General features: G+C 46.1%; 3 protein-coding genes across 19 annotated transcripts; 1 reads left to right on the top strand and 2 right to left on the bottom strand.

Moving 5' to 3' along the window:
* Window positions 1-19,520: 19,520 nt before the first annotated feature.
* Window positions 19,521-54,522, bottom strand: ZNF318 (zinc finger protein 318). Of its 5 annotated transcripts, XM_036415359.2 has the most exons (10): window positions 53,746-54,500; window positions 51,004-51,158; window positions 43,705-44,344; window positions 41,072-42,517; window positions 38,274-38,373; window positions 35,349-35,653; window positions 25,231-25,434; window positions 24,674-24,773; window positions 24,161-24,279; window positions 19,521-23,897 (listed from the first exon to the last, which is right to left on the bottom strand). In XM_036415359.2, exons 1-10 carry the CDS (start codon window positions 54,193-54,195, stop codon window positions 20,574-20,576), a joined length of 6,843 nt encoding a protein of 2,280 aa, XP_036271252.1. In that variant the 5' UTR covers window positions 54,196-54,500; the 3' UTR covers window positions 19,521-20,573. The 5 variants fall into 5 exon arrangements, 4 of the variants coding, with proteins under 4 accessions (XP_036271252.1, XP_036271255.1, XP_045429309.1 ...); XR_006740099.1 differs by lacking the exon at window positions 19,521-23,897 and having other exon boundaries at window positions 24,230-24,279; window positions 24,674-24,923; window positions 25,024-25,434; window positions 53,746-54,521; XM_036415362.2 differs by lacking the exons at window positions 19,521-23,897; window positions 24,161-24,279 and adding an exon at window positions 25,024-25,121 and having other exon boundaries at window positions 53,746-54,521.
* Window positions 54,523-66,141: 11,619 nt separating this feature from the next.
* ABCC10 (ATP binding cassette subfamily C member 10) lies at window positions 66,142-86,937 on the top strand. Of its 7 annotated transcripts, XM_045572664.1 has the most exons (22): window positions 66,308-66,430; window positions 66,569-66,740; window positions 69,121-70,333; window positions 72,086-72,313; window positions 72,921-73,077; window positions 73,345-73,454; window positions 74,942-75,021; window positions 75,636-75,807; window positions 76,943-77,041; window positions 77,672-77,861; window positions 78,609-78,686; window positions 78,836-79,030; window positions 79,432-79,585; window positions 79,802-79,991; window positions 82,282-82,625; window positions 82,956-83,125; window positions 83,597-83,757; window positions 84,072-84,325; window positions 85,228-85,373; window positions 85,473-85,570; window positions 85,813-85,925; window positions 86,461-86,937. In XM_045572664.1, the coding sequence occupies exons 1-22, from the start codon at window positions 66,412-66,414 to the stop codon at window positions 86,612-86,614; spliced, it is 4,497 nt and encodes a 1,498-aa protein (XP_045428620.1). In that variant the 5' UTR covers window positions 66,308-66,411; the 3' UTR covers window positions 86,615-86,937. The 7 variants fall into 7 exon arrangements, 5 of the variants coding, with proteins under 5 accessions (XP_045428624.1, XP_045428620.1, XP_045428621.1 ...); XM_045572668.1 differs by lacking the exons at window positions 66,308-66,430; window positions 69,121-70,333 and adding an exon at window positions 66,142-66,301; XR_006739966.1 differs by lacking the exons at window positions 85,473-85,570; window positions 85,813-85,925; window positions 86,461-86,937 and adding an exon at window positions 84,583-84,754 and having other exon boundaries at window positions 85,228-85,357.
* On the bottom strand, window positions 86,861-92,161 carry DLK2 (delta like non-canonical Notch ligand 2). 7 transcript variants are annotated; one of them, XM_045572670.1, is made up of 6 exons: window positions 92,144-92,161; window positions 90,913-91,043; window positions 90,588-90,651; window positions 88,999-89,129; window positions 88,411-88,555; window positions 86,861-87,744 (listed from the first exon to the last, which is right to left on the bottom strand). In XM_045572670.1, exons 2-6 carry the CDS (start codon window positions 90,986-90,988, stop codon window positions 87,009-87,011), a joined length of 1,152 nt encoding a protein of 383 aa, XP_045428626.1. In that variant the 5' UTR covers window positions 90,989-91,043; window positions 92,144-92,161; the 3' UTR covers window positions 86,861-87,008. The 7 variants fall into 7 exon arrangements, with proteins under 7 accessions (XP_045428626.1, XP_036270108.1, XP_036270109.1 ...); XM_036414215.2 differs by lacking the exon at window positions 92,144-92,161 and adding an exon at window positions 91,498-91,632; XM_036414216.2 differs by lacking the exon at window positions 92,144-92,161 and adding an exon at window positions 91,498-91,626 and having other exon boundaries at window positions 90,913-91,105.
* Window positions 92,162-106,457: the final 14,296 nt, after the last annotated feature.

The following is a 106,457-nucleotide window of genomic DNA, read 5'->3' as shown; positions in this document are numbered from 1 at the left end:
AAGCCGAAACCGGTTTGGCTCAATGGATAGAGTGTCGGGTGGGGGATTGAAGGGTCCCAGGTTCGATTCCGGTCAAGGGCATGTACCTTGGTTGCGGGCATATCCCCAGTAGGGGGTGTGCAAGAGGCAGCTGATTGATGACTCTCTCTCATCGATGTTTCTAACTCTCTAACTTAGGGGTGTTGAACTCAATCAGAGAAGGGGCCAAAATCTAAAATCCAGCCTAAATCGCGGGCCGAATGGTTTACTGAACAGTCATAAACTGTCATTGTGATGGAAACGCAGCGGAGTACAGTGATGACAGCGCGGTGCGGGCCACATTGCAAGGCCTGGCGGGACGGATTTGGCCCGCGGGCCTTGTGTTTGACACATGTGCTCTAACTCTCTCCCTTCCTCTCTGTACAAAATCAATAAAATATATTTTTTTTAAAAATGAGCCAAATTGGTTTAGTTCAGTGGATAAAGTATCAGCCTGTGGATTAAAGGGTCCCAGGTTCGATTCCAGTCAAGGGCACATGCCTGGGTTGCGGGGTCCATCCCCAGAGCAGGGCATGCAGGAGATAGCTGACCAGTTAATCTCTCTCATCATTGATGTTTCTCTCTCTCTCTCCTTCTCCTTTCCTCTCTGAAATCAATCTATCAATAAATATATATACACTAGAGACCTGGTGCACAAAATTTGTGCACAGAGGTGGGGAGTCCCTCAGCCTGGCCTGTACCCTCTCCAATCCAGGATCCCTCAGGGAACATCCCTCTCGCAATCTGGAACCACTAGCTCCTTTTGCTCACCTGCCTGCCTGATCAACACTAACCACTCTGCCTGCTGGCGTGATTGCCCCTAATGCCCTCCCCTGCTAGCCTTATTGCCCCTAACCACCTCTGCCTCAGCCCCCGCCACCGTGGCTTTGTCTGGAAGGATATCTGGTCTAATTAGCATATTACCCTTTTATTAGTGTGTGTGTGTATGTATATTTAAGTGAGTTTTAAGTGTTAGTGAGGATGTGGCAAAACTGGATCCCTCATACATTGTTGATGGGAATGTAAAATAGTACAGGCCTTTGAAAATAGTCTAGCAATTCCTCAAAAGGTTAAACATACAGTTACTATATAACCCAGCAATTGTACTCCTAGGTATATATAGTCAAGAGAAATGAAAGCATTTGTCCAAATAAAAACTTGTACACGAATGTTCACACTACCTCTATTCACACTAGCTAAAAGATGGAAACAACCCAATTAATAAACAAAATGTGGTATAATCATAATAGAATATTATCCTATACATAAAAGCCTAATATGCAAATTGTCCCCTTGACCAGGAGTTCATCCAGAGGGCAGGGCCGGCCAACCATTCGCAGCCCCTCCCCCCAGCTGGCCCCACCCCGGCTGGTGGTGGCAGGCGGCTTGGGGAAGGGAGGCCCCAGCAGGCAGTCAGCAGCCACTAGGGATCCTACCTGATTTTGTGCACTGAGCCTCTAGTTCAGTTATAAAAAGGATTGAAGCATTGATGCATGCTATAACATGAACCATAGAAACATGGTAAGCCAAATAAGCCAGACATAACACCATCACATGTTTTATGATTCCATTGATGTGAAATGTCTAGAATAGGAAAACCCAGAGAGAGATTGAGAGAGAGAGAGAGAGAGAGAGAGAGAGAGAGAGAGAGAGAGAGAGAGAGAGAGAGATATTAGTGGTTGCTCAAGGTTTTGGGAAAGGGCTAATGGGTATGAGATTTTTTAAGGGGAAGATGAAAATGATCTGGAATTAGATAATGGTGATAGTTGCACAACCTTGGGAATATATGAAAAATCAATGAATTGTACACCTCTAAAGGGTGAACTTTATGGTATGTGAATGTCTCAATAATGTTTAAGTATAGTATCTCAATAATAATAATAATCATAATAATAATAATGCCTGAAATGAACTACTTAAAATAAATAAATAAAAGGTAGCTGAGCAAATGAGGGACAGCAGAGGGAGTTGATTACTTTGTACTCCAACAAAACAAACAACCTCTTGATGAAATATCATGGTGAATGAAGATTTTTTTCTGGAATAAGCTCCTCTGTGGGTTTTTTGTTTTAAATGTGCTTTTATTGATTTTTAGCATGAGAGAGTAAGGGGGAGAGAGAAAACATTGATGAGATTGCCTCCCATAGCACTCCAACTGGGGATCAAACCCATAAGCTGGGTATGTTCCCTGGTAACCAAGATAACAGTGTGAAGGCTATGCCCGACCAATTGAACAACACTGGCCAGGGCTAAGATCCTGTTTTGTAAAGTCAGTTCAGAAGGGCTGAGGGTGTGTGTGTGTGTGTGTGTGTGTGTTCGCGCTACAGTGCGCGCTACAGTGCTGTGCCCTGTTGAGTAAAAAGAGTCCCTTTCTGAACTTAAGTCTCCTCAATTGGGCCATAGGGATGGGACTGGTATCTACAAACTTCCACTTAGCACTCCTGTTTCCCTCTAATAACAAAACAATTATAACAATAGAAGCAAAGTAAGGATTACATGAAGACAAGCTGAGATGTAGCAACAGTTGATCTGATAACCAAGATGGCTACAAAGTAACTAACAGACAGGTAGCATATACAATGTGGATATGCTGGATAAAGGGATGGTTCACATTCCAGGTTGGATGAAGTGGGACTACATGAGATTTCATTATGCTACTCAGAACAGTACACAATTTAAAACTTAAGAATTGTTTATTTCTGGAATTTTCCATTTAGTATTTCAGAGTGCCACAGTTGACTACAGGTAACTGAAACTGTAGAATGTGAAACTGCGGATAACGTTGGGGGGGGGGGGACCTATTGTATTACCTACTCAACTGTCAGGGTGCAGCTTGTGTCATCCCTTTTTAGTTTAAAATATATTTTATTGATTCAGAGAAGGAGAGGGAGAGGGAGAGAGAAACATCAATGATGAGATAGAATAATTGATTGGCTGTCTTCTGCATGCCTCCTATTGGGATTTGAGCCTCTAACCTAAGCATATGCCCTGACTGGGAATTGAACTGTGACCTCCTAGTTCATAGACTGACACTCAACCTCTGAGCCACAACAGCTGGGCTGTGTCACCCCTTATAAGGAGACAGCCCCCTCTTTCATTACGATGACATTCCCTTGGAGTGCCCCACTTCCTGCTTTTTCTGCACAGACCTCTATCACAGTAGCTGTAAATGCTGCATTACAAGTATTTACTTGTCCAACTTTCTTCAATTGACAGGATTGACTGACTAATCTGTGTACTTATAGCATAATGTGGGTGCTCAGTAAATGATCCTTATTATTATTAAAATCTACCACTAACACTTTTTACTTCATGTTTTAGGTAAATGTATATTTTAGGATTGTTATGTTTTCTTGATGAATCAATCCCTTTATTTTTGTTGTTAGGCAAGAAAAAGGCTTTTCACTCTAGGTGAGTGGTGGTGGAGGTTCCTCAAAAAGTTAAAATTGGAATTCCCATTTGACCCAGTAATCCCACTTCTAGGACTATATCCCAAGAAACCAGAAATACCAATCAAAAAGGATATATGCATCTTTATGTACATAGCAGCACAATTTACAATAGCTAATATTTGGAAACAATCCAAGTGCCCATTAACAGATGAGTGGATTAAAAAACTGTGGCACATCTATACAATGGAATACTATGCTGCTATAAAAAAGAAGGAAATTATACCATCTGCAACAGCATGGATGGAACTGGAGAGTATTATGCTAAGCAAAATAATCCAGTCAGAGAAAGATAAATATCACATGATCTTATTCATATGTGGGATATAATGATCAACATAAACTGTTGAACATAGATCCAGAGACAAATGTCAGGGGAGGTGGGATTGTTAAAAGAGAGCAACTAAAGGACTTGCATGCATGTATATTAGCATAACCAATGGACATAGACATTGGGGTGGTGGGGGCTTGCCCAGGGTGGGAATGGTGGGGGGGGGGGGCTTCAATTAGGGGGAAAAGGAGACATATGTAAAACTTTAGACAATAAAAAAATTTTAAAAAAAGTGTTTTCCACGCAAAGATATATTTGGTTTTTCAATTATCACTTGGAAATGCGTATTTCATCTAAAAGCACCTATTTATATATATAAAAGCCTAAGTGACCTTTACGACCAAACAACTGGACAACTGACCAGTAGCTATGACACACACTGACCACCAGGGGGCAGATGCTCAATGCAGGAGCTGCCCCCTGGTGGTCAGTGCACACCCTCAGCCAACCTCCTGCGGCCAGCCACCTCCTATAGTTCCTCCCCTCAGCGGGCTGACCCCAATAGGGACTGGGAGAGATGGCCCCGTTCAGCCTCATTTGACAGTCAGGCTGAGGGTCCCCACACACGCACAAATGTGTGCACCAGGCCTCTACTATAAAAATATCTATAAATAATTTGTAGCATAAAAAATCTAACCATATGCTGGAAACTGGATATTACTTTAAAACACAATCTAGACAATCAACTTAGTCTAGATTGTTCAGGTCTCTACTATAAAAATAACTATCTATAAATAATTTGTAGCATGAAAAATCTATCCATATACTGGAAACTGAGAACAAGAAAAAGAGAAGTGAGATTTGGTGGTCAACTTGCTTATAAAGGGTGACAATGCCCTACCAGCAATTTCCTCATCTTTATATATATATATATATATATATATATATATATATATATATATATATATATATATATATATTATTGATTTTTGTACAGAAAGGAAGGGAGAGATGGAGAGCTAGAAACATCGATGAGAGTCATCGATCAGCTGCCTCTTGCACATCCCCTACTGGGGATATGCCCGCAACCAAGGTACATGCCCTTGACCGGAATCGAACCCGGGTCCCTTCAGTCCCCAAGCCGATGCTCTATCCATTGAGCCAAACTGGTTTTGACATTCCTCATCTTCTTATTAAGATCTTGGGGGTAATTTTTTTTTACAATATGTAAGAACTAGAGGCCCAGTACATGAAATTTGTGCATGGGGGGAGGTGTCACTCAGCCCAGCCTGCACCGTCTCCAATCTGGAACCCCTTGAGGGATGTCCAACTGCCCGTTTAGGCCCAATCCTAGTGGGGTATCCCTTTCACAATCCAGGACTGCTGGCTCCCAACTGCTCGCCTGCTGATTGCCCTGCCCTGCCAGCCTGATCACCCACAACTGCCCTCCCCGCTAGCCTAATCGTCCACAGCTGTCCTTCCCTGCTGACCATCTTGTGGTGGCCATCTTGTGTCCACATGGGGGCGGCCATCTTTGACCACATGGGAGTGGCTATCTTGTGTGTTGGAGTGATGGTCAATTTGCATATTACCTTCTTATTATATAGGATAGTCATCACCTCCACAACCAAAAGAAGAGTCCTTCTGGGTCATGAGACTATGTTAATGGGACTTAAGCAAGTTAATCTGAATAATTAAGGCAAGTACAAATGCTTACCTTTATATAGTTTTTCAGTTTCTTCATGAAGCTCAAAGTCACAGAATCAGGAGTTAATTTCCATCCTCTTGCTAATTCCAAAATGTTTGAACTTTTTCTCTTCTGAACTTTTGGAATAGGCAGAGCTATAAGATCTTTATTTCTAAACAAGTCCTCCACTTCAACAATTACACACACAAAAAAGGATGGCAATTATCAGTATCTCAGTAGGGACAATAACTTGAGCACCCATCTCTTGAAAAGCAGCCACAAAGAAGGCACTGAATCTTTGCAGCTCTATAGGTGACATTTTATTTTCTCTTAGAAACATTTTCTTTGGATAACTTCATCTCCCCACATTCCACATTAATTCAATTTAGTCTAGATTGTTCAATAGAGTAGACTCTGCCTTCCCCTGGTGACCTTATGACCAGAGCCTTGTCTGAGTACTTCATCTATCTAGCCACAGTAATTGTTCAGAAATAGAAATATGGCCCAAGTCACACTAATCAACGTCCTTCATGAGACTTTTTAGTGTTATAAGGAAAGATACACTCCCATTTTCTGGAGTGAAGCCTAAAAGGATCATGGTAGCTTGAGACCCTAGGGCTATCTTGCCCCTGAGTGGAGAGAAAATGAGGCCAAGCAGAGCAGAGGGAATAAAGAGAGTCCTGATGACATCTCTAACCTCCTGAATCTAATTCTACCTCAATTTCTCAGTTATCACAGCATAAAACTTTTAAATCCTTTTTAAAATATATATATTTGTATTGATTTCAGAGAAAAAGGGAAAGGGAGAGAGAGATAGTAACATAAATGATGAGAATTAATGATCAGCTGCCTCCTACACACTCCTTATTGGGATTAAGACCACAATCTGGGCATGTGCCCTGACTGGGTATTGGACCGTGGCCCCCTGAGCCATGTGAGTTGGTCACCACGGCGTAAATTAACCTCCACCCATTTTTGCCTTAAGTTTGCTTGAGTTAGATTTCTGTTACAACCAAAACACTCTAATTAATACAGTATGCACCTTTTCACAGATAGAAGTACTCCTTCTTATATTTTAGCATTACATCATTTTGTGTGAAGTTCTGACACTGTAGATAGTTTTGTATACATATTTTTTTTTAAACATACATATTGTCTTAATGCATGATTTTCAGAATAACCTTTAAGAAAAAAGACCATAACCCAGGCTTGGCTCAGTGGTTGAGTGTCGACCTATGGATCAGGTGATCACAGTTCAATTCTCAGGGCACATGCCTGGTTTCTAGCAAGATTCCCTGTGTGGGGCATGCAGGAGGCAGCCAATCAGTGATTCTCTCTCATCATTGATGTTTCTCTCTCTCTCCCTCTCACTTCCTCTTTGAGGTCTATAAAAAATATTTAAGAAAGAAAAAAGACTATAAACAATATGGACCTAAGAACTGGATCTTAGGTAAGTAATACAATTAAAAATGGGCAAAGGATTTGGTAGTTCTCCAAAGAATATAGACAAAGGGGCAATAAACACATGAAAAGATACACAACATCATTAGAAGAAATGCAAATCAAAACCATAAGGAAATACCACTTCACACCCACTAAAATGGCTATATGAAAAAAAAAAAGAAAAGAAAACAGAAAACAAGTACTGGAAAAACTGTAGAGAAAATGAAACACATTTCTAGTGGGAAAGTGAAATGGTACAAATGCTGTGGAAAACAATCTGACAGTTCCTCAAAAAGTTAGACATAGTGTGATGTCATAGAAATAGCAAATTAGAGAGCTCCAAGAATCAGTTCCTCCACTAAAGCATTTTTAAGCCAGCAAAAATTGATAATCAACTTGTTGAGAACTCTATAATCTAATTAAAAACTCTATAACTTAATTAAAAAAAAAAAACTACAATGGAGGCTGGAGAAACCAAGATGGCAGCATAGGTAAACACCTAAACTGCTGCATCACACAACAATTTGAAAGCTACAACCAAGAGACAAAATGGACATCATCTAGAACCACAGCAAGGCTGGCTGAGTGGAAATTATACAACTAGAAGGGAAGAGAAAAGCACACTGAGATTCAGAGGAGCTGCAGGAGGCAGAGGTACTGAGATGTGAGCACGGAGAGGGTGGGCACCTGAGTGTGTGGCTGGCTTTCTCAAGCAGGAGAGAGACAAAAGCTCCCAATTGTGCTGAACTCCAGTTCCGGGTGAAACTCTGGGAACCCAGACTCATACGGGGTGAAACTGGACTGTCAGGAAAGAGAAAAGCACACTGAGACTCAGAGGAACTGCAGAAGGCAGAGGTACCGAGTTATATGAGTGGAGAGGGTACGCAGCTTACTTTCTCAAGTGGGAGGGAGACAAAAGCTCCAAACTGTACTGAGCTCCAGTTCCAAGCAAGACTCTGGGGATCCAAACTCATTTGGGGAGAAACTGGACTGTCTGGCAGCGAGCGGAACTTGAGGGTGGCTTTCTCTCAGAGGTGTTTGCAGCGATTACCATGGGACACTAAGACATGGCTTATGGGAAAACAATGCTGTCTGCTCTGTCCTGAGATTCTGCCCCATCTAAGCTGAGCACAGAGGCTTTTGCAAGTTTTGTCTCATAAAGGTGTCTCCAGCACAGAAGTTTTCCCAGCGTAGACACAGCTGGTACTCACAGCCAATTGGCCTGGAAGTCAATTCCTCACAGTGTTAGGAGGCTTAACTACAATCAAGGCTTAACTACAATAAGACAGTGCACACAGTCCACAAAGGGGTACATCAAGAGTGTCCACCTCAGATAACTGGGAAAGCTGAGCCATTGGACCCTATAGGACACCTAGCACACAAAGCCTATCAACTCAGGGAAGGAGCCAAAATGTGGAGACAAAAAAACAGATCACAAATGAAAGAACTGGAGGAAAGCAAATGACTGGATACAGAGTTCAAAACCAGTTATAAGGTTTTTCAAGAATTTTGTAGAAAAGGCCAATAAATTTAGTGAGGTACTCGCTAAATTAAGCATACACTGTCTGAAATAAAAAATATTATACAGCTATCTAACAGACTAGAGGATCGCAAGAATCAAGTCAAAGATCTGAAATTCAAAAAAGCAAAAAACTCAACCGGAAAAGAAAACAGAAAAAAGAATTCAAAAACATGAAGAAAGTATAAGGCGCCTCTGGGACAACTTCAAGCATACCAACATCCACATTATGCCAGAAGAAGAGAGCAAGATACTGAAAACCTCTGGCCTGCATAGTTTCTGTCAAGAAATCAGCTGACAGTCGTATGGGTACTCCCTTGTAGGTAACTAACTGTTTTTCTCTGGCTTCTTTTAATATTCTCTCTTTGTCTTTTTCCCTTGGCATTTTAATTATGATGTGTCTTGGTGTGGTCCTCTTTGGATTCCTCTTGTTTGGGGTTCTGTGCGCTTCCTGGACTTGTAAGTCTATTTCTTTCACCAGGTGGGGGAAGTTTTCGGTCATTATTTCTTCAAATTGGTTTTCAATATCTTGCTCTCTCTCATCTTCTGGGATCCCCATAATGTGGATGTCGGTATGCTTGAAGTTGTCCCAGAGGCGCCTTACACTTTCTTCATATTTTTTTAATTCTTTTTGTTTTTCTGGTTGGGTGTTTTTTGTTACCTCATATTTCAGATCTTTGGTTTAATTCTTGGGGTCCTTTGATCTACAGTTGAGTTTATGTATATTTTTTTATTTCAGACAGTGTATGCTTAATTTCTGACAGGTCCTTTTCCATTTTTTTGGCACTCTCATTAAGGTCCTTGAAGGTCTTACTAAGCTCCTTGGAGGTCTCATCAAGTTTCTCGATGATTTTTAGAAGATTCTTGAGTAACCTTATAAATATGGTTTTGAACTCTATGTGCAGTAGTTTGCTTTCCTCCATTTTTTTTATTCGTGACATGTTTCTTTGTCTCTGCATTTGCTGCTTCCCTGTGTTGATGGCTATAATGGAACAACTGCTGTGCTAGAGACACGCTTATGGTGCAGGCATTGTTTCAGCAGGGCTTTGGTGCCCACTAAGTCTGCCTCTTAAATGTGTCACTTATAGATGTGAGGAGTTGAAATCTGGTGTCGTCTCACACTGACCACTAGGTACACTGGCTTCTGGATCTCCAATGAGATGCAGGTCAGTTACTGTCTGAGGCCACCCAGCATGAGCTACAGCAAGAACCATAGTTTTCTCCTCTTTGCTTGGGGTTTGGAGGTTTTGGAACTGTCTGACCAGAGCTGCAGTTAGGTTAAGTTGCAATAAAGCAGGCCATAAGCACTCATATGCAAAAGTTGCTGCTTGGAACTTGGGTGGGTCTGTAGACTGTATGGTGTGGGGTCTCAGGGAGTCACTAGGCTAGGATGTGGCAAACAGCAATGGTTGCCAGTCAGCCATCTCTGTTTCTCCTAGTTGTCCCATCCCCATGTCTCACACCGCAGCGTAGCAAACAATGATTACTGCGTGCACCTCTGCAAGAAAGCCACCCTCACTTTCTGACCCAATGGCACAGTCCAGCTTCTCCCTGTAGGAGTTTGGGTCCCCAGCGTCTCTCCAGAAACTGGAGTTCAGAGTAATCGGGACCTTGTCACCCTTTGGGTTGAAAAAAGCAGCGCACCCAGTCACCCACCACCATCCTGATTCACGCGCCTCTGTACCTCAGCTTTTCAGCGCTTGTGCACATCTCAGTGCTTTTCTCTTTCCTAATAGTTGTAGAACTTCCACTCAACCAGCTTTCCCATGGTTCTGGTGATAGACGTTTTGTCTTTTAGTTGTAGTTTTGAAATTGTTGTGCGAGGCAGCAGTTTAGGTGTTTACCTATGCCACCATCTTGGTTTCCCCCCTGTACTGCTGAAATGTTTTAAAGAAGACCTAAGTAAATGGAAAAGCATACCATGTTCATGGATTGGAAGACCTAATATTAGAATGGCTAAAAATCAAATGAATAAAAAAAATCTGATGAACAGAATGGACTGATGAATATAATAGAATCAGGGACATTGCAAGGGAGTGAACTGACAATTCTCAGGGGGAAGAGGGTGTGAGGGATGCGGAAAGAGATTAGACAAAAATCTTATACCTATTGATGAAGACAGTGGCGGGGGTAAGGGCATGTGGTGGAGTGGGGAATCAGAGGGGAGCTATGGGGGGGGGAATAGGAACATTATAATAATCTGAACAATATATATATATATATTTTAAAAAATTTTTTAAAGAATCCTTATAATCTATACTAATAAAAGCCTAGGTGGCCCTCACGCCCTTGTACAATCACCTCACGTTGCCACAAAATGGCTGCCCCCATGTCGTCAGATGGCTGGCAGGGGAGAGCAGTTTGGGGCGCTCGAGATGGCATGGGAGTGGTTAGGCATCGTTCGGACGAGCAGGGGAGCTGTTAGGGGCCGATCAGGCTGACAGGCAGAAGCAGTTAGGGGCAATCAGGTAGGCAAGTGGTTAGGAGGCAGCAGTCCTGGATTGTGAGAGGGATGTTTGACTGCTGGTTTGCAGAAATAGAAAAGCCAATCTTCAAATTCACATGAAATTTAAACCGGTAGTCGGACCTCTCCCAAGTGGTCCCAGATTGGAGAGGGTGCAGGCTAGGCTGAGGGACACCCCCTCCCCAGTGCACAAATTTCATGCACCAGGCCTCTAGTCCTATATAATAAAAGCCTAATATGCTAAGTGCCTGGTCATCCAGTTGGCCATTCAACCAATCAAAATATAATATGCTAAGGCCACTCAACTGCTCGCTATGATGTGCACTGACCATCAGGGGGCAGACAGTCAACTGGTCAACCAGTCACTATGAAGTGCAGATGCTCCAACCAATAGGTTAGCTTATTGCTGGGGTCCAGCTGATTGGGACTGAGCGAGACAGGCGAGACATGGCCTAAAGCCCTCCCATGGTCCCTCCCTGGCTAGCCAACCTCCTCTTTCCCTCCCCAGCCCCAATCATGCACTGGTGAGGTCCTTCAGCCTGGCCTGCACCTTATCCACAATTCTGGACCTCTCGGGGGATGTCAGAGAGTCGGTTTTGGACTTATTCCACAAGCCAGGCCAAGGGACCCCACTGGTGCACAAATAAAAAGACAAACAACCCAATTTAAAAATGGGCAAAGGACTTGACTGGAATATATTATATTAGAGAAGAAAATAAACAAGTATTATGAATGTGGAAAAACTGGAACCATCATACACTACTGGGAGGGATATAAAACGACTCAGGTACTATGGGAAACGGGCAGTTCCTCAAAAAGTTAAACACAAAATAACCATATGACTCATGAATTCCACTTCTAAGTATTCAAACAAATACCTACGCATGGATACTCAAAGCAGTACTATTGGCAATAGGCAAAAGGTGAAAACAACCCAAATGTCTAATAATGAATGAATGGATAAACAAATTGTGGTATATACATACAATGGAAGATTCAGCTATAAAAAGTAATGTAATACTGATAAGCCTCAAAAACATTATGGGATGGCAAAGAAGCCAGGCAGACCAGATCACATATTGTATGATTCTATTTATATGAAACTAGAGACCTGATGCACGAAATTCATGCAAGAGTAAACCTTCCTTCCCCTGGCTGCTGGCACCAACTTCCCTCTGGCACCCGGGACGGGGGCTTCCCTTGCAGCCCTGGCTTTGTCCAGAAGGTTGTCTGGTCTAAATAGCATATATCACTTTTATTATTATAGATATCCAAAATACATAAATACATAGAAACAGAAAGCAGACGGGTGATTGCCAGGAACTGTGAGATATAGCGTTGAAAACTAACTGCTTAATGAGCACAAGGTTTTATTTTGGGGTTATGAAAATAGACCAAGGTGATGGTAGAACAACATTGTGAATATACTAAATGCCACTGAATTATTAACCTTAAAGTGGTTAATTTTATGTTATGTGAATTTCATCTCCATCAAAAAGGAAAACTAACACTTGAGATAGCAGTTGGAATAATGGTTACATTTTGGGGAAGTAGTGACTGGTAGAGGATATGGGAAGGGCTTTTGGAGTGTTGGTCATATTCTTTTTTTTTTATTATTTGAGTGTTTGTTACCCAGGTTTGTTTTCTTTGTAACACTTGTGATATGTGTACTTCTGTTTTTTTTCAATATGCACCTTATACTTTAACATAACATGTTATTTTTAAAAGTTGTTTCTACCTAGTTGGTATGGTTTAGTGGTTGAGCATTGACCTATGATCCAGGAGGCCAAGATTTGATTCCTGGTCAGGACACATGCCTGGGTTGTGGGCTCAATCCCAAATAGGGGGTGTGCAGGAGGCAATTGATAGATGATTCTCTCAACATTGATGCCCCTTCCTCTCTCTAAAATCAATAAAAACTATCCGTTTTTTTTTTTTTTTTTTTTTAAGAAACCCAAAGGGAAAAACTTTATTTTAATAGATGTTCCCTTTCCTCCTGCCCATCCCCTAGGTCAGCACCTCTTAAAAGGGGACTTCAGATACAACTGGAAAATGGAGGTCTAAGCACCAAACCAGGGACTGGTTAGTAGGTGAGTTATAGTGAGGAATGAAAACTGTGACCAATTCCCTTGATTGCCCCTGACCTGATGAATGTGGTAGCTGATGAGAAGCATATCTTGGGCTGGAGCAAGGGAAAGTGGTGGTGACAAAGTGTTGGCAGCCTGGCACTAGGCTGCTTTCCATTGCTTCATCTACAGGATAATGCTTTAGGAGTGAGTAACCCTTAACTGAGTTCAGCAGCAAGAGGCCCCAAGATACTTCTTACCCTTTACTTCTTATTCTATTTATGCCTTTGTTTGTACATTTTTAAATATTTGTAATGTTATGAGAATTCCCAAAAGTTACCCAAATCATATATTTATTTGGACAAAAATTGTATTTCCAAGACACTGAAAGTGCCTGGAATTATATATAGGGAACAAAACTAGGTTAGTATTTTTATTTTAAATATATATATTTTATTGATTTTTTACATAGAGAAAGGAGAGGGATAGAAAACCAGAAACATCAATGAGAGGGAAACATTGATCATCTGCCTCCTGCACACCCACCACTGGGGATGTGCCTGCAACCAAGATACATGCCCTTGACTGGAATGAAACCTGGAACCAGTCTGCAGGCTGGTGCTCTAACCACCGAGCAGAACCGGTCAGGCCTAGGCTAATATTTTTAAGGGTAAATCTGGAGCAGGGGAAGCTCAGACTTAAATGAAGCAGGAATTTAAAGGACTTAAAGCCCAGCTAAATTTTATTTGGTTCTAGTTCTCATCTTCACTGTGTTCCTAAACCTACAGTCCCAAAACACAAAAGAAGAACCCATTGGCAATTTAAATGGAGAGAGTAAGGTTATTTCCTTGGTATTTTGAAATGATGCTGCCTGCTTCTGTGTATCAGATGTTTCAATGTATGTAGGAGAGATAGTAAAACTGAATGGAAACTGGTTAACAGCTTTCCTGAAGACTGAAGTTCAAGGATTATTCAAACACCCCTTTTGTGATTGTATGCCTTTCCTGAGTCCCCTTTGTCTACTCATACTCGTCCTCTAAGGATATACCAATTTTTTTTACCTTGATTCTTGTATGGACCAGTAAAGTAGGCTGAAATCAAGATATGAGATGTTCTCCTTGCTTGGAACATTTGGACCCAGGGTCCAGGAGGCCTGAGAAGATCTAAACTCCACAACTTTAACATAAGTATATGGCACAAAATGATTGATGAAAGTTAGAAGATAATTTGAGATGAGGAATGACAAGTTTAAAACATCTCTTTCCTATGCCTCTCTTCATCTTGTTCCTTTTCTACTGACATCCTGTATAATAAAAGGCTAATATGCAAGTCGAAGGACCGATCACTATATAATAAAAGCCTAATATGCTAAGTGCCTGGTCACTGACCACCAGAGGGCAGATGCTGGACACAGGAGCCAGGGTCACGCCTGGTGAGCACACCAGTGGTAGAGGGAGCCTCTCCCGCTTTGGGGGCAGTCAGATATCCCCTGAGGGCTCCCAGACTACCAGGGCGCAGGCAGGGCTGAGGGACACCACACCCCCTCCAAGTGCGCAGATTTTGTGCACTGGGCCTCTAGTACATACATATTTGCTCACCCAATTCATCATTTACTGGTAGCTAAAATGATAGGACCTCCTCCACAACCCACTCCTGCCCCAGCAGCCATACCCACCTTCTGGAAGTCAGACCCTAGAGGTGACTGCTCAAGGACTCTCATCATTTCTGTGGTACCTGTGGCTTCTATCGCTGGTGTAGATGTTGCCTGCAGTCCTTCCTTCTGGAAATCTGAAGACTTCTGCAATTACTCCTGTAAAGAAAGGAGGATAGGTAGGTGAAGAGTCAGTAAATGTCATAATTTATCCTTATGTAGGTATGCTATAGGAGGTCTGGTCAGAACTTTAGCATGGTGAAGTTGAAGAGAGATAAAAGAAAAATAATACCTTAATATGGTTGATTTTATCTCTTTGCTATCTTACTCTACATCCTCTACCATTATTTAACTGATTCCATTTTTACCTTGCTCATTCACCTCCATTAAGCATGCTCATTTCCCTTATTTTCTACAAAACTCCTTTCTTGCCTGATACTCAACAAAAGGAAAAGCCAGTAAAGCTTTCAATCAATACATATGGATATGAGTTACCTTGTCTTTTTGCATGCAACAAAGACTTTGTGATACATAGTGTTACTTTATTAAAGTAAGCTTTGTGAAAATAGAATCTTAATTTATGTAACATAAACCCAAGTACTTATACAGCATGAAAGGAAATACATAACCAGCTCAACAGACGTCAGAGCAAGAGAAAGGGAACAGAAGAGAGGAAGAAGGAAAAAAAATGGTTTTCATTAAGAATGGAGATTCTTAGAGTGTGTTTTGCCCAGCCTTGATGGGAGTAGAGGAATCTAGGGAGCCTTGAGGGAAAAGAAGAAAGACCTGTTTATAGTGATGGAAAACTGACAAGAGGAGTGAAGACAGGAATGCACTGAGACACACAACTTAAAAAAACAAAATTTTAATACATAAAAGTATATAGAAGGGGGAAAAACCTGGATTATAATTTCACAGCACCAAAAAAACACTTACTGACAAAAATATTATATATTTTATATGTGTGTATACATGTTTTGTGTATAGCATATTTGTATTTTATATAAATGCATTTCATGGTCAGAATGTTTGAAACAAAAAAAGATACCAAAATAAAAAGTGAAAGCATCCCTCTTCTCTCTTCCCTCTTCCCAAGGCAACCTTCTTTGGTTAATGTTTGTTTCCTTCCAGAATAAAATTGGCAGCTTGATGTAGTTTTGATGAGGTGACAAGATGATGTTGACCCATGAAGGGTTGAATTACTCCTTCAGCCAAATCAGAGATTTGGAGTTTAACCAACTTAAAGTTAGTTGAAGTTACATGCCTATAAAATCATCTGAAATCAGAGTTCCCAAAGCCTTTTATTGTTAACTCTAAGGTCAGTTTACCCCCATTTCCCAGCGAAAAATTTTCTTCTAGGAGTTTCAGGGCCAGTGTGTCCCCCTTCTGGCCTGGTACCACTATTCCAGAATGCTACTGAAATGAAGGAGTCACTGGTAGCCTTGACATGCACTCATTGTAATAGACAGTGCTTTGTATACGAAGATGCAGGACCAAGAGGATAGCTGGCTTGTGGAGTACTAAGCATCCAACAAATACAATCAATGTATAGCTTTTACCCACTTATAAATTGCTAAATAATAACAATCAGTTAATAAAAAAGTTACTACCCTGTTTCCCCCAAAATAAGACAGTGTCTTATATTTTTTCTCCCAAAGTTGCGCTAGGTCTTATTTTCAGGGGATGTCTTATCTTTCCATGTGCTAGGTCTTATTTTCGGAGGATGTCTTATTTTCGGGGAAGCACGGTATTACCACATTGCTACTATTTTTTTTAAATCATCACCCGAAGACTGTTTTTTGTTTTGTTTTGTTTTGTTTTCATTGATGCCAGAGAGGAAGAGAAAGGAAGAGGGAGAGAACAGATAAGGGAAAGAAACATCAATTGGTTGCCTCACGTATGCGCCCCAACCGGGGATCAGGCCCACAACCCAGGTACACAAGACAAGGCTCTAATCACCAAGTAACACCGGCCAGGGCCCCACACTGACTTTTTAAATGAACTTTTATTGAACACTCTTTTGTGCCAGGCAACTATGCACTGTAAATACAATGGTAAAAAACAAACAAACAAAAAAACAGTAAGCAATGACAGACTGCTTTGGAGAGTTTGTAATCTAGTTGTGGGGAAGGGAGGCAATGTGAATCAAAGAAACATAAATGTCAAATTACAACCACATTACGTGCCACAGTGATAATGTACATGGTCTTCTGAAAATGTTTAAGGGTTGAGAGCAAATCAGGATGGTGGTTATTTTTATTTATTTATTTATTTATTATTTATTTATTTTAACGTACTGGTTGATTTGAGAGGAAGGCAGTGAGAAACATCAATTCGTTGCTCTACCTATTTATGCACCCACTGGTTGAGTCTTGTATGTCCTCACTGGGGAGTGAAATCAGGACAACACTCTGACCAACTGAGCTACCCAGCAAGGGTGGTGATTTGCTTTTTAAGGACAAAAGACTTTCATTGAAAGTTCAACTGCTTGGCTTATCAATGAATATTGTTACTGTATACATTATTTTTATTTAAAATTACATGATTATTGCAAAATTAAACTGCACACAAAAGAAATGTGCTCACAGCCCAAACAATTTTCATTCATCCATTTTCTCCCCAAATTGCTAATAAATGAAAATCTTGCTCATTAGATTCTCATCCTGGTTTTGGTAGTTTTGTTGAAGTGAGAACCAAGTTTTAGAAATGTATTTTTAAAACCCCACCTCACTTCCTTTATATGTCATCTCCTCTCTGAATTCACCTCTACCCTTTAAAAATATATACTTAACATCCCCATTGGATGCCTGGATACTGTAACTCCAACCCTAAATACACACATACCTCTCCCCATTCTTCCTCAGTCCCTGAACCTGGTAGTCTGGTAAATGGGCATATGTTCTGTCATGCTTTGCTACCAAAACATTAGCTAATCTTACTTTTTAGACTTTTTTAAAGAGATGGAGTAGCATGAGGTAAAGTGGGAATACTTAATAGAAAGGTTATTAAGAGTATTATGTGCCCTGAAGCTAGCTGTGAATAGGAGAAAGATGGCTTATAAAGCAAGAGGTCTCCATTTACAGAACCAAGGGAAAATTTTAGGGAGTTATTTATACAACTTAGGTGAAAATTAAGTGTTTGCCCATATTTAAACCTAACTGCTCATCAATGGTTCTCACAATAAAAATGCTCCTGATGTTTTCTGAAATTTAAAAGTTATATTCCATAAGCCACATGTAAAGATTAGGGCCACTCCCTGCTTATGCCTTTGTCTCCCAAGGTAAAAATGTATTCAGTACCATGATGGTACTGAAACTCTAGATAGGGGTGTCGAACTCAATCAGAGAAGGGGCCAAAATCTAAAATCCAGCCTAAATCGCGGGCCGAATGGTTTACTGAACAGTCATAAACTGTCATTGTGATGGAAACGCAGCGGAGTGCAGTGATGACAGCGCGGTGCGGGCCACATTGCAAGGCCTGGTGGGACGGATTTGGCCCGCGGGCCTTGTGTTTGACACATGTGCTCTAGGAGCTAGCGACTGGGTTAGGAGTTCTGCCCTTTCTTTCACATGGCTTCTCTGGATGGGCTTCAAAGCTAGATCCCACTGACTAGAGGAAGCCTGCCCAGACCACAGAATCCTAAAAGCTCTCCCTCTGCTGGTTTCAAGGCAGATATGAAGAATACTGTTGCTTCAGCTGTTATAAGGAGCATTATTCTAGAAAACCTTTGAGGATGGCAGATGCCTTTAGCATAAAGCTTCAAGTTATCAAGAAAGTACACGAGAAGTTGCTCAAAGTACTCCAGTCCCAGCTACTTGAATTAGTTCTGCTCTTCCTAAACTTTGCTTTTCTTCCCTTCCCTTCTCAAGTAGCCCTCTCCTGACCTGGAAAAAGATTCTGACTCCCTCTGAGATGGAGAGAGGTTAAGAGTGTGTTCTGGATAGGATTAACCCCATGTCACTCTCTAAACTTGCCCACCTTTCCCCAAAAGGAGGTGGAACTTACTAAGGGAACGGTCCTGAAAATCAGTAACAACTGGCATTTTAAACTTTTATTTTCTCTGAAGCTAGCTGTGCATAGCTAGCCTTCTGAATCAGTCTAGATTCCAGGCTAGAAAAGAGCACTGAATGCAGGCGTCAGCCTAAAAAAGCAGCCCTAAACAACTACTCAGGAGGCCTGACCTATACACATTTGGTGCTGAGATGGAGATAATCTTCATCTTAAAGAAGGGCGGGTGGATCCCTGTGGCATCGTAGGTGAAGTAACATGTTCCAAATCACAGTAAGGCAACTGGCTGAGGAACATTAAAGAACCTAAAATCTGTGCCCTTTCCACAGCATGATGAAGAGAGGCCAAGACAACTTCTAAAAAAATAATAGTGAAGGCTCTAGAAAAAGCAAATAGTCTTCCAAACTCAAAGTAGGGATTCTACAGCCCTGCACACAAGGAAACAGGGACAAAAGAATTCTTAAAAAAACAGATTGGCAACTTTGCATTATTTTTGAGAGTTGGGGGGTGGGAGGATGGGAGAGAAAAAGCCTCTGAAGCCTCTGTTGAGACAGTTTATAGATTGCTGACAACAGATGTTAGAATACCTGAGGACCAAGCTCCCCGATTCCCAAGAGCACTCATGTTCTTGGGGAAGCTCAGTTCCCAGAGGAGCATAGGGAGAGTCAACACAAAGTTATATAAAAAGCTTAACAACAGACAGATGCCAAAACTAGACCACGATCCACTATTTACTACCCATCTAGGCAGCACTGGAGCACAGATTATAATCTAATAATTTGCATAAAGAAAACATTCCCCCCCAAAACACACACACACACACACACACACACACACACACACAATTGGGAGTATAGATAATAGAACAGTGGGGATTCACTGCTTTACTTTTCCTGTGAAGGTCAAATGTATGTGGTTTCAAAACAAAAATCCAGAAAGAAACATGAGATTAATACATTTATTCCAAGAAATTAACACATTAAAAATAAAGTTAAACTTGTCCAAGCCAACTCATAAATTCTTTAATCTTTTGAACAAAATGTACAACCCAAAACATCACACTATGGTGAAAATAACTTGGGAGAGGTAGAGAAAGGAATACATATGGGTTGTGGAACAGAGAATAAATCCAATCCCAGAACAAGTTTCAGATCTTCTGCCTCTTCAGAACAGAAATGACTGCTATGCAATTTAACACAAAGTACTACTGTATCACAAAAATAATAAACAAAGGCCATTTTGAAAATAAAAGTGACTCCAAAAGCATATCTGCTTCTGGCACTGAGCTATGAATAAGCCTTACCAATTTGTCGTCTTCTGAAAGTGACCCTGCTAGTTTTTCTTCCATGTTTACTGAAGCCATTTCCAAACAGGTTTGCGAGTTAGTAGGACCATTTCAAGCAAAAGCAACAGAATGAGGAGAGTATGGGGGTTGACATGTCACAAGGAAGTAAACAGTGAACAAACTTAAGGCAGGCCCATCCAAATGGAAGCCTAACAGAGGAACAATCCTTCCTTCATCAGTTTTCCATTTCTGTAGGCTTTCTTGTGTTTCTCCCAGGGACCCACCAAGCTGCCCAGAAAACTGGGTGGGGATACAACACAGCAATTGGAGAAGTCAGCTCTTCCTCCTCCCCCACATTTCAGAAATGGCAGAGTCAAAGGCAAAAATACAATCAAAGCACACTATGTGGTAAGCCAGAGAGACATTTGATTTTAATGGCAAAGGAGAAGAAAATAAATTGGCAAAAAAAATTTAACAGAAAATATTTTTTACAGATGTGTACAGAAATATTATGATTGATTTGTCTGATATCATAAGGAGAAAAAATAAAAAAAGGAAAGGAGGTAAATATTTTTTCTTCCATGGATATTTAGATGCTGACTGCATCTCATGGTGTAGGTTCCAGAGGAGATAGCCAAATAATCCTGGATCATTTGGGCACTGGATTTCTAAAAGTCAATTTGATTCATCCACAAGTAGCTCTGGATATGCACTAGTTGTGAACACTGGATTCTGTGTGGTCCTGGATGGCATCAACTGCAGCTTCTCGTGCAAGTATTTCCTGAGTGACAATATTGCCTCCAACTACCTGCTCCCTTATGGAGGACCCGGAAGTCAAAGATTTTACCAAATTCAAAGGGTTTTCATTATCTTCATCTACTTGAGGAACTGCTACCCTTGTGATGGATGCATTCACTATTTCTGGCTGTAGTGGTCCCATCTCTAAGGAACTATACTCCGAAGGGTCACCTGGTATAGAGAGATGAGAACATAACTTCTCTTTCTGAATTCCAGATGTCCGAGGGACAAAGTCAACAAGGTCTGGAAGGCAAGGAGATGGCCCAAGGCCTGCGGGGTTTATTGTTTCTGAGTCCAAACAGAGTGAATCTTGTTTCTCTAATTGAGAAGTTCCTTCTACTTCCTCAGGCATCATTCCTCCTGCTAGCAGGTCAAGGGCCTGATGTGTTCCCTCTAGACTCCCCAAGCCAAGGTCAACATTTTCTATGGGATGTCCAGTTTTCAAAATGTTAGGAGTGATCCTCCCATTTCTGGGATTAGATGAGGTTTGTTCACCCTCTGCTTCAAAGTTAAGCACCGGGGTTTTGGGAGAATCTAATGGAAACTCAGAAAAGGATGGGATTGGTTCAAAGTCAGTGAGAGGTGGGGCATTACATCCTATAGCTGACAAAGAATTTTCTTCATACAATTTCTGAGTCAGGGCAGTTGGGGATTTATGTGCTGGATCTACTTGAGTATTGCAGAAATCAATACCCATATCCCCCAGGTTCCCGAGGGCAGCAAGCTTTTCTACTTTCAAGTCTGTAACTTCTAAGTCTTCTAAGGCCTTGCTTTCTATTGTCACTGGTAACTCTGGGCGGATATCTCGTAGCTCCAGGGCGTCTGCTTCTGGTTTCTCCAAGCTTTCCCCCATCTCTGGCTCCTTGTTCTCACCCCAACCAGCCAGTTCACAGATCAATTTACCCTGAAAATCTTTCGATCTTTCTCTCATGAATTTGAGACTTCTGTACCTTGAAGCTCTAGAAGTTGATTCTGGAGTTGAATTTTCTAGGCACTCACTACCAGTTGAAACTCCTTGCACCTGTGTACAATCTGTTATATATGTATCTGATCCAGCTGGGGACCGAAGCAACAATTCTGGAATAGAAATTTTCACAGTTGTGTCTTGTGGGTTCTGGAGTAAAGACCTAGTTTTCAGTGGAAATGAGTCTATTTTTGCCTTTGTGGAAGAAAGAGTCTGTGCACTCAATTCAATCATTACTTTACTTTGAGTTTCACTTCCTATAATCAATTTCTTGGAGTGTTCCATCTTTTTGTCAGTCATTTGCAATTTGGGCTGTACTACTTTTTCCTCCCACATGTATCTGTTCCTATGATTCAAATTAGAACCCTCTGTATTATTGGGGCCAACACTGATGCCTATTCCTTTTTCTACCATCCTCTCAGAGAGCTTTGCTCCCCCCTTTTTTAGATCAGTGTTTTCCTCTATCTTACTTTCTTCACAATCCTTAGATTGGTGAAGCTCTTGGCTTTCCTCATCCATGTTACCAGATTTCATAAGATGGGTTTCTACCAATTTCTGAGATTCCACGGTTTTACAGTGTTTATCTGACAGCTGAGGGGCTGGCTCTACACCTGGTGGCCCTGGCTCTCCCAGGTCAACTTCCGTTTTTACTTCTGGAGATATATCCCTATTAGTGCCATCCTGGAAGGAGCTAGAAGTCCACAAAGCCAAAGTGTCTGTCTTTGGGGTAACAGTTTCATAAGGCTTGCTTTGACACAACCTTGTCAGAGGCTGTAGGAAGCCATAGCTGCTGCCTCTGCTTTTTGAGTCTACAACCGACCATTTCCCTAGGGACACCAGAGTTTTTGCAATGGGTTTTTTAGGGTTTTCAAATGAAGGAGCAGAAACCAAACTTCTATCTCGAGGCAACTCCTCTTGGGATGCACTGCTGTTCAAAGTAGAAGTGGAAAAGGTGTCTGAACTTTCAGCTCTAGAAAAGTTGTTATTTTCCCCATTGGCCAATGGACCACCACTCAGCTTAGTCTCAGGGCCCCCCTTTCCACCACTACTGTAGAATATGTCATACAGGTCCTTAGCATTGGCTGTGGCTAAGCATGAATTTCGCTTTTCCAATTTTTTGGCTTGTTCACTGAACACACTTGAAAGGGGAGGTGGTGGACGCACTAACACAGAGAATAGGGTCTGGTCCTGGTCACTCTCACTCACCCCAGGAGCTATCTCATCAGGAGGAATGGCAGTTGGCTGTCCTGAGGCTATGATGGCTGCCGGCAACACTGGATTCAAAATGTTAGGACCCAGGAAGCCAGGGCTGAGAGTGTGAGATACAGTTGGGTTTGATTTTACTGGAGCCAAAACAGACTTCGTTTGAGGAGCAGCTGCAGCTGGATGAGGTATCACTGGGGGTGGTGGGGGTGGGGGTGGGGGTGGAGGGGGTGGTGGAGGAGGTGGAAGCATTTGTTCAGGTATATGGGATGGCTCCTTCTTTTCAGCCAGCATCATCTTTTCCTCTGGAGACCCTTTTAGAATCACTTCTTCCCCTCCAAATGCTTTGGAGATGATATCAGGAGGCAAGAGGAGATCAGAAGAAGATTCTTTAACCACTGGCAGAGGTTTAGCAGTGGTTCCAGAGGACTTGATGGATAGAAAGGTGTTAAGAGGAGCTGGCTTGCTGACTGTGGCTAACCCTGACTTACGGAGCACTGTGGATGGAATAGGCAGGTTGGGTCGGATCTTAGTCTGAGTTGAGGTTGTCACAACAGGCATCCAGGGGCTAGTATGTGCAACAACAGTTTTCCCAGAGAGCTTGATTTTGATGGGCTTTGCCTTTCCAGCTTCAGTTTTGCCATCCTCTTTGTCCTTACTGCTTTCCATGGTCTCTTCCTTGGGTATACTTTGGGCCACTGAACTTTTTTCCTCCTCTTTTTCTGGCTTCTTCCAGCTGAATTTCCCAAAAGAGGAAGATGCTAGTGATTCTTTCTTTACTTCTTCTTTTAATTGTAGTTTAATGCTGCCTTTCCTCTTGTTTTCAGCCTTTTCAGGGGAGTTACTGTCTTCCGAGAGTTGGTCTTCTAATTCCTCAAAGACCTTATCATCTTCCTTTACATCTTTTAGGATCTTTGCCTTTTTTTCTTTTTTCTCTTCCTTTGGTTTCTCAGTAAGTTTGCGCTTCAGCTCACTCTGACGCCGGCGTTCTGTCTCTAGGACCACAGCCAAGCCAGCCTGGTGGTCCAGATTCCGCCGCTCCTCATACAATGGGTTTTCAACCACATATTTCTGGGAAGAGAAAAGATAAAGGCTCAACAACTGGTCAAAATACTATAAGAGAGACAATCTTGACCACAGTAATCCCTAAACGTCATCTTCCTCAAGGATATCATCTATATCAGGTCAGCATCTCTCATTAGAATTGAAAATTTCCTAGTGATCATATGGAATTTGAAGTGTTAATTATTTTTTATGACTCTCAACTTGTTTGACAAAGGCAAAAGGATTACTGCAGAAAGTGGGAGACTGCATAGGCAAATACAAAAACCAACCTTATATTTCTCATTGTGTTGATGACCCTTCACATGTTGCTCTCCAGAAATTGAATCCCCCAAAAATTCCTCACAGAGCTGGCAGTAATATCCAGTGATGGGAATCAGAAACTCAGAACCTAAAGGAAGTGGAAGAAAATCAAGAAACTAAGTTATTTCCACCCAGGATGACAACAACCAAAAGAAATCCCACTTTCCCTTTACAGTAAAATGTTAATATACAGAGGACCTTACCCACTTGTATAAGTAGCAGTATTTAGATGAATTTCAATTGCACAGTCTTTCCAACTTAAAGCTTTAATTCAGGATCTATGCCTTCTACCTCTTGAGAACATTAACTGGTATATTTAGGAATTTCCTGTGCCAGACTAAATTCTAAAGCCAATTCTCCTCAAAATCCAACTAGCACTAAGTATTATATTTGTCTCACCCTATGCTGCTAACACTTTAGTTCAGGGACACCTCCTTGGCTGAATATAAGAAAATCACAAAAATGGTAGGGAGGAAACATACCTTTTGCAGGAACAGTTATCTTGTCAGTGCGCTTTACAGCATCTTGCTTGGCCTCACTCTGGGTCTTTGAAGCCCAAGGTCTGTTGTAGGGATCCAATGTCTATTTGCAAGAGGCAGAGGTGCTCATACAACAGCACTAAAAACTCAATGACCCGCTTTTCTTTTTCTTTCTCCCCACACACTAGGGGGGACCAGAAGCCCCCAGATACCCACCCCCACCCGCTCTGCCAACTGTTTAAATGGAAATCACCTGTGGAAAAGGTAAACAAATGTTAGAGCAAGTACCAGCAATGGATAAAATGAAATAATCAGGTACTCAAGGAATCAAAAGAGGCTGAAGCCTCACTTACACTTGTCATGATGTTTAGTTACAGGCAGGTCCCCTAGACTGAGCTCTGGGGATGGTGTCTCCTTTGCTGGTATCTCTTGGCTCTTCATATTGGGGCTCCTGCCCATATGAGAATGTTTCATTTGCCAGCTTTGTAATGCAGATGGGGGTATAGAAGTTTGAGGGGAAGATGGGTGAGAGCAGAAATAACAGAGGGCAGAGCACCTACCTGTGCATGCTTCTTATTGTGCATATGGGTGAAGAAGTCAAACATGGTCCCACAGATGGTGTTGCAGTCCTTGCACCAGTGATTGCCAGCATCGTAATACTCATAGGCAGCAATGGGCTGATCAAATTGCTTAGTAGTTGGCTGGAGGCTCTCTGCAGGCTTGGGGCTCTTAGTATGAGAATTCTCATTGTTTACATTTGATTCCTACAGGGAAAAAACCCTGACTTAGAAGGAATTCAAGGTAGTCTAGATCTGCATTCTCTCAGAAAAAGCAGGTAGCCTATCACAATTATAGAAATGGGCCTATATGATCATATTTCCAGTTCCTAAAGCTGCATAAACTGTAGTAAACTCCACGAGAAGTCTGTAAGGCTCAAACATAACTAATTAGACTCCATAATGCTATCTCCTCATGGAAAATAAATCACAATGACAATATATTTAGTTATATATCCCAAATATCTAGAAGAATACTAAAGATTATTGAAATGCTGGCTGCCTCTGGGAGGGGAAGTAGAGAAAAAGAATAGATAAGAATCTTTTTATTGTATACCTGTTGGTAGATATTGAAAGTGTTATCCATGCAATTAAATATAACAGTTAAATTTTAAAATCATAATGACAACTATGGAGGGAAGAAAACCCAAATAGAAAAGGTAATTGACAGGTTATACAAATGCAGAAAATAGATAGATGATAGTAAACTCACTTATCACAGATGCTTATGGAACACTGGAGAGAGCAGGGCTGATGTTGTACACAAAGCAAATAGTAGTAGTCTATGTGGGATGACAACAGAATCTGGGTAAAATATCTTTTAAAAAATATATATTTTTTTATTGATTTCAGAGAGGAAGGGAAAGGGAAAGAGAGGTAGAAACATTAATAATGAGAGAGAATCATTGATTGGCTGTCTCCTACACGCCCCCAACTGGGGATTGAGCCCACAAACCGGACATGTGACCCTGACTGGAATTGAACACAGGACCCTTCAGTCTGCAGGCCAACACTCTATTCACTGAGCCAAACCTGCTAGGGTTCGGTAAAATAGTTCTAACTGCCTAAAATACCACCATTGGTATTATATACCAGCAATTTATACCTCTCTATTAACATGAATCCTCTTTTAGCCGAGACTGGTTTGGCTCAATGAATAGAGCGTCGGCTTGGGGACCGAAGGGACCCGGGTTCGATTCCGGTCAAGGGCATGTACCTTGGTTGCGGGCATATCCCCAGTGAGGGGTGTGCAAGAGGCAGCTGATCGATGACTCTCTCTCATCAATGTTTCTAGCTCTCTATCTCTCTCCCTTCCTCTCTGTACAAAATCAATAAAATATATTTAAAAAAAAAATGAATCCTCTTTTAAAATAGCATATATCACTCCCAAACATTAAGTTATCAATAATAAATATTTTAGTATGAATTCATTTGTCAGTAAGCTGAGAACAAACACTTAGGAAATAAGAATTTTGGTTAATGTTGGGGAGTGAGGAAAAGAAAAAAGATAATTTTGGAGTCTGCCAGCGTGGCTCAGTGGTTGAGTGTTGACCTATGAACCAGAGGTCATGATTCAATTTCCAGTGAGAATTGCTAGCTCAATCCCAGTGTGGGGCATGCAGTAGGCAGGCAATCAGTGATTCTCTCTCATCATTGATGTTTGTATCTTTCTCTCCCTCTCCCTTCTTCTCTGAAATCTATAAAAACATTTTTAAAAAAGAGATAATTTTGGAACACAGAGTGGGTTAAGTATACATGCAGTTCTATAGTAGACAAAATCAGGGAACAGGTTACCTGTAATATTGATTGGTAGGAAAAGGACGAGATTGAGAAAGGAAAACAATTAGCACACCAAAGATTATCTTTCTCTACTAGAGTATTATTTGAGAGTCATTAGAGAAACCACACCCAGCAGGTAAGGGGTGGGCATATGCATACATTGTTGGTGAGTATGAACCGGCACCATCTTTCTGGAAGATAATCTAGAAATACATATTACCTACTTCAAAATTCTTTATACTCTTTGATCTGGCAATTTTACTCCTTGACATTTATTTTATTATATTTTTTAAATATATTTTTATTGATTTCAGAGAAGAAGGAAGAGGGGGAGAGAGAGAATCATGGATCAGCTGCCTCTTGCAAGTCCCCCACTGGGGATAGAGTGCACAACCTGGGCATGTGTCCTTGACCAGAATGGAACCTGAAACCTTTCAGTTAGCAAGCAGACGCTCTATCCACTGAGCCAAACCAGCTAGGGCCTCCTTGACATTTAGCCTAAAGAAATTATTATGTCAAAAAACAGGTGACTTGGCAGAAACCAAAATGGTGGCATAGGTAATCACCTATACTTGCTACCTCTCACAACCACATCAAAACCATAAATAAACGACAGAAAAACTACCACCCAGAACCGCGGGAAAGCTGGCTGAGTAGAAATTCCACAACTAGAGAGGTGAAGAAAGCTCACTGAGACCAACTGGTAAGAAGTACGGAGGCACTGAAAGTGCTGCACCTGGATGTGCTGCTTTTTAAATATATATTTTATTGATTTTTTACAGAGAGGAAGGGAGAGAGATAGAGAGCTAGAAACCTCGATGAGAGAGAAACATCGACCAGCTGCCTCTTGCACACCCCCTACTGGGGATGTGCCCGCAACCAATGTACATGCCCTTGACCGGAATCGAACCTGGGACCTTTCAGTCCGCAGACCGACGCTCTACCACTGAGACAAACCGGCTTCGGCTGGATATGCTGCTTTTTAAACAGAGAGGGAGATACAAGCTCCCGCTTGCTTTGAATTCCAGTTCGGGGGAGATTTTGGGGGACTCAAACATATACGAAGAGAAACTGGACTGTCTGGCATCAGGACAGGAACGAGAGGGCAGCTTACTCTTATAGGTGCTCACAGAGATCACTGTTCCTGCATGGCAAGGGGGTCGGGGGCATGTGGGACTAGGAGAACCAGGGACTTCTCCAGTTTAGGGCAGCCATTGCTGTTTGATCCCCCTGGTGATTCCCAGAGACCCTGTCCCACCCAATTTACAACTACACCCAAGCTGTGAGCAGCAGCTTTTGCATATGAATGACCTGTTCCTTTGTCTAAAACAAACTGCAGCTGGGTCAGAGAGCCCCAGAGATTCCAAAAGAAGGCACACTACCTGGCAGCAGCAGCCGGCCTTGCTTCACAGCTGGGCCTTGTCTGGGAATTTCCAAACCCCATACAAAGAGGAGGAATATGCAGCTGTCTCTGTAGCCCCTGCTGGGCGGTCCCAAACAGTGTCTGACCTTGCACCTCCTTGGAGATCAAAGAGCCAGTATACGCAGTAGTTGGAGTGAGACCATATTGGATTACAACTCTTTTTTTTTTTAAGTTTATTTATTTTATTATTATTTTTTAATATATATTTTATTGATTTTCCATAGAGAGGAAGGAAGAGGGATAGAGAAACATTGACCAGCTGCCTCCTGCACACCCCCTACTGGGGATGTGCCCACAACCAATGTACATGCCCTTGACCGGAATCGAACCTGGGACCTTTCAATCCCCAGACCGACACTCTATCCATTGAGCCAAACCGGTCTCGGCGGATTACAACTCTTTACATCCATAAGAGACACACTCAAGGGGCAGACCCAGTGAGCACCAAAGCCCCACTGAAGCATAAGGGTGGCTCCTGCACAACAGATCTTCCAGTGTAGATACTGCTTGTCATCATAGCCAATTGGACTGGAGGTCAATTCCTCCCAGTGATATCAACAGCAATCAAGGATTAACTAAAAGACTGTGCAAACAGCCCACAAAGGGGTGCACCAAGAGCATACACCTCAGGTGGCTGGGGAGGCTAAGACAATGGGCCCTATAGGACACCAACCACACAAGGCCACTCTAACAACTTAAGGAGACTTAGCAGCTACCCAGAACATAGAAACTGGGAAGCAGCCAAAATGCAGAGACAAAGCAAAAAGTCACAAATGAAAGAAATGGGTGAAAACAAACTACTGGATATAGAGTTCATAACCACGGTTATAAGGTTACTCAAGAATCTTCTAGAAACCTCCAAGAAATTTAGTGAGACCTTCAAGGATATGAAAAAGAACCAATCAGAAATTAAGCATACACTAATTGAAATAAAAAATAATATACAGAGATCCAACAGCAGACTAGAGAATTCTAAGAATCAAGTCAAAGATTTGAAATTAAAAGGAGTAAAACCAGAAAAGAAAAAAGAATCCAAAAGTATGAAAATAGTGTAAGGAACCTCTGGGACAACTTTAAGCATACCAACATCCAAATTATGGGGGTGCCAGAAGAAGAGAGAGAGCAAGATATTGAAAACCAATTTGAAGAAATAATGACCGAAAACCACTTTCCCTACCTGGTGAAAGAAATAGATTTATAAGTCCAGGAAGCACAGAGAACCCCAAACAAGAGGAATCTAAAGAAGACAACAACAACACATATCATAATTAAAATGCCAAGGGCAAAAGACAAAGAGAATATTAAAAGCAGCAAGAGAAAAATAGTTAGTTACCTATAAGGGAGTACCCATATGACTGTCAGCAGATTTCTCAACAGAAACTATGCAGGCCAGATGGGAGTGGCAAGAAATATACAAAGTGATGAATAATAATAACTTACAACCAAGATTACTCTACCCAGCAAATCTATCATTCAGAATTCAAGGTCAGATAAAGAGCTTCACAAACAAGAAAAAGCTAAAGGAGTTCATTACCACCACCAAACCAGTATTATATGAAATGCTGAAGGGTATTCTCTAAGAAGAGGAAGAAAAAGGTAAAGATAAAAATTATGGCCAAAACTGGTTTGGCTCAGTGGATAGAGCATCAGCCTGCGGACTGAAAGGTCCCAGGTTCAATTCCGGTCAGGGGTATGTACCTTGGTTGCTGGCACATCCCCAGTAGGAGATGATAAGTGCTTTCCTCCAGTCCAATCATCTATCTATAAGTACCTCCAGTCCAATCATCTATCTATTCTCTGCATTTGCGTAACCTGTCAATTACCTTTTCTATTTGGGTTTTCTTCCCTCCATAGTTATTATGATTCTTAAAAAAGTCCCCTCAGTCCCCCCAGGGCCAGCCCAAGATGCAGGCAAACCTCAATGGCAGCTGCCCAGGGTCGCCTGAGGCACAGGTAACCAGGACCGGCTGAGGCTTGCACTGCCAGCAGTGGCAGCAGCAGAGGTGTGATGTGGGCATTGCCTTCCCGGTTGCCGGGTCGCCTCCTGCCCGTGAGGGCTCCTGGACTGTGAAAAGGGGCAGGCCAGGCTAAGGGACACCCCCTCCAGTGCATGCATTTTCATGCACCAGGCCTCTAATATATTATAGATAGAAGTATTAAAGAAGGGCTGACTAAATCTGGGTAGAACTCAGGAATCCTTCATGGAGAAAGTAGTATTCAAATTGGATCTTAGTAGATGAGTGGGGTTAGGAGAAAGATTACACTAGGCTAAGAGGATTATTAATGCAAAATTAAAGGGGCAAATAACACATTGAACATCTAGAAAAGAGCAAGCATTTTGAGGTGGTAGGAGTATAAGACGTAATGTAATTTTTATTGAGCACTACTCATTTACTATGTGCCATGTACTGAGCTACATATTGGGGACTATATTGAAAAGATAAATACAGTCCCTGTCCCTTAAACCTTAAAATCTAATTGGGAAACACATGCAATTATATAATTATAACTGTCATAACTGCTAAGACAGCCCAGCCAGTATGGCTCAGTGGTTGAGTGACAACCTATGAACCAGGAGGTCATGGTTCCATTCCTGGTCAGGGCACATGCCCAGGTTGCAGCTTGATCCCCAGTGGGGGAAATGGAGGAAGCAGCTGATCAATGATTCTCTCTCATTATTGATGTTTTTATCTCTCTCCTTCTGAAATCAATAAAAATATATTTTTAAAATGCTAAGACAAAAAGTTAAAAGTATTGTTGAGTATATATCAGGCAATTTTAACAGTTTGGGAAATCAAGGAAGGGAGTCGGCATTTATTTAAGCTGCAACCTGAAGAATGAATATAAGTTAGAAGGGATAAGGAAAAAATGGAGTTTGCATGATAATCATAGGGAAGAAAAGATGTAAAGACATTAGAGGGAGTGACAGATTTGTGGAATGAAAAGGCCAGTAATAATATTATAGTGATCCAGGGAGAAAAGGTACATAAATGAGGCTAAAGAGGTAGGCAGGGTGTATCATGATCACTGGAGAAAGAAACAGGAATGTAGCAATACAAGCAAGAATTGAAGGTGGCCCTAGCTGGTTTGGTTCAGTGAATAGAGCATCAGCCTGTGGTCTGAAGGGTCCCAGGTTTGATTCTGGTCAAAGGCACATGCCCGGGTTGCAGGTTCGATTCCCAGTAGGGGGCGTGCAGGAGGCAGCCAACTTATGATTCTCTTTCATCATTGATGTTTCTATCTTTCTCACCCTCTTCCTTCCTCTAAAATCAATAAAAACATATTTTAAAAAGGAAAAAGAATTAAAGAAGGCTTGAACTTGGACGGCAATGGAGATAGTAAGATGGATGGAATTAAGACTTATTTTGGAGGGAGAGCAGGTAGAATCTACACTAATAAGAGAAAGACGCAAATTGACCGTGCCTTCGTGACACCCACCAGCCAATCAGGAGTTGGTATGCAAATTAACCCAACAAAGATGATGGGTTAATTTGCATATGAGGCAATGACACAGGCATTCTGCACTGCCCCAGCCACTGTGGGCCTCTGGACAACATGGGAAGGTGGAAAGGCGGCTCTGGATTGGAGCAAAGGCAATGCCAGCAGCTAGGGGAAGGAAGGCCAATTCTTGCACGAATCTTCATGCATTGCACCTCTAGACTGGTATAAAGCAGTAAGGGAGAGGAAAGCACTAAGAAGGCTGTTCAGGTTGTCATGAAAACTGTTGGCATAACAGTTGGATAACACCAGAGGGAGTTAAACAATCATTAGTTTAGTTTAGGATATGTTGATTTTGAAGTGTCTTGAGACACTGAAGTAGAAATGAATGATGAGTAGTCTCTTGGACTTAGATTTGGACCTCAAAGAATCATTATAAAATTAGAATGTGTCAGCATGGAACTGGATAAAATGACTTAAGGAGAAAGCAGAATTTTGGAGAACTCAGTTAGAACTGAGCCCTGAATAACTAAACTACTAGTTAAAGATCAGGTTCAAGAGAATAGACAGTAAAGGAAACTAAGCAGCAGCAGCCAGCATACTAGGAAGGAAAGAAGTATGATAGCAGCCAAGGAAAAAGAGCATTTTTGAGAGTCAATAGTTCCTGTATCAAATATAGCAAACCCTCCATTTTGCAGACCTCAATATAACAGACTTCGGATTTAACGGACAAAATTTCTGGTGTGTATGTCATATGTGAAAATTAACACCTTGTTAGTTTTAAAAGGACTTTACCCAAGATTTGCTTATAATTAAATTAACAGGTTATTTTGTTGTTGTTGTTGTTGTTTTATATATATATATATATATATATATATATATATATATATATATATATATATATATTATTGATTTTGTACAGAGAGGAAGGGAGAGAGATAGAGAGTTAGAAACATACTGGGGATATGCCCGCAACCAAGGTACATGCCCTTGACCAGAATCGAACCCGGGACCCTTCAGTCCCCAAGCCGACGCTCTATCCACTGAGCCAAACCGGTTTCGGCTGTTGTTGTTGTTAATTCACTGTTTCTGTTTATTTGTTTGTTTTTGTTAATCCTCACAAGAGGATATTTTTTCATTGCTTTTCAGAGAGTGGAAGGGAGGGAGGAAGGGAGGAACAAAGAGCAAAAGAGAGAAACATGAATGTGAGAGATACTTCGCCTGGTTGCCTTCCCACACACACCCCAAGTAGGGGATGGGGAGCAAACCCACAACCCAGGCATATGACCTTGACTGGAATTGAACCCAAGACCCTTTGGTGCATGGGCCGACACTGAGCTCATCAGCCAGGGTTAATTCACTGTTATTTTTTTAAAAAATTTTTATTGGTTTTTCATAGAAAGGAAGGGAAAGAGATAGAGAGTTAGAAACATCGATCAGCTGTCTCCTGCACACCTCCTAAGGGATGTTCCTGCAACCACGGTAAATGTTGTTGACAGAAACTGAACCTGGAACCATTCAGTCTATAAGTCGATGCTCTGTCCACTGAGCCAAACCGGTAAGGGCATTCACTGTTATTTTTAACAAATTTTAGCGAATAGGTCTTACGTTGGAAAAAACACTGTAGTAATTTTGCTGACATAAATATTACATAGCTACAACTAATGTCTATATATTTAAATCCAAGAGTCATGAATCATAAATAGTGGTCAGTGAATGATTATCACTTGATCATAGGGTGTACACTGAGTGAGAGGTAACTGGTTCTGTTGTCTCATAATATGACTTTCTGCAACAGTTTTAACATGTTCAGGCCAATGATATTCTGATACACATTAAGCCATGCCCCAGCCATGTGCATTTGTTTACTCGTGGTAACTGGTGAATGAATGCATTTATTAGACCTATTCAGTATAAATTTAAAATTATAGTAATACATATAAAAAGCTTTTCTGTGAAATTAAACATTTCATACACACTTAATTTTAATTATACAACTACATCTACATATGTAAAACCTGATTAATTTGTCAATATTTTAACCTGCACTTGGAAAAAGTACTTTATTATATAATAGACTTTCAGTTTTAATAGATACTCCCTTGCCCAAATTTAGCCCATTACATGGAGGTTTTACTATACTGATTTGAGAACTGAAATGTACAACCTTGTTGCTAAATATGAACCCAAAAAATGGTATCTTACCTAATAAAAGAGTAATATGAAAATTACCATTACTCTGCTCCACAAGCCACGCCCACAAGCCACACCTACAAGGCCATCAGAGCGCGTATGCAAATTAACCCCAACAAAGATGGCTGCAGCCACAGAGGCTTGGGTTTCTCCAGCAATGGAAGAAGCCAAGCTTTCTACCTGTCCTAGCAGGCCTAAGCCTCTACTCTAGGCTACAAATTTCAATTATAGAAAGTAAACAAATCCAAACAGAAACGGCTGCCGCCATGGATCAAGCAGAAGGCTTGGCTCCACTCTAGGCTACAAAGTTTTAATTGTAGAAGGTAAATATATCCTAGATACCAGGGCCCCCGATTGGGTCACTGGGGGGCATGGCCAGCTTGCAAACCACTATAGGCCCCTCACTCGGGCCGTCCCATGCTCTAAGGGAACCCCCACCCTGATCCAGGACTCCCTTCATGTCAAACCAGCTGGCCCCCACCCATGCACTATCCTATCTAATAAAAGAGTAACATGTGGATTGACCATCACTCCAATACACAATATGGCTGCCCCCATGTGCTCAAAGATCCTGCCCCTATGTGGACATAAGATGGCCAGCAGGGAAGGGCAGTTGAGAGGGGACCATGCCTGCAAGGGACGGCAGTTGAAGGCAATCAATCCTGCAGGAAAGGGCAGTTAGGGGTGACCAGGCCAGCAGAGGAGGGAAGTTAGGGGTGACCAGGCTGGCAGGGGAGCAATTAGATATCAATCAGGCTGGCATGGGAGTGGTTAGGGGGTGATCAGTCTGGCAGGCAAAAGAGGTTAGGGGCAATCAGGAAGGCAGGCAGGTGAGCAGTTGGGAGCCAGCAGTCCTGGATTATGAGAGGGATGTCTGACTGCCCATTTAGGCCCGATCCCACCCACCTGACAGTCAGACATCCCTTAAGGTCCCAGATTGGAGAGGGTGCAGAGTGGGCTGAGGGACAACCCTCTGCCCCCGTGCATGAATTTCGTGCACCAGGCCTTTAGTATATAGTATATTATGATAAGATCAGAAGCCAAAACTGGAGTGAATGCTAAAACAAGAACATGGAAGGCCCTGAATACTAGGGGTTTGGGATTATACCTTGTCAGCAAAGGGGAACTGCTAAAATTCTGAAGAGTATCTGATCTATGCTTTACAAAACTCTAACAAGAATAAGAACAGGTTGGAAAGAGAAGCTAAGAAAATGGTTAATTAGAAAGCTTCTTTAGGAGTCCATGAAAATAAATTTAAAAAATAGAAATGAAAAAGTTGACTTTTTACCTTGCTTTTCAAAGAGGAGTTTGAGTACGATAATACTTTTTCTGGGCTCTTAGATTTTTCTATTTTCCCAGGTTTCTCAGAAGACTCTTTATAATCATTTGAAGACTTCTGGGATTTGTCCAAAATGTTAATTCCCAGGATCTGAGCCACTTTGTCCAGTTCAGATTGCTTCTTTTCGGCCTCTTCTGCCTCTTGTCGAAGTTCTGCAATATCCTTCATAATGTTATCCTGAAGCCGACTCACTTCCACCAGGAGAGGGTCTTTGTGGCCATCCTTCTCCCTTCGTTTCTTGCGCAGCATTTCCCCTGAGTAGTCAAATGTCAATAGAAAGAAACACAAAGAAAGTAAGTTAAGACATTATTTTTCAGTCATTAGTAGTAAACTCTCAAGACTTTATGGTCATGACATTTTCTCCCATAAAACTTTTAAAAAGCAAGTGGAACTCTCCTTCTCCATGAACTGGTTTAGGTGAAGCTGCTATGGAGGTAAAGCTGCTATGGAGTGATTACATTATCTTTCATGCAGGGGTTATTAGCTAATGAATCCTCAGACTGCCTTCAGGGCTCCATGAATCCCCAAAATGGTATATATAAATTTGTGTGCATATGTCTCTAAAAAGGTTAATAAATGATGTAACTATGAATCCAGAGGCTGTCCTCTCCAAAGGAAAGAATTATTCAGAGAGCAAAAATTAGTCACAAATTTTACTTTATCTGATTTAAGGATCTTTCACCAATGCCTACATTGAGTTTTAAGCTTTTCTTCAGGCTCACTTAATGTTATCTCCTATCCAAATGGCAGGACCTGATGAATTAATCCTCACAGGATTAATAACTAAGATTTTTATCCTTAAATAGTTCAAACCAAAACAGAAGAAATATCTTCTCACACTCTAATTTTCCGTGCTATCACCAAGCTATAATATTTAGAAACCTTTTTATATTCTTTCTTTGGGGTATATATTGATTCTCAAAAGCATAGATGAAGAGAAGAAATCAAAAGAGATATCATGGGCCTTGGCTGGTGTGGCTCTCAGTTGTTGAGTGCTGTCCCATGCACCAAAGGGTCAGGGTTCATGTACTTGGTTGCAGGCTTGATTCCCAGCCCCCATCGGGGCATGTGCAGGAGGCAACCAATCAATGTGTCTCTCTCACGTTGATGTTTCTCTCTTTTCCTACCCCCCCTCCCACTCCTTTCCACTCTTATAAATCAATGGAAAAAATATCCCTAGGTGAGGAAAAGGAAGGAAGGAAGGAAGGAAGGAAGGAAGGAAGGAAGGAAGGAAGGAAGGAAGGAAGGAAGGAAAGAAAAGAGGTATCATGTAACATCTTTTTGGGCCAAAAAGTAAGAAAGTACTCAAAAAAATGATGAGGACATATTAAAAGAACACAGAGTCAACCTAAAGGGGTCCCACTGGCCAAAACTGGGGCAATTTGAGTATAAAATAAATATTGATAGCATTTTATTATAATTTATTGAATGGAGAATCCATAAGTTCACACTGATATGAATAGATAAATAAATGGAGAAGGAGAGGTGGGTGGAAAGCTCCTCCTAGCAACAGAAAGTCAACTAATAAAGAAAGAATGATGAAATTAGAAAATCGCTAACAACTATCATAATATCAACTCATTCAGACAAGAATATCAATAAATGCTAGAAGGCAGAAGTTTGAGGAGCAACTGAATACTTACATAGTCTCAAAGTATTTTCCCTATAAGATTAAAAAGGATTAAAAAGGATTAAATAGTAACTTTACAGTGGAGAAACCTGGCAGACACCACCTTAACCAAATAATCAAAGATGATATCAACAGTAATGGGATAAACAAACACTAGATATGAACTCAGCATCACTTCTGTGATGTTCCTGCCAAAAATTCATAACCTAAGCCGAAACCAGTTTGGCTCAATAGACAGAACGTCAGCCTGCGGACTGAAGGGTCCCAGGTTCGATTCTGGTCAAGGGCATGTACCTAGGTTGTAGGCACATCCCCAGTGGGGGGTGTGCAGGAGGCAGCTGATCGATGTTTCTTTCTCATCAATATTTCTAACTTTTTATCTCTCTCCCTTCCTCTCTGTAAAAAATTAATAAAATATATTTTTAAAAATTCATAACCTTAATAAACATCAGACAAAACAAAATTAAAGGACTACAAAATATGACCTCTTCTCTTCTAAAATGTCTATATCATGAAATAAAAAGATTCAGAAATTGTTAAAGATTAAAGGAGATTAAAAGAACATGACTGTGGCCGGCACCGATTTGGCTCAGTGGATGGAGCATCAGCCTGCGGACTGAAAGGTCCCGGGTTCGATTCCGGTCAAGGGCATGTACCTTGGTTGCAGGCACATCCCCAGTGTAGGGTGTGCAGGGGGCAGCTGGTCGATGATTCTCTCTCATCGATGTTTCTAACTCTCTATCCCTCTCTCTTCCTCTCTGTGAAAAATCAATAAAATATATTTAAATAAATAAATAAATAAATAAAAGAACATGACTGTGGAATGCAATGCATAACCTTGCATATCATTTTGCTTTAGGACATTATTGGACAACTGGTAAAATATAAATAATATCAGCAGATTATTATTTCTGCTAATTTCCTAATTTTTGGTAAATGTATTATGGTTATGCAAGTCAATTATTTATTGTTAGGAGATACTAAAAATTACAAACACACATAGATTGATAGAAGGGAAATAAGGATAGAGCAAATACAATAAAATGCTAATAATGATGGAGAATACCTGTTAATTATTTACACTACAATTACCGTATATCTTTTTCATAAATCTATCTCAAAAAAAATTTTTTTAAGTGAGACTTTAGGTCACTAAACCTGTTTGAGAGTCCCCAGAGATCTTCATTTGGGTCTCTTACTCAAATTACTCCTAAAAGGCAGTCATACAAAGCAGTGTCTGATACCTTGTTGTTTATGAAGTCGCTCCAACTCAGTCCTGAGATAGTACATTTTCTTCTGGCGAGCTTCCCGGTCACTCTTTAGTTTTTCCCTCTCTTCAATAACCTGCAAAGTAAAAAATGGTAAGAGTGCTTCAGCCTCCAACATCTTCCCTTTCTTACTGCACTCGTCCATAGCCTTCATGCTAGGTAGTATCTGAATGTAATAATCAAAAAGCCTATACAGAGAGGCTCTGACTTTATAGTAAAGATCATCTTTTATTCTGATCCAAATTCCAGAACTGAATTAGCCTTTCCAGAGCTACATTGCCCAAAAAGTATTATTTCTATGCAAAAAGCATTACACTATTAATTTTAACCTAACACTACTGACAGCAATTGCTAGATAGTAGCTCTAAACCCAAAAAGAACCACCAAGGAAACTAATCTGTATTGTGGGCGAAGCACATATACCATTTTATTTAATCTTTATGACATTATCCCTGTTTTGCAATAAGAAAATTGAATTGTGAAAGATTAAGTAACATATCAGGGTCATACAGTAAGAGCATTTAATATCTAGGTATAAATGACCTAAAGTTCATGATCTTTCAACTATTTTACTACCATCTAGTGGGGGGGGGAAACAAATATGGCTTGTCCATAATGGGCAAGTGTGAAAAACCTGTTATTATAAACCTTGACTTAAGTGCTAGATTCTTAAAGGGAAAGTGCTTAATCTAGCCCTAACTGGTTTGGCTCAATGTATAGAGTATGGATCTGTGGACTGAAGGGTCCCAGGTTCAATTCTGGTCAAAGACATATACCTCGGTTGCAGATCCTCTGGTCAGGGCATGTGCAGAAGGCAACCAATTGATGTCTCTCTCTCACACTGATGTTTCTGTCTTTGCCCCTCCCTTTCACTCTCTCTAAAAATCAATGGAAAAATATCCTCAGGTGAAAACTAAAAAAAAAAAATCACTCAGTCTCCAAGCAGTGTCTCTGTAGTCTTAAGTTTTATCTTTTTTGAACCTATCCTCCTTGCCCAAAAGATTGCAACAAAATGAAAATTCAGGGTATCCAAGTACAATGGAAAATTAAGATAATTATTATTTATTTTTTTTTTTTTGTCTTCTCAAGGATTAGCTAAATTTCTTCTAAACTGGGAGAAAAAAAAAAAAAAAAAATGATGCCAAAACCAGTTTGGCTCAGCGGAGAGTCGGCCTGCAGACTGAAAGGTCCCAGGTTTAGTTCCGGTCAAGGACATGTACTTTGGTTGCGGGCACATCCCCAGTGGGGGGTGTGCAGGAGGTGCCTGATCTATGTTTCTCTCTATCAATGTTTCTAATTCTCTATTCCTCTCTCTTCCTCTCTGTAAAAAATCAATATATATATATTTTTTTTTTCTTTTCTTTTTTTTTTTTTTTCTTTTTTTTTTTTCTCCTCAGGTATTATTTTATTAGCAAATCAAATGTATACAAATGTATTACATTTTTGTGTTTCTAATCAAAGTGTGTTATTAGTTTTTAAGGACCTTTGAAATTAACAATATGTATCAATTTTTCCATCCAAAATTCTTCTACTTAGAATTGTATGCCCCTACAAAATTTTTACCTATTGCCTTAAAACATCTAGAATTGTATCTTTAACACAGCCACTGCTTCCATCTTACAGCCTAGGAACCCCATGAACCTTGAGTAAAAAAAATACTGCTTTAAAAAAAAAAGTGTCATAAAATAATGTGATTCCTAGATCTAAAATAAACCAGAACATGCCAAAACCGGTTTGGCTCAGTGGTGGAGCGTCGGTCTGCGGACTGAAAGGTCCCGGGTTCGATTCCGGTCAGGGGCATGTACCTTGGTTGTGGGCACATCCCCAGTGGGGGGTGTGCGGGAGGCAGCTGGTCGATGTTTCTCTCTCATCGACGTTTCTAGCTCTCTGTCTCTCTCCCTTCCTCTCTGTAAAAATCAATAAAATATATATATTCAATATATATATATATATTTTAATATATATTTTATTGATTTTACACAGAGAGGAATTGAGAGGGACAGAGAGTTAGAAACGTCGATGAGAGAGAAACATCGACCAGCTGCCTTCTGCACATGGGGTGTACCCACAACCAAGGTACATGCCCTTGACCGGAATCGAACCTGGGACCTTTCAGTCCGCAGGCCGATGCTCTACCCACTGAGCCAAACCGGTCCCAGCAATAAAATATCTTTTTATAAAAAAAATAATAATAAAATAAAATAAACCAGAACAAGAAAAATTTATTTCTTGGTTTAACTGATGAGCAACAACTATTTATTAGATATTGACCCCCCATAATCATTATAGGAAAACGATCCAAAACTTAGTAGGGTGAAAAAATAGATTTACCTATCTTTTTTTTTAAGAGTTTATTAGTGAAGCAGTGAGACTGCGAGTGGCTACTCCACAGATAGAACAGCTGAAATATAAGATTTATTGATCCTCCTTCAGATAATCCAATTTTGGTTCATCACTCTCTAATGAGGTCATATTGAAGATTTCAAGGCTCCCGGCTCCTATCCCTAAGTGTTCTAAAACAAATAATTGAATAAAGAAATAAACGTAAAATAGAAAAAAGCCTAGCAATTATTGGAATCTAGAACCAGACTTTAGTTTAGTCTTAATGACAAAACATGTGAGAAAAAGAGGAGGTATATATATATTACTTAGGGTGATGACAGCAGCCTCTAAAGAACTTAAAAGTAAGTTTTTTCAGCTCCTTCTAAAAGACAAATACAAATTTATATTAAAATAAAAGACTCAGGCGCAGGATCCCCAAAGTTAATATTCACCTTCTGCTTCTGGGAAGCACGATTCTTCTCATCAGAGATCTTTTCCGGATTATATCTTATGAGCGGTGGGATAGACACCTGGACAGGCACTTGGGCAACAGGAATTGAGCCTAACACTGACTTTTCCTTCTTGGGTTTAGCAGGAGTCACAGTGGGGATCACACGGAGATTGGGCCGGCTACGAGTAGCTTGTTTGGTAACTGGCATCACCCTGTGTGGCTCAGGTAGAAGGTGCTTTGATGGTTGAGAGGTGGGGTACATGGGCCACCTTGAGGTTGCATATGCCATGTAATGCCTATAGGCATCAAAGGAAGCAGGGGGAATGGCAAGACCCTGGTAATTTGAAGGTATCCGAGCTGCAGAGAACTGAGAAGTCCTTGGCACATGAAAATGTGATAAAGAAGCAGAGTGTGGAAGTCTAATTGAGGCAGACGGGGCTGATGACAACAGGCACCTGACTGCAACAGATGACTGAAACCCACTGCCAACCATCTCAGGTCCTGCAATATGGCCCATTGGATGGTCAGACTTTAGGAATGGGGAACTGTTTTTTGTAATCAGGTAAGGATCCATAGGGGAGACTGGATGTGGATGGGACACCTCTGGGGAGTGAGTATTGCTATGGCGTGCCTCTTTATTCTCCAATTTGTGAGGATCTGAAGAATGTTGATCAGCTGAAAAATAGTGGTCAACTGAGGAACAGCGGTCTGCTGAAAAGTGCCTGTCAACTGAGGAACGGCGGTCAGTGGAGGAACGTGATGGTTTCTTGCCATGAAGTCGTTCCTGGGTACGTGCAGCCAGTTGACTAATCTCTGTTACCCCAATATCTAGGCCTATGGCCTTGAGCAAATCATGAATTTTGGCATATTCTGGATTGGTCTCTTCTATTGATTCTATCTTTACAGCTGGAGCTGAAGAAGGCAGGGAGCTTGGTTTCTGCCTCATAACTTCACTATCAGAGCTCCCAAGGGGCTTTGGTGGAGATTCTGCCTTTAAATCCTCTTCTTCATCTCCATAGAGAAATTTCTCCTCATCCTCTATGTCAGGAAAGCTATGTTGCTTTTTTTCCTGGGTACTGGTAGAATCTGCCAAAATGCTCAGAATGCGGGAAAAACCACTGCCATCCTGGCTAGCTCTCTCATGGGGCAGCAAGAAGTCTGTGTGTCGCTCAGGTCCCTCAGCCTTCATATCAGGTTTCTCTTCGTGGCACAGAAAACTTCCAAACTTCTCTCTGAGAGGACTGTTGTCCTTGGATATCCCAGGAAGAGGATCCCATTGATAGAGATTGCCCTGAGGTTCCTTCAGGGTTGTCTCTACCAGAGTCCCCTTGTTGTTTTCAATCTCTGAAGCAAAAGCAGCAATAGCACCACTCAGTGGAACAGATGGGTGTCCAGAGAAGAGAGGATGATCCTCGCTGGAGCCAGTACTGCTCGAAAAACTCTCAAGCTGCAAAGACAAACAGTGAATTTAGCTCATATGCAAGAAACTCATAAAACTAGCAACTGAAGTACTTAGATGCTTTGTTATTCTTGAATTAATAGGAGAAAGAGAAGTATGAGGTGAGATACAGTATCCTTAGCCAGGTTCAAGATTTGGGTCCCCATCTCTCCAGATGTTTCTGTTATGACAAGGAGAAACAGGAAATAAGGCAGATTTGATTGAATTCTCCCTTTTGCTCATTTGTTGCAATCCTTATCAAGGAATTTGAATTCAAAAGAACTTTAGAGATGTCCTAGCTTACTTGTTTTCTATGAATTCCAAAAGAAAAGAAAAAACACATAAAAATAGAGCTGCTTTGGTTTAAGTGGAGTTTGGAAACTTTGAAATACTAACTGATCAGCCTTCCCTTGCTTCCCTAAGTGCCCTTAGGCACCTCTTCAAAAACCTTTAGCTCTTAAAAGGACAGCTAAAAGCTAGTACTTATTCCTGACCATCTTTTTATAGGTGAAGAAAAAATATCAAGGCCCAGAATGGTGAGAACTTGTCTAAAAATCACACAGCAAATTGGTGGCAGAGTTCAGAATCACCTGATTTTTGGTCTAGTGTCCTACCACTCATATATTTTGTTTTCTCTCTAAAGAGAGATGAGATGCCTGGCTGATGTGGTTGAACCATGAACCAGGTGGTCACGGTTAGATTCTGAGTCAAGGCACATACATGCCTGGGTTGAAAGCTTGAGCCCCAATAGAGGGCATGCAGAAGGCAGCAGATCAATGTCTGTCTCTGTCTCTCTCATCAATGTTTCTCTCTATCCCTCTTCCTTCCTTTCAATTAAAAATTAAAAAAGAGAGATAAGGAAAATTCAGATCAACTCCTTCCTTTGCTTCAAGCTTCATTTCCAAAAAATAATTAAAGATTCTTACAGGGCTACCCAATTTAGAGAAATAGATATAATGAATAGTCTCTACATGTCTATTTAGTAATATATGACAGGAGAGCGCTCTACTGATGCATTATGAGACATACAGTTTCCTTTGGAGAGTTCTGAAAGGTGCAGCTCATAGGCATAACAATGTTGGTCCAGCACATGTTACAATGATGCCTAGGGACAGAGCCCCCATGTATTAATAACTAACCAGACTTTAACATATAAAGTAACTAGCAAGAGGCCACAGAAGAAACGAAGCAGAGACCTGCATAGAAGACTCCATGTCCACCTCAATCCGCTTCTTCAGAATCGACTTCTTGGGCATCACAGATACTTCCTCAGGCTGATGTAAAGAATATCCTGGCTCTGATGCTGTTAAGACACCTGATAATCCAGGGATGGGACAGCTTGTATCACCACCATCAACTCCCACCAGCTCCTGACTCAAGTTCCTACTTCGTTCTTCTTCTTCCTCTCGTTTTCGCCTGGCAAGATCCAGCTCTCGAAACTCGGGATCTAGAAACCTAGGGCTTGTGCTCTGTCTATGCTGTCGATAGCTGTGGGTCCCTGATGTAAAATGTGGGTGATCACTTCCCATGCTGTGCATCTTCTCTGTATCATCATAACGGGGCCTTTTGGCCTCCCGGCTCCTTTCCTCGGGTCGTATAGAATAGGAGCTTTTGAATTTGTCTCTACTCCGTTCTGTTCCATGCAACAACTCATCATGACAACTGATATGGGGACTATAATCAGAATGACGCAGGAAACTTTCTCTTGTTTGGTAGTCCTCATCAAGCTGTCCCAAGAAGGGACTGAGAGGCCCCTCCTCCTGGGAAATATATCGTTCAAGATCTCGAGTGCATTGGGAGCTTCCAGTGAAGACAGAATCATCAGTCAAGTCATCCCTGAGGAAAGAGACAAGACTTACTAAATACAATAGACTTGGAAAGAGCAAGACCAGACAAGGCTAAGAAACTGATATTCCACAAGGATGCTACAGAATGCTTAGGACAAAAGACAATAATCATGAAGTCCAAGAACAAATCTCTAAATATACATGGAACATTTCCCCTCTCTTTCACCTGGGGCAGACCCAAGAAACTTCAGCCTCTAACCAAGGGGATATATTACTAAATATGTGTGTTTGTGTGTGTGTGTGGGGGGGGGGGGGTTTACTATTGATTTCAGACAGAGGAGGGAGAGGGGGAGAGGAATAGAAGCATCAGTGATGAGAGAGAATCATTGATCAGCTGCCTTCTGCACACCCCCTACTGGCAATAGAACCTGCAACCCAGGCATGTGCCCTGACTGGGAATCAAATTGTGACCTCATGATTTATGGGTCAAGGTTCAACCACTTAGCAACATTGGCTGGGCAAGATATTACTAATCTATGTAACAAAGCTCTTAGGCTGATTTCTTTGACTTGACTTTGGGGGTGTAAAGTATCATGCTAGGTTTTGGGGGACTGAAAACACCACTACCAGACTACAAAGAGCCCTGGATTACAAAACTCTGCAATAGGTAAATTCTAGCTTCTTGCTACTAAAAGTGTGGTTTGAATTAGCAACATCAATATTACCTGAGAACTTTTTAGAAATACAAATTCTCAGGCTCCATTGAGGCCTACTAATCAGAATCTGCATTTAACAATGTCTCCAGGTGATTTGTAAGCACCTTAAAATTTTAAAAACACCAGTTCAAATCACTGATTTTCAAGTTGTGCGCCACAGAGATTCTAAACAGTGCTTAGGAACTACCCAAAAAAGGACATGTACTAGGAAAACAGATTCTGGGCCTCCCACCTCATTGAATAATACTAGCCTCAACTTTATCTGTTTATCTAGTAAAGTTCTGTATAATAATTCACTTGGAAAAGAATTTCACTGTGAGAAAAAAAACAAAAACATTTTTAACTACTGATCTAATTGGTATGATTTTCTCATGAGTTTTAGAAGGCTCTCCAATGCTTTGTTTTGCTGGCTCATAAAACTCCCTCAGCCTATTTTGTTACCCTCTTTCCTGCCTTGCCTGGACAGCCACAAGTACTCTGCCAATCTTGGGCCCAGGAAAGAGTTTGTGATGGTTTGGCTCACTATATATTATATTTCATAGAAATAAACTTTGTGACATAAAGGTAAAAAAAAATATAGGATGGGACATCTGTCCTTTCAGTTCAGAGTTCTATACCACATAAGAGTCCTAATCTTTTTAGGCATTATGGTCAGAGAATTTCTATTGTCCAAAAAATAAAGTTCCTGACTTAAATCACAGATGGAAATAAAGATTCCCTAGCACTTTAAGCATATGACTTTTAAGTAATCTGAATGAAAAACTTACATCATTCAGAGTGAATTATCATCCAAAGGATGTTAATTATTGGTGTCTTCCAGTTTCTGGTAGCTACTCTTGTTTTTTGTGTTTCTAGAAATGACTTTTTCTTTTCTTTTTTTATAGTTTGCTTTCCTGCCTCTGGGACTAAGAACAGTGGTTGGCAAACCGCAGCTTGCAAGCCACATGTGGCTCTTTGGCCTCTTGAGTGTGGCTCTTCCATAAAATACCATGTGCCGGCGCACATGTACAATGCGATTGAAACTTAGTGGTCCATGCTCAGAAGTCGGCTTTTGGCCTGGGCGAGTCTATTTTGAATAAGTGGCGTTAGAACACTCAAGGGGCCAAAGAGCTGCACGTGGCTCTCGAGCTGCAGTCTGCAGACCACTGAGTTAGAATATCAAAGAACTGACTTTTCTTATTCACCAGCCCAGACTTTATTCAAAGCATCAGTCCTGGTTAACAGCTATAAATAACTTTATCACCTCCTCTAAAAGAGTGTCACCTGTGGGAATACAGGTTCCTGTTATTCACCTTCTCCACAATAATCTGAGAAATTTTTAATTCTCCATATAAAATGAAATAGAAAAGGATGGAAATAAACCAAGGACAATCTCTGAAATCAAATTTAACTAAAGTAAAATACTTTACTTTGTAGGTTTGTCAGCCATGAACCCCCTATTTCCAGAAAGTATTGTCCATGATGTGAGTCACTCCATTGCTAAAATACTACCTACCATGTAAGAGTTTCTGATATTAGTGAAGGGGGAAAAAACACAGGCTCTGTGAGTAGTAGCAAAGCCATCCATGCTCCCACATTCAGCTCCCCACTAGAACTACTACATGTCACCATCAAATGGCATACTAACCCAAGATCTAATCAAGCACTAAATACCAAGAAGCTAGAAATGAGATGACTCTCAGAAAGTCTCATTCCAGACTCGCAATCTCCATAAAAAGGAGGCCAAAAAACAATGAAGGCATAGAAAGAGTAAAAAAAAAAAAAAATTATGTAAATATAGGCAGAAATCAAGTTGCTTATTATATGTTCCTATCCTCCTTCCCTAGGTCTCCCAAAGGATAAGTGGAAAAACTGACTGTAATAAAACTTAGCCCTATAGCTCAGAATAGTCCAGTGACAGACTCTCTATAAAAGCTTTGGTTAAGACCAATTCTTTCCTAAAGTAAGTTCTGTTTATTTAAAAAAATTGATTGTTGGGTGTGGGTGATGGACACATGGGGCTTCACTGTACTATTCTCTTTACTTGTTTTTGCACTTACAAATTCCATTAAACAAATTAAAATTCAGCCCTAACTGATTTTGCTCAGTGGGTAGAGCATCAGCCTGCAGACTGAAGTGTCCCAAGTTCAATTCCGGTCAAGGGCATGCACGTTGGTTGTGGACACATCCACAGTAGAGGGTATGCAGGAGGCAGCTGATCAATGTTTCTCTCTCATCGATGTTTCTAACTCTCTATCCCTCTCCCTTCCTCTCTGTAAAAAATTAATTTAAAATACATATTTTTAAAATCATATACAGCTCAGCCAATGTGGCTCAGTGGTTGAGCATCCACCCAGGAGCCAAGAGACTGCAGTTCAGTTCCTATGCCCAAGTTGTGGGCTCAGTCCCCAGAAGTGGGTATGCAGGAGGCAGCCAATAATGATGTTTCTCTCTCATTTATGTTACTACCTCTCTATCGCTCTCCATTCCTTTCTCTCTAAAAAATCAATAAAAACATGTTTATGTCCACAAATAAATTTATACACCAATGTTCATAGCACTATTTATATATACATATACATACACACACACACACACACACACACACACACAAAAAAAGCCTAAGTGATTGAACAACCAGTCACTATGTCTCACACTGACCACCAGGGGGAAGAGGCTCAACACAGCTGTAGCCTGGAGACTGTAGCAGAGCAGTGATGAACCTACCAAGTTGCAGCAGCAGCAGGTGCAGTGGGGCCAGAATGAGCAGAAAAGGTGCAGCACCCAGCTGGAGCTTGGGCTCCTGGCCTCCCGCCATTTGTTGCACTACTACACTCCTTGGGGGGATGTAGAACTGCCAGTTTCCGTCCAATCCCTGCAGGTGGCCTGTGGTAAGGTGGCCAAAACCAGCATTCCAACATCCCCCAAGGGGTCCTGGATTGCAAGAGGGCGCAGGCCAGGCTGAGGGACTCCACTAGTGCACGAATCCTCTAGTTGTCCGTAATAGCCAAAAAAGTAAAAACAACCCAAATGTTATCCATGCATTCATTCCTACTGAGTGGATAAACAAAATACCTACAATGAAATATTATCTGCAATAAAAAATGAATGAAGTACCGTTTTATGCTACAACATGACTAAATCTTGAAAAACTGCTATGCTGCCCTGACCAGGTGGCTCAGTTGGTTGGAACATCATCCCGTGCACCAAAAGACTGCGGCTTAGACTCCTGGTCAGGGCACATACCTAGGTTGTTGATTCAGTCCCGGGTTGGTATGTACAGAAGGCAACCGTTTGATGTTTCTCTCTCTCTATATATAAAATCAATGAGGAAACAATATCCTTGGTTGAGGATTAAAAAACAATAATAATGAGAAAGACTGCTATGCTAAGTGAAAAAGCCAGTCACAAAGGATCATATATGAGTCTATTTATATGAAATATCCAGAATGGGCAAATCCATATAGATAGAAAGTAGATTAGTGATATGTAGGGTAGAGGATATGGAGGACTAATGCTAAGGATGCAGGTAATAAAAATTATGTCAAATTAATCATAGTGGTGTGGATGCACAACTCTGTGAATATACTAAACGTCACTGAACTGGACACTTAAATTTTTTTTTAAATATATTTTATTGATTTTGTACAGAGAGGAAGGGGGAGAGATAGAGAGTTAGAAACATCGATGAGAGTCAGCTGCCTCTTGCACACCCCCTACTGGGGATATGCCCGCAACCAAGGTACATGCCCTTGACCGGAATCGAACCCGGGACCTTTCAGTCCCCAAGCCGACGCTCTATCCATTGAGCCAAACCGGTTTCAGCTGAACTGGACACTTTAAATAGGTGAACTGTATGATACATGAATTATGGCTCAATAAAGCTGTAATAAATTTAAAAAGGCCCTTCAGAGCCCAAACTTTCCATTCTTTTCTTCTACGGATTCCTCAAAATGCCTAAAGAAATCTATTTGCTCAGTCTTTTCCCTAAGGCAAATCACAGGAGGGGGTGGGGGCGAGGATATTCTACTTCAAAGTATGTCAGAGCAAGGAGGAGATAGGGTACAGTAATTTCAAGAATGGAACTTACAACATGCAGAGTACTTTGATAACCAGGGGAAATCAACCTCACATCCACAAGTCTTTAGAAACTAAGTATCTTCACACAACTTAATCATGTTCCCTTTTCAAAATAAGTTACAGTCCTACATACAGGCCGCCAAGGGTGAAGATACTGATAACCCTAGAATCTGTAACCTAAACCTGATAAAAATTTAACAGCTTCAATAGGGAAGAAAAAGAATTTTTGGATCTCAGGGAAAAAATAACAAAAAACCAACATATAAAGGATGGACATGGCCTGTTTCATTAGCTGAAAATTGGACTCACTTTCAGGAGATATCCTAAAATTGCCAATGGTCCTGAGTCCTGGTTTTAGTGGACAGTAATTATTCACACTAACCATATTGTGCAAGAGTGCAGGGGCAAAAGTCAAAAGAATGGCCTCCTTTTAGAACCTTAATCTCATTTTCTCTAAAATAGAATTTTCTCTCTGAAATACAGGATTCTGGAAAGATTACTGACCTAAACTCCCTAAGAGAAAATTTTTAACTTTTATAATTTAAAAACAGACAATTGACTATCTGAAGAACACATGCATAATGAAACTCATAGAAAGGGAGTGACAGACAGCTCAGGCCTAACAAGAGGAAATGCTAAAGTTACCTCAAAACCTCAGCAAGGAAGGAAGACAATCACACACGCACCACCCATTCACGCTGCCTACTCAATCATCTCCTAAAATAGAAATTACAGAAGGACAGGGCTGTTTCCTCAGTTAAGTGATATAGTCAACATACCCTGAAGCCCTACCTTCAGAAGCTTCAGTGTTATATGACACTGGACTGGACTGCCTTGCTTCAGTACACCAGATAGCCACTGGAACTTCGAAGTAAATATTGCCAAAGGGCAGCACTGGACCTCAGACTTCCTGCCAGCTGTCCCCCACCTGCCCGCCCATGTTCTGTGTACCACTGCATGAAAGTCTTAGTTTGAAAGAGCATCTAATCATTTATGAAAACTCCCAATGTGCTGGGTAGAGACCATCAGACATGGTTCTCAAATCTCAGAAACTGAGTGCTTTCCCTGCACTCCTGTCCTTACTTTTTTACTTTTGTGAGAGAAAAACATATGATTATTTACTTCCCATATATGATTAAGTTCCTAGTACCTGAAATCTATATTTAATACTCTGTAGAGTGTACTTGCCCTTCCTCAGCACTTAATAGTTGTAAAATAATAACATTTTTAAAGGCCTGTAACTTCCTATTAATGTTTATATATTTAATATAGATACATATATTACACATTAATTTATTTAAACACTTTCTGAATCTATAGTTCAGCCTGGACAAGCAGAAAAATAACTTTATCAAAGATTTCCTATTTTGGCCGGGACCGGTTTGGCTCAATGGATAGAGCGTCAGCTTGGGGACTGAAGGGTCCCAGGTTTGATTCCAGTCAAGGGCATGTACCTTGGTTGCGGGCACATCCCCAGTGGAGGGTGTGCAAGAGGCAGCTGATGGATGACTCTCTCTCATCGACGTTTCTAACTATCTCTCTCCCTTCCTCTCTATACAAAATCAATAAAATATATTTAAAAAAAATAAAAAGATTTCATATTTTGTCCAGAACTTTCCTTTTGCAGAAGAGACACCTAGTACCAGTATTTTAGAATCCATATCCTCTTATCTGTTTTAAATTTAGGGGACTCTATGTCCCCTCAGCCTTCCCTTTTCCAGTGGAACCAAGATCACCTTTAAAGTCTTTTCTTTCATGTAATTCTTTCAGCAACAGAGTCTATATCAGTATACTTTCCCCACCCAGAAAGTCTTTTCCAATGTTATTAGGATTAACTTGACTGCTGGCATCACTCTTTCAAATATACCATTCAGAAAACATCAACATTTCTACCTTCAACCACTATTATAACACTGCCTCAGATAAAGCCCACCTGTCCATGTCCTCCAGATTATCCACTGGTGAACCCAATCTATCACTACGCCGCCGCCGCCGTTCTGGTATGCCGACACAGTAGTGATCATTGCCAACTGTGATTCTTAAGCTCTGTTCCAAAGAAGAGTCAGAACGAAGACCAGGAGATCGTCTCTACAAAAGTAAAGATAATATAACAGGTCAATACAGCTCTGTATCCAAAAATGTTCTGCCTAGTCACAAAGTTGTAATCCAACAAGGTGAGAAATGGCTATAGTAAGATACCACTCTAAAAATAAAGCACTTTTTAAAAAATTATCATTTTCTTAAATGAAAGCCCACACTTCCAACCCAATCAGTGACTTCTCATTCTTTCATTTACTGGTACTGGGCATGGGACTAGAGAAGTGAATTACATCTGCTCTCAGAACCTATACATTTCTAGTGAAGGAGGCAAGGCAGGTTGAAAAGAAAAGTACTTCTGATCGCTATAAAGTCATTTAAACACAACACAAAAGAGAATGGAGAAAGGGAGCTACTTCTGATAGGATGGTTACAGAAGGATTTTCTGAGGTGATACCATTTAAGATGAGGCCTGAATGATGAGATGTCAGTCTTGCAAAGAACAGATGGAAGGATATTTCAAGCAAAAAGAACAAGCTCTGTAATGAGCTTACCATGTTTTGATCAACAGAAAGGCGATCACTGTGACTACATAAAAGTGATGGAAGATAGGAGAAACCAGTTATGAAATTGGATTTTATTCCTATTTTTGTGGTTAATCCTCACCCAAAGCTATTTTTCCACCGATTTTTTTATAGATTGAAAGGTGGAGAGAGAAAGAGAGGAAGGGAGAAAGAGAGAAACATCAATGTGACAGATCCCTGGAGCAGGGGATCAAACCTGCAATCCAGGTAAGTGCCCTTGACAAATAATGGAATCTGTGACCCTTCGGTGCTCAGGCTGACGTTCTAACCACTGGCCAGAACTGGATTTTATTCTAAGAAGCCACAGAAGAGTTTCAAGAAGGAAAGTAATATGATCTGACTACATTCTTCCCCCCAGATGCTCACACTGCTCATACCCTCATCTCCTTCAGGTATTTACTAAAAAGTTACCTTCCCAAAAGCCTTCCCTGGCTACCCTATCAAAAATGATTAACTCCCTTCTCTGTTTTTCTCTGTTTTCTTAAGCATTTTACATGCCAAACATTTTCCCTATTTTATTTATCCAACTCCCTCTGCTAGCATACAAACTCCACAAAAGCATAGTTTTTAACTGGTTTGCTCAGTTATGCCCCCTAGTAACTGGAACAGCACCTAACACATGGTAGATGTTCAATAAATACTTCTCAAATGTATAAAACAAGGTTTTAAAAATCATGTTGATTGTTGGGTAGAGAATAAACTGGAAGGTAATAAGAGTGGCATGTAAAGAAGCTGAATGTAATAATCCAGGCAAGACATGGTAGGGTTTAGACGAGAGTGATAGCAGGAGGACAGTTTGGGGGATATACTTTGGAGGTAGAGGGGACAGGTTAGCCAGATGAAGTTAATTTGACAGATAAGGCTTGGGAGAAGGGAGATGGTGGGCTGAGCAATTTGTAGATCACTTACTGAGACAGAAAAGCCTAAGCAAACAAAGTATGCTCAGCTGAGGTTGTACATGGGAGAAAAGGGCAGTTTGGAATTAAGTGTTCTGTTTTCCTTGCTTGCTCTGTAGTGACTAACACTCAAGACTATAGCTGCCCATCTATGAAAATCTTAACTCAGAGACCAGTCAATTCACCTATGGCCAGAGTGCCAAGAGCATACTGTCAGGGAGCCCCTCAAGAAAACAAAGCAGGGTCCGCGATGGGTTTTTACAGGGGACTGGTGAATGCAAAGGCAAGTCAAAACATCAGACCCTACCCAGAGGCCCTTCGAGAAGGAGGCTGAGTGAGAGGTCGATGTTAGGTCTCACCTAAACTTTGTAACCTCATGCTCGGTCCCCTAGCAGGGAAACAGAGTGGCAGAAATCATGGGTGCCCAGAACCAGGCAGCCGTGGATTCAATCACAGCACCTCCACTTCTGAGCGGTGCCCTTGATTCCTCCTTAACCCTCTCTGGGTCCCTCAGCTGTTCTTCGGAGGGAATCACCTTAAATGCCTCACCCCAAAAGGCTGTGCATGCTCAGAGGCTGGGTGAGCTGCAGGACTCAGGCTAGCACTAGTCCCTGCCGCATAACTCAGGGAGGCGGCGGATCACCTCCTGCGGGCGGGCCGGCACGCACCCCCTCCGAGCGCCGCTCCGCTAGGACAGCCCGCAGCCTCTACGCCGGGGTCTGCCTGGCCGATGAGGCGACCCTAACGCACAAAGGCATCTTTCCTGTGACCTGGGAGGCAGCTCGTGTTTCGGGGACACAAAAGCCCGCAACTCTGAGGAAGCATCAACTACGGGAAAAGTAGCAGGCACAGGGTTGGAGAGAGTCCCCTCGCTGGCAAACTTTTCCCCACCGCACCGAGGGCGCCCACAGCCTCCTCCCCGGGGACGGAGCGCTCCTCCCGACCCGGCGCCCGAACGGGTCCCGAGTCCTCATTGTGCACAAGCAGCTCCGGGGCGGGGAGCCTCGGGTCCGGCGTCGGCCGGGGGATGAAGGACCTCCGACTCGGGGACCCTGGCCTGGAGGCCTGGCGGCGCTGGGATTTGAGGGCGTTTGGAAAGCGAGAACCCGGGGTGACAGGGCCGGGGTAGCGAGAGTTTCGGTCGAGGGGTGGGATTACCCGGCTGCCGCTGTCGCCTGGATGGTCTCCGCGGCCGTCCCGGGCGAAGTCGGAGCGGGACTCCCCCCGGCTGCTGCCTCGGAAGCCGGGCGGGCAGAGCCGTCGGGCCCGCGGCGGCGGCGGCGACGGGGAGCCGCGACGAGCCCTCGTTGGGGAAGGGGAGCCGCGACGACCCCGCGGCGGGGACGGCGAGGCCCGGCGGCCGCGGAGTGGGGACGTGGAGCTGCGGCGACCCCGGGGTGGGGAAGGCGAGGCCCGACGGCCGCGGTGCCCTGAGGGCGAGCGGGGCCGGCGCGCCGGGGCCCGTGAAGAGGAGCTGGAGGGCGGCGGCGAGGAGCGGCGACCCGGGCCCGAGGAAGCGCCGGAGCTGCGGCTGGAGCGCGGGCAGCCCCCGCTGCTCTCCTTGGGCCGGTGCGAGGAGACGGAGGAGCGGGAGCCGCTGCGGTACATGGTTCCAGTGGCGGCGGGTCTGACGCGCGGGCGCCCCGGACGCGCGGCCCCAGCGCACCGCCGCAGCCGCAGCCGCAGCCTCGGCCGCCACGGCCGCCGCGCGCCGCCCCCTCAGCGCGAGCAGCCCCCTCCCCTCCGCCCCGCGCGGTCCGGGGGGCTGAGGGGGCCGGCCGAGCGCGCCGCCGCGGCCGCGGCTGGCGGTTGGAGGGCGCGAGCACACGCCGGACACACCCCCTCACCCTCTCCCCGCTGCTTCACTCAGGGAGTGGCCACAGCAGCCAGAAGTGGGGAGGAGCGCGGGGCCGGGCGCGAGGAAGGGCGAGGGGAGGGGACACGAAGCGCGCGACCTGCACTCCACACGCTCCGCCTCCAAACTAACAAGATGGCGGCGCTGAGCCGCCCACTCCGGCTGCGCCCCACCCCCGCGGCCACGTGACTCCGAGGACGGTGGGCGGGTTCGGGAAGAAAGGGGCGGGGCTAAGGGAGGAGCCAGAGCGATGCTGCTCTTTCCTGGATGCTTGGGACGTCATGTTGTGCGGTGGGCTCTGAGGTTTCGGGGAGCACTTTCCGCTCTACTTCTGTCCCCCAACCCTATTACTATATGTGTATGTGGGAACAATAAATGGTTACAAGGGATCGGAATATAAAGAAGTTCCCAAACATTAGGTGTGTCAGAGGTATACCTCCAGCGACGACCATCAGTTTACCTTCTAGTTTGCCTGATTTCTAGAGGATGAAAAAGTGAGGAATGGGAGCGAGAACGCAACACAGACCGGACATCAGAGTACATTTTCAGCCTCTAATCAGAACTTATGGTCATGGGGAGATCACTCACCATCCTAAATCCGAGGCAGGATTGGAAGAAGCTAGGAAAGCCCTGGCTGTTTTGGCTCTGTGGATAGAGCTTCAGCGCAGGGACTGAAGAGTCCAGGCTTCAATTCCAATCAAGGGCACATGCCCAGGTTGTGGGCTTGATCCCCAGTATGGGGCGTGCAAGAGGCAGCCAATCAATGATTCTCTCTCATCTTTGCTGTTTCTATCTCTCTCTCCTTCTCCTTTCCTCTCTGAATTAAAGATATTTAAAGAAGAAGAAGAAGAAGAAGAAGAAGAAGAAGAAGAAGCAGCAGCAGCAGCATCTAGGAAAATTCCTTGACAAGTGGAATGGGGAAACCAGGACAGATAGCTGAACAAACTGGCTGAGCAATTTATAGCCAGAAAATAAATTGCAAGGTCTTATCTTACACATACTAGACTGCTGGGGCAGAACTGCCTCAGTCCCAGTCCCTCTTAGGTGACCTTCTTTGTAGGTGAAACTGACCAGAGAATGGCCTTTTATATGCTAATTTTGATACAGGAGCATATTAAAGAACACACCTGGAAAACTAATGAATGTTCTATTGAGATCTTCCCTGGAGACCATCCCTTTTCAGCCTTTGGAAAACAGATAAAAACCCTTAAGACAAAAGAGAACACCTGTGACTTCCCCTCTCCACTTCTTTTATTAACTAATTTATTTTTTTGCTAATCCTCACCCAAGGATATGTTTTTCCATTGATTTTTAGAGAGTGGAAGTGAGGGGGAGAGACAGAGAGAGAGAGATACATTGATGGTATCTCCATCAAGCCTGCAACTGAGGTTTTTGTCCTTGACTGGAATCGAACTTAAGACCATTCGGTCCCTCAAATCTCAGTCTCGACTCACAGGTTGAGAACCATTAGCAGGGTCGCCTAAGTCAATCAGAAAACACAGATATTTACATTACAATTCATATCAGTAGCAAAATTACAGTGATGAAGTAGCAACAAAAATGATTTTATGGTTGGGGGTCACCATAACATGAGGAACTATATTAAAGGGTCGTACCATCAGAAAGGTTGAGAACCACTGTTCTAGAGATTCATCCCATGTATAAAGTTCAGCCTCCTGGGGCCCTTTCTTCTCTGGGCACGCCTCCTGGAAGGATCCTTTTTAAATTACTCCACATCACTTTCCTTCTATTTATACTTGACCCACAGGACAACACATGCATCTTTGCCCTGCTGGCAAGGGCAGTGCAGCTTATTCTTCATGCTGCCCACCTTACTCACCACCCTGGCTGGATAGTCAGCCAATATCTTGCTTTTTGGACTTCCTCAGGTGGAATTAGGACATCAGTCCTACAGATCTCCTAGCCCCAGGATACGTAAGCCAAACACTCTGAGAGGCGCTAGTGGAAGCCTCTATCTCACTTGGCTTTAGGCCAAGGGAATGCCTCCTTCTTTCTTCCTAGCCCACGGTAACTCTCCAACACAATCCTCGCTCTTACATAGACTCACTGTGGATGACCAGTAATGCTGGCAGACTGATCTATAATCTCTTCCCAACTCTCTTTGAGGTAGATGAGGGAAAGGGCTACTTGGCATTTGTTGTCTTGCTTTCTGCATTTGAAGCCTTTGCTGAAATGCCCAAGATAACCGGGAGAATCCAATTACTATCCTGTCACAACTATTGTCTGTCATCAGTTCAAGAAACTCTTACTAGACTTGTAATAAAAATGATGAAAATGGGCTAAGACTTTCCAAGGTGTGCGCGCGCGCACGCGCACACACACACACACACAGTAGCAGACATATAGCAATGACACATAAAACCTAATAAGAGAAAGTAGAGATAAACTCCCTGTGACTATACTGAAGCCACAGGCATCCTGAGCTTTGAAAGAGGTCTCGAAGCAAAGATAGCTGTCAGAGATTTGGCTCCTGTTGAAAGAGATGGAAGTGCCTTCCAGTAGGTGGAGGACCTGAGCAGGTTTTCAGCTTGAAGCCAAGGACGCCCCAGCCACTACATGGGAGTTGAACAAAACTATTGCCAAACTTCCGCTTGGGGCTATACCTTTATGGGGAGCACTTTGTCAAGTGGGTGGGTGGACAAAAATGTTGACAATCTTTAGATGAGAACTGAGCATAGGCATTCCCTACTCAGCAGCTGGAATGGCAATTCCCTGGTAGCATCCATGTTTCTGTACACCACTAATAACAAGCTAGAAAATATAATTTATGTTAAAGATGGTAGATTTAATCCATGCACTTATCACTACTAAGTCTATAAACTCCATTAAAATGACAGTAAGGGTTTTGTTTATTTTTCTTTAAGATATAAACTAATATGTGCAACTGGAAGTGTGAAGGAGATAATGCCCTGTGGAGTGAAATCTTGATCAATGGGAAACAGAAGCCAATATAATTTGCCCCCACTTCTCCCTTTGTCTCACTTCTCTCAGGATGGTCTTGAGATGAAGTTTGTTTATTGATGAGACGGTCCCCACGTCCAGCAATCAGTTTAATGTAATGGCAGCCAGGATGATGAAACATCCTGTTGTTTCTCCTTTCTTTCCTGCTTTAGTCTCCTTGTCACTCTCACCTGCTTCCTGGACTCGCTAATAATAAAATGAGGTTCTGGTTTCTGGGGAACTGAGGCTAACACTACTAACAAGGCAAATTTGACTTCATGAAAATTAGCAACTTCTGTTTATCAACAGATACCATTAAGTCCTAGCTGGTTTGGCTCAGTGGACAGAGCATTGGCCTGAGGACTGAAGGGTTCCAGGTTTGATCCCAGTCAATACAGAAAATTGTATTTCTAAACATTGCAATAAGCAAAAATATTTTTTGTTTGTTTGTTTTTCTTTATAGGAACAGAGAAGGAGAGAAAAAAATATCAGTAATGAGAGAGTCATTGATTGGCTGCCTCTTTGCATGCCCCACACTGGGGACTGAGCCCACAAACCAGATACATGCCCTGACCAGTAATCGAACTGTGACCTCCTGTTTCATAAGTTGATGCTCAACCACTGAACCATGCTGGCCCAGAAAAGATGAAAAGTTTTAAAATTATACCATTAACATAAGAAAACACTAAATAGCCGAAACCGGTTTGGCTCAGTGGATAGAGCGTCAGAGTGCGGACTGAAAGTAGACCTTTCAGGGTTCAATTCCAGTCAAGGGCATGTATCTTGGTTGCAGGCACATCCCCAGTAGGGGCTGTGCAAGAGGCTGCTGATCGATGATTCTCTCTCATCGATCTTTCTGACTCTCTACCCCTCTCTCTTCCTCTCTGTAAAAAATCAATAAAATATGTATTTTTAAAAACATAATAAAACACTAAATAGTTAAAAGATGGGCAAGATCATTCAACTGAAAACTATAAGACATTGATTAAAGAAAGTTTAAAAGATGGAAATAAGCCCTAACAGTTTGGCTCAATGGATAGAGCGTAGGCCTGCAGACTCAAGGGTCCCAGGTATGATTCTGGTCAAGGGCATGTACCTTGGTTACAGGCATATCCCCAGTAGAGGGTGTGCAGGAGGCAGATGATTGATGTTTCTCTCTCACCTATGCTTCTAACTCTCTCCCTTCCTCTCTGTAAAAAATCAATAAAATATATTTTAAAATAAAATAAAAAAACCGAAATAAGGCTTAAGATTTACAAGACTCAATATTATAAAGATAGTAACTCAATGCAATTCCAATCACTCTTCCTGGAAATTTATTTTGTGGACATTGTCAAGCTGATTCTAAGGTTTATATAGAAATGCAAAGACCCAAGAATATCTTAGACGACAATCTGAAAGAATAATGAAGTTATATCTTATACTTTCAGATATAAGACAACTTATAAAGCTACAGTACTTAAAACAGAATGGTTAAGTATGAAGATAAACAAATAGGCCAATGGAACAGAAAAAAGAATAGAATAATTGGAAAGGAGGAGATAAAATTTATTTGGATACTTGTGGTAACTTTATTTATAACAAAATTGCCACTGCAATACAGTAGGAAAAAGATGAAGTTTTCAATAATTGGTGCTGAGTCACCAATAATAGGATGTCCATATAGGAATAAAAATAAAGAACCTTGATTCTCAAGCTAATACTACATACAAAAGTCAGTTGCAGAGGGAGTATAAACCTAAGTGTGAAAAGTAAAACTAGAAGCCATGCGTCCAACGTGGCAGCTACCAAGTCATACAGTCCCAAATGGCGGCTGTTCTTTGACAGAAAAGATGACTTGTTTATTCTCACAGAGATTGTATGAAAATGAAATACTTGAAGTGCGGCGCAGCAGGGGGATTCATGAACCACTTATTCCATCTCCCTCTTTGCACCTGGAAATAGAGAAAGAGAAGCACTTCTCTGCAACCATGGCTGATCACAAGGCTCCTCAGGCCACGCCTAAAGCAGCTTTCAGAGGCTGATGAAGCCTTGCATTGAAGACGGAGACACCTCAATGACATCTTTTGGAGACTATTACCAGCAGCTGGCATTCAGGAACACGAGTCCACATTGGAGCCATGCCCTGTGCAACACTCTGAGCAGTTCTTCTGTCTGCCTAGGCCTTGCCTCCTCAGGAGAGAGAAGCCCACCTCCTGGGTTTCTCACGCTTTGCTTTATTGCCTCCCCTAGGCTCTCAGCAGCATTTTAAGTTTCTCTTTCTGATTCGATGTCTCCCCTTTCTTAGTTCTTTCTTTTTTTTTTTTTTTTTTTACTCTTCCTGAATTTATTCCTTTTCCCTTTATTTCATATCTTCCTCCCCTCCCCCCAACTTTCTATCTCCAATGTCCTTCTGCTCCTGATCTCCTGGCCTTAATTGCCATTGGCCTAACCTAGGTGGAGACCAGAGGGCAAGAATCCCTTTTGGTGCAGACCATGTGGGTTAGCCTCCCAGGTCACTGAGAAGGTTGAGAAAGGGCGAACAATGAACTTGGAGAGGCAAACAAGATACCTAGCATATGGGCATTCCTGGCTTGTGGAACCTATTGTTCTTCAGACCCTTGGTTTGCTCTTGCTTTCATGTGCAAAATTCTAAAAAAAAAAAAAAAAAAAAAAAAAAAAAGTAAAACTAGAAGACAAAATAGGGTGATCTTGATGATCTTGAAACATCTAGGAAGAATATGTATGTTATGAGCTGAATTGTCCCTGTCCCCCAAATTTATATTGAGGCAGGATAGTAAGAAGCCAGGAAAACTCCTTGGCAAGTGGAATGGGGTTACTGAAACAGACAGCTGATTCAAACTGGCCCCTTCCAGCACCCTGACTCGCCTGTCTCCTTCTCCCTTGCATGACCACCCCCTTAAGTATTGTATTAAGCCCTCAGGACAATCTATAATATTAAGATCAAATAATCTTAAGAACAAAGCCTCACTGGGAGTGGCCAGGCCCGGAACAGCGGCTGCCAGGCTGGGAGCAGCCAGGCCCAGAGCGGCCGGGCCCGGAGCAACCGGGCCCAGAGCAGCCGGGTCGGGTGTGGCCAGGCCTGGAGCAGCAACAGCCAAGTCCAGAGCAACTAGGTCGGGAGCGGCAGTGACCAGACCCGGAGCAGCTGGTTGTGGAACGATCCAGAGCAACAGAGGCCAGGCCCGGAGCAGCCAGGCCCGGAACAGCTCGCTCCTCGCCTGCCCCTGCCCCACGGCTGCCTCTCAGACATGGCTGAAAACTTTTGCGGGAACTTGAGGGTCTGCTGAATCAAGTGATGAAGGCTTAGATCTGGATATGTTGAGTTAGTATAGCGCTGGGGTGTTGATCTGTGAGTGCCTTGGGTGGGGCCTGGATGAGGCTGGTTGACCTATTTGGAAATGTCTTTTGTGTGAAATGTATCATTGGGCATGTGGTGGTATTATTGATATGAGAAAATGCTAAGTAACAGATTTACTATCTGAAAAGGGATTTACTATCGGGGAAAGGGAGGGAGGAAGAGACTGAACATAAACTGTGCACCTATGGATGAGGACAATGGGGGATGGGGAGAGGGTGGAGGGTGGGGTGGGAACCTGGTGGAGGGGGGAAGAAATGAGGAACCTTTATAATAATATGAACAATAAAGATTGATAAAAAAAAAAAAAAAAAAAAAAAAGCCTCAGATCTGTTGACCACAAAGACAGAGTTTTGGTCAAATTGGATATAGCATCTAGGCCTCAGTTGTGCTATAGCTCCAGGCCCAGAAAAGCAGCAAAGCCAGATGAAGTGATGCCATAGTTGGCATCAGGACCAGATGCAATGACCAATGACCCCGTACCCTAGTGCCAACCAATCAGTAAAGACCAAGACCCTAACCTTATATGTTCATTTTGGTACATCAGCATAATAAAGGACATATCTGAAAGCTGATGAATATTCTGAGATCCTCCCCCTGAGACCTTCTCTAAGATTTCTGCCTTTAGAAAACAAAGGACCCAGTGAGTACACTCCCTGGAGCACACTGGGCCTTCCCCTCCCCACTTCCTTCCTCAGGCACATACCTTTGCTTTCTTTCTCCTAAGCTCTAAAGGCTCCCGGGAGACCTGCAACCAGGGGAGTAATGGGCAGCAGCAGCTCCTCCCAAGCTAACTGTCTGAACCTGTCTCCAAGGGCCTTTCTTTTGCCTCTGTAACCTGTTTCCTGAGTCCAAGCTGACTCATTTCTCCTGCCTCTCTAAAAGGCCAAGGCGGCTCTCTGAGCAGCCCACCTGAATATTCTCTCCCAGAGTACTTTCATTTTGCAAGCTAACTAAACTTCCGCTTGTGTTAGAGCTCTTGGCTCTGAATTCCTGCTTTGTTGAACTCAAGAACTCAGAGCCCAGATCGCTGCTATCAATATGTGAAGCCTTAAACCTCAGTACCTTATAATGTGACTGCATTTGGAGATAGGGCCTTTAAAAATGTATTTAAGGCTGAAACCGGTTTGGCTCAGTGGATAGAGAGTCGGCCTGCAGACTGAAAGGTCCCGGGTTCGATTCCGGTCAAGGGCATGTACATTGGTTGTGGGCACATTCCCGGTAGGGGGCGTGCAGGATGCAGCTGGTGGATGATTCTCTCTCATTGATGTTTCTAGCTCTCTATCCCTCTCCCTTCCTCTCTGTTAAAAATAACAATAATAATAATAAAAATGTATTTAAGTAAAAATGGTGTGGTTAGGAGGCCCTTAATCCAATATGACTGGTGTTCTTATAAAAAGAGGAGATTGAGACACAAAAGATCATCTTTTTAAACATTTTTTATTGATTGATTTTCAGAGAGCAGAAGAGGGAGAGAGAGAGAGAGAGAGAGAGAGAGAGAGAGAGAGAGAGAGAGAGAGAGAGAGAGGAGAGAGAGAGAGAAAACAATTTGTTGTTCCACTTATTTATGCATTCATTGGTTGATTCTTGTCTGTGCCCTGATGGGGGATCAAGTCCACAACCTTGGCATATAGGGACAACACTCTAATCAACTTAGCTACCCAGTCAGAGCTATCATCTTCATTAGTAATCAAAACACATTGGATTGTTTTGTGATGATTAACAGAGAAAAACATTTCCAATATTCTCAATAGCAGATTCCTCCCGGTCTTTATACTCATTCTCTCCATTAATTTCCTGTAATTATAATTGACTTCTACCTCCACACTCGACTAAAATTGCCTGAAATTGGTGAAGTCACAGGACACCCATCTCTCTTCAAATATGAAGCCACTCTTATTCTTTCTAGAACTTTCCAAGGTGCTTGGCCCCCAACCTTTCCTTCCTTGAATGTTCCTCTCATGTTTCTTCAAAGACTCATTCCCACTGCCCTGGACCATTTCTTGATCTCTTGACCAACCATTCTCCTCCCCTTTCCTTTCCCATAGCAGCCATGACCAACTTTTTGGGTGAAGGGATATGGAAGTGGAGGCTGCTCAGAACTTTCCCACCTTATGAAATCTTTTATGAAGCAGACCTGACTATAGAAGTTGAAAATGCCCGATACTTGCTTTCCCGGCCCCCTTCTGCACCTGGGTGCTGACACTAACCCAGGCTGGGCCAATCAGATGCAGCTACCTTAGGCTTTTACTCGGAGTTATTGATGAAAAGAAGCAGAGTCTACAAAAGAGTGTTTCTGGCACTCCCTGTTTCCATGGCAGCTGTGGTAGCTGTGCAGAGCTCAGGTCCCTGGCCTGCTGTTGTCAGTGATGTGAGGCCTGCCATCTAGTGGACAGAAGTGTTCTCACCAGACCCTGTTTATAGTTGAGCTGTGGTTATAGCTGTTTAGGCTCAGAGCCTAGTTCTCCAGCTTTCCCAATGATTCTGTGAACTATTTATAGCTTAACTTAAAATCAGAATCTATTTCCGTTGCTTGCAACTGACAACTCTTACCAATATAGCATTTCAAATACCTGTTCTCAGTTCTCTTTTTTTCTATACCACCTAAGACCACACTTATACCTGTATTTTCTAAACTTCTATTGCATTATTAAAGAATCCATGCACACTGTCATTTGTTAAGTTATACTTTAATTTTCAATTTTCATATATTTAATTACAGGCCCCATTGTGTCTATATATTATGTCTCTCCAACAATACCATGAACTAGCCTGACTGGCGTGGCTTAGTGGTTGAGTATAAATCTATGAACCAGGAGGTCATGGTTCCATTCCCAGTCAGGGCACATGCTGATTGTGGGCTCTATCCCCAGTGGAAGGAGTCCAGGAGGCATTAAACTTTAGAGTGCATATTGTCATCACAGGGCCATTGTTAACCTGTTTATTTAAACTGATAGATGAAGTATTTGACAAAGAGGACTGACTTTGCTGATACTTTTATACGCCAGACACTTTCCATGCATTAAATGAGTTTGAAATATGTACAGTTCCAAGATTTTGACCAAAAAATATTTAAAATACATCATTAGGAATCAAGATAGTGGCATAGGAAAATGCCTGTACTCACTGCCTCACATAATCACATCTAAAATACAGAAAAACCATAATTCAGAACTGCCTGAAAGGATGTCTACCACTAGAGACATAAAGAAGAAAGCACACTGAGACTGGTAGGAGAGGCTGGTCCTACACCATGTGTGCTGTTTTTTTAATTGGGAGGGAGATCTCTCTGAGGAGGATGCCCATGAGGAGCAAGGGGTCCCAGCCCTACACCAGGTCCCCATCCCAATATTCCAGAGCTGGGAAGAGAAGTCCCCACAAATATAGGCTGTAAAAACCAGCAGGGATTGTGGCTGAGTGACATGGAGGCTGCTGGAGTCCTAGGTGTTCCATTTAAAGGGCCGTTGCACAAACTTACTCAAACTCTCAGCACTGGGCAGCTATGGGGGACCCAGACACATATGGGGAGGAACTGGGGGCAGCTTTCTCCCAGACTGTGGTGCTCAAAGGGGTCATTGTTCCTATGCTGGGACTTCCCCCATTCCAGTACTGACTGGTAGCCATATTTGAGTCTCCATCAGCTTGGAGAACACTATTTGCTCACCTCTGGGGATTCCCTGAGACCATGGTCCATTCAATTTGCAGGCCCACCCAAGCTGTTTGCAGCAGCTTGTCCATATGAATGGCTTGTCCTGGCTCGGGCTTCAGACTTTTCTAAAATCTCTCAAACAAGCTGCAGCTGATGACTGCATGACCAAAACCTATCAATAAAAGGCCCAAGACCCATCACTAACACCAGCCTACCTTGCTTCACAGCCGGGCCTGGCCTGGGCACCTCAAAGTCCAATACAAATAGAAAATAGCAGCCATTTGCAGATCCCTCTATAGCTCCTGCTGGTTGGCCTCAGGAAGTGGCTGATTTTGCACTTTCCTGGTGGCCCTAGAGCCAGTGCACCCAGTGGACAACATCCCACAAACACATCAACAATTCAACTAAAGCCCCACCAGCATGGCTCAGTGGTTGAGTGTCAACCTATGAATGAGGAGATCATGGTTCAATTCCCCACCAGGGCACATGCCCAGGTGTGGGCCCAGAAGGTGGCATGAGGGAGGCAGCCGGTCAATGATTCTCTCTCATCACTGATGTTTCTATCTCTCTGCCCCTCCCCCTTCCTCTCTGAAGTCAATAAAAATATAATTGTTTTTAAAAAGACTGATATCTAAAGAGTATAGTATTTCTTTTTAAGGTGATGAAAATGCTACAAAATTGACTGTTGTGACAACTGTGCATATACTAAAAACAATTCACTTTAAGTGAATTTTCTCTTAGTAAAACCGTTTTTTCTTTTTTCCTTATTTCTTCAGGAAAGCTGTTCTGTTTTTGTTTTTGTTTTTTTAATATATTTTATTGATTTTTACAGAGAGAAAGGGAGAAGGATAGAGAGTTAGAAACATCCATGAGAGAGAAACATTGATCAGCTGTCTCCTGCACACTCCCCACTGGGTATGTGCCTGCAACCAAGGTACATGCCCTTGATCGGAATCCAACCTGGGACCCTTGAGTCCGCAGGCTGATGCTCTATCCACTGAGCCAAAACGGCTAGGGCTTGTTTTTGTTTTTTAAAAGAGGAACAAACTACTGACACATGCTAAACATTGGTAAACCTCAAAAATATTATGCTAAATGAAAGAGGGCAGACACAAAGGGCCACATACTGTATGGTTCCACTTACATGAAAGGTCATCTTTGCGGGAGAGGGGAGGTGGAGAGAGAAATGACAGGTGGTTTGGGCAGACTTCGTTCCTGTTCCCGTGCCAGATTAGCTCCACTCCAAGAGACCTCTCAAATGACAACCTAGCAGGAAGATGGTGTGAGCTGAATGAACACGTGGGTGTGGCAGGGGCCTGGCGGGGACTCAGCTCTAGCCACACTTGCCCACTGTCCTCCAGCAAATCACCTGCTGATAACTAGGGAGCAAAGTGTAAGGAGAAAGGAAAAAAAGTAAGCCAAGAGGAGACCTGGGAGACAGAACATACTGCCTTGGAAAGTCACCAAGCGAGAGCTCGTCTTCATTCCTCAGAGGTACCTCTAGTGCCCTCCCTCTCCTCCTCGCTCCTAGGCCTTCCGCCGAATCTGCCCACCCTCACTCCCACCATCTCTGCGAGAGCCTACCCCCGACATCAGTCCACGTGCAAGCGTACCCCGGCCATGCCGCTGTGCGCCTGCCCAGAGGCCACCCGAAGCCCAGCGCGGAGCACGGGCGCAAAGGCTCTGTGAACGGAGGGCGAGCCGCACCGCGCAGCCATCCGGCCTCTAGGGGGTGCCAAGCGAGCGTGGCCGGCAGCCCCGGCCAGCACCGGTGCCCGGATCTCGAGATCCGGTGAAAAAGCAAGTCTCCTGGTTACAGGTTCCGGATCCCACGGGCCACCAGACGCCTGCCAGCTCTGGGCAGCCACACCACCGCCCCTGCGCCCCTGAGGTAACGCGAGAACCCACGGGGTCTGGATTCTGGGGAGTTGCGAAGGGAAGTCCCAGCTCAAGGGCGGGGGTTGGAGGGCGGAAGACGGCTGGGACGTGCTGTCAGTGCCCATGGACACTGTACTTCCTGGTCAGCGTCCCAGCTCCCCACTTCCCCAGCTCCCCCACTTCCCCAGCTCCCGGCGCCCTGCACCGCCCTCGCCCATCGGGCGACTAACCCGTCTCTGGGAGGAACCTTCCCTCTCTCCACCCTTGGCTTCCCCCGCAGGTGAAGCCTCCATGGAGCGGCTCCTGGCCCAGCTGTGTGGCACCGGCGTGTTGCAGCCACTTCCGGTGTGGGAGGGGGACACCACGGGCCACTGCTTCACCCAGCTGGTACTCAGCGCCCTGCCCCACGCGCTCCTCGCCGTGCTCAGCGCCTGTTATTGGGGAACCCCTAGGTGCGTTGAGACGGGATGCACTTACCTCTGCCCGTGGGTGCCTGCAGATCTCTCCCGACACCCACATCTGCGCGACAGTGTAACCAAGAATAGTGAGGTCTCTGGAGCAGGGCCAACGTACGGTAGAATAAAATTTGAGCATACCGCGAGGTTTAAATCAAATAATGCATTTAAGCATATAACGCCCGTACATGGCACATTCTAAAAAAATACGTTTTTTTGACTTTTGGAGAGAGGAAGGAAGGAGAGAGGTAGAAATTTGGATGAGAGAGAAACATCAATCAGCTGCTTCCTGCACGCCCCCTACTGGAGTTGGAGCCTGAAACCCAAGCATGTGCCCTGACCTGGAATCCAGCCAGTGACCTCTTGGTGCCTGGGAGGGACGCTCAACCAATTGAGCCACACCACATTTTTAAAAGCCTGATGCAAGGTAGAAATAATAACTTTTGTAGATTTTTCAGATGTTCAAATACAACTGTCATGAATTATTAAAGGTTGACTTTTATTCAAATATAATCACCCTGATCTGCTGGACTTTTTAAAGGAAACCTGAAGCATTTTAAAATACAATTAAATTTTTTCAGTAACCCACCCCCTACCAACAAAGGAAATACAGCACAAGGACACACGGTTAAGGTGAAGGGCTGCTTGAGGTCCCTCTGCATTGGAGATCTCCACTCAAAATCCTGGTCCCCAGGTCCCCTCTTTTTTTTTTTTTTTATCCTTACCCAAGGATATGTTTTAACTAATTATTATTTTTATTGTTTAAATATGTATATTTAGATTTTATTTTATTTATTTATTTATTTTTTTTTTTACAGAGAGGAAGGGGGAGGAATAGAGAGTCAGAAACATCGATGAGAGAGAAATATCAATCAGCTGCCTCCTGCACACTTCCCACTTGGGGGGTGCCTGCAACCAAGGTGCATGCCCTTGAATGGAATCGAACCTGGGACCTTTCAGTCCGCAGGCAGATGTTCTATCCACTGAGCCAAACCGATTAGGGCTTAAGTATATTGTTAGTGATTTCAGAGAAGAAGGGAGAGGGAGAGAAAAACAGAAACATCAATGATGAGAGAGAATCATTGATCAGGTGCCTTCTGCACACCCCACACACGGGATCGAGCCCGCAACCAGGATATGTGCCCTGACTGGGAATTGAACTGTGACCTCCTGGTTCATAGGTTGATGCTCAACCACTGAGCCATGCCAGCCTGGCTTCATTAATTTTTAGAGTGAGAGGAGGAGAAGGGAGTGAGAGAGAACGAGAGAGAGAGGGGGGGGGAGAGAGAGAGAGAGAGAGAGAGAGAAAAACATCAACCAGCTGCCTTCCATATGTGCCCTGACGGGATCAAACATGCAGCCTAGGTATGTGCTCTGACGGAATCAGACCCGCCGCCTTTTGGTGTACTGGACAGCGCTCCAACCAACTGAGCCACCCAGCCAGGGCTCAGCCCTCTTTGTATATGAACTATCAAGAGATTCTAATATTCACTGTTGAAGGTGTGTTTTCTGTTGCTTGATTTTTAATGCAGACAGATCGCCCTTTTTATTAAAAACATGTTTCCCATGCCAAGAAGATACAGACAAAACCAGAAAGAGTTTTGTGTTTCAGCTAAAGGAGTCACAGGAGTGATTTATACCATCCATCCTCTACAACCACTGGGAAGACTGAGAGTAGAATAGTCTGAAGCTTTGCTGAAGCCGGTTTGGCTCAGTGGATAGAACATCAGCCTGCGGACTGAAATGTCCCAGGTTCGATTCCGGTCAAGGGCATGTACCTTGGTTGTGGGCACATCTCCGGAGGGGGGTGTGCAGGAGGCAGCTGGCCGATGATTCTCTCTCATTGATGTTTCTAACTATCACTCTCTCTTCCTCTCTATAAAAAATCAATAAAATATATTTTAAAAAAATAATCTTAGGCTTCATAACATTTAGGTTATAAGAGTATAAGAGGTGTATGTCAGTCAAATTTTTATCCACCTAATAGTTCTTCAGGTGAATTTAAGGGTTATTTTAGGTAGATATTTCTGTGAAAATGAGTACTCATCCTGAAGTGGTTTATCAGTATAAAAAAGTAGGATTTTTTTTTTCTAATTAGAGCCTTCATATTTTGTATGATTTAACTCAAAACTGTTCATTTCTGTGGTGAAAGAATGATCAGAAACGATGTGGGTAGATTAGAAAGTGGATTAGGTTAATCCAGGAAGACTTCCTCGGAGAAAAGGCCCTAGGTTCCCGGGGAAAGTGGGGTAAGAATAAGGTGCATAGGGCAGGAAAGGGAGTTGATTCCCTCCAGGAAAGTGAATTATTGGAGATATGTCTGGGCCCTGAGTCAACTATGATATGCCTCCTTTTCTGTTTCCCCTCTTATCCCCAGGAGTCCAGATTACAACCTACCATGCAGTCCCGGCTGGCGCCTCCGACTCACAGCCTCCTTCCTGCTCTCCATCGTTCCACTGTTAGACCTCCTTCCAGCTGCTCTGCCACCAGAGGCAGGCCCAGGGCCCTTAGGGCTAGAGGTGCTGGCAGGGGGCGTGGCAGCGGTGGCCTGGATCAGCCACAGCCTGGCTCTGTGGGCATTGGCTCATTCCCCTCAAGGCCACTCCCGAGGGCCCTTGGCCTTGGCTCTGGCTGCCTTCCTGCCAGCCCCAGCCCTAGTGCTCACCCTGCTGTGGCACTGCCAGCGAGGCACACTTCTGCCCCCACTCCTCCCAGGGCCTCTCTCCCGCCTCTGCCTTCTCATCCTGCAGCTGGCTTCCCTCGTGGCCTATGGACTAGGCTGGGCAGTCCCTGGGCTGCCGCAGGTACGCTGGGAGCCCCTCCTGCCAGAGGGACAGGAACCGGAGATAGCCGAAGATGGAGAGAGCTGGCTGTCACGCTTTTCCTATGCCTGGCTGACACCCTTGCTGGCCCGTGGGGCCCGTGGACATCTCCAGCAGCCCCAAGACATTTGCCGCCTTCCCTACAGGCTGCACCCAGCCTACCTGGCCCGTGTCTTCCAGGCACACTGGCAGGAGAGGGCCCAGCTGTGGAGGGCCTTGTACAGAGCCTTTGGGCGGTGCTACTTGGCACTCGGACTGTTGAAGCTGGTGGGGACCATGCTGGGATTCTCGGGGCCCCTGCTGTTGTCCCTCCTGGTGGGATTCCTGGAGGAGGGGCAGGAGCCTCTGAGCAATGGCCTGCTCTATGCCTTGGGGCTAGCCGCCGGGGCTGTGCTGGGCGCTGTGCTGGGGAATCAGTATGGGTATGAGCTACGGAAGGTGACGCTGCAGGCACGGGGGGCCGTGTTGAACCTCCTGTACCGCAAGGCCTCACAGCTGGGGCCCAGCCGTCCTCCTGTTGGGGAGGCCCTGAACCTCCTAGGCACTGACTCTGAGCGGTTGCTTAACTTTGCCGGGAGTTTCCACGAGGCTTGGGGCCTGCCCCTGCAGCTGGCCATCACCCTCTACCTGCTGCACCTGCAGGTGGGTGTGGCCTTCGTGGGTGGTTTGATCCTGGCAGTGCTGCTGGTTCCTGTCAACAAAGTGATCGCCACTCGCATCATGACCAGCAACCAGGAGATGCTACAGCACAAGGACACGCGGGTTAAGGTGAGGGGCTGCTTGAGGTCCCTCCACAATCGGAGACCCTCACCCTGCATCCCGGTCCTCCCATGCACAGTCTGAGGGAAGGAGTGTGATCTAGAACTTGAGAGCTCAGACTGGAGAAAGACATGGCTTCACATCCCAACTTGGCCACGTACTATAGTTTAATCGCCTCAGGCAAGTCACTTAACCTCTTTGGGCCTCGGTTTCCTCATCTGTGAAACGAGGACAATAGTTCGCCTCTTAGGGTCATTGTGAGGTTCCTATGAGGTAATGCTTGGTACGGTGCCAGTCACAAAATGAGCCCTAAATGAATGTGCTCCTTAGTAATAGTATTAGTTCATGCAGTCCTAAGCAGCAACCCTAGGAGGAAGGAAGTAACCTGTCTGGGACCAAATGAGGTTTTAGTGATAGAGCCAGGACCCAAATCTCCCTCCTCATGTAGGGCCCAGACCACCCCACAGCTGCCTATGGAGAAGCCAGGGGAACCCCAGCTGCCTCTTGGCGGTGGGCTCTGCAGAAGGGAGGAGCTCACGTTCCCATCAGGCCAGCTCCAGGTGTGAAGCATCTGGCTGGGTCAGTTCTGGGTTTTGCAGTGATTGTAGGTACCTCTACAGAGGGGATGGTAGGCCTGGGGGTCCATACAGAACAATTGTGAATGTATTTTTTTAAATGTATTTTTATTGATTTCAGAGAGAAAGGAAGAAGGAGAGAGATAGGAGCAATGATGAGAGAGAATCATTCATGAGCTGTCTCCTACACGCCCCCTACTGAGGATCAAACCCGAAACCCGGGCATATGCCCTGAGCAGGAATTGAACTGTGACCTCCTGGTTTATAGGTCGACGCTCAACTGAACAACACCGGCCAGGCAGTTGTCAGCATCTTTTGGCGCTAACGGAGAGGGCGCTGTCCCCGATAGCCGGTTATAGCATGAGGCCTTTTTTCCTCCTCACGACAGACGAGGTCTCCAAGGCCTTGTGAAGGCTTCCAGTGCCTCCGTGGCTTGTAGGCTGGGGATGTATAAAAGTTAGGATCCAAAGAGTTCCTCTGAGTGGGGGTGCGGAAAGAGACTGAACAAAAACTGTGCACCTATGAACGAGGACAATGGGGGGTGGGGAAAGGAGAGAGGGTGGGGTGGGAACCTGGTGAAGGGGAGCAAATGACAGGGGGAAGAGGATCACATTTGTAATAATCTGAACAATAAAGTTTTATTAAAAAAAAAAAAAAAGAATTCCTCTGGCCCTTGCCCATCTTGCCTGGGCCCCTCTGCCCAGCTAACCCCAGGCTGCGGTGTGGCCTCCTACATCTGTTTTCTCCTACCGGAATAGTTCCCACACCACCCAAGCCATGGGCCAGACTGGTGACCAGCCCGAGAAGCCCTTATCTTCTGGCTTTGGGAAGCAGTCCTTCTTCCCTCATCTAATGGGAGAATGCTTGTACCAGTGTGGTAACCCTCTGCACTGCCCACCAGTTCATCTCTTAGGAAGGTCGGGGGAGCCAGCTCTGACCTGTCCCCAGCCGGAGTGCATGGAAAAGTAAAAGACGGGGAGGGGAAGCAACCCAGGGTTGAAAAGGGTTTCAGGGCAGGACTTCCAGAAAGAGCTGAGGTGAGGAAGAAAGCCAGGGCTAGGAAGCACAGAGTATCTGGAGGCTCAGGGTACTCGGCATCCTCTACTATGAGCCTGGGGGGGACGAGGCAGAGGAGCCACACGAGCAGTGTCTCCACCTCACCCTGCTCTCTTGTTCCCGTCCTTAGCTCATAACGGAGCTGCTGAGTGGCATGCGGGTCATCAAGTTCTTCGGCTGGGAGCAGGTGCTGGAGGCCCGAGTAGAGGCCTGGCGGGCTCAAGAGCTGGGGCGACTCCGGGTCATCAAATACCTGGACGCAGCCTGTGTGTACCTGTGGGCTGCCCTGCCGGTTGTCATCTCCATCGTCATCTTCATCACTTATGTCCTCCTGGGGAACCAGCTCACTGCCACCAAGGTGAGGACTGGGGGAGGGGGCAGGGAGGACGGCTGGAGGGAGGCAGCAGCAAGAAGACTGCAGTGGAGTGGGGAGGGGCCTCAGCTGGTGGTACTGGCTGGGAAGGAGGGAGGAGGATCCCTGACTGCCGTTTCTGTTCCAACTGAGGGGAATTCTCTGAAGGGACCATTTGCTGGGGTCTCAGATATGTAACCCTTCCCTCTTGAAGGAATTCCTTTTTTCCTCTCCTCTTCCTTTCCAACTTCTGGTCAGACCCAAGCTCTGTTAGGTCCCTTTTTTTGGTCTCATTTTGATGTCCTCAGAGAGAAAAACAAAATCCATGATTCTGTTGCTTCTGCCCAGGGCCAGAGGCTTACTACTTAGAAATTCTGAGAAGGTCTGAGATTGGCTAGGCCTGCGTGCCTAAGGTACAACCTGGATCCCTGGTGGGCCATCTGGGACTTCTGGGATTCTTGGAATGGCCACCTTTGCCAGCTCTGATCCACGGATTGTCCAACCAGACCCTCAGTCCTGCTGCCGCCCTGTTCTTCCCTCCTCAGACCCGTCCACAGGGCCATCCATACAGCAGGCCTTCAGATGCTTCACTACCCTCCCCCCTCAACCTTAGGTATTCACGGCCCTGGCACTGGTACGCATGCTCATTCTTCCTCTCAACAACTTCCCTTGGGTGATCAATGGCCTCCTGGAGGCCAAAGTGTCCTTGGACCGGATCCAGCGTTTCCTCGACCTCCCCAACCACAACCCCAAGGTCTACTACAGCCAAGGTAATGGGGAGCCAGAGGATAAAGCCTGGCACAGGTGAGGAGGGCACTGCACATAGATGCTACCGAGAGAAGCCAGAGGCAACAGGGTCCAGGTAGAGCAGGTGGCCATTTCCTGGGGGAGAATCCTCAGACTGAGAAGGAGGCTGAATTAGCCCTTGGCAGGTAGATATGGGGCAGGCAAGCTAATGGCATGCCCCTGGCTTACCCTCCCCAAGCAGGTAGGTGGTGGATTAGAAGGCCAATTTGAGTGGCTTCTTCTCCTTTCAGATCCCCCCACAGAGCCATCTACAGTATTGGAGCTGCATGAAGCCCTGTTCTCTTGGGACCCAGTTGGAGCCGGCCAGGAGACCTTCATCGGGCACCTTGAAGTGAAGAAGGTTCGTTGTTGTTGGTCAGACAACCTAGAAGAGTCCCCAAGCTGATAAGGAAGATGGGGGCTCAGTGACAGATAAACAAGGATGGAGCCCAGCATAGCTAGATGGCCCTGTAGCTCTAAATACGGAGGGGGAAGACTGGAGAGGTTTGGTGAGCAGGCTCTAATTGAGGAAGAGATGCTACTTCATTGAATGTCATTCCTTCCTCACACAACTTTTACATAGTCACGTCTCTCTGTGGTCTTCAGACAGCTCACACCCACTCAGTCCAGACCAGCAAATGTTTTGTCTCCTGGATCATCCATGTCTGATAGAGGAGATCCAGTTCAGGCTGATCCAGCCCCAGGGCTGAGCACCGGGAAGAGACCCAGCAGTCCCTTCTGAAAGGATTTTGCAAATGAGATAGATAGTCCTCTCTTTACCTTGGCGAAAGGAACCCTGTGGTTCACACCATCACATGAATTCTCACAGAAGCTCTTGAAAGAGCGTTCCTGGCAGCACAGTGACGTCTGTTTCCCCCAGTCCTGAGTTTTCATGCTCCCCTGGCCCCATCCAACCCTTTGCCCCGCATCTCAACCCAGCATTCTCTGGTGGTGGCTGAACTGTCTCCACCACATTTGGCTCAGGTTTCTGGCTTGGGCTGTGTGTTTTGTTTTTCCTCTTAGTTCAGGCAAGATAAGGCTGGAATTTTTCAAAGGAATTTTACTAATGTGTCAGTTGGGGCTTTTTTGGATGTAAGTTGTAGAAACGTACTGGAGCTACCTTAAGCAAACAAGCATGTATATAGTAAGGATATGGAGATGAATTGCAGAATCCTAAAGCAAGCATGCAACTCCGTCTCTGTAGCAGCCCAGAGCCAGGCCTCGACTTGCAGAGAGCTCTTTCCTTCTGTCTGTCTTTCTCTCTATTTGCCTTGTTTTTATCTCTCTGTGGACCCACTCTGCACTGAGCAGAAGATGCCACGGCAGAGAGCCCTCCTACTTGCTGGCTGTAGCTGGAAAAAGGGGGCATCCCCAGGGGAGGGGCTCACGTTGGTTTGTTGCCTACCCGTGGATGAGTCCATCCTGGCTGGCTGGGTAGGAGCTCTGCCTCTTCCTAGAGGATTTTTTTTCTTTTTGTTCGGGGAGATTGCTCAATGAATGTGTGTTACAGCTAACAAATGAAGGGAACACACCAGATTTTAAACTGCAAATGACAGAAATAGGCCCTTTTGAAACACTGCGTTTTGCATGGAGATACCAGAAGTCCAGCTACAAGTGGACTTAGCCAGCCCAGCATCCAGGTCCCAAAGCCTGGAGTCCCTTCCTTCCCTTTCCCCATTCTGGGAAGCCTGCCTCAGAGCTTGCCTTGGAATTTCTTAGGCTTTGTTCCTCATGGCGAATTCTTTCCCTACAGACTCCCCGGGGCCTAGAGAGAAGCCTCTGTGGGGTGGTTAGCAGCCGGGGCCTCAGCAGGGAAACCCTGCGCTTACCTGTGTGGGTTTTTTGCAGGGTCTCCTGGTGGGCGTCGTGGGGAAGGTGGGCTGCGGAAAGAGCTCCCTGCTGGCCGCTATCGCTGGCGAGCTCCACAGGTGAGCAACCTCTAGCGTCCCCATCCTCAGTTCTGCCCTCCAGCAACACTTAACCCAGCCCCTGCTATGTGGTGGACCTTTTTTAGGGGCCAGAGATGCCAAGTGAAGAAGACATAGTCCCTTTCTTGGGAGAGGTTTCAGTCTGAGAAGGGGGAAACTCTCAAGAAAGTGAGTTCTCATCATTATCACACCAGAGTTACCAGTGCTATATTAGTGAGTGGAAAAAGTGAATGCAAACATCCAGCGTCAGCTGCTCTTTGTGAATATGTGGTTGTGCAGGGAAGGGGTCCAGAGAAGAGCCGAGGCGTGAAGGAAGCTTTCTTCTTCTGTGCCTAAGTCCAGGGTAGTGGCCCTGCTCTCTTCTGAGCTGCTAAGAACATCTAGATGTGACAGCTGCCTGGCTTCCGTCAGAGAGCAATTTCCGCCTCCCTGTCCAGAAAGAGCCCACAGCCTCATTTAGGACTTCCGTGGCTGCCAATCCGGAGAGCCACGTGACATGAAGGGGATTCTGTGTGGAAGGCAGCAGTCTGGAAAGGCTTCTTGGAGGCAGTGGTTGGGCATGGAGAGATTCAGTCTGGAGCCAACACCCATGCTGCTGACCTGGCTCTCTGCAGGCTACGTGGACGCGTGGCATTGTGGGACCTGTCCAAAGGCTTTGGCCTGGCCTCCCAGGAACCCTGGGTCCAGTTTGCCACCATCCGAGACAACATTCTCTTTGGGAAGGCATTTGATGCCCAGCTGTACCAGGAAGTGCTGGAGGCCTGCGCCCTCAATGACGACCTCAGTGTGAGTCCTGGCCCCGAAGCCTCTTGGCCGCCCGTGTGCTCGTGTCCCTGACACCTCAAATCAGAGACCGACCCTGGGAGGGGGTTGCTTCCTCTCAGACATCACTTACCTAGGACTGGCCATCAGGCTTTGCTCCTCCCAGAGTGTGAGCTGAGGGAGGAAGGGGACGGGGCTCCACATAGCCACTGGGGGAACCCGGAGTCTTCTGGGGCGAGTGAAGGATTCCCCGTGAGGCCGAGATCTACATAGGTCTGGCTGGTTGTTTTTATTCAAGAGGTCCTCGCTTACCTCCCAGTGGGAAGATTTGTGGGGGGCAAGGTTACTCTAGGGAAGCCCGGAGAACCCTTTGGGTCCCCCACATTCAGAGTACTAAATTTAGAGGGGATGGGGTTCCACATTTCTCCCATGACTTCCCCACCCAACCCCCACATCCCTGCGGGACTGCCATCACCACTCCCCGGTCCAGGTGAATGTGGCACTTCGCTGGAAAGGAGGACCTTTGACTATGACCATGAGCATCCTCTGTCCGTCTATTGTTGGTTTCTTTATCAAGCATCTGTAGCAAATACCTACCAGGAACTGTTGTAGGCAGTAAGAAAAGGGAGGAGGAGCAGTGCTCTTTCCTTGGCCTCCCCATCGGGTGGACCACAGGCACGTCCTCTGAGGTCACTCGTGAGGCCACAGGAAGCTTCGAGGTGCACTCCGTGAGAAACCCTCAGAGCGTCCCATTGAATTTGCCCATCACCATCCTTGCCTGTTAGAAAAGGTGCGGCAGTGTGATGGAGTGGCTAAGAGTCTGTGCTCGTGTCCTGCCCTTTACTAGGGTGGAACAACCTTGGGCAAGGTAGTGAGTCTGACTGAGCTTTGATCTCATCTGTGAAAAGGAAATAATACCATCGTCATAAAGTTGTCATGGAGATTGCATGAAATAATGCCTGTAAAGTGCTAAGCACATAGTAAATGCTCAGTAAAAGCCAGTTGTTATGGTTTATCTCCTCTGGCTTGCCCCCACCCACCACCCCCCGCCCCAAATTCAAGACCAGTCTTTTCAAGCTCCCTGTCTCATTTCTATGCAAAGGGATAGGAAATGGGGTAGAAAGCATTGGGGAGCTTGCTCAGAGGCCTGTCCCATCAGATCCTTCCTGCTGGAGACCTGACAGAGGTGGGGGAGAAGGGTGTGACCCTCAGCGGGGGACAGCGGGCCCGGATTGCCCTTGCTCGTGCTGTCTATCAGGTAAGCTAAAGGTGGGCAAGCCCAGAGCCTTGGGAGCTTAGCTGGAGGGTGGGGGATATTTTCAGCATCTGGTTCCCCCTCACCCATGACCTGAGTTGGTGGTTCCTTGGCCACCCCATTCCCCTTTTGCAGATTCAGGGCAGAACTAAAGGCCCTTTAAAAACTATTATATGCCCTGCATTGGCCAGTGTGGCTCAGTTGATCGAGCGTTATCCTGTGTACCTAAGGGTCACCAGTTCAATTGCCAGTCAGGGTACATGCCCAGGTTGTGAGTTCAATCCCAAGTCAGGGTGCATGCCAGAGGCTGATCAATATTTCTCTCTCTTCCTCTCTCTCTGGAAAAAAAAAAAATCAATAAAAACATTTAAAACATACACAAAAAATCCTGTTATGTGGCTTGAGGCACTGGGCCCCAGCAAGGCTGAGCATTGGCCCTGGGGCACTGGCCTTGTTTGACTGGAGGGAAGTCCACCTCGGGTCTCACCTCCTTCTCTCCTGCGTGAGGGGTAGCGCCCAGAGTTCCTCTGAACCTTCTTTTGTGACTCCCTCAAGATCACGTCCTAGGCGAGGTCTGGGTTCTGGCCAGAGGGCCTGGGCCTTGGCGTCCATGGTGCCCCTGCCACTCTCTAGGAAAAGGAGCTCTACCTCCTCGATGACCCTCTGGCGGCTGTGGACGCAGACGTGGCCAACCACCTGCTGCACAGGTGCATCCTGGGGGTGCTGAGCCACACCACGCGGCTGCTCTGCACCCACCGCACCGAGTACCTGGAGAAGGCTGACCTGGTGCTGCTGCTGGAGGCCGGGCGCCTGGTCCAGGCGGGTAATGTGGGCTGCCAGGGCAGGAGGCCAGCCAGTGAGGGGCCACCTACCTGGGTGTAACTGGGGAAGAGGGACAGATGGATTGTCAAGTGCAGACTCTGCCACCCCTCCGTGTGTGGCGTGGGCCCAGTCATCTTGCTGTCTCCTGGGAGCCCCTGTCCTGCCTTCACAGAACCGATGTGAGTAACGGGAGAGCAGGAGGGAAAGGAGCACGCTGCAGAATGCCTGTGGACTGGGGACTTGGGCTTTGTGACCGAGAACATTGGGAACTTACAGTCCCTGGATCTCTGAGAACAGACTGATGTCCATGGAGAAGAGAAAGCAGTTTTAGAACAGTCTTTTTTATTAAAAAGAAAAAAAAAATCCTGAAGGATTATTATCCAGAGGGACATGACTGTCTGCAGGCTCACTGGGAGAGAAACAGGAGGAAGTGAGGCTCCCCCGGAGTGCTGGGAATTTGTGAGGCGTAAGGAGAGAGCCTGGCGGCACTGAGAGGTGACGCTGGATAGAGTGCTCACGGCGCTATGACTCCCAGGGGCGAACAGTTTCCGTCTGTGCTGATTGGGCTCCCGACTGAGGGTGGACTTAATGGTCCTGCCCAGAATTGGGATATCAGACAGAGCCCTGCCAGAGTGGATCCAAAGAGAAGGGTGGTAGGAGAGGGGGTGGGGGAGTTGACACACATTTTTAGAAAAACCTAGTATACTTCTGGAACAGTCCCCTCCTGATTTCACCTGCTACCTTCCAGGGCCTCCCTCTGAGATCCTGCCATTTGTACAAGCTGCCCCCAAAGTCTGGGCTGAGGATGGTCGCGAGTCTGACTCAGGTATGGCCCAAGGATGACAGGAAGTGGCTTGCTCTTCACCACGAGACAGTAGGCATACGATTTTTCCAGAGCTTGCCTGCCTCTCTGAAACACTGAGGTTTTCAACTGTCATCCTTCAAGCTTAATCCCCCTGACCTTGATCCTTCCAGCCACAGCACAGTCAGTACGGAGCCCAGAGAAAACAAAGGAGGGACTGGAGGTGGAGGAGAGCGCGTCTGGCCGCCTGCTGCAGGAAGAAAGCAAGAAGGAGGGCGCTGTGGCCTTCCATGTGTACCGAGCCTACTGGAGGGCCATCGGCCTGGGCCTGGCCCTGGCCATCCTGGCCTCGCTGCTCCTCATGCAAGGTAGGAATAGACCCCGGAGCCTTTATCCCACCCATAGCCTGATCTTCCAGCTCCATCACATCCTTCCCTGTGGACTAATCCTTACAAAGCCCAAGACTCACCAGGCATGGACCATAGCCGAGACAATAGGCCTGCCCCCAGTGCTGACAGAGTCCCAGAAGCCAGACAGATGCACTCTGTGGCCATCGTCGGATCTGCCCCCTTCTGCACATTTGAGATCAAGCTCCCCGCCGACCTGTGGAGTGATAGGCCAGGAAAGAAGCACACACCAGGGAGGACATGGAATAGTGGCAGGGTGGGGAGGCCCAGCAGGGTGAAGAAGGAGAGAACCAGAGTCAAGGGCAGTGGATTAGGAGTCAGGAGGTGAGTCTCACAGCTTTCTCTTTCCTGTCCCCACCCAGCCACAAGGAACGCTGCTGACTGGTGGCTCTCCCACTGGATCTCTCAGCTGAAGGCAGACAAGAATAGCTCCCAGGAGGTGTCAGTCCAGACCACCCCGGACTCTGCTGGGCTCCTCTCTGCCCAGCTGCTCCTCTTTTCCCCCAGAAGCTTCTAGTGAGTGCCTGGGGCTGGGAGCAGGCCCGGTGTTCTCAGAGTGGTTGCCAGGCGGGGAGTGAGAGTTGGGAAGCAGGTGGGGGGGAGGGGGAGAAGAGGGCTGGTGGTTCCAGGGGTTGTTTCTCTGCAGAATGAGGAGAGGTAGTGTAGGCGAGGGGAAGAGACCACCTAGTGGCTCTACTGTTGGTGACCCTCAGCCTCCTCCCCACCTCCCAGCACCTCAGCGTTCCTCCTGCCCAAAGCGGCCCCCAATGGCTCCTCCGACATCCGTTTCTACCTCACCGTGTATGCGAGCATTGCTGGAGTCAACTCCTTCTGCACCCTCCTGCGGGCAGTGCTCTTTGCAGCAGGCACCCTCCGGGCAGCCGCCATCCTGCATCGCCGCCTGCTGTGTCGAATCCTTATGGTGAGGGGGTGAGAGGGTGGGCATGGCATGTGGGAGCCCTCTTTATACTTGGGCCCCATCCTGCTTCCTGTTCCTGGGAGAATCTGGCCCCTCACAGATGAGTGCAGCACTTGACAACTTGTGGTCTGGAAAGGCTGAGAGCAGAGGGGCTGCCTGGGTTCAGACCCGGATACTTAACCCACAGCTTCCTCCTCTGCCACATGGGGGGAAACAGGAAGCCACATGGGGGGAGAAGGGAAGTGTCCTCAGAGTCAGTCAAGGGCACATGATTCTGGTCTAAAGGACTGAGGGTTGAGCTAAGCACCCTTAGTCCATGCAAAGTCCCTTTTGTGTTTACTTATTTACCTATCCATCCCTATTTCTGTATACCCATCTCCATTTCCTATATACTCCTTAAAAAGCAACAATCTATGTGTGTTAAAGTGTATCTTTTTTTGTGTGTGAAATGCCCGTTTTGTGTTCATATATTTTTTTAAATGAAATTTTGTTTCTTACAGTTTATATTTAGGGCTGTTTCTAAGATCCATTCTGGTTGCTATGTGTATATCTATTCTAGCCTACCCATAGACTTAGTATGAGGATAAATTAATTAGGCATGGAAAGTGCTTAGGATAGCCCTAGCCAGTTTGGCTCAGTGGATAGAGCATCAGCCTACGGACTGAAGGGTCCTGGGTTTGATTCCAGTCAAGGGTATATGCCTGGGTTGTGGGCCCGATTCCCAGTAGGGGGCATGCAGGAGGCAGCCAATCAATGATTCTCTCTCATTGGTGTTTCTCTCTCCCCCTCTTCCTTTCTCTCTGAAATCAATAAAAATATATTTTTAAAGGGAGAGAGTGCTTAGGATAGTGCGTGGGACATACTAAGTGCTCAATTGGCAATTATTATTAATGTTGTTATTGTTACAAAGCCCATTCTTATTCATTGTCTTATTTGGACCTCATAATTACCCTGTGAGGCAGGTATTATTATCCCTATTTTACAGATGAGGAAACTGAGGCTCAGAGTGACCGAGGCGAGGCTGTTTCCCTAGAGAGCAGGCTGTGAACCAGTCCCATGTGGGTCTGTCCAATGCCTGTCGGGAGCAGCTGCCTACTGTTCTGCCTCTCCTCCGGGAGCTAAGGAGGGGCATCTTCAGGCTGTGAAGAAATTCATTTCTCTTCCTCTGGCTTTGAGAGATACTTCAGAAAGTCCTTCAACCTAGTCTTCTGCCTTAAGATAGGACCGTTGCCCAAGGAAAGGCAGAGAGTTGGGGGATGGGGAAGCGGGTTGCCTTGGAGACTGTGCCTCCCAGCAGTAGTCCCGATGTCTGGCAGTCACTGAGCCAGACAGACTGTGCTGAGCTACTGGCCGCTATGTAAATGGCCTTTAATCCTTACCGATAGCCCTGTGAGGTGCAGTTCCATTAGTCTCGTTTTTGTTTTTTTTTCATGATTGATTTAGAGAGAAACATCCATTTGTTGTCCCATTTATTTGTGCATTTATTGGTTGCTTCTTGTCTGTGCCCTGACTGGAGATGGAACCTGCGACCTTGGCATATTTAAAAAATATATTTTTTCATTGATTTCAGAGAAGAAGGGAGAGGGAGAGGGAGATAGAAACATCAGATGAGAGAGAATCATTGATTGACTGCCTCCCGCACACCCCCCACTGGGGATCGAGCCCACAACCCAGGCATGTGCCCTTGACCGGAATCAAACCCGGAACCCTTCAGTCCACAGGCCGACATTCTATCCATTGACCAGACTGGCTAGGAGATCCTTGGCGTATTTAGATAATGCTCTAAGCAACTGACCGACCTGGCTGGGCTATTATCCCAGTTTTTGAAATGAGGAACATGGGCCTTTAAGAGATTGAGGGGTTTCACCTCTACTAAGTGGCAGAGCTGGAATCCCAGCCTCAGTCTGACTCCAGAGCCTGAATGCGGCCATGAGGCGATCTGACTTGAACCACTGCCCTCACCCTCTGTCCAGCCCTGGGCGATCAGGATGTGCCTCCTGACCCTCACTCACTGGCCGGAAGTCCCCGTGTTCTGGAGAGGGACGTAGGCATGTCTGGCACAGAGGTAGCAGAGTGGCCAGCATGGCCTTTCAAGGCTCACCACTGGCCAGAGGGACAGTCTTTGTCTTTTCTAACCTGCGATATTCTTCCTCCTGGCTCCACCTGTTCCTCCTTTCCGCTCCCAAACTCTGGAGACACTTTGCTTTCTTTTGCCCCCGCACCTCCCCCAGGGTGGCCTCCCACCCCGTTTGTGCCAGACCCTGCCCTTGCCCAACCATATCCCTTCTCCCAGGCACCCATCACGTTCTTCGACGCCACGCCCATGGGCCGGGTCCTAAACCGCTTCTCCTCCGATGTGGCCTGCGTGGACGACAGCCTGCCCTTCATCCTCAACATCCTCCTGGCCAACGCGGCAGGCCTGCTGGGCCTCCTGGCGGTGCTGGGCTCCGGCCTGCCCTGGCTGCTGCTGCTGCTGCCGCCTCTGAGCCTCATCTACTACCGCGTGCAGCGCCACTACCGGGCTTCCTCGCGGGAGCTGCGGCGCCTGGGCAGCCTCACCCTGTCCCCGCTCTACACCCACCTGGCCGACACCCTGGCCGGCCTCCCCGTGCTCCGGGCCTGCGGGGCCACTGGCAGGTGTGTGGAGCCTGCCTCTCCCACCCGGAGCGAGGGTGTGAGGTGCTGGCGGGGAGCGGGCAGAGGACCCCCCTTACGAAGAAAGGCACGTGGGAGAGAGGGGCTTCGGGTCTCCTGAGAAGGGAAGGGTGAGTGAAGGCACTAAGGGGAAGAGGAAAGAAGCAGAAGAAAGGCATGGGTGCAGAGCAGACCGCCTGTGAAAGAACACGCTGACCTCTCCGTGCCCTCCGTGAGGCCTGTGGGTGTGTTGATCAGCTCCGAGAAGAAGGCGTTCTGAGGGGGAGTCTGGGCAAGTGGAGTGGCCTTGCTTCCCCCCCTGGCTTCCCCCAGGTTCGAGGAGAAGAACCAGAGGCTCCTGGAGCTAAACCAGAGGTGCCAGTTTGCCTCCAGCGCCACAATGCAGTGGCTGGACATTCGGCTCCAGCTCATGGGGGCCGCCGTGGTCAGCGCCATCGCAGGCATCGCCCTGATACAGCACCAGCAGGGCCTCGCCAACCCAGGTACCACCCCGGGCCCCTTTACTCCCCTCAGAAGCATGCGATTCCCGTGCCCTGCCCCAGACCTCTCCCTGCGCCGTCCCCCAGCGTTCTCCCCTGCCGCGCAGGGTCCCTGTGAGTATGTGTCGTAATTCTCCTGCCCCTCGTTGTAGAGTTGAGGACACTGAGTCTCAAGAAGTGACTTTCCCAGGTGATGCTGCATCTGGTACTAGAATCAGTCTTCTGGTCTCTGCCCCTGCCCTCTCCCCCGACCCCCAGCCCTCTGCCAGGCCCACCCATCCTCCCTCAGAGCCTCTGTGGACCCACTCCACTGCCTGGCATCTAGCGTCGGTGGCCCTGGGTCTGCTGCTGGCACCTTCCTGCTTCTCTGCGGCCTCCGTTCAATGCCCGCAGTCCGCAGCTTGAGATTCTCCCGTTCGGCCTCAGTCCTCCTCACCAAGCCTCCCCTGGTGCCTGGTGTTCCTCTCCTGCCAGGACTGGTGGGCCTGTCTCTGTCGTATGCCCTGTCCCTGACGGGGCTACTCTCGGGCCTGGTGAGCAGCTTCACGCAGACAGAAACCATGCTGGTGAGCGTCGAGCGGCTGGAGGAGTACTCCTGCGACCTGCCCCAGGAGCCCCAGGGCCAGCCGAGGCAGGTAGGCCCGCACCTGTGCCCCGGGCCTGGGCGCTGGAACCTGGAAGGACCCTCCCCACTGCCCCAGTCATTCCCCAGGTTCCTTTCCACTCCTTGCCATCTTTCTCAGCTCCTCTAATGTCCCCGCATGATCTCCCCTTTCTTCACTGTGTCCCTCATCTTTGTGTCTGTTCTCCCATCTCCTTCACTTGTCCTTATTTCCCCCTTTCCTCTCACACCATCTATTTCTCATCCTTCCACTCTCCAACCCCCCTTCTCCCCACGTCTCCCCGTCTCACCCATCTCCCTCCACCTCCCACCCACGAACCCCACCAGCTAGGCACTGGCTGGCTGACGCAGGGGAGCGTGGAGTTCCAGGACGTGGTGTTGGTGTACCGGCCGGGGCTGCCGAATGCCCTGGACGGGGTGACCTTCCGCGTGCAGCCCGGAGAGAAGCTGGGCATCGTGGGCCGCACGGGCTCCGGAAAGTCGTCCCTGCTGTCCGTGCTCTTCCGGCTGCTGGAGCCCAGCTCGGGGCGCGTGCTCCTGGACGGAGTGGACACCCGCCAGCTGGCGCTGGCCGAGCTCAGGTCTGGGGGAGCGAGAAGAGGAGAACCAGACTACTGGCACAGAGAGGAAGCCTAGCCGAAAGGTTTCTGTAGACTCAGGGCAGCAGGGTCGATTCGGGGAAGGCAGCTGGGACAGCCAGCAAGGATGGCGAGCTCCCAGGGCTCGCTGTCCTCAGGTGCAGGGATGTAGCTGTGGGGTCAGGTCTTTAATCTGACCCAGGCCCACCTTTCCAGCTTCATTTTTTCTTGTACTTCCCAGTATGCACCTTGCAGTCTAGATCAATGGTCACTGCATCCTGAATCAGAGCCTCCCGGTGCTGTGCCCAAGATACTCATCCTCTCCGCCCTCAGGCTTGGCGGGTGATGCTCAGGGCACTTGAGACCTGGGCCAGTTGCCCCTGGCAACAAGAGGCCACATCTGGTGCTAAACAACTCCCCCCACCAGCCCAGGTTAGCCTAGTGTCATTTTCTCTGATGTGGAAAAGGCAGGGAGCTCTGTTCCAAAGCCTATTATTGGTCCCAGGCCCTGGCCCTGCCTTTCCTGCCTTCTCTTCTAGCTCCACATATGGCTCCTCAGGACCCAATTCTAGGCCCTCCCATCTTGACGCATCCTCTCCCTACTATTCAAACTCTCTGCCACCACGGCTGTCCCAGTGCCTGATGGAGTCTCCTGCCCTGTGTTTTGTAGCTTAGTGAGATGTAAGCTCCTTAAGGGCAGAGCGTGGGCCTTTGGCTTCTCTCGTATCCCTCATGGCACCTGCCCAGTTCTGGTAACACGCTGAACAGCAGGGGAGCTGAGTGAGGGTTATGTTCAGGGCTCTTCCCTAGGCTTCTCTGGAGGTGCTAGACCTATAGCTGAAACCTGTGCCAGGCGCAGAAGTGACCACACCTCCAGCCTAGACCCATGTCCCTCTGTCACCCAGGTCCCAGCTGGCTATCATCCCCCAGGAACCCTTTCTGTTCAGTGGGAGTGTTCGGGAGAACCTGGACCCCCGGGGCCTGCATGAGGACAGGGCCCTGTGGCAGGCTCTGGAGCAGTGCCACCTGAGTGAGGTGATCGCGTCCATGGGTGAGTACCAGGCCCTACCCTGCAGGGTGGAGGAGGAGGGAGCAGGGAGGGGGCAGAGAGAGACCTAGGACCCAGGGGCGACGATGCTGTGCCTTGTAGGTGGTCTGGATGGTGAGCTGGGCGAGGGGGGCCGGAGCTTATCACTGGGGCAGAGGCAGCTGCTGTGTCTGGCCAGGGCTCTCCTCACAGATGCCAAGGTAAGGTGAGAGGAGACATCCGAGAGGGCCGGGAAGAAGGCAGGGGCATGTGAGGGGTGGGGAGTGAGCAGGGAGAAGTCTCAGAGGACCACGTTAGTTTTTCTTTTAGAGCTGGAGGTGGGGATCTGCGGGCTGGGCTGGGCCGCGTGGGGCCCCACCAGGGGGTAGATGCCGGTGCTTGGGCAGAAGCCAAGACGAACCCTCTTCTCTGTCCTCCTGCCCACCCCCTCCACATGTTCCAGATCCTGTGCATTGATGAGGCCACGGCAAGTGTGGACCAGAAAACAGACCAGCTGCTCCAGCAGACCATCTGCAAACGCTTCGCCCACAAGACAGTGCTAACCATTGCCCACAGGTGTGCAAGCATCGGCATGAGATTCCAGTCAGGGGAAATAGTGTCAGGGACCTGGGGGTCAGAGCCCTAGAGCACATGTGTCAAACACAAGGCCCGCGGGCCAAATCTGTCCCGCCAGGCCTTGCAATGTGGCCCGCACCGCGCTGTCATCACTGCACTCCGCTGCATTTCCATCACAATGACAGTTTATGACTGTTCAGTAAACCATTCGGCCCTCGATTTAGGCTGGATTTTAGATTTTGGCCCCTTCTCTGATTGAGTTCGACACCCCTACCCTAGAGATTCCAAACTTCCATGAACCTCAGCTCCTCATTCTCATAGCACATTGTCTGAAGGCATCGGTAGCCCCCAGCGCGGAGCCGGGTAAAGCGTGGGGGCAGGACTGTGCTGTCTAGGGAAGGAGAGGAGGGAAGGTGGGTCAGCTTCCTGCTTCAGGGCAGCGGTCGCCAGCCTTTCAGTTCACCGACCACCTGTTGGCGACCGCTGCTCTAGGGTGTTGCCCTCCATCCTCCACTGACCACCTCCTCTCCCACAGGCTCAACACCATCATGAACTCTGACCGGGTGCTGGTGCTGCAAGCTGGGAGGGTCGTGGAGCTGGACTCCCCTGCCGCCCTGCGCAACCAGCCTCACTCCCTGTTCCAGCAGCTGCTGCAGAGCAGCCAGCAGGGAGCCCACTCCTCCCCCTGAGCGCCCCCCCCCCCTGTCACCCCTATCTTACCCTCTGCTGGGTGGCTGCAGAGCTGTTTGTTTACATTCGCCTCCATGGCTCTACCTCACTGGCACTTCCTTGGGGAGGGGGGAGGTGTCATGGGTTCCTCTCTAAGAACCAGGCTGAAGGCAAAGTCCCAAGGTTTCCCCAGAAACAGGCCTCTGCTCAGCCCTCTTCAGTGACGCCAGGCAGTTTTTTCTGGAAAAGGAGTCCACGTACAATGCCATAGTTTTATTGAATAAGATTCCCATCTTACATTCTGTGTATTAAAAAAATAATATTTCTTGTGTGAAGCTGCTGAGGGGAGGCAAGTGAGGACGGTTCCAGTCTGAAGGGCAGAGCAGGTGGAGGCGGCACGAAGCCCCACCCCCGTCACAGTGCCGTGGTCTTTCTGGGCTCAGGGGGCAGGTCAGGTGGCAGGGGGAGCCCCGCAGGCAGCATGCTGACCTGACATTCTTGGTCCTGGCGTGCCGGGGCGTAGTGCGGTGCCGAGGAGCAACAGGGCCCAGGGGGACAGATGCCCCGGCGCCAGGCCCTCAGGGTCAGCAACACCGTGGACAGGACCAGCGTGGCAGTGAGGGCCCCGAACACCACCACGGCCACCAGGCTCGACTCACCTAGCCTGGCCTCTTGCCTACGCACTACCTCCTTCACTGAGATGCGCAGCAGGCCAGCCCCTGCGCTGTGGGGGGCAGGCCCCGTGGCAGGCACCACCAGCGCCGAGGTGGGCCCCAGGGGCATGTCTGCCACGGTGGCAGGGTCTGGGTCAGGTAAGACGAGCTCACAAGTCTTGCCGCCATAGCCGCTAGGACAGAGACAGTCGAAGTCGTGGACCCGGTCCCGGCAGCGGGCCCCTCTCTGGCATGGGCGGCTGGCACAGTCATCCAGGTTGATGGTGCAAAAGCGTCCAGCAAAGCCCTCCGGGCAGAGGCAGAAGAAGCGGTTTATGCCATCCAGACAGGTGGCGCCGTTAGCACAAGGCCTCATCAGACAGTCGTCCACGTTCACCTCACAGTAGGCACCCACAAAGCCTGCCAAGCAGCGGCACGTGAAGTTGAGGGCAAAGCCCTGGTCGTCCTGGCACTGGCCGCCATTCTGGCACGGGGAGCTGGGGTGGAGGTGGGAGAGGGCTTTGATACAGACTCACACCTGCAGGGCAGCCTAGGTCAGCATCCTGACCACTGCCCAACCCCCTTCCAGCAATGTCACCTTGAATCACATCACCTTGAATCAATATCTCCTTTTAAGATGGAAATGGAAGTAGCATTCGGCTTCCACATTGTGAGGGTTAAATGAGATAACCCAACGTCAAGCAGTTAGCATGGCCCAAAGGCAAGGCTGAAGGCAAGTGTATTATAACCTTGGTAGGCTCTTAGGCCCCACACAGAAATGAGGGCAGGCCCCGCCCTACAGGCCCTTTTCCCTATGCACACACTGAGGCAGAAGGCTGTGTGTGGGGGACATCCTTAGGGGCCACAGGGGCAGCTTACCTGGGAGGAGGAGGGGAGTCCTAGGTCCTCACACTCCCCCCCGCCCCCAACAGCCAGAGCAATCACACATCGATCTGTTACATCTCCAGTTCCTATAGATTTTTGTTGAAATGGTCCCGATGGTATAAAAGGGACACTGGCAAGCTGGGGTTTTATCCTCTGGTGCCCTCAGTGGGGCTTCTGACCGTCAGCCCTGTTACTTCACTGCCAGCCTCTCAACAGTCCTGCCTCCTGTCAACAGATTCCCACCTAACCTTGAACTCACCCCAGGGGGCCATACTCACCCAGCCTGCTCACAGGGTCCAGTCTTGCGCTCACAGTCCCGTCCGTGGAAGCCTGGTAGGCACACACAGTGGTACTCGCCGCCCCCATCATAGACGCACTGGCCTCCGTTCCGGCAGGGGGACTGGGTGGTACAGATGTGCTCATCTATAGAGGAGACGGAAGGTTCTGGGAGAGCCCCTTACATCTGGCACCCAGACCTGGCCAGAACCCTCCCTCGGGCTCAGTGGGTGCAGCTCATACTGCAGACCCACCCAGGCTGGTATGTTTGGTGGGGTAAACAACACTGAATTCGGAATCAGGAGGCCCCTGCCCCTGGCAATGTCCATCCGTCTCAGTAACTTCAAGCAAGTTGTAGCTCATCTCTGAGCCTCAATGTCCTCATCTGTACAATGAGGACCGTTTCCGCAGCCGCCTTGCCCATCTCATGGGGTTAGGGTAAGGGCCAAGTGAGGCAACACATAGGTATGGAGGCTAAAATGATGAGCTGCTGTGCATTTGAGTTTGGGGGCTGGACACAATAAATAGTGGATGTTTTCCCAAGGCACATGGGGTCTCCAGACCAACAGCTGCCCTCTCTGCTCCCCTACCTTTGTCACAGAACTTGCCCGCCCAGCCACCATGGCAGATGCACTGCCAGGGCTGGTGGCAGGAACCATGCTGGCAGCCAGGCATCCGCACACAGCGCTCACAGTGCGGCCCCTCCCAGCCTGGGTCACACCTGATGGGGAGAAGCACAGGGTCAGGGCTCCAAGCGAGGTGGGAGGTGGGGGGAGGAAGTGGAGGCAAGACCAGAGCATTTCAAAAACAAGAAGACATGACAGTCCCCAGGGGAAGCAGGCCCATCCGGATAGGTGTGGGCTGTGTAGGGTCATGTCTGTGGAATCAGATCATCTGACACCAGCACTCAAGTGGTTCTGCACTTTGTCTAATCCTTGTGAGCCTTAGTTTCCTCATCTGTAAATTGGGAATGCATTTTCTGGGGATGTGTCGAGGAAGGAACTAAGATGATTATAAATACTCCCAGGATCAGTCCTGGCATATCTGAGACTCAGAAATGTGTGTTGTTTTTTAAAGAGTGCCCTTGATTCCAGGGCAAAAGCCTGACCTGTGTGTTTTCTTAATCCTCACCCAAGGAATGACGATATTTTTTCCATTGACTTTTAGGGAATGTGGAAGGAAGGGGAGAGGGGGAGAGAGAAACATTGAAGTGACTTAGACACGTCGATTGGTTTCCTCCCACACAGGATCTGAAGGGGGTCAGGGATCAAACCTGCAACCCAGGTATGTGCCCGTGACTAGGAACTGAGCCCATGACTCTCCAGCAGGCCTGCACTCTAACCATTGAGCACCCTGCCAGGGCCTGACCTATTTTTTAAAAAGCCCTCCGTCCTTGAGTCCAGAACACCCCCAGCCCCTCCAGCAACTTGCCCTGACAGGTCCATCCAGACACATTTCCCTCCTGCTACTGAATTTGCCCCACCCTCACCCCAGTGAGTCAATTACTCAAATTCATCAAGAAAGATACTCTTGCCCTAGTTGGTTTGGCTCAGTGGATAGAGCGTCGGCCTGTGGACTGAAGGGTCCCAGGTTCGATTCCAGTTAAGGGCACATGCTTGGGTTGTGGGCTCCATCCCCAGTGTGGGGCATGCAGGAGGCAGCCAATCAATGATTCTCTCTCATCATTGGTGTTTCTATCTCTCTTTCTCTCTCCCTTTCTCTCTGAAATCTATAAATATATATATATATATATTTTTTTTTTTTTAAAGATACTCTTTCATAAGGTCATCTTCCCAGCAATCCTCCAGCAGCCTTTCTCTTATAGGCCAAACCAATTCTCTTTATGCCTTTCCTATCTCTCCCTTTCCTCCAGGCTCCCAATCTCCAAACTCTCTCAAGTTCCAGGCCTTTCTCCTGGTCTTGAGGAGGAATGTTTCAGAATTCTTGGGTCAGATTTGGGTGAGTGAAACAGTGGGGAGCATAAGCTGGAAGAAGGAAGAGTCAAGGCGAAGGTGAAGGAAGGCTGGCTGGTCTGCCCTGTGTGCTGTGGGGGTGGGGGTGGGGTGGGGTGGGAAGGAACAGTAGGGTGTTAAGCCCCTGGGCACCCTGCCCTGTTGTGGGTGTGAAGGACTGGGAAAAGAGGAGCAAAGGGTTTAGGAGCACGTGCTCAGAGAGGTACCTGCAGGAGCCGTCAGGATCACAGCAGCCGTGGGCCAGGTCACAGTGGGAGCTGCAGTCATCGGCTGCAAGAGATTGATTGATGTGGGAGGGGTGAGCCCTGCCCCTGAGATGCTGGGCTCGGGAGGGTGCGGGGCCCCAGCAATTGGGTGGGCTCAGCTCTGGGGCAGAGTCCCCAACAGACAGACACTCCAAGGGATGGCTTGGGTCTCACCAACCCCGCGGGTCCGAGCGGCTGCAGTGCCGTCTCCGGCCGGCAGAGGTCAACGTGAAGCGGGGGACGTGGGGAGGCAGAGGGCCGCGACCTGCGTCCGGGGTGCGCTCACCTACGGCGTGCCGAGCCGGGGCCCCCAGGACGCACAGCAGGCACATGAGATGCAGGCAGCGGCAGCCGCTGGGCATGGTCAGCGCCGGCCCCGGGGAGGACGGACGGGTGGACGGCCGCACGTGCGGACACCTGTGGGACGACGCAGGCTGGGAGACGGGCGGATGCGGAGAGAAGCGGCACGGATTGCGGTTCTTAGCGACAGGAGCCGAAGGGGAGCGGGGCGTCCGGACAGAAGAAGGGGTGAAGGCAGGGCGGGGAAGGGTGGAACCGATGAGGAGGGGGGTGAAACGGCCCAGAACCAGGCTCTGTGGGAAGAGGCAAAGGAGGGGCGGCGTGGAGGGGCCGGGGCTAGGGACGCCCAGAACGGAGGGGTCCGTGGCGGTGAGGATCGCGCCGAGGGGAGGCCTGGAGCAGGGAGGGGACGCGGGGTCTGGTTCCCAGCAGCGAGCGGTCTCCGACCCCACTCCAGGCTCCATCCAGGACCGGCCCCCTTCCCGTCTCAGCCGCGCCGGCTTGGCCGCGCCGCCCGGCCCGGAGCCCCCGAGCGCCCCGGTCCGGAGCGCCCCGCCCTCGCGGTCCTCACCTCGGGCTGCGAGGCGGTGCTCCGGGCGCCACGCGAGGCCGGGTCCGACGGGCTCCGCCGCGGGGCCGCCCCTAGCGGGCCTCGGGGCCGGGCGCCGAGGCGGCTGCCATGCGAGCCGAGCGCTCCGGAATCTGGGGCTCCAGGCGATCGCGAGCGGCGGCGGCGGCGGCTCCTCGTGCGCGCTCGGGCCGCCTGCCAGGGGCGGCGTGTGCCGGCCGATCCCTCCTCCCGCGCCCTCCCCGGCCCGCCGCCGGCCCGCCCCGATCCTCCGCGCCCGCCGCCACCCCCCGCGGCGCCCGGCTCACGCCTCCTCCCGGAGCGCGGCGCTCGCCCCTTTCCCCGCTGCCGCTCTCTTCCCCGGGCCCCCACCCTCCGCTGCCACCCAACCTATCCGAGCCTCGCTTTCTCCTTCGGAGGGAGGAAATGATGGGAATCTACATGCAAAGTGCCGGCCAGATGTGCGCCGCCCAGTGACTCTCCCATCTCGAACCCCAGCTTGGCTGCCCTGGCCTCTCGCCCCCGCCCCACCTCCGTCCTCACCAGTCCCGCTCCTCCGGTGGATCCGGCACGCGCTCCGGGCGGCGCCGCCCCCGCCCTCCTCCTGTCACCCAGCCCACGCCTCCGCCGTGAGGAAATCCTCCATCACCTGCTTCGCTTCAAATGGCTGCGCCTCTCCTCCGCTTCTCTCTCTCCGCGCCGCCGAGCACAGCCTTCTAGGATCAGCGGCGCCTAAGGATCGGCCCCACCCCCACCCCATCTCTATCCCCGCCGCCCTGTCCCTTCCCGTGGCCGCTATGGGACGCCCCTCTGGCCAGGGAATGCCCCTGACTCTGTAGATGTACCCCACCCCCCACCCCCCGCACCCCAGTTCCTTCTCCTGTACCCGGATCACATCCCTTCTTGAGCTCAGGCTAATCGGCCAAAACCAGAGCTCTGACTAACCGAGTTCGGTGCGGGGAGTAGGGGGGACTATTGTCCAGGCTCAGGGCTCGGAGACACCTGTGCAAGGCGAGGACAGGAAGCACTTCTCTTGCCTGCGCAGCGCAAGAGCGCAGAGGCTAGGAACACCACCGAAGCCTCCAGATCAAGATTTCTCCATCTTTAAATGCCACAGATTGGAAGGAGGACTCTCCAGCCCCTGCAGAAGCTTCCCACGGACACCCCACAGGGACGGAGCCGCTGGCCTAGTTTTTCTTGCAGTCTCCATTGGATGTAACAGCCACACCCACCTCATCTCTCCAGCCACTTCCTCTTCCCTAAAGAGCTTTCTGAATCTGAGTAATGCCATAGCTCTAGCCTTTTATTTTGTTTTAATTTGTTTTTTAGTGAAAAATTGGAAACAACCTATAACGTCCAATTAGTGTAGGTCAAATAGATTATGTGACTATCAAAAGTCGCCTTTTTGAGGCCTCCCCTAGCGGACACACTCCATAATCTCAATCTCCTATTATAATCATACTTGCCTAGATGTAAAAAAAAAAAAAAAAAAAAAAAAAAAAAAAAAAAAAAAGGGAAAAGTATGTTAACTGCAAGCAGGGAGAGACAACACAGAACGCCTGTCAATTACCAGTGACTTTTGTTCTGGATAATGGAATTAAAGGTTATCTTTTCTTAATGATGCTTTTCTGCATTTTTTTTCCTTCCACAATGAACGTGTGCAACTTTATTATTTTGAAAGAAATTCAATAACACGATAGATCCTTTAGAATCAAGTAAAAAAAAAAAATCACCCATGATCCTATTACCATGAAAAAACCAATAATGTGGGTGGGTTTTGTTTTTTTTTTACCCTGTTCCTACCCAGATGTTTTTACTCAGTACCTGTAGTATTGTATCCTGACTTTTTTTTTTTTTACTCCACATAATGTATTGATAGTCCTCAAAAGCACAATTTTTATGGCTGCATAATAGTCCATTAGTAGATATATCACAATCTATTTAACTTAGCCCTCATTGTGGGATTCTCACAATTGGACCCTTACACAATTGTGTTTATGGTTTTGCTATTATACATTCATTCAACAAATATTCCTGAGCACCTGTGTGCTGCTACTTTGTGCTGGACGTCCGTCATCCTGGGCACTGGGGACTGTGTCTGGGGACTGGGAATGAGTCTAGGGACTGGGGACGTTTTATACATGTGGTTTTCTTCAGGGTTTGGGATCCTTCCTTAAGGCAGATTCTGAATTGGGGAGCGACTGTGTCAAAGCAGTTGTGGAAAATGACCAGTTCCTTCTCATTAATGAAATTCATTGGCATTCACTGATGAGACAGTAAAGATGGTTAAAACTTTGGAAGTTGATGGCATCAGACTGTATCACTCACTACTTCTCCCTCAGGCTGTAAATGATAGATCCTCCCTTCCCCCAACTGATGGACGGAGTATAACGTAATCTGTACCTGCAGCACGGACATTCTTAAACACCTAATCCAGGCACCTTATATAAAAATGTTAGCACCTGGCTTGTCACTCTTTTCACTCCCACTTCTGTCAAATTCTTGGAGATTTTTGATGACTCAGTTCCACATAGACAATTCTTCCAATTAATGTGCTTGCAACGAAAGCCACTACACTTCCTCCTGTCCCACATCACCCTTTGCAATGATTTTGCTGCTCTTCTCAGCAAGGAGCGGAGTCTGTTTGTCAACCCCTTGAATCTGGGCTGGCTTTATGGCTTGCTTTGACTAAAAGCATGCTGCAGAAATGATACTGTGTGTGTCCCCAGAGTCTGAGCCTCAAGAGACCTTGCACCTGTCCCTTTGCCCTCTCAGAATACTCCCAACATTATGTAAAAAGTCCAGTTTAGCCTACTGGAAAATGAGGAGCCTGATGGGAAAGAACTGAGGTGCCCTGGCCACCACCTACCAGACATGTGAGGTCATACTACCAGCCCCAGTCAACCTTCCGGATTGTCGCAGCCCCGTGACAATGCCCCAGCAAGACGAACGGAATTGCTCAGCTGAGACTGGTCCATGTTACCAAGCGATGAGCAGATAAATGGTGGTTGAGCCACCAAGTTTCGAAGTGGTTTGTTAACATGGCAATAGATAACTGATAAAACCAACTTCCTGTTTCCTTGATTTCTTCTTCACTAATAAGGAGGATTGTCTCAGCCAAACCTTGTTACTCAGTTCTTCACACACTCCATAATCTCAGTCTCCTATTATAATCACACTTGCCTATTACCAACTTGTATCGTTTCAGCCTATGCCCTCTAGTACCTGGACTCAAACAATCCTTTGTACAGAGGCTGTGTTTGCTTTTGCCATTTCAAATGCATTTAACATATATTGAATTTGGATCCACGGGGATCACCGGGCTACATTACAACGTTGGTGGGTCCTATGCACTTCACCTTAATGGCCCTCTTCCGCCACAAAAGAATAATAAAACTACACTTTATGGTTGCATTGGTATAAAGACAAATATAACCCAAGAAAGATGCATGATTCTACAGTAAGTCCTCACTTAATGTCATAGGTAGGTTCTTGGAAATTGTGACTTTAAGTGAAAAGACATACCTATATTGAAAACAATTTTACCATAGGCTAAATTGATCTAATCAATTGAGTTAAGATCTTATGGCATAGGTGGGTTTGGGGGATGGGTGAAAAAAGGTGAAGAGATTAAGAACAAATTACAGATGTTATTACAGGATAGTCATAGGGATGTAAAATACAGCACAGGAAATATAGTCAATGATATTCTACTAACCATGTATATAGGCACAATTTCTTGGGATCATCACTTAGTAAGTTATATATGTCAACTGTAACTGAAAATTTTAAAATGATAAAAATGAAATAAATTTTTAAATGTTCATACAGGCACATTTCTGGTCACCAAAACAAAGCATCATTAAACTTCTAAATAAAGAACTAAAACACTTCTAATGTTAAACATTGATATAAATATGAGCTATACATACATTTAAGAAAATTTAATAAAAACAAATAAGATAATTATTTTCCAACCTACTTATTTCACTTCAGGGTCCCAGGTGGCCGGAGGCAGTCCCAGCAGTTCATGGGATGAGGTAGGAATCCTGGTCAGGATGCCCTTCCATATCAGGACGCATTCACACGCCCACACACACACTCACTCCGACTGGACCATGTAGATACTCAATTTCTCTCATGTGCATGTCTTGGGAATGGGGGAGGGAACCAGAGTCTGCAGGAGAAAACCCATGCAGGCATGCGGAGAAGGTGCAAGGACCACACAGACAATGGCCCTGGCCAGGAAATTATTTTTTTCTTTTTCTTAAATTCTCACCTGAGGAGCCCAAGCCCATTTGGCTCAGTGGATAGAGTGTTGGCCTGTGGACCAAAACTGTCCCAGGTTCGATTCCAGTCAAGGGCACTTGCCTTGGTTGCAGGCTTCTCTCCAGCCTGGGTCAGAGTGCTTACAGGAGGCAACCAATTGATGTGTTTTTTCACATCGATGTTTCTCTCTGTCTTTCCCTCTCTCTTCCACTCTCCCTAAAAATCAATGCAAAAATATCCTTGGGTGAGGATTAAAATTAATAATAATAATAATAATAATAATATAAATAAATAAATAAATAAATAAATTCTCACCTGAGGAGATCCTTCATGAGAGAGGAAGGAGAAGAAAGAGAGAGAGAGAGAGAGGGAGAGAAGAAGAGAACAAGAGAGAGAGAGGGAGAAAGAGTCATTAATGTGAGAGGGAAGCATTAGTTGGTTGCCTCTCTAATGTGCCCTATCCGGGGATTGAATTCATGACTTGGGTATGTGCCCTGATCGGAAATCAAACCCTTAACCCTTTATGGGATGATGCTCCAACCACTGAAAAACACTGGCCAGGGGGTTATTTTTTTTTTATTTTTATTCATCAACATTTTGGTGAAATTATGTTAAATGAAATAATGTTATTTGAGTACCTGCTGTATATTCACTATTATTATTTCCACTTTTTTCTTTTGATTTTAAAATACATTAAAATTAAAACATTTGTAGGTCCCTGAAGGAGTTCCTGAAGGAGTTGTGGGAATTTTGCACAGTGCCTCCTGTAGATAAGTTGGCCCTGTCTCTCATCCATTGACCTTACCTCCTTGTTAGTGTCCCCTCTCATCACATCTGCCCTTTCCTCCTTACCCAGTTTTGATTCCAGGACATATCATTATAACCAGTCCATTGCTTATAACAACTCCCTGTCGCCTCTCTCCCATCCTGTTTATCTCCTAAAACCCCTCTCTTGTGTCCTCTAGCCTGTGCCCCAGTAACTGAATGTGACTGGAAAAAACTCATCTCCAGGCTGACTGGTCTCAAATTCATAGCTTCAAACACCCTTTGTGTTGACCATCAATATGCATCAGTTCTGTGTACTCTCCCACCCTCCTGACAGCTATTTCTACCTTTTCCTCGCTCCTTTCTTCTCGCTCTGCTAGTGGTCTTGCTTCCAACTTCATGGAGAAAATAGAAGCAGTCTGAAGAGAATTTTCCCAGGCTTCCACCCACCTCCTTCCATCTGTCTCCATACCCTCTGTCATCCCTCCTGTTCCTACTTAGAACCCCTCCACCCGGGCGCTAGCTCCCATCCCTCTCATCTAACTGCAAGTTGCACCAGTTCTCCTAGGTCATCTGCACCATCAGTTCGCTTGTCTCTAGGAGATCATTTTCATCATACTCTCTCCCATCTGAAAATAAATAAGCTCTCTCCGTCCCATATTCTCTTCCAGAGCCACTTTTCTGCTCCCTTTACTGAAAACTCTTCAAAAATATTTGTCTAGAGCCGAAACCTGTTTGGCTCAGAGGATAGAGCATCGGCCTGTGGACTGAGAGGTCCTGGTTCGATTCCGGTCAAGGGCATGTACATTGGTTGCGGGCACATCCCCAGTGGGGGGTGTGCAAGAGGCAGTTGATCAATGACTCTCTTTCATCGATGTTTCTAGCTCTCTATCTCTCTCTTCCCCTCAGTAAAAAATAAATAAAATATATTTTTTAAAAAAAAGATGTGTCTAGATTTGCCATCTTCATGTTCTCTCTAATTTTCTCTTGAAACCACTCTCACACCACCACTCTGTCCGTCAACGTCACCTATTAAGGTCACCAATGACCTCGCCATTGTCAAATCAAACAATTCCTTCTCAGTCCTCATCTCACTGGCTCTGTCAGCTGCATTCCCCTTTGGTTCCTCCTCATCTTTCCAATTTTCCCCATAGCCCAGGGCTCAATACTCAGACCGATTCTCTTTTCAATCTTCACTCACTCCCTTCATGATCTCCTCAGCCTAATGACTTTAAATAGCAGCTGTAAGCTAAGGATTCCCGTATTTACATTTTCAGCCATGATTTATCCTTGAAATCCCCTCTCATGTATCCGACTGCACACTCGACATCTCCACATGGTGCAATAGGCAACTCCAACTTAGCATGTACAAATGCAAACTCCTGGTTTCCATCCCCAAACCAGTACATGCCTGTTTTACACCAAAATCCTTGACATCATACTTAACTCTCCTCTTTCTCTCATATCCCATGCCCTGCTAAACCTGTTGGCTCTGCCTTCGAGTTCACCCAGAATTTGACCACTTTTCACAAAATGACTTCGAGCCCCTTTCCTCTTGCCTGGACTACTGCAGCAGCTTCCTGATGGATCTTCTGTGGTGGAGCAGCCAGGGTGATCCTGCTAGCCTGGAAGCCAGCTAAATGTATATGGCATTCTAAACGGAAACAAAGATCATCAGTGAAAAAGCTGGTGAAGTCTGAATAAAGTCTGGAGTTTAGTTCACACTAGGGTACAGATGTTGGCTTTTTAGTTTTGACAAATCTACCATGGTAATATAAAGTGTTACATCAGGGGGAACTGCTTGGTATATATGAACTCTCCTTAGTATTTTATCAACTTTCCTGTAAATCTAAAATTATTCAAAAATAAAAAGTGTATCTCAACGATAAAAGTCAGATTATGTCACATCTCTGCTTAAAACCTTCCAGTGGATCCCCTTTGACCTTAAGCCTTATACTCTCCCTGCCTTGTTCTGCTCTGCTAAACTAGCCTCTATGTTGATCCTCAAACACATCAAGTATTAGGTCTAGTAATAATTAATGTCGTTTTCTAATACTTTTTTAAATCTAATTTATTTAAACAATACAACAAAATTTAATCAACAACATAGTTGCCGTTGTTTTCTACTACTTGTGCCCAACGCTCAGAAAGCATTTTAATCCCTCTGTTGTAAAATTCTTGTGATTTTGATGCAAAAAATTTGGTCAATGCATTTTTGAGGCATTCTTCATTATTAAATTTTTTTCCAAGAAGAAAGTTTTGCAAAGAACGAAACAAATGGTAATCGGAAGGGGCAATATCAGGAGAATATGCAGGTTGAGGGAGAACTTCCCATTCCAACTGGCACAGTTTTTCAGCAGTGATTCTTGCAGTATGCGGTCGTGCGTTATCGTGGTGAAGAATTACGCCCTTCCGATTAATCAGGGCGGGTTCTTTTTCTCTTAAAGCTTGGGCTAACCTTTCCAATTGGGCACTATACACTGCACTTGTAATGGTTTGGGTAGATGGTAAAAGTTCATAATGAAGAATTCCTTTAAAATTCCACCAAACACACAACATCACTTTTTTCGCATGCAAGTCAGGTTTTGGCATGGGCTGAGGAGCCTCATTTTTGTCCAACCATTGAGGCCGCCTTTTCAAATTAACATACAGCACCCATTCTTCATCTCCGGTAACAATTTGCTCTAAAAACAGCAAAACGGTTTTGACGAGAGAGGAGCGAACTGCAAATTGTGACTCTTGATTACGGTTGTTGTCGGTCAACTCATGAGGAACCCATTTTCCAAACTTTTGGACTTTGCCAAGTGCACGCAATTGATTGGAAATTGTTTTTTGTGAACAATTTAAAGTTGTCGCAAGCTCTTGTTGGGTAATTTGAGGATTTTGCACCAAAAGAGCTTGAAGAGCTTCTTGATCAAAATTGGACACACGGTCTCGACCACTCTTGTCATCTAACGAAAAATTTCCCTCGCGAAATTTCTCAAACCAACGCTGGCATTTTCTGGCGCTAACTGCATCTTGACCAAGAGCACTACAGATGTTTTTGGCAGCCTCACTTGCTTTTCTTCCTAATTGGAACTCGTAAAGCATGCAGTGCCGAATATGCTCTTCATCCGCCATCTTCTTAGCCCTAGTTTTGCAACAAAAACCAAACCAAACACAAACTTTTTCAAGCAAAACTTGTTAATTGCACTTCACACGTTCTGTAGATACCACGTGTTTGAAGGTTATGTCAATACAAGTCAACGCCAAGCAAGATTTTAAACGAATGTTTAAAAACGACATTAATTATTACTAGATATGTTCCCTGTCTCAGGATCTTTGCACTAGCTATTCCTTCTGCCTAGACTGCTCTCTTACCCAAATATTTTTGTGGCTGAAACCCTCATATCTTCATTCAATTCTCTGTTCAAATTTCATTTTAATAAAGAGGATCTTCCTGACCAACCCATAGACTAACCCCACATGTTTCCCTTATCTTTATTTTTCTCCTCAGCCCTTTTTTCTACCTGACATGATACCATTAGCATATTTATATGTTGGCTCGCTCTCTCCACTAGATTGTAAGATCTGTGAAGGCAAGGACTTTGTTTTGTTTATTGCTATAATTTAGTTCTTGATTTATCATTTCATGTCTTATACTGTTCAGTGGTGAATGTGTACTCCCATTTATCTTAGTTCCTCTTATTTATTTATTTATTTATTTATTTATTTTATTGATTTCAGAGAGGAAGAGAAAAGGAGAGAGAGATAGAAGCATCAATGATTGAAGAGGATCATTGATCGGCTGCCTCCTGCAAGCCCCCTACTGAGGATCAAGCCCAAGACCCAGGTATGTGTCCTTGACCATAATTGAACCTAGGACCCTTCACTCCTCAGGCTGACACTCTACCCACTGAGCCAAACCAGCTAGGGCTCTTCTGCCTTTTTTTGAGACTTGAGTCTGCTTCATGGGCAGGGTGAGGCATTTAGGTTGATGGTGTGTTCACTGTTGTCTCGTAACTTGGAAGAAGAAAAAACCTTTTTCCTGTAGGCCAGGCCATCCCACTTACTCCTCACCACCAACTCCGGGTTTATGGATGGAGAAGGAGAGGATACAAGGGGTTAGGCCACAGAGCTGATGAGTGATGAAACAAAGGTTCAGACCAGGCCTGTCTTTCTCCTTTACCATGCAATCAATCTGGGTGATTGAGCAACTGCCTGGCAGACTGCATTTTCCAAAGAGCTCCCATCCCGCATGCGCTTCCAGTGATGTGACTTTGACATTCCTCCCAATGAGAGGCAGGGCCCAGCATCCCTTCCCTTGACCTGAGGCAGTCAGCGGTGGTAGACATGACGCTATGTGACTTCTGAGATTAGGTCACAAAGATGATTCAGCTTCCACCTGGTTCTCCTGGGACACATGCCTTTGGAGATCTGAGTTGCCTGGTAATCAGACTGCCCACCTGACCTTACCCTATGAAAAAGCCCAGCTAGTCACATGGAGAGGACCTGAGGCCACATGGAGAGAGAGAAGCCCGGACAGCTCACCCACAGCTGCTCCAGCTCCTGCCATTTCATCTTCAGCCACCGAAAAGGTCAGAACAGCCCAGCTGAGCCTTTCCTAAATCCCTGACCCACAGGAATCTGAGAGATTAGAAGAAAGATTGTTGCCTTAACCCAGGAATTTTGAGGTGGTTCGTTAAATGCAGTGATAGAGAACTAGAACAGAGCGTGACAATCTGGCAGAGGTACTCAGTGGGCAAGCCCCATCTTTCTGGGTTTAAGTTTCCCTTGCAAATAGCATGCCCTAACTCGGAGATCTCTAAGGATGGCTCCAGCCCTGATGTTTGGTACTTATCCATATGTTGCCACACACCCCACTGTCCATTTTCACTGTCTCTTTAATATATAGTTAGTCCCACCATTTTATTATTCCCACAGAAAAAAACGAATGCCCCCGGAGAACCAAGAGATGTCTGTGGATCCACTGAGGAAAGGAGGAGGGCACCTGAGAACGTCTCAGAACCTTTTGGGGCCTCGGTTTCCTTCCTTGTAAAGTGGAGAGAATAGCGCTGGCCTTTATCTCTAACAGGGTCACGGTGGGGGTGGAACGAGACGCTGCGTATAACGTGAAGTTCCTTTTACAGGGAGGTGGGAGCGTGGGGGCTGGGAGGAGTGGCTGCTGAGGCTTTTGGGTAGGGTCCCGGGTGAAAGTCAGTTTCCTGCCCCGAGTAGGAGGGGGATTGGTGACAAGAGTAATGATAGGAAGTTGAACTTTGCTGTTCAGGGCTGTGCTGGGGTTTGTCTCTAAGCAACAGTTTCTGTTTAAATATCTTTCAGGATGACATCCACTGCGAGAAGTGGAAGCCCCTTGATGTATTATAGAAGGCATCATGTATGTAGTCCAGGCTTCTGTCTCTGCCAAACTGTTTCTAACACACACAACTTCCCCACTTAACAGTCACCCAGGAAAGAGGGCTTGTCTCATTGCTTGGATTTCCAAGAACACCCCCGTCCCAACCACGTGTCTCTGGCAGAGGCCTTGCAATAGCCTGAGGAACTGATGCTAAAACCTGAAGGCCATCCCTGCCTCCTCTCCTGCCTCCATTTCCTTGTTGCGGCTGCTCACCGAATTCTATCTGATAGTCCTCCCCACCTGCCCTGGGGAGGCCATGGGAGTCTTTCCTCCTGCCTCGCCCTTGTCAGCCCCTTCTTCACCACTCGGGACTCCTGGCCAGCATTTGCTACACGATCCCTCCGTTCCGGGCCCGCCCCTTTCTCCTGAGCACCCCCTGCAGGAGGCCTTGAGGTTAAACCTTCTGCCCCGCCATCCTTGTCACCTCATTTCCTGTCTCATCAGCCTGGGACCACTCTCAGTACTCCGGGCCATGGCGTCACGGCAAGAATATCAAAAGCTGCTTCAGCCGAAACAGGTTTGGCTCAGCGGTCTACGGACTGAAAGGTCCCGGGTTCGATTCCGGTCAAGGGCATGTACCTTGGTTGCGGGCACATCCCCGGTGGGGGTTGTGCAAGAGGCAGCAGGTCGATGTTTCTCTCTCATTGACGTTTCTAGCTCTCTATCCCTCTCCCTTCCTCTCTGTAAAAAATAAAATAAAAAATAAAAAAATCAATAAAATATATTTATTAAAAGCTGCTTCAGATCCTGGCTTCACCATCCACAGCGGGGTGGCCCTCAGGGCACATCTAACTTCTCTGAGCCTCAAGGTCCTTGCTAGTAAATAGACGGACGTCCTATGTACCAGGCACTGTTCTGGCACTTTACATGCATGAACTCATTTGAGCCTCACAACAACTCTGTGGAATAGGTGCTATGCTTCACCCGTTTTATAGATGGAGAAACTGCAACACAGAGAAGCTATCATTGCCCCGTGTTCAGGCAGCTAGTTAAGTGACACAGCTTCTTCATCGCTGTCTTGTTTTGGGAAAGGAGACTGGTCTGGGCTGTGTGGTGAGAGCCCCCTGGCTGGTGCTAATCAACTCTGCTTCACTGGGAGGACTTTGGGGACAGATTGGGCTGGAAGCCTGGTGACCTGAGGGTCCTCCTAAGCCTTCCTCAGTAGTGGCCTCCTTTTTGGAGGGACCACTAGGCATATGAGGCCTATTTCTAACTTTGATCCAGTGTGGTACCTACTGCTCTCCTTGGTCTCCCAATCCTCAGGATCCCCCACTTTCCTGAGCACTTCTTTCCTGCATACCCGCCAAGAAACCCTTCTTCCACAGCCACAGGGTCCGTCCTTCCTGGCCTCCACACCCCTTAGCTGGGTTCTTTGTCTCAAGTTCCCCTCCTCTCTCCCTAGCCTCCTTTTCAAACAGAAAGTTGCGTGTATTACCAACACCAAATGAGGGTGCGGAGACAAGAGAATGGGGAGCAAGAGGAGAGCTTCATTCATTCACTCATTCCTTGACTTACCCACTCCCTGTTGGAGCTCAGCATGACAGTGAGCACTGTGGTCAGGAGCAGGAAAGGGACCCCAGACACTCAACAAGCATTAGCTGAAGGAGGAAATGAGTTAATATGAATGAAAAAAAGGACTGGGCCTTGATCTCAGGCAGCTTATAGTCCGATAGGGCAGGCACACTCACTCTCACTATCCACACACTACAAGAAAAGAGGGGACCAGGTGTGCCTCTGGGCTCTGGACCTCATGAAGACCAAGGGGCATGCAGGCCTGGCCTTTGTCCTCACCAGGTACCTGCTTGTTTTGTGCTGCCACTGTCTCTCCACGCCAGTTCCTGTCAGCCCAGTAAGTGGGGGCCCAGGTGGGAGCTGAGTTGGAGCAGGTAGGAAGACGGGCAGGCCCAAGTCATCCACCCTTCACTGGGCTTTCTGCCAGCCCAGGGGCCTGTGGGTCCTGAAACAAATGTCCTCCCTCCCCTCCCCCTGCTTGTTTCCTGTCCTCCACCCCCACCTCTACCGCATGCAGGAGTTGGAGCCAGCTGCTGCAGGGCTGAAATCCAAACCAGGCATTGTGCCCCACCTTTTGGCTGTGTTTGACTCGTGTGTGCGTGTGTGTGTGTGTGTGTGTGTGTGTGTGTGTGTGTGTTGGCAGGGCTTATGGTGTGCCTCAGGGGTTGGAGTGCCAGGTCTGTCTCTAAATGCCATGCTTGGGAGATACCTGCCCAAGAAAAGGGCATAGGCTGGCCAAGGATTGTGGGTTTGGAGGTTAGTTGAAAAGTGACAGAGGGGGACACTTTGCTGGCTGATGGGTCCCGTGTTCAGTCATGTAGCTGGTGTCCAACATGTCAAGTGAGGGAACATGTCCATTTGGGATCATGAGAGTGTGCAGACTCATGTGCACAGGCCTGGAAGGACAGTTTCACCTCATCCAGAATCATGAGTGTAAAACACAGAATACAAAGATTTCACATGCCTGTGAAGCCTCCTCCAGCCTGGAACCACCCAGCACCCATGAGGGCGTGTCGGAGGCATCAACAGCCAAGGCAGGTCCTGTTCCAGCCTCTCCAGCAGCTGCTGAAGGAGCCGTCCCTGAAGGTTTACATGAAGTTTCTGGGGACTGAATCTCCTCTGTTAACCTCTTATGTATAAACAATTGCTTAGTCTATTACATTCAGGGCCAAATTTCAAGTAACCAACCGTGATTAAAGCCTTTCTGATTCAGCAAAGAGACTTGGGACTGCAGACCTACCCTGCCTTTACCAGGTTGGAGTGAAGCAGGGCCTGACAAGGGAGCCGCCATGCAGTGCAGAAGAGGGAGGTGAGCTTTTCCTTCTGTACTTTCTGAGCTTCCCCAGGACCCAGAATTGAAACCTGAGAGGGGAGGCACAGATTTCCACCTCAGGGTCCCCAGACTCTGAAGTGGGGAGACAAGCCCTGTCCTCAGGAGTCCCTGCCTTAGAGTTGGGAGAGGCAGGACCCTACCAGAAGCCAGAAAACAAGACTTGGTATCATATAGATGTATGTAATGTATATTTTTTTTTACAGGAAATCTTTTTTATTGTGGGTAACATTTACCATTTTAACCATTCTGAAGTATATGGTTCAGCGGCAGTAACATTGATGGCCAACATTCACATTGCTTGACAACCATCGCTACCACTCAGCATCAGAACTTTTTTTTATCTTCCTGAACTGAAACTCTGTACCCATTAAACACAACTCCTCATCTTTTCTTCCCCCCAAACCTGGCAAACCACCACTCTCTGTCTCTATGAATTTGATTACACTAGGTACCTCATATAAATGGAACCATACAGTATTTTTCCTTTTGTGACTGGCTTATTCCACTTAACATAATGTCCTCAGGGTTCATCTATATCTTAGCATGTGTCAGAATTTCCCTTTTGGGAGGCTAAAATGTGTTCCAGTGTATATATATACATTGAGTGACCAGATTATTATAACCTCTGAACGCATAATATTCTGTCCACTCAGTGTGTATGTATACACACACACACACACACTGAGTGCATGAATTCATGCATGAGTGGGGTTCAGCCAACCTGGCCAGGGGGAGGAGACATGGGCAGTTGGCCTGCCTGCCTGCTCGTCAAACTCCTGGTCGAGGGGACAATTTGCATATTAGCCTTTTATTATATAGTATATACACTGAGTGGCCAGATTATTTTGCATTCAGAGATCATAATGATCTGGCCACTCAGAGTATATATCACATTACGTTTACCCATTCATCTGTTAGTGGACACTTGGATTGCTTCCTCTTTTTGGCTATTGTAATAATACTGCTATAAATAGCATTATTGCATATATGGGTGTACAAATCCTTGTTTGGGTTCCTGCCTTCATTATTTTTTAAGGTTTAAGTGGTTTTAAGAATATTAAAGAATGCAATTTTCAATGTCTTTTAAATTACATTTCTTGGGCTCCCATCAAATTCAACATCCCAAGTTATGAAGAAGGCATTTACACACAATAAGTTTATCCCCCAGGGTGGCAGCTGTGGATTTCTATTAATAGAAGAATCAGGAGATGTCTATAACTTAAATCTACGGAAGCAGACCTAGTTATCCCTCTTGAAGTTTTGAAATCATTGTCAAAACAGCCATGTAACTAGGGTGCAGCATGTCCAATCAGGGTCACAAATAAGAATATAGACAGTTGCCCTCACTGGTGTTGCTCAGTGGTTAGAGCATTGTTCTTCAGACTAAAGGGTCTCGGGTTTGGTTCCAGTCAAGAGCACATACCTCAGTTTCAGGTTCCATCCAGGCCCCCTGGTTGAGGCATGTAGTCCATGTATCTCTCTCACATTGATGTTCAATCTCTCTCTTGCTCTCCCTCTCCCCCTTCTCCCATCTTTCCACTCTCTCTCTAAAGATCAATGGAAAAATTATCCTCAGGTGAGGGTTAAAAAAAAAAGAATATAGGCAGCCTCCTGGCTTCAAACTATTAGTAGAGAATGTCAATTGCAATAAAAAAAAGTTGCATATGGCTTTAAGACCCTTCTAGC

The sequence above is a fragment of the Pipistrellus kuhlii genome, unplaced genomic scaffold (assembly GCF_014108245.1).
Source record: "Pipistrellus kuhlii isolate mPipKuh1 unplaced genomic scaffold, mPipKuh1.p scaffold_m20_p_5, whole genome shotgun sequence".
NCBI classification, from domain to species: Eukaryota; Metazoa; Chordata; class Mammalia; order Chiroptera; family Vespertilionidae; genus Pipistrellus; species Pipistrellus kuhlii.
Note: the sequence above shows the minus strand (reverse complement) of the source record. Positions and strands in the feature narration are given on the sequence as shown.

What these genes read in the sequence shown, in the direction of transcription:
- ZNF318 (XM_036415359.2), bottom strand. Translation starts at nt 54,195, where the DNA reads ATGTACCGCAGCGGCTCCCGCTCCTCCGTCTCCTCGCACCGGCCCAAG. An exon ending in ACTCCTCTTTGAAAAGCAAG is followed by an intron (nt 25,435 to 35,348) that starts GTAAAAAGTCAA and finishes TTTTCCCTGTAG; the next exon opens with GAATCAAATGTAAACAATGA. An exon ending in ACAATAAGAAGCATGCACAG is followed by an intron (nt 24,774 to 25,230) that starts GTAGGTGCTCTG and finishes TCTTGCAAATAG; the next exon opens with ACATTGGATCCCTACAACAG.
- ABCC10 (XM_045572664.1), top strand. An exon ending in ACAAGGACACGCGGGTTAAG is followed by an intron (nt 70,334 to 72,085) that starts GTGAGGGGCTGC and finishes TCCCGTCCTTAG; the next exon opens with CTCATAACGGAGCTGCTGAG. An exon ending in TGGTCGCGAGTCTGACTCAG is followed by an intron (nt 78,687 to 78,835) that starts GTATGGCCCAAG and finishes TGATCCTTCCAG; the next exon opens with CCACAGCACAGTCAGTACGG.
- DLK2 (XM_036414214.2), bottom strand. Translation starts at nt 91,390, where the DNA reads ATGGAGCCTGGAGTGGGGTCGGAGACCGCTCGCTGCTGGGAACCAGAC. An exon ending in GGGCAAGTTCTGTGACAAAG is followed by an intron (nt 88,556 to 88,998) that starts GTAGGGGAGCAG and finishes TCTCCTCTATAG; the next exon opens with ATGAGCACATCTGTACCACC. An exon ending in GGACCCTGTGAGCAGGCTGG is followed by an intron (nt 87,745 to 88,410) that starts GTGAGTATGGCC and finishes CCTCCACCCCAG; the next exon opens with CTCCCCGTGCCAGAATGGCG.